Source organism: Podarcis vaucheri (assembly GCF_965113315.1).
Source record: "Podarcis vaucheri genome assembly, chromosome: 3".
Classification (NCBI taxonomy): domain Eukaryota; kingdom Metazoa; phylum Chordata; class Lepidosauria; order Squamata; family Lacertidae; genus Podarcis; species Podarcis vaucheri.
The window spans coordinates 33,620,065-33,732,327 of record NC_138761.1 but is presented as its reverse complement, the minus strand read 5'-3'; the positions used below and the strand labels follow the sequence as shown (position 1 = coordinate 33,732,327).

The 112,263-nt window shown below is 44.0% G+C and overlaps 1 protein-coding gene across 1 annotated transcript; it reads left to right on the top strand.

Annotated features, from left to right (window-relative positions):
• The first annotated feature begins 18,195 nt into the window (after positions 1–18,195).
• ITPKB (inositol-trisphosphate 3-kinase B) lies at positions 18,196–93,700 on the top strand. Its single transcript, XM_082214814.1, has 7 exons — positions 18,196–20,078; positions 81,514–81,613; positions 82,506–82,719; positions 86,352–86,556; positions 88,394–88,495; positions 92,064–92,135; positions 93,337–93,700. Exons 1-7 carry the CDS (start codon positions 18,393–18,395, stop codon positions 93,550–93,552), a joined length of 2,595 nt encoding a protein of 864 aa, XP_082070940.1. The 5' UTR covers positions 18,196–18,392; the 3' UTR covers positions 93,553–93,700.
• Positions 93,701–112,263: the final 18,563 nt, after the last annotated feature.

Sequence of the window (112,263 nt, the reverse complement as noted above, 5' to 3'; positions counted from 1 at the left end):
TTTTAATAAAAAAACCTGTAAGTCAACTGATTTTATTTTTTAAACAGTCAAAAAACACCCCTCCCTGAATCAAACTACAGCAGCAGCACTGAATGGCAGGGGGAGTGTCAGTATGTTTTGCTCAGCCTGGCAAACAGCAGCTTCGGGAGGGGATTTTTATAAGGAAAAAAGACGGGGGACGGGGACTCTAAAGCCTTTCTCACCTTGCACAGTGACACCAGTCCAAACTGGGGCCCTTGTAGCCGCTGCAATGAAAACCTATGGGAAATCCAGTGACAGACCTCCAATTGTCTTGTCCCATTTGGGCCTCTAAACATTGATGGGAGCATATTAGTTGTAAACTAGTCACATAGGAAGCTGCCGTATATTGAGTCAGATCATGGGCCTCAGGTATCTCAGTATCGTGGGACTCATCTAACTTACAGCTTCTCTGCAGAGTTTCAGGCAGGAATCCTTCCCACCTCTACCTGGAGATGCTGGGAATTGAGCCTGGGAACCTTTTCCGTAGGGCTGCCATACATCTGGAATTTCATGGACATAGCCAGGATTCATCCGTCAAGAATGGCCTCTGAGTGGAATTTTCGAAAAGTGGCTAAAATGTCCAGGAAAACCTGGTCGTATGGCAGCCCATATCGGAGGTGTTGATTTTTGGGCAATAGGCAATATGGCAACCCTACTTTTGTGTGTGCAAAGCAGATTCTCTGTTGCCAATATATTTTTTTTCTAGTGCAGGAGGTGAGGGACCTGTGGCCCTGTAGATATTGTTGGACTACAACCCCTAGCACCCTTGAACATTGGGCACGCTGGCTGGGGTTGGTGGGAGTTGGTGTGTAACTTCCATTTGGTTTCCCCTCCTTTAGTGCTTCATAGAGAGGCCCTGAGCTTTCTCTAAAGACATAATCACTCAGAACCATCGCTTGACATTTAAGGGCTGGTGCCTTGCCATGAAAACTGCAATGCACACAGTAATAATTTCAGAAGAGAGGCCCACTGGCTTTTGTAATATGTTGCATGGCAATAAGAAGCACCGTACTGTATACAGATCATAAATAAACTGTTGTCCAGCAACCTCATTTAAGGCTCTTTTCATAACTCTGTTGCTTTAGTTTTCAAGATTAATGATAACTCCAGCCTATCAATTTATTAACATCTGCTGCACATTTTCAAAGCTGTCCTTTCAACAAATTACAAGCTTGAGATAAAGTTATTCCATGTTCTAAGCATTCTATTAAATCTTTAGTGCACATGCTCTGACGTTTGGGTTCTGAGGCGTATGACATTTCCACCTTCCCCTTTTCGGTTCTAAAATTATAAAGTGGTTCCTCCCAAAGCCCAGAATACCTCCCTATTTTTCTAAAGTTTAAGCCACGCAGCATGGAGTGGAAACTTTTACAGCATTTACTGTAACTTCCTGCTCATCTCATCCCTATAAAGGTGCTGTGGATTATCTCAACAATGTCACAAAATGTACATCTATTATGGGTTACGAAAACAGAAACCAAGAAAAAATAGTGCAGAGAATACAGGGAGAAAAAGAAAATTACCTTCTATGTCACATTTCAGAAAACAAAAGAACTTTTACTGCTATAATAAAAATGATTTAAAGCAAACACAAAGCTGTCCAATTATGGTTATGTAATTATAGTCTAATGGAATAAGTGCGCCAGGTTACAAGGGGAATCTTTCCAGCCATTCTTAATAGTGAATTTGAAGACCTGTTGCCTCTTCCTCTTCCTAAAATCAGTTGGGTAATAGTGTAGTATGTCCCAATGCTAAGCTTAAGCCCCCAACTGATTTCCCTTGTGCCTTTGAGAAACACACTGCACTCTCCCATTCAGAGAGTGCTTCCAGGTGCATGCAAGTTTGGGGCTGGGTACACAAAACATTCTTCTCATCAAATGCCAGCCTATACTTTTTCAACATTTAATCTGAATTTCTCCTTCCTGCGGAAAATCTGATTAGTTAAAACAACCTATCAACACCATCACTGGTGTGGAAGCTTGTTAATGCATTTTCCTGGTACAGTGGTACCTTGGTTGTTGAACTTAATCCGTTCTGGGAGTCTGTTGACTCCCGGAACCGTTTGAAAACCAAGGCGCGGCTTCTGATGGCTGCAGGAGCTTCCTGCACTCAAGCGGAAGCTGTGGAAGCCGCATCGGAAGTTTGGCTTCCAAAAAATGTTTGAAAACCACAGCACTTACTTCTGGGTTTTCAAAGTTTGGAAGCCAAAATGTACGAGTACCAAGGCATTCAAGAACCAAGGTAACACTATACACCATTTGTCATGTGGAACTCTCCTCACAGAGTCCGGCACCTTCATTATACAGCTTCTGGTGAATGCTGAAGGTGCACCTCTTTACAGTGGTACCTCAGGTTACATATGCTTCAGGTTACATACACTTCAGGTTACAGACTCCGCTAACCCAGAAATAGTACCTCGGGTTAAGAACTTTGCTTCAGGATGAGAACAGAAATCGTGCTCCAGCGTGCGGCAGCAGCAGGAGGCCCCATTAGCTAAAGTGGTGCTTCAGGTTAAGAACAGTTTCAGGTTAAGAACGGACCTCCGGAACAAATTAAGTACTTAACCTGAGGTACCACAGTACTTGGCTTTTGAGATGAGCTGCATATTTTAGGAGCCATTTTATTTCTGTGATTTAAACTGTTTTAAATACTGTGTTTTAATGTTGTAACCCACCCTGGGATGGCATCCATCTGACTCGTGAGACAATGAAGGAGTGTGCCTTTGGGGGTGAGGTCAAGCTGTTGGACAGTTGCAGCACCTGCTGTGGCTGTAGAAACTGATGCAGGAGAGACATGTTTTGCTGCAGCTGGGGCAGATGAAGGCGTCCAGTTGTGCTGCTACAGATGCACCCTGGCATTTCTTCTCTCTGCTCTCCTTGCAGCAATCATTCCTCCTCTGGTCACTGCTGTGGATACACAACTTGACTGCGTGCTTCAGGCATTGTGATCATCTGCAAGGGATTTCCACACAGCAGGGTTGACGTTGCCAGGCTTCATGTCATGGTTGCAGACATCTTTGTGACACAGACTTGATCTGCCAATTGGCCTGGCGCCAGTAGGCAACCCGCTGTAGAGCACTTCCTTGGGGATCCTGCCAGCTTCCATTATGTGGGCATGCCCAAGCCAGCATAGATGTCACTGAGACAGGAGTGTGAACATGCTGAACCTTAGAATAAAGCATAGGTACTGTAAATATTGGGACGCGGGTGGCGCTGTGGGTTAAACCACAGAGCCTAGGACTTGCCGATCAGAAGGTCGGTGGTTCAAATCCCTGTGATGGGGTGAGCTCCCGTTGCTCGGTCCCTGCTCCTGCCAACCTAGCAGTTCGAAAGCACGTCAAAGTGCAAGTAGATAAATAGGTACGGCTCCGGCAGGAAAGTAAATGGCGTTTCTGTGCGCTGCTCTGGTTCTCCAGAAGCGGCTTAGTCATGCTGGCCACATGACCTGGAAGCTGTACGCCGGCTCCCTCGACCAATAAAGCGAGATGAGCGCTGCAACCCCCGAGTCAGTCACGACTGGACCTAATGGTCAGGGGTCCTTACTATAAATATTATGTTTAAGATTATGATTATTGCATGTGGAGATGTTTGGGTGGGTGATTTCCATTGCCTCACCCCTACTTCTGTTTGCTCCCCACCTGAGCAGAAACTTGCCCATTTGTTTCCAGTTGTTGTTGTTGTTGTTTAGTCGTTTAGTCGTGTCCGACTCTTCGTGACCCCATGGACCAGAGCACGCCAGGCACTCCTGTCTTCCACTGCCTCCCGCAGTTTGGTACCCCCACATTAAATTAAAGACTATTTGCACCAATTGTCACGTCCTGAAGACACATCAACATTTCAGTAACCAAGTACGAGGCAGCTATTCTCTCAAAATCTCCACACACTAAATGTGGGGGATAATCTCAGAGATTGTAATCACAATGTATACATCAAACTTTAAAAAAATTATAACACAGAGGTATTGCACAATACCTCTATCATAATTTTGGAATTTTGTTGCTGCTGCATTTGGGATGGAGGTTGTGGTCGTGTTGTTAATGGCTAGGGGGACCTATTGGACATTAGTAATTTGCTGGGATATTGCCACCCACTACCACCAAATAAAAGAGCCGATTGATATGGCTAAATATGATGCTTTTGCAAGAGTTTGTAATTCATTTCTTTAAAAACCCAATAGAAGCTGATATTGTTCCCTTCTACATCAAATGTGGGGACGCGGGTGGCGCTGTGGGTTAAAGCCTCAGCGCCTAGGGCTTGCCGATCGAAAGGTCGGCGGTTCGAATCCCCGCGGCGGGGTGCGCTCCCGCTGCTCGGTCCCAGCGCCTGCCAACCTAGCAGTTCGAAAGCACGTCAAAGTGCAAGTAGATAAATAGGTACCGCTTACCAGCGGGAAGGTAAACGGCGTTCCGTGTGCGGCTCTGGCTCGCCAGAGCAGCGTTGTCACGCTGGCCACGTGACCCGGAAGTGTCTCCGGACAGCGCTGGCCCCCGGCCAATAAATGTGAGATGGGCGCACAAACCCCAGAGTCTGGCAAGACTGGCCCGTTTGGGCAGGGGTACCTTTACCTTTACCTTTACATCAAATGTACATACCTTCATTTTGCCCATTGTGAAGCATAGTAACTAAGATTGGGTTACATTTGCTCTGGTGACATTTTTCTTAAACAATGCATGCACACACAGGTACAGAAATATCTGTACACGCTGCATGTTGGTGTGGACTGCAAATGATGGAATAGCAACAAATATTCGTGCCAGGGGACAGGCCAAGAATGTGTGAATGCTAACTTGCCAATCATGTGCATAGAATTACTCCTTTGTGATATGAAGATCCCATATGGAAGCTTCCTTACTGTTATTTCATTCTTTCTGTTCTTTGTAAGGAAGGGAAGCCAGGACATAGCTTTGCACTAGTCATATTCATAAATGCACAATCCAGTCAAAGTCAAGACTTTTTAAGACCTGCTGATTTCAGTGCAACGTAACAGTCCTGTTTACTGTAAATCACAACTTAAAAAGCAGGTACAGTGGTACCTCGGGTTACAGATGCTTCAGGTTACAGACGCTTCAGGTTACAGACTCCGCTAACCCAGAAATAGTACCTCGTGTTAAGAACTTTGCTTCAGGATGAGAACAGAAATCGTGCTCTGGCAGCGCGGCAGCAGCAGGAGGCCCCATTAGCTAAAGTGGTGCTTCAAGTCAAGAACAGTTTCAGGTTAAGAATGGACCTCCAGAACGAATTAAGTACTTAACCCGAGGTACCACTGTACTGTTGAGAGCAACTGGACATATTAATGAGTGTGTGATCACAGCCATTAGTAATGATGAATGAAAAATACTGATTCATTACTTGCAATCCACATGCTGAAATAGGCTTCCATACCTAGGTCTTCTGGATCAGGTGTGCAAAAGTCTCTTGCGTGAGGGTGGAAGGTTACATCCAGGAACTGACCTGTGCCTGTCTTCCTTCCATCATGGGGATTCTCACATGGCAGCCTCTGCACTTGTTTGCAAACCAGGCAAGTCTGAACTGTGGGCGTGGCAACATGTGCACAGTTTTTCACTTTGTTTGCTACTACTCCCTTCTTTTATCGATTGGCACAGATAGGCTTTCTCACCATCTGATTAAACTGTTGCCAAATGACAGAAAGTTCAAGCTAAGGGACAGATTAGATGCCCTGGCAGCAAACTTGCATGTTCAAACGTGGAACAATTCTAGTCATGTAGAAAGAAGCGCTGGAGTGTCAGTTTGAGGAGCAGAGGGATGTGCAAGCAGTGACAGGTTATTTTAGACACATGTAGAAAACCACAGATGAAATAGCAATGTGATAAATTAAGGTGTATTGTTATTCAGCCCTGGATTCTGTCATAACATCTTTTGCTGCAATCCTACGTATGCTTTCGTGGGAGCAGGCCCCACAGAAAACAGTGAGGCTTCTGAGTGATTGTGCTTAGAACCATGCTGTTAAACCAGTGAATGTGTGCTTTTATGTAATATTAGGACTACTTGAAGTTGAAAGTTAGTCCTGGGACACATAAGAATAACACCCTGCTGAAACTATGTATGTCTGGGTTTGAGCAGTCAGTGCTTGGATTGCATGTGAGCCAGATGTACTCTATCTTTGGTTCAATGATGAAAGAAAGGTGGGATTTAAATGCAGGAAAACAATTTGTTTTATTTACAATCGTTGGTAGCTCGCCCTCCCTATATAGTTCAGGCAGGGTAGGTGTTATGTACTGAGTTGAATAGGATCCAAAATGCAGCAGTCTGATTGGTCCTAGAACGATAGGATCCAGAATGCAGCAGTCTGATTGGTCCGCAGGAGCCACCCAATCCAACTCCAGGTGGAAGTTAATCCACAACCTTATTGGCCTACAGGAGAATCCTGGAATTAGCCAATCACGTGGGGCCCATTGTGTAAATAATGTATATGAAGCAGACATTTTGGGGGGACTTGCATTCCTCACTACGATGAGCTGAATAAAGAGCATGAAATCCACACTCGACTCCGAGTATATTTCAGTAGGTAACAGCTATAATACAAGAGTGTGATGGGTAGCTCAAAGCGCGCCAAAGAAAGTCTGCTTGGCAGTTGTCTGTGCTCCTGCTTGGTTGCTCTGACACCCTGCAATAGAGGTACACAACATCTTTACAAAAGAATGGCAGGTTGGGATGGAGGATGAATCTCTTTTTGTCTGCATTTTAACGAGAAACACCCTAATTTGCACTTCTGAACCAGAACACAAAGTGAAACACAACTACGGTATCTTTTGAAATTTACTCCTTTCTGAGTTTTGCAAAGCAGTTCTTCAGCTAGACAATATGCATAGTTAAGGCATTTATTCATGTGAAATTTGCACAAAACACAAACACACACATCTTAGTGAAAACAACACAAAAAAAGCTTCCTTGGAATTCTTTAAAAAAATGCCAATTGCTGCAGAAATTGGAGAACTGAATGTAAGTTTGGAAGAATGAGACTCTAAGAGAAACCGAAATTGACACATTCTTCCATCCCTAATGGCAGTGACCATTTCTTTTGCTGTGGCCTCATATCACTAGGAAAATGTCAGCCATGTCAAGGAGCAATACATTACTGTGAGTTTGAACTTGGCAATGCAGAGATCAGATGTGCTGCGTTAATGTGACTGGTCCCTTAAGTGCTGACATTTAGGTAAAACATACCACATTCCCTAAGACTTTAGTAATTTAGGCAAGCACCCTTGCTAGCCAGCCAATAACCCTTAAAATAGACAAAGCAGTAATTAAAGTAGAAAAATGCTATGTACTTGACCCCAGCCAAGCCTAAACAAGAAGCTCTCACAGTTATTCTTCAAAATGCTTGAGCGCAGACTTTGTTCCACGGGTGTGGGACGACAGCTTTGGATGTTACAAAAAAGCAGTGACAGAGCAAGTGTGAGTGATTTGCACTTCCTGTTTTCATGTTTCCAGTATAATGTGCTGTCTTTAGGTTATGTACTGTTAAGGGCTCCGCCGATCAAAGGGCACACGAAAAAGGAGAGGAACCAAAAATGGGAACAAAGCAACAGGATGCAATTAAGAAACCTATATGTTTATTTTTATATTTTTAACACAGCCTTCCTCCAATGAGTTTAAAGCACACAAGGTTCTCCCCTGACTCTGCTATCTCCACAGCTGTTTTGTGAGGTAAATTATAAATTAAGGGATGGGGACTGGAATGAGGACAACTCTATGGCTGAATTGAGGACCTGAACCATGTTCTATCGTGTCTTAACTGGACACTGTAACTACTCACACTAGTTCTTCTAGTATAAAAATAAAATGAGTAAGAAACCTCACCCCCACTTTATTCCTTCCTTGTCCTAATGCTTATTCTCCTTGTACCCTCCTTCTTACCCAGTCTCCTACATTACTTTCGCCCCTCTATGCAGTACCTACATCTGCCCAACGGAAGCAAAAGAAACCTAATTTGCTATAATTTCAGCCATCCATCTTGGAGTCTGCACTGAAGACAAGATTAAGACGAATTGGGAGGATGTTGATTCCTTTGAGCTTTGTGTTTCTGTACAACATATTTATTTTTTCATGCTGTCATTTATAAATTCTGGGTTTTTTTAAAAAAAGAGTGTTGTGATTGTGACTGCTGTGATTCTTGAGCGCTGTCTTTTACGGCTGCAAGCTGTTTTACAGCATTTTATGGCCTATTGTAAATGTAAATTACGTTGGAAACTTTGAGTTGAAGGGCATTATTTAAGTGTTTCCGTTAAATTATATTATAAACCAACCTGTGATCCTCAGATAAAGGGTGGTATAGAAATTCAATAAATAAAAATAAAACCACAATGTACTATGGGCTCAAAGCAATTCTGAAATTACTGGTCCCCAAACAGTGGCTTGGTATCAGTAGTGCATCATATTTCAGAAGAAAAGTCATGTTAGATAGACATAGCAACAACAATGAGTGATGTAGCAATTCATATTTTGGGGGATTAGCTTTCATAGGCTGCAGCCCTCTTTATCAAATGCATGACCCTGAGACCTCAGACTGCTTATAGTCTTTCAGATCGGTGACAACAAATGAGTTGATCCTGAATGAAGACAAAATTTCAGCAGAAATTTTACCAAGCAACAACAGAATCTTATGCATATCCTGTGGGACTTGCTTCCAGGTAAGGGTGTTTAGGATTGCAGACTAAGTAGAGTAATCTCAAGATATTTTGGTATCCAGTGCAGACAATAGAAAGGGAGTCCCCATAATAAATTGTATACATCTAGTTGTCAATCATGGGTGTAGCCAGGATTATTATTTTTTGGTGGGGGGAGGAATAGAATCATAGAATCATTGAATCATAGAATCATAGAATCAGAGTTGGAAGAGACCACAAGGGCCATCGAGTCAAACCCCCTGCCAAGCAGGAAACACCATCAGAGCACTCCTGACATATGGTTGTCAAGCCTCTGCTTAAAGACCTCCAAAGTAGGAGACTCCACCACACTCCTTGGCAGCAAATTCCACTGTCGAACAGCTCTTACTGTCAGGAAGTTCTTCCTAATGTTTAGGTGGAATCTTCTTTCTTGTAGTTTGGATCCATTGCTCCGTGTCCGCTTCTCCGGAGCAGCAGAAAACAACCTTTCTCCCTCCTCTATGTGACATCCTTTTATATATTTGAACATGGCTACCATATCACCCCTTAACCTCCTCTTCTCCAGGCTAAACATGCCCAGCTCCCTTAGCCGTTCCTCATAAGGCATCGTTTCCAGGCCTTTGACCATTTTGGTTGCCCTCCTCTGGACATGTTCCAGTTTGTCAGTGTCCTTCTTGAATTGTGGTGCCCAGAACTGGACACAGTACTCCAGGTGTGGTCTGACCAGAGCAGAAAACAGTGGCACTATTACTTCCCTTGATCTAGATGCTATACTCCTATTGGACTTTTTTGGGGGAGCAGACTTTTGTTGGGGGGGCAGAACCGATGTAATTGGTCGGTTAGTTAAGTATTTCTATTGTTTTACTGGACTGCGGGGGGGCAGCTGCCCCCATGCCCCCCTTGGCTATGCCCATGTTGTCAATAGCATAATTTGATATGCTTCCTATTTGCATCCTTTTAAAAAAGGATAACATTAAAATGAATTGACAGGAATAATGCAGAAGAGTCAAATGTCTGTAGGGTTGCGAGATACAACCGAATAAGTTTGTATTAATAACTAAAGCATGTTATTTGGCATCCTTCAGCTGTGCTCAAAAGCTGTTGCAAGACAACTTCCATACTCTATTGTACAAAAATTTAAAAATTACACTGACCTAAGACTTACAATCTAAAAGACACAATACAAAAGGGAAAAGGTATGAGGAGGGAAGAGGAAACAAGCAAACACAGGTACCAGAACTTAGAGGACACGGTTCCAGGAAAAGAGGAGCCAAAAGGTAGATGGTCTGACTCACATTTCTCCTGTAGCAGCAAAGTACTGTAGAAGCGTTACTCAAAGGCAGTTGTAGCACCAGAAAAAGCAATGTAGGGAGACCAGGACAACATATCTTACATGTTAGATTTCTGAATAAGAACATACATTGATGTTCCCATCCTAAAAATATTTCCTTAGAAGTACTGTACATCCTATTGGTTGTGACCAGTGCTATTAATTCTAGAAAAAGAGATGCTGGAACTCACCATGAACACCTCCCTCATTCTCTTAGAATGGCAATGGCGCCTACCTAAGAGGTGCCGAAACCCACCTGAGTGGTGCTGGAACTGAGTTCCGGCAAGTTCCGGCTGAAAAAAAGAGTCTTGGTTGTGACAGAGTTGATTTTTAGGTGTGCTTATGATTGCAGCCTTATTTCAATCTCCCGTTATTAATTCAATGGTCATGTGTTGGTGAAAACCTTGTTTTCTTCATGTCACTGTGGGGGTCCAGCAATGGGCGGCTGGGGTGGGGGTTTAAGAAGCAACTAGACTTGATGGGATATTTGCACCCCTGGCTCTCCCTTTGGCAACACCTGTGCACATGGCTGCTTCTCACAGTGCATAGTTAAACTAGAGAGTTTGCTGCCACAAGAAGTCAAGATGGCCACTAACTTGAATGACTCTAAAAGAGCGTTAGGCAAATTAATGGAGGATAAGGCTATCTGTGGCAACTACCGTATTTTTTGCACCATAACACTCACTTTTTTCCTCCTAAAAAGTAAGGGGAAATGTCTGTGCGTGCTATGGAGGGAATGCCTACGGGTTGCATGCCTACGGACTTTCCTCCTCTAAAAACTATGTGCGTGTTATGGTCAGGTGCGTGTTATAGAGCGAAAAATACGGTACTCAATATGGCTATGCTGTACCTACACTTTTGGAGGCAGTATGCTTTTGAATACCAGTGTCTCTGGGAATCGCAGGTGCGGAGAGTGCTGTTGTGCTCAGGTCCTGGTTTTGGGCTGACCATGGTGAGAATAATAATAATAATAATAATAATAATAATAATAATAATTTATTATTTATACCCTGCCATCTGCCTGGATTTCCCCAGCCATTCTGGGCGGCTTCCAACAGAATATTAAAAACACGATAAAACATCAAACATTAAAAAATTCCCTAAACAGGGCAGCTTTTAGGTGTCTTCTAAAAGTCAGAAAGTTGTTTATTTCCTTGACATCTGATGGGAGGGTGTTCCACAGGGTGGGTGCCACTACTGACAAGGCCCTCTGCTTGGTTCCCTGTAACCTCACTTTTTGAAGTGAGGGAACCGGTAGAAGGCCCTTGGAGCTGGACTTCAGTGTCCGGGCTGAACGATGGGGGTGGAGACGCTCCTTTAGGTATATAGGGCCAAGGCCATTTAGGGCTTTAAAGGTCAGCACCAACACTTTGAATTGTGCTTGGAAACCTACTGGGAGCCAATGTAGGTCTTTCAGGACTGGTTTCGTATGGTCTCGGCAGCCACTCCCAGTCAGGATGCTGGACTAGATAGGCCCTTAGCCAGATGCAGCAGGACTCTTCTTATGCTTGGTCTGGTCCTGTGTATAAAAATATGCTTCAGGCCTCAAGACTTGGGTTAATCTTGCCAGAGCACATTCCCAAAGGACCGTTTCCCCTTTTCAGCGAGCAAAGTCAAGGCCGCACCTCCCTGCACGAAATTAGGACTGAAAAAGGAAACGGGCTCCAAGGAGGGTTTGGTGGGGGGAAGCAACTGCTGTTCCTGCATGCATGCACGCTCCTACGTGGGCACATTGCATTATTATTGCCTGGCGGGTGGCTTTGAATGGAGACCCCGGCTGCAAAGCTGCAGCAGCCCCAGCTTGGGATCTCGTTCTGCCCAAAGGAGCTGAAAAGGTTTTTAAATAGCTGCAGCAAGTTATACATAGTAAGAGCGAGCGAGGGGTGGAAAAACGGATGCTGTATCTTTAACCCACAACGGCTGGAGCAGATTTTGTTCTGAGCTAGTTAACAATGGAAACTTTTTTTTTTTTAAGTGTTTCCCTCCATCGGTCCTGCCAAGCACCAGAGAGAGAGAAAAAAAAATGAAAAGAAACTTGTTCCGCTGAGTTCAACCCCAGACAGGCTCACAACTTCCTTCCTGCTTTCCGACCCCCTCCCCTCCCTACTCTCCCTCCCTCCCTCTCTCTCTCTCTCCCGCACATTCAACAAACGTTGAAGAAGCAGCCAATGACAAGGGCGGTGTTGCAAAAGTCGAGCGCTGAGCACGGCGGCAGATCGGCCAACAAAACAAAAGTTCTCGATTCTGCCGACCGAACCATTCACTCGCTCTTTTGCAGCTCGGCTGCGGGGAGAGAGAGGAGGGGCAGTGAACGGACGCCGAAAAAAGCTGCGATCTGACTGCTGGAAATAATTTCTGGGGTGTTTGGAAGTCTGCGCGCCTTGATGCTAGGAGATGTGAACTAAAGGTGCAACAGCCTCTCTCTCTGCGGAACAGGTAAGGCCAACCTCTCCTATTTCACTCTGTGCATGCCGACACCCCCCCCCCCAGCTCGGCCGAGAGGATCGCTCCTTTCCAGACCCTGCAGGAGCAGAAGAGATTTTTAGGCTGGGTGCGCGGGCGGAGAACGGCGCACACATTTCACAATGGCTATTTCTCAAGAGGTTGCCGAACTGCGCTCTGCTCAACTGGCAATGGGGCTCCGAGTCCTTGCAGGTTCCTTTGGCAGGGGGACAAGCTGCCTTTTTCGGGCAAGATCCGCTTGGAGTACAAAACCCCCAAAAGTCCTGCGGAGACTTCCAGAGAAGCGAATTGTATCCGTTACGATGAGAGGCGGTTCAGCCAACGGAGTTAAATCTGCGATGGGGGTGGAGGGCGTTCCGATGCTGATCTGCAGTTACTCACCTTTGTTTGTTTGTTTGTTTGTTTGGGCAGACATCGCCAACATTTGTTTGCCCTGTGTAGCGTGACGGTAAGGCATCCATCACGGGGTTTAGACTGCGCATAAACACACATGGCCACGTCCAGCATGTTTACCCAATATCTAATGCACATCGCCTCCTTTCCTCTCCTTCGGCATTTGGACGCACTCAGAGTTTCCATAAAAGGGAGCTGTAATTTTAATGAGCCGTTCAGGTAGCACAGAGAGCCAGCTAGTACGCCACGGTTGACTCCTGCCCGCTCCCCCCCCCCCCCAGATGCAACACTGGAGAAAAGTGTGCCTTGTACTTAACCGAGTCACCAGAGGTATTTGCAGTACTGCTTGTACAAAAACAGTGTATGCAAGAATTCTGCAAAGTAAGGTATATGTAAACACACAGATGCACAGGGAGTCCCCACAGGGGTGCATTCAGGTCCACAGCTGTGGGTTTTATTTTGCTATACAAGCGTCGTTTTACATGGAGCTGCTCAGAAATGTGGAATTGCAAGAAAAGTGCTTAAAAGCAGAATTGCAAATATGCATACATTATGTATAAAAGCAGAGCCACAAGGCATGTCATTTGCAGTGTTCTGAGAAGCCATAGGCAACAAGGGGAGGGGGAGAGGTAGCATATGTGCATAGCAATGTCAAGAACAAAACAGGGAACATAAGCATAGCCTTGGTCCAGAGGGTTACACAATCCTAAGAACAAACTCATGCTAAATATGTGTAGCTATGCACAGTGGGTTTAGTAAAGCAATTAATTGTGCTCACAAAAGCAGTGCTGCTAATACTAAACGTGGCGCTCGGCTTTAGGAGTCCATATCTAGTTTAGTTGTGATATTTGGGGGACTTGAACAACCCACTTTTAACCTTAGAAATCTTGTAGCAACAACATGGGCTTTGCCTTCCTTGCGAGGGTGGAGTTAGAATGCAAGGAATCATAAGTGGGGGGAGTGCTCTGGCAGAAAGGTCCAGCTTGTGAGATTTCCTTTGGCATCTGGCTGGCCAGGATGAGAACAGAATGCTGGACTAATTGGGCGTTTGACTGATCCTTCAGGGCCCTTCTTATGTCATTATGATTTGCAGTTACGGAGTGTTAAAAATTAGTGTGAATACTTAAAATTCAGCAGCCAGGTTGCTCACTGGGACAAGATGGTTTAAGCTAGCGGTGCTGTGGAATCCGGGAGTGCCTTGAATGATAATCAGGGATGCCGTGGACAACACTGGCCTCTGTCCCTCTTTCCTTCCTTCCCTCCTTGGATGCCTTCTTGCATCTCTGCCTCCCAAATACATGTACAACTGTTGGTTGCAGCAGCCCTGGCAAATTGGTGCCTCTGGGGCTCGTCAGGGAGTGCTGGTTGCCGGGAGCTGAGACGGCCTCAGAGTAAGCAAGCAAGCAGCCCATCCAGCCAGTCCGCCAGCCCTTGCTGTTGGGAATGGACAGACAAGTCCTAGGCCCCTGTGTGGCAGTATGAAGAGGCATCTCTCTTTGGGGTGGGGGAGGCAGCTAAGAGACCAGGGGCAGCAGCAGCGACTGCACAGAGGACTCCCAAGGAAAGGAGGCTAAGTGAACACTCCACAAGGGAGGGTATTCGATAAAGGGTGAGAGGCCGCCAGCTCTGCAAACAAGGGGTGACATAATCTGGCTCCTGAGCCCAACAAGGGTGCCGCAGAAAGAACGTAGTTGGTCAAGAGAGCCGCGGACTCAAAAAAGTTGAAAATCTCTAGTTTAAGCATGTAACACCAAAAGTGGTCCAGTTGAAGTGACTGACTTAGTTTCCAGGCCCAATTCAAAGTGCTGGCTTTGACCTACAACTCCTTAAATGGCTCAGGACTGCAATACGTTTAGAGCCACCTCTTGACATCTGAACTGATCCGGACCCTGCTCTCACCATATGAGGCCCTTCTTTGTGTGCTTCCTCTGTGACAGGTCTGGAGGGTGGCCACACAAAAATAGACCTTTTCTGTGGTGGCTTACCACTTGTGGTATGCTCTCCTCAATAGGCCTTCCTGGTGCCTGCGTTACATATATTTAAGTGCCAGGCAAAAACATTCCTCTTCTCCTAGGCCTTTGGTTAATTGAACAATCTATGGCCTTTTAAACTGCGGAGGGAGGTATTGTTTTTGTTTGTTATTATGGTGTGTATTTCTGTGTTTTATATTTTAATCCGCCCTGTGATCCTTGAATGAAAGGCAGTGTAGAAATTCGATTAATTAATTGATTAATTAATAACAATCATAATATTGTTGCAATTTCCAGAGTTTTGTGGAACTTGAAATGAACAAATTTATTGTGGGTTTTGGGGAAGACTCCACTTAATCAGTTACGTAAAGTGTTGCTCTTGGGACTAAACTAGACAAGGCAAAGGAGATCTATGAATAGGAACTCCTACATTTTTTTAAAATGCTATTAATAGCTGTGGGGTGGGGGAAAGGAATTCCGATCTGGACCTCAGTGATGAGGGAGAGGATGTGAGCCCTTTCGCCTGTGCAATTTTCCTGATTAAAATTGCTTCTCCAGCTGTTACTAGCACCATGTGGCAAAGCATACAGGTATTGGAGAGGAACTGGGAAAACAATGCAAAGGGATAGGATTAAATATTATTCTATCACCACAATTCAGCTTATATTTGCCCACGGCTGCTTTTTAAAACCATGGCCAATCTAGTTCATAGTTCTCTCTAGGTTGTGCCTTCAGAGGGTGGAAATATACAGTGCCCACCAAGGCTAACACTTTCATGCATTTGATGCAGGGCACTTGAACCACTAAAGGTTGTGCCACAATAAATGTGTTGATCTTTAAGGTGATACAAGGCTCACTGTTAATAACATTAACTCTTGACTATTTACAGGGTGGGACATATATGTTCAGGGACCAGAGGCCTATAGTGTAACACCACACAGGGATAAGATGTTCTTTTTACTGATAACCACTAGCATCATAATAATCTTCAAAGGTTTGCACTGAAAGATGAGAGAAATTCCACCATCTTAATGATTCTTTAGCCGCTTTGTTTTTAAATACAAAAGGAAGTGCATCAAGGAGTAACTATTCTGCTTTAGATTATCTTGAACAGGCATCACAAAAATTGGTGCACACAGCAACACTGCCCTAGAATACTTTAATTGCATGTGCTTATTGAAATATATAGGCATCAGTAATAATAGTCACATCTTTTCCTTTAATGTAGGGATAGAGGCATTTGGCCAAGTGGCACTGGTATGGGATTCTGGTAACTGCATTTGCAGCCAAACCCTATGCATATTTACTAAGGAGTGATTCCCATGAAATTCAGTGGGGTTTATTCTCAGAAAAGTGTGTAAGACTAGATTCCATCCATGAAGTAACTTCACTCAGGTTTCAGCATGCTGTCCAGCATCTCACAAATTCAGAATAGTAAACTACTGAGCAAAGCTATGTAGCAATTACAAATGTGCTTAGGTGCAGTGGTGCATAGTAGCATGGTTTGATAACTGCTCATCTGAAATTTGTGTCTTATGAGACCTTGTAAGTAGACAGATGCAAAAACCAAATGCTTATTAATGCAGCCAGGCACATAAAATTGCCTCTTAGAAGTTTTATTTACTGTTAAGCAGCATACAAATTTTGTAAAATAAATAAATGGGCAGCTGAATTCACAGAGGTAGTCACAATGTAAAAGACATTAAATGCACACAATAAAGGTCTGCATCACACAACTTAGCATTGCTGAATCGGGACTAGAGCAAACCACACAGATGCGTAGAAGACTTAAAAGCTGTAAGTGTTTCTATGCCCAAAGATTTAGTGGCATTATAAGTTACAAACACAACAGTACACCCATACATAATAATATATGCACCTGTACCAGCTCTGGTATAGGAGGAAGTAACTGCGTATTGTGTGACCCTATGCATATTTAGTCATAAATAAATCCCAGTAAATTCAGTTGGTGCTTATTCTCACAAAAGTTCCTAAGACTGCAACCTTGGGTAGGTCATTTATACATGAAGTAACTCTGCCTAGGTTTCAGCAAGTTGCCCACAAATTCAAAGCATATGCCAAGGTATATAGCAACTGACAGTGTGCACAGATACAGTGTAAGGTAGTACGGTATAAAATAAAGGAATGGTGTGAAGTAGGATAGCTCACATCCAAAGAGACATGTCAGTAGCTCTCCTTCCCTCAGTCTTGTCATGCTTTTTGTCTTTACAGTTCAATTTTCCACTTCAAGTAGGCCTTCACACGATTAGCCCCATGGCCATGAGCAGCTGCCCCCAATCAAGTAAATAATAAAAAATGCTTAACTAACTGACCAATTGTGTCACAGGTAGCTTGGTCCCCCCCCTTATAAATCCTGCCCTCCTAACATAAATCCTGACTACGTCCATGATTAGGCCCATTAGATTTGTGAGTCTCTTGGCATCCCCACCACAGTCTCTCAGTCCTACATCTAGGGCTGCCCATTACACATTCCCCCACAACTTTTGCCTCCAAGTCTAAGACTTTTATTTGCCCAAACTTTAATGTCAGAGTTAAGATCTGGGGGCTAATAAGGAGATTTGCCCATGGCTCCCCACTGTGCCCCAATCTTTTTGATCTCTTCCAATAGCACTGCCCTGGACTGCCCTGCTCTGTGGGGGGGATGTTGTTTTTAATTTTTTATTATGTATTTTGTGATTTTATATCTTGATTTTATTCTGTGTACTGCCTGGTCCAGAGGCACTCGTGTCCGCAGATCTCACTTCTCTATATGCCTGTGACTGCTTACTTTAGGGAAAGTTACTCATCCAGCCGATATAAGTGCTTCCTTTCCTTTACATTCTATTCCATTCCATTATACTGTATATCCCCGAGGCTGTGCCATGGCACTGAAACCAGAGGGGCTATGATTTGGGGCTAGTATGGTCTCCGTAGGTACGGTTTAATATTGGGTTTAATGGATGAAATGCTGGATTTGACCACAGTACGGTATGTTCATGGGTTTCCCCTCTCCGCCTTACATTAAATACAGTGTCATTAAACACTGAGGCGGTGGGTGGTTAATAATGGGTCTGTTCTTCGCCGCTGAGGGTTTTTGGTTTTTCCCCCAGCCGGATTTGAAATAAGGTTCCGTTTGATATCTCCGCTGTCTGTGGAAAGGCACATTAAATTGAGTTCTGGTTTGCCGTGCGGGCATTTAAACGCTCTCCATAGTTTTAAGAGGAGAGCCTGAGCCGCAGCTACTCCCTCACGGCCGCCAGCCCGGCCCATGATCCGCGAGCTTCGCCGCCATTGGCCGAGCCGCGGATGTCGCGGCCAATCAGGGCGCGCGGCTAAAGACGCCTCGGTTTTCCCGCGCTCACTGTCCCTCTTCTCTCTCCCTCTCTCCTCAGTTGTTTATGGAGCGGCGGGCCGGGGCCAGCGCACCGCCTCTGCGCTTCTTCGGCTGCTCCCTGGGCGATGCTGCAGCCGCCACTACTACTGCCGCCGCCGCCACCGCCGGCCCTGAGAGGACGTGGGCTGCTCGGCAGAGGCTGACCTGGGAGGAGGAGAAGGTGGCGGAGGAGGAGGAAGAAGCGGACCCTTTACTATGGCCGTGTCCTGCTATACGCTCAACAGCCTAGTGGTCATGAAGAGCGGCGAGGAAGACGAGGAGAAGGGCGGCTGCGGAGGCGGCAGGAGCAAGACACCGCCTGTGACGCGCAGGCAGGTGCTGCCTGCTCTGGTCCCGGGAACCGAGAGGCACAGCAGCTACTGCCCGCTGCCCGGGCGCTCCAGCGCTCCTGCTGCCGCCACCCCAGCTTTCCTGTTCCCGCCGGCGGAGCCGCTGCTGCTGCAGGCAGGGGGCGAGGAGGAGGCTGCGCCCCGCGGGCCCCGCCGCCGGCTTAGCAGCCCCAGCTGGGCGAGCCCCCCTGGCCGCTCGCCCTCGCCCGGCTTGGAAGAGGCGCGCAGGACGGCGCGGCTCCTGCAGCGGCAGAACGTGCAAGTGACTCAGAAAGTGGGGCTCTTCGAGGCGCACATCCAGGCGCAGAGCTCCGCCGGCGCCTTCCTCCTCAAGAGTCCCGGCGCGGGCAGGAGGAGGAGGTCGCCTTCGCCCAGCCCGGCTCGGGGCGCGCAAGTGCTTGGACGCGCACCGGAGGCGGGGTCGAAGCAGCGGCAGGAGGAGGAGGAGGAGGCGACCGTCGAGGGGCCGGAGAGCCCCCTGGCCCGACTAGAGAACAGGAGGAGGACGCCGGAGAAGGAGGCGGAGAAGAGAGAGACGGGCTCTCCGGTTGCGCAAGGCGCGATGGAGACGGAGAACGGGCCCCTTCTTAGAGCACAGCGCCCGGAGGAGAAGGAGGTGATGGGCGGCGGGAGAACTGGAGCGCAGGAGCCCAAAGAGTTGGAGAGCAAGTCGCCTCCGGCGCGCGTCTCCGAGGGGAGGGAGAAAGGGGACCCCTCGCCAAAGGCGCACCCTCGGGGCGCGATGGACAGGGCGAATGGGGCTTCCAGGACGCAGGAGGAGAGGAGGCCGGGGTCCGGTGGGGGGCAGGACTCGGAGAAGAGAAGCGACTCCTCTGAATGCCAGGACTCCAGAGACGTGGTGAGCGCGAGGAGATGTCAAGGGGCGACGGGGAACGGGAGGCAGCTCCTGGAAGACGATGCGCGGCGTGCCCGGGGGCCGCCCGAGGTGAGCGGGTCCTCCAAGGCTCCAGATTTCTTAGAAGGCGCGCAGGGGAGGAGCGGCTTTCGTGGAGGGCAGGGCTCCGACGCGACGGAGAAGCCCCTTGGAGAGCCGCTCCCGGCAGGAGACCCGCCTTGTGTTGCCAAGACTGACGGCGAGGAGGGTAGCAGCAGCAGCTGCTTGCTAGTTGTGGAGTGCTCGGCGAAGAAGCTGCCGCCGGCACCCGAGCCTTCCGCAGACATTATGGCTGAAGCTAACGGAGCTGGGCTGCAAGAGCAGCAGCATCCTGGGGGGCAGCAGCCTCTGCCTTGGACCTCGGCAGCCCTAGAGCAGCAGGAGCAGGGAAAGCCCCTGATGGAAGCTGAGAGTTGCTGCGGAGGAGGAAGCAGCATCCCTGCTGTCATAGTGACTGACCTGGGTGCTCAGGAGGAGGAAGAGGCAGGAGGAAGCCCCCGAAAGAACATGCCTGTCAGGAAGTTGTCTTCCTCCTCAGCCTCTTCCACAGGCTTTTCCTCATCCTGGGAAGAGTCTGAGGAAGACATCTCCAGCGATCCCGAGAGATCCTTGGACCAGAGCCCAGCCTTCCTGCAAACCCTGGATAAACCAAGAGTGGTAAGTTCTGAGCAAAGCAAGTGTCAGACAATAAGAGAGATTACCAGCAGGTTTCTCAATAGCTTGCCTCTGCAGGTGATGGGCGTCTCCTCTGCCCTTTTCTGAAGGGAATCCTCTTAAAGAGGAATAAGTTGTTCACTCACTTTTCGATCTGTTTCTGTTCTGGTGCTTATGATCGCTTTACTTTTTTTTTTGCCTTCCCTTAATATTTCGTGTGTTTGGCTTATTCCATCAAGTTTCATTCTGCTAAGAGTGCAATGAGATAACCCACATCTTCATGCTAAGAAGTCACACAACTGATGTTTCCCTTAGGTGTGTTCATCATTATGTTGTGCGGGAAATTTGGAAAATGGAAGCAGAGTTTGGTGGGGGAAAGGAACCAGAACAGGGTGGTAACACCTCATCTTGAGGGTACATCCAGAGGTGCCAGAGGGCAATGGGCACCAGGGCTTCTTGCTGTATGACAGAGACCACCATACACTGAGTGGTTTGATTTAAACAAAGGTGATTTAAATTGTTTGAATGGTTAAGGAAAAAGAACAAATTAAAATGATTGATTTAAATGCAGTTTCTTATTTTGAAATTCCTGTAAATTTGCACAGGCATGCTTACTAACTGGTTACTATAATAATTTAAATGTATTAGCTTTTAATTAAATAGAGCCTTTATGTATAGCTGAGTCAAGAGACACATTTATCTCTGGCATTCTCTTTACAAATTCAAGAATATTAAACAACATCTCTTACTTGATGGCTAAGTAAGAGTATATTTATTTGGAAGGAAGCCCCACTGAAGAAAGTGGAACTTCTGAAAAAATATTGCACAGAATTTCACTTTGAAGTATTGAGACCATAAGGGCTATTATCTATTGAGCAAAATAGTGTTTATTAATGTGATTGAGAGAAATGTCCATGGCATTTGGTTAGTAGGCTCATAAATATTCATAACATGAGAACTGAACATATTGCAGAACTCAGGAAGTTGAAGGGTTTAATTAGGAGTACATGATCACCCATATGGGCTCTGTGGATGATCCTGGCAGTATACAAGATGGCATCTTTTGGAACCTAGTACCAGTGACGGCTTGCTAGACTCTGGGTCCAGGAGGAAATCAGCAATAATAAATTCAAGGCATGCTTCCCTTGTGTCATTTATAATGCTTAGCATTATAACTGAAATAGTTTCACCCAGTGTTATTTTGTACACAAACCTTTCATTAACTCTGTTTGATAGATGGCCATAATTAGGTTTTAAGATATTTTAAGATACTTTAACATGTTTGTTTATATAGGAGAGACAACTATAATTAATTACTTCTGAAATAAAAAAACTCCCTATTGTTTGAATTTTCAAAAATAGTATTTTCATTTAAAAAAAACACACACACACACACCTTCCATTTAAATCTCCTCAGCACACACAGGACACTTACTTCAGTATGATCAAATTAGTTTCATATGAATCCCACAACAGTGACTGCAGTTGTTGACGGGAAACGGGGTGTTGGTGGGGATGCATTTTTTTGCACCCGTCCTGATGGTTTTCAGATTCTTGTGGGCCTCTGAGTCCAAGTGTCCAGCTGCCCATAATTGAATTCCATATGGATTTCCAACCTAAGATGAGGGCAGAAAGTCATCTCACAGTGGGGAAAATAGTTCAGGGCATTTGTTAGAGCTGAGAGAGCTTCAGCTGTTAACACTTGTCCCAGATGATTAGGAAAAAATCATTATTTGTCATCTTCTTAAAAAGCCAAACTTGCTAGCTTGCCAGACTCTTCTGTTTCATTGCTAAGACCCCTTCAGCTGTTATTAATCAGGAATGCTTCATGCTTTTATTCTCAAGTAAAAGACAAAGCAAGTACCATGCTCCCTCTGTCTGACTTAGCTGTTTGCACAGAAGTCATAGCCACTCATAACCTGAAAATTGTTTGACTATAAGAGAAGTTCCATACAGACTTCAAGAAGTATCTGAAAGGGAGAAAATAATGTTTTTGACACATTTACCTAACTGAACTAATGTCTTCATCTTCAAATGTGTTCAAGGGCAACATCCACAAGCTTAGCAAATATATGGTAGTCTGTTGATTATAAGGATTCTATTACAATATTTTAGCAAACCTATCATTTAACTATATTAAATCATGTTGTTGTTGTTTAGTCGTGTCCGACTCTTCGTGACCCCATGGACCAGAGCACGCCAGGCACTTCTGTCTTCATATTAAATCATACTTGTGTCCATCTTTATAGACATGCAAAAGATGAGCAGGTTGTTCATAAATCATTATTATTATTGTTGTTGTTGTTGTTATTTAAACTTAGTAGTTGCTTGTCACCCAAACAATCCCCAAGTGAATTACATTTTTAAAAAAACCATTGTTGTAGTTGTTTAGTCGTGTCCAACTCTTCGTGACCCCATGGACCAGAGCACGCCAAAAAACACATAAATACATTATATCATAGAAAAGGTGGGAGAATCATATAACACATTCATATTCCATACAACATTTTGGAAAAAGGAAAAAACTAAAACCACTCACTTCCCATAACAGTGATGGAAAACATTGGCAACACCTTAACAATAAACCAAAAAATACTCCCATCCACCAGCATAAAAAAATTAAAGCTCAACATGGACACCCCCCCTCCGTAGTCCAAAAATCATTCATGTCAACATTGTGATTTTTAAATCTACCCACTGTACCCAGAATTCTAGGGTCCAGGCCAGCTGCTATATGTCAGTGCAGGGTGGGTCCTCCAGGAATAGTCTTCATCAAGTTTCTTGATCATTGTCAATTGAGGCTCAGGTGGCCCCTGTGGCTAGGAGTGCCTTTTATCAGCACTTACAGGTACGTTACCTGTGGCCATTCCTGAACAGGGATAACCTGACTACTGTAGTTCATGCATTGGTAACCTCAAGACTGGACTATTGCAGTGTGCTCCATATGGTGCTGCCCTTGGTAGCCTCTGCTGGTCCAGAAGCTTCAAGTAGTGCAGAATGCTGCGGCTAGTCTAGTGACAGGCATACATGATAACCAATGTTAAAAGGCCCATACTACTTTCCCATCCACTACGGAGCCAGGTTCAAGATTCTACTACTAGTGTACAAAGCCCTGAATAACTTTTACGCAGGATACCTTAAGGATTACGTCACCCTTCACACCCCAAGTCAATCGCTGAGATCGTTGGAGAGAGCAGTGTTAATGGTTTCCTATGGGTCAGAAGCATGAATCGTATAAATGAGCAATTTGGCCTTCAGTGTTGTGGAACTCCCTCCTACAAGAAGTTAGACAGGGACTGTCTCTGCTGAGTTTCATATACCAAGCCAAGATTTTTATTTCAAGAGGCCATTGCACCCTGAATGCTTCTTAGATGTTTTTCTTTGTTTTAAAAAAGATTTTAGATTTTTAACTTCCGGTAGTTTAAGTTATGCTTTAAATTTTGTATGTTGTATATTTTATTGTTGTAAGCCACTTTGGGACCTAGATGGTGAAAAAGCGGGATATAGTTTCTTAAATAAAATAGATATAAGCTGTATCAGTGGAAAATAGCTTTGTGTTGGTGTGTTGCAAAGGAGCAAATGGCAATAATTGTTAGGCTTATGACCTCCTAGGTTAAAGACCAACAACTGTATTGTGGTGCAAGATTTCATGGGCTAAAGCCCACTTCGTTAGAGCAGACTTCAGTATGTGACAGCTCATAACAAAATATGTTTGTTAATTATTAAGGGGCCACAATACTTGTTTTTGTTGCAACTAATTTTACTGTAATTTACCTCTTAGCTTAGCTGCAGTTGTTGGGTAGTAAATTGCCTAATATGTGGTTATTGTAAAATATGAATACATGCTGTGTGAGATTTCTCCAAATATTGAGGAAAGATTCCCCTGAACCCCCTTGATCTTGTCAAGTGTTGGGATAATTTCAGAAATGCATTGTGGCACAATAACTTTTGTGTGTGGGAATTTGTGGTTATAGCAGCATTAAGGTGTTCATCTCTCTTCCTTTTTTCATGCTTTAATTATTGGCCCAGCCACATTGTGCAAGACTGGCTGATTATCTGATATTTTTCTGATAAACAACAAAAACTAACTGCCAGTACTTGAACAACAGCAAGAAGAAGGCTATCTTTTTACCAGTGTCAGAAGGTAGGATTTCTCACCCTTATATTCTGGGCAAGGCAAGGACATAAGGAAGATTAGTCTAGTAGAATGGTAAAGGTAGGACCCCTGACAGTTAAGTCCAGCTGCAGACACTCTGGGGTTGCAGTGCTCATCTCGCTTTACAGGCTGAGGGAGCTGGTGTTTGTCCGCAGACAGTTTTTCCAGGTCATGTGGCCAGCGTGACTAAGCCACTTCTGGCGCAACGGAACACCGAAACCAGAGCAGCACATGGAAACACCATTTGCCTTCCCGCCGGAGCGGTACCTGTTTATCTACTTGCACTTTTTGGCGTGCTTTCAAACTGCTAGGTTGGCAGGAGCTGGGACAGAGCAACGGGAGCTCACCCTGTCACAGGGATTCGAACCCCCAACCTTCTGATTGGCAAGTCCAAGAGGCTCAGTGGTTTAGACTACAGAGCCACCCATATCCTTATTAGTCTCGTACCTTGACTATTTTGTCCTTAGAGAGTGCCCCCCCTTTATGGTGCATGGGATGGCAGAGAGATTGTTGGTAAGGAGACACTGGGCAGGGGCAAGTTAACACTAGGAAGTAAGCTGGTTTGCAGGGTTCCTTTGTTCAAGAACAAGGTTTCACTAGATTAATCCAACTCATCTATCATCCTCTTCAGCTTCCTGATTAGTCAAAAGAGAAGCAGGACTCATTCATGAAATAAAGAATTCATGGGCATCTTGACCTTGCTCCTGCCCATTGAAAATGTATAAGGGAGTGAGTATCTGAATACAGGTAACTTGCAACTTAAGCACGTTTAACGTGTTATTTCAGTTGTACATGGTTCACGGCTAGCCAGTTGAAATCACAGAAATCGAATGTATGGAAGGTGAAGAGCTTAAAAGTTCTCTTTGTTCTTGGTTTTCCTGGCCTGGAAAGAGCTTTTAATAAGCTCTCTGCCTTACTTGGGCTGCTGCTGGTAAGACCCATTCAATGTGCCAGCTCCGAAAGGTAGGACTGTTCATGTGGAGACAGTTTTGTGTCCTCCAGGGGGTGGTTTGAGTATACACATTTTTGCGTATATGCAGCACCCTGAGAGCATAACCCCCGCATATGAGGCAAGTTACCTGTATGTGGAAATGCAATCCTGTGGGCCTCTCCCATGACAGTCGGAATGCAAGTGTGGGCATATATTTATTGGCATATGCATGTACACACACACACACACACACACACACTTTATGAGCTCTCTTAATGTTAGATTTTGTTGAAGTGAGTACAACAGGAGAGAAATCATAAAATCTGACTGCAAGCCAAACTGACAAAAATGACAAAATGGATATTGAGCATACAGCTCTGTATACAATTGACAGCAAACGATGTTTCAGTAGTTCAAACCTGACAGCCCAAATGCAGCCTATTAATTCCATGTAATCCTGCTACCTTGAATGACCAAACTGACCCCAACCGTACAATATATTCTGCCCCCTCCAGGGACCTTATGCATTCCCAATAGTTCTGAAGTTGCAAACAAACATGTCTTATTTGCGTTTGTGTTATTTCCAAAGGAAACATACTTATATTTAATACAGCACTTTTGTCCTGAAAGGGCCTTTATGTAACTTGAAACCTTAGCATCACGGTCTGCTTGTAATCTAGTTAAGTATCTGCTTCAACTAACTTCGTGCATCTTGATCCTGAAAGGTTGAAGACATGGCAGCATGAACAACATTCGCAAAGCAGCAACCTATTTTTTATCAGTTTCCGGCTTGTGGCTCGGAAGTTTGTTGCCAGCCTTTTAACAACTCTTTTGTCAAAATGTTTTTATATTATATTTTATTCTGTGAGATCTTTTAGTCTACTAAAACTTTGGAAATCACACTGCTCTCCATTCTAACCCTGGAGGAAAATTTGTTTGTTATTCTACTTTGGGCTAGGCTACTACCTACACAGGAGAGGTGGTGATATGCATTAGGAAAATACCTTTCTGGGATGTACACTTAAGTGCTCAGTCAACAGAAGGCTCGCTCTGACCTTTTTCTGAGGCCGTACACTGCCTGATTAAGGAACCTTTCAGGAACATCCGGTTGTCTATACTAACTCCTGGATGTTCTCTGTGGGGAAGACCTTGTGTTGACATTTCAACACAGTATCACCTAAAGCTATTTTGTTTTCCACAGCACCAAGTGTCTTAGCTAGGCAAGTATCTCGGATAAAAGGCGATGTATGGTTGATCTCCCTGCCCCCAACTTTAGCTTGATATCCTCAAGCCCAGAAGAAGATGCCATTTTTGCTGCTGTACTGTGAGAGACAATACATGATTAAATCAGTCTAGTATTTCGTAGCCACCTCTGAAATTGTTCAGCCCAACCCTACTCGTATACAAACTGGTATGCAGCTCCTATGTTACTGTCTGCATAACAGTCCTGTAGCGTCGACTGTAGTTATTCTCATTTTGTTGAAATGGAGAAGAAGGCACAGAAGGCTGTCTTATGCTGAATCAGTCCATTGGCCCTTCAAGTTTAGCATTGTCTACACTGGCTGGCAGTGACTTTCCACAGGGTTTCAGACAGGGGATATTCCTGACCCCCCCTTGGAGATGCAAAGGATTTAACCTGGGGCTATTTGCATGAAAGGGAAACCTGTTGAGCTCAAATGTTTGTGTTGCACACCGCTTTGTTTCAACAGGGAAGCAGTCTAGAGATCTAAAAGTGGGTGGAAGGATACACAAACGGCAATCCAGCATTGTGGAAAGTCACAGCGTCATCTTGTTGAGGAAACTTGTAATATGCTCCAAAGCACATAAGCATAGGAAAGGGCATGTTGTAACAGTTATTCCAAAGGAAGAGGAGGCGAATCAGAGTGATGAGCTTGACATCTTTGACAGGCTTGGCTGCTTATACCGTCTGGCCAGAGTGTGGGGCTTTACTAAATCTGTGTTTTGCAAGTTGGAGAGGAATATATTCAGCTTCAAAAGGATGGAGGACAGAGTGATCCATGAATGTTATACATCAGTGGTGTTGCTTAGTGCAATTGTCTGGAGGAAGCCCTTGAGGCTGACTACATGGTGTACCTGTCATGCATGAGTCATCATAAATGTGTTCTAATATTATAATGTTGTATGCCCAGGCATGGAGAACCCTTTTAGAGCCAAAGGCCCCATTACTCCTCTGGAACACTGTCAGGGTTACATTCCAGAACCACAAAGAATCAACAGAGAGAGACAGAATCTTACATGTTAACCCTTTACTTCACCCAGCCTTTCCACCCTGCTCAGCTGTCTCTGGAGCAGGCACTTCCAAATACCTTGAACTATCAATTGTACCACATTAGTTGCCAACACTGGAAGTTAATTCCTATTATGTGGTGCTTTATGAATATTTGTTCCATCTTTTCTAGGTATTGTAGGAAACCATAGATTCATAGAATCATAGAGTTGGAAGAGACCACAAGGGCCATCAAGTCCAACCCCCTGCCAAGCAGGAAAGCTCACTTCTATTTCATTGCTATAAGACCTGATCGGATTGTTATTGTTTCTTTAGCTTTTTGCATTTCTGCTGCTTTTTGCCTTGTAGCATTGAATCCAGTTCTCATCCCCTTACTGCTTAGATGTTTTAAGTTGTATAGAGGCTGCCACGTTATAGGCAGTGACACAACAAGCATTATATGGAGTAGGGCTCGGACAACAATGCAGATTTATGGTGATGAAGGTAATAGGTTTTTTATTTAGTTAGCATGTATTTTTTCTACCTTGCTCGTCAGCTGAAAAGCTTGCAGATCAATAAAAAGAAAACAAGATCATCCCTGGCCTTGGAGTTACGATTTAAAAGGCGTGACACAAAAAGAACAAGGGGTTCAGAGGGAGGAAAAAGCAAACTGAGTCACTAGTTCTGAAGTTCTAAGGATGACTAATTTAGATGGAAACAGTTCAGGTAGTCTGATGGAACGACTATTGCTAGGTGATAGATGAGGGAGAAAAAGAACCAAAGGCAGCTGGTGACTCAGCAGAGCCGATGAAAAATCTCTGCTTCTCACCCCTCCCTCTTCTGCAGCCTGATGGAATGGCTGTTAGGGAGCAGGCATTACATATACAAGGTACTAAGTTGTATTCGGTGTATTGTAAGCATTCCTGTGCACTAGAAGTTGGGGTTCACCCTATAAAGTCGATTGCCTGTAGGTTCAGGACAGAGAAGTACTTTTTCTGCATAGCACATGGTTAGACAAATGATGGAACTCCCTGGCACAAGATATGTTGATGAAGTCTAGCTTAGAGCAAGCAGTAGGCAAGGAGAATAGGCCTATCTATCTATCCATCTGTAAAGGTAAAGGTAAAGGTACCCCTGCCCGTATGGGCCAGTCGTGTCCGACTCCAGGGTTGTGCGCTCATCTCACTTAAGAGGCTGGGAGCCAGTGCTGTCCGGAGACACTTCCGGGTCACGTGGCCAGTGTGATGAAGCTGCTCTGGCGAGCCAGCACCAGTGCAGCACATGGAAACGCCGTTTACCTTCCCGCTATAAAGCGGTACCTATTTATCTACTTGCACTTAGGGGTGCTTTCGAACTGCTAGGTGGGCAGGAGCTGGGACTGAAAGATGGGAGCTCACCCCGCCGCGGGGATTTGAACCGCCGAACATACGATCGGCAAGTCCTAGGCACTGAGGTTTTACCCACAGCGCCACCTGCGTCCCAAGTTGGGGTTCACCCTATAAAGTTGATTTCCTGTAGGTTCAGGACAGAGAAGTACTTTCTACATAGCACATGGTTAGACAAATGATGGAACTCCCTGGCACAGGATATGTTGATGTAGTGTAGCTTAGAGCAAGCAGTAGGCAAGGAGAATAGGCCTATCTATCTATCCATCCATAGCTGTTGCCTATTACAGCTAAGGGCGAAGTCTCTCATGTTCAGAGGCCGTGCATATCTGAGCACAGGGTGTCCAGGACAAGCAGAGAATGACCATCCCTTTAATGCCCTGCTTACAACCCTGCAGAAGTATCTTCCTAGGCTATGTTGGAGACAGAATGCTGGACTATATGAGCCCTTGGTCTTACCCAGCAAGGCAGTTCTTGTGTTCCCATCCCACGCAAAATGGAATTTGCAGAATGTAGTGTCCCTCTGAGAATATCAGCTTTCATTTTTTTTGGGAGGGGGGGGAAGAGCAAAATTTTCACTTCACACAGCTGCAGCATTTGATAAGGTATGGACACTGTCTGCTGAAGGCTTATGGCATGTCTAAAGCTATTAATATAGCCGAAAACAGTGCACAAGGAATTCTTACAAAACAGTGAAAGAGGTAGTGTGGTTCAGGGAAAGTTTTCCGTTGAATGAGAACAATTATAGATATCATGGCCCTTCTATGAAAAACTTTCCCTGAGGCACACTACCTCTTTCACTGTTTTTGCAAGTATTCCTTGTGCACTGTTTTCGGCTACATTAGTAGCTTTAGACATGCCATAAGCCTTCAGCAGTGTCCATACCTTATCAAATGCTACAGCTGTGTGAAGTGAAAAATCTGCTCTCTTTTTTTTCCCTTCCAAAAATGAAAACTTATTTATTTTTGAAGACCAGGACTTTTTTTTCCCGGCCGGCACTGGCTGGAACTCAGTTCCAGAACCTCTTAGGTGGGCACAATTGCCATGCTTAAGAGAACAAGGGAGGCGTTCATGGTGAGTTCCTGCACGTCTTTTTTCCGGAAAAATAGCACTGATGATGATAATTTATATCCTACCTTTCCCTTCCCCCTAACAATATAACATTCTAATGGTAACTTTGTAAAATCAATTTGAAAAATGCAACGAAACAGCAATGACAAGATTATCAAAACAAAAATGGACAGTGCATCATATTATAAATTAAGACACTGGAGTTGGCATAATACCATGAAGCTAATTAAAGGGGCCATCTTAAGATTCAGTTATTTTTACAGATCAACTGTCGAATAATGAGGAACATTTCAGTTTGGATTAAAATGCCCGGGACTTTTATTGGATTAAAACACCTGGGACTTTTATTCCCAAGACTTCTGCTTATAGTTGTTCTCTGGAGTCTATCCATGTCAACCAGACATATCATCAAGTCATTAATAAGCTGCATTCTAAATAGCATATGATATGAAATGCCCTTTATTTTTTCCCTGTGGTGCTACTTGGTTTCATAGGTGTTGGCATGGCGATATTATCACTTAACCCATATACAGGTCCTATCCTTCTTAGAGGATTGGAACTCATTTGGCACATAGAAGTACCGGTAGCTTAAAGCAGACATTGGAATAAAAATCTATGCTCCAAGATTTGGTATCGTGAACTTCCTTCAGCTTTCATGCGAGAGCAATAAATACAAATTCTGTATTTGGCAAAGAGTTTTGAATGCTTGGGTAGCTTGCTTTTTTTTTTGAAGAGCAGAATACCGCTGGCCTTTGCTAATTTTTGTAATTTGTTTGCCTGACACTTTCCAGCCAGAGGAAAGTGCCACCAAAATCATTTGGAGTTGCTCCTGCCCTGAAACAGGTCAGTCCTTGATGGTTGTGCAATACTTTATTGTGGCCCAAAATATAAGATAATTGCTACAGCACTTTAATCCTCCATTGTCACTCATTGCTAGCAGATTCTTTCTATGAAAGCTTTATTGGGGCTCCGTATCTGTGGCTTCCAGAGCATCCCAGCAGCTGGGGAATGTGGAACTATTTGCTAGGCATTCAAAACATTTCATGAAAGTGAAGGCCTTCTTGCTGGAAGTCTAATGTGATATGCAAGCTGCTGTTAAGATTTACTGTTCCAGCATCTCCTTTGCTAAGTGCAGATAACTGTGAAAGGCTTTTAGCACTCATGTGCAACAATCAATAATGGCAACCTGAACAGGGACCGCAAGTCTGCACGCACCACCTGCAGTGTCTCTGGGAGAGCTGGCTATTCCCCACTTCACTCCTGATCTACCTGGGCTGAGTAGCAAAGGCTTAAGGGGGATTCAAAGTGTATTCAGCTAAACACATTTAGAAGGCTCCTCATGATCAGGACCCCTGATAACTCAGTGAGGGATCCTGCATGGAGCACACAGGAATATTGGGGTGGGGCTTGGATGCTCAGCCCCCAAACGCTTCTTCAAGTTGCCATTTGGTTTCAGACATCTTCTTCTCCACTTACAATGCAAGGGATCCTAAGATCGCTGCCTGCTTTTAAGTGCAAGCCTCTATTAACATTAGCAAAACAGCATGACTGTTTGGGAAGCCAGTGTATAAGAGTGTGTAATGTTTGCTAGCTATTGAAAGCGAAAGCTTATTCATTCCTTTGACTGGCAGTGACTGTGAAATAAAGTTGAAGTGAGCTTTGTTTATATATGACACGTTGTAGCCAAGTGCAAGTCAGACCCTTTGCTTCTGTTTTTCCTGTTCTACGCAGCCAAAAAGCCAACACACACACCCGCCATTAATTTGCCAAATTTTTTAAAAAATCATTTTTTCTCTGGGTGCAATTGTATTTGGGTAATGAGAAGTGAGAGAAACTCTGTTTTGGGAGATATGTCTTGTGAAAGAGTAATGCTAGAACTGAGATTATCCCAGACACTCTTGGGTGACTGGGACTGTGTGTTCTTGGTCCAGTTCAGCAGGGGCTTTCAGGATCAGGAAACGGAGATAGTGATTGTGGCACAGATGGGGTAAAGGTACAGGGACCCCTGACCATTAGGTCCAGTCGTGGCCGACTGTGGGGTTGCGGTGCTCATCTCACTTTATTGGCCAAGGGAGCCGGTGTACAGCTTCTGGGTCATGTGGCCAGCATGACTAAGCCGCTTCTGGCAAACCAGAGCAGCGCACGGAAACGCCGTTTACCTTCCTACCACAGCAGTACCTATTTATCTACTTGCACTGGCGTGCTTTCGAACTGCTAGGTTGGCAGGAGCAGGGAACGAGCAAAGGAAGCTCACCCCTTTGCAGGGATTCGAACCACTGACTTTCTAATCAGCAAGTCCTAGGCTCTGTGGTTTAACCCACAGCGCCACCCATGTCCCTTCACAGATGGGGTAGTTTCATATTATTTACCATAGGTTGGGTGCAGACCAGGTTTCTTGAAATTAATGAATCCTAAATGTTTTATTTAGGGTATCCTAAACAATATGGAGCTTAGTATATGTTGCCTTCTGGGCCTAGGGAAGCTGAGCTTGGGGTCAGGGACCTGGCTTCCAGATAAGGATTTGAAAGCCTTTTTCATGCAAGTTTGGGAGAATGGTGGAGTAGGCGGTCATAGCAGTCTAGATCATATGGGGGGAGATACCGGAATAAAAATAGGAGAAAAAATGGATTTGCCCACCAGAATTGGGTTAGAGGACATATCCAGAATGTCTCCTTGAAGACTTTGGAGGGAAGGTTCAGAAAAGGGATCGGCAGGAGGCTGGGTAGAAGCAAGAGTGAAACATGGATTGTAGCTGCATGTCTGTATATGCTTGTGCGTTTACTGATGCAGTTTTCTAGCCTGAGCATTCAAATCAATGCACACAGAAATATTTTAAAATAACATAAAATTCCATTATAACAGCAGACTGCTAGAACCACTTAACAGCAAATTAAAACGACGGTTGTCAGCAAAAAAAAAAAAAAAAAAAAAAAGGTTCAGAAATTCCCAAAGAGTAAATCAACAGTTACCATTAAAAGTTTTAGAGAATAAAAGTGCACTGAGCTGCTGATGAAAGCTGTGCGAAAGGAATTCTAGTTGCAAAAGGTTCCAGAGGGAGGGAACCACAGCCAAAAAAGCTGTTCATGAGTCAGGTGCTGCCCATTTAACTCTGAAATCACAAGAAAATGCTGAGGATAAGCAACCAACAGCATCTTTTTCTCTTGGCTGTTCGGTTTGAAGACAGCCAATGCTAGACAGGAGGTTGCCAACCTTTTTAAGCCTGTGTAGGGCATTTGGATTGTTGTGTGAGCATCTCCTTTAGCCACTTATTTTTAACATATCTTTATATAGTACCATCAGTGTACATTGCTCTGTACACAATTCAGATAAGGAATTCTACCCCGAAGAGCGTACAGTCTAAAACAATGGAAATAGCTTAACTTCCCTGGATCAAACGCCCTAACCCTGAATGACACACACACAGAGAGAGTGGATGCAAACAGTTTGCTTTTCCAAGAGATCTGCTTCCAGTAGAAAGAGTTATTCGGTACACACACACCCTTCCCAACAAAATAAGGGCTGCAACTGTCCGTCCTCAAAAGCTCTGCTGTGTCAAGGCAAGACTTCTGTGGTCTGCAAAAAAGTGACAGCAGATTGATTGGGGCAGGCAGACTGCTGTCCAGCTCAGTAAAAGTAGCTGGAGAAACAGAGTCCACATTTTCCTCCCATCGAAAAGTCTTGAACCCGCTCACCTTAATGGCCTCGCAGAATTTTAGGACCTGATAGATGACAGCCGAGGCAGCTAACGAAAAAAGGACAGAAAGGAGATTGAAAACCCAATAGTGAGCTACAAATGTACCTACAGTCACAGAGGCATATGAGAGAAGATGTCATAAGGATGTTAGCCAATGGGGGCCATTTTTCAATTTCCACTGTTGCCAGGCTAACTTTAAAGTATATGCAGCGTTCCTTATCTGGTACTCCAGATGTTTTGTATTCCCAGCTCCCATCAGCTCCAGCCAGCAGGGCCAGTGAGCAAGGATAGTGAAAGGTGCAGCTCAAAACCTCTGGAGGGCACCAAATTGGGGAAGTTTTGGCTACTGCCTGCCTCTGCTTCCTGCCTCTCTACTCCAGATAAAAATAGCAATGTTTTGAAATAAGGTTGTGGTGATATATCCCAGAAGGAGCCCAGTGCAACTTTAAGGATGGGGGCCTTTCTCTGATTTGTAACCTCTGTATTTTTTTAAATGGTCATCAATGTGTATCTTGGGGAAAATGGAGTTGGAGGAAGCTCTGACTGACTGAGAGAAGACTTCCTAAGTTTGCATTTTGAAAACACATCTAGGGTGGTGGCTCAGTATAAAGGGTGGAACTCATTTGGGTCAGGATGTTGATCTTTGGCAGCCAGTGTTTCCATTCATAATGTGCATTGTTGTTATGCCCCTGAAAAAGAGTTATCTCTTTCTAATGTACCTTTTTAATCCCCCCCAACATTGTAAAGTAAGTAACCCAAGATGCTAGGAATTCATTAAAGGAATCACCATAAAAAAACATTTCTTTAAAATAGAGACCAACTTTTATTAGTTGGCAACCTAGAAACTTCAGATAATTAAAATACACAGTAGCTGAAATTACAATCTCAATCTTTTTTTGTACACTAGAACAAGTGAAGACATAAAACACCACTGAGCACTGGTGCTATAATTTCCATGCCTGCCAGTTTGCTATCTTGTTTTAGAACAGGTTTATGTTCTAAATGTTTAGTGAAAACATTAGCTCAGTACTAATGTTTAGTCATTGTGTGGCAGTGAAGTCACACTCTTGATTATCTTGGCACCTGGATGTGCTATAAAATGCCACAGTGGCCTAACTCATTCTTGCATAATTCTCAAAGTTCATGTTTATGTTCTGGTGGCTGAATACATCTAGTTATTCTCACTAGTTTTAGATGGATGGAGCCCAAACAAGATTCCACACACACGTGTTAGAATTCGGCAGTCACTGTGGGGAAATTAGCTGTTTTCTGGAAATTACTTTGTAAGCCTTTGCCAACGTGTTGAGGGTGAGATGTTAAAAGGAAGGCCCAAACATTACCAAAACCACACCATGAAAAATATAGTTAACTATGACATCACAACAGGCCCAAGACATTTTTGCTGCCTGAGGTAAATGTTAAGATGCCCCCCTCCCATTCAACGTAGAACAGAGACTGGCAACTGAGTCTTACTTCAACACTAGTGAGGGAATGGTGGCTTCTGCTCCACCTGAGGGCAGTAGTGGACAGACCACATGGCTGGAAATCTGTTGACCAGCCTCTTACTTTTGCTCCCTGCCACCTCAGCATCTGCCGCCTGAGTCGGCCATCTCACTCTGCCTAACAGTAGGGCCATCTCTGCTTGATTGCCATGAACACAAGTGCGGTAGCACCCTGCCTGTCAGCCGCCATCTAATTAAAGCCAATTACAGCAGCATATATCAGGTGCAGTAATGAATGTGTAGGTCACTGGCTGTGGTTGCTTCATGTAGGCAGAAATGCCCATAAACGTCGGCTACAAAGCTGAGTCTTCAGAGTGGATGCAAGCTAACAGGGCCTTGTGGGAGCAGTGCATAAAACGGTTCACGGCTAATGTGAAAATCTGGCCGTGTAGAGGTTTCTGCATTTCTTCAAAGAGTACCAGGAAAAATCCAAAACAATTACAGATGTGTGCATTTTAGTGGGATTGGCACAGGGTCCTTTGGGACAGTGCCCATAACAAGTGGTGTGTTTATGCCAGTGTTTCCCAACCTTTTTTGGGCAAAGGCACACTTGTTTCATGAAAAGAATCTCGAGGCACACCACCATTACAGCCCCGTGACGTCAGCGTGCAGCGTCACGCCGGGAGGGACGCATGAAAGTGTAAGTTTCAATTTTTCCCCCTCCCCCTTGCCTTCCTTCTGTGCCAACCGCCAAAAAGCCAAGAATCGCGGGACCGCCGGCGGAGGGGGGGAGGGCGAGCGGAGGCAGCGGCGAGCCCCGTTCCTCCCCATCCGCCCCATTCCGTGCAAGGAGCGCGAACAGGTGTGAGAAGGGGGTCAAACCTGCGGGTCGGCGCCGGGGAACCTCCAAGCTTTGGGGGTGGGGGGGAGGAGGCAGCAAAGCGAGGCAGGAAGGAGAGCGCGGCTTGGCGAAGTCCTCGGCGGCGAAGGCCAGCAGGTCCGGCGGCCGGTGCCGCAGCACCTCCACCGTGTAGCCCTGCAGCAGCTCAGTCAGATCCGGCGGGATCTCGATGCTCATCTTGTAGCCGAGGCACGCGGGAGACTCAACGGACGGGCCCGGGAGAGAGAGAGAGAGAGACACGACGGAGAGAGAGCGGGAGTCCCTGCTCGCAGTCGCCGCCGCTACAACTACTGTGGCGGTTGGTCGTGGTCGCCGCCGCCACCGCCGCCGCCCACCTCTATCTATCTCTCCCCCTCAGCTTTCTACGCGGGCCTGGAGCCGGAGGTGGGGGGTGGCCGCCGCCGCTTTCTCCGCCTCCACGTCCTGCCTCCTCCTCCTCGAGCCCTCCGTCAGCCCTGAGGGAACCGCCGCGCTCGCGCCGCCGCTCTCTGACATGCGAGAAAGAGAAAGGAACGGAGCGGCGGGGTAGTCGGGGGAAGGAGGGGCCGGAACGGAAGCACGAGGCGAGCTGCGCATGCCCAGCAGGAAGCGGCGGAGAGCGCCACAGAGAGAGAGAGAGAAGCAAGGGAGGGCGGGGAGTGGGCGGGAACACGCTTCATGCGTCTCAATAACGGACAAGGGGCACTCGAGGGATAGATTAGGACCTAATTTGACTTTTACAAAAAAAAAAAATCTTTTTAATTTTTCCCACGGCACACCAGGCAACATCTCGCGGCACACTAGTGTGCCACGGAACAGTGGTTGGGAAACACTGGTTTATGCTTCCTTGCCACAGCGATAGTTTTTGTAACTTTAAAAAGTCACATAAAATGTAGATGAATACATATGTCCGCATATGTAGCCAGCCATGTTAAGAACAACCCACCCTCCCAGCATGTGCGATGAGACTTCTCCATCTCAGCGAGATCCTACCCAGGAAGAAATTTCTATCAGTGCAGCAGACATGCCTTGAATACCCTTCCTTTTTTAAAGCTCTTTGAATTTGTTGCACTCTAGAAACAGGAATCAGCCTTATACCAATCATGAGATTGGTCTACCTTGCTCAGTGTTGTGGCTCTCCCTCCAGCGTTTCATACAGGCGTCTTCCCTGATTCTACCTGGAGATGCAGAGAATTTAATAGGAACCGCATGCTCCACCACTCAGAATGTGCACAAGTCCTCTAACTTAAAAAAGAGGCTACCTCCATCATGCCTGCAGAGAAGCTGCTTTCCCATTTATTATGGCCTATAATGCTTCTGATGATAACCAGGAGAATAAAACACTGTTTCTTAAATAGTTTTGGAAAGGCAACAACAAATAGCTCTCTGATCAACATTTGCAAAATAGGAACTAAAGTAAAGTTTGGTCATGTTGCGGTGTTTACTAAATGTGCTTGGAGTCAAAGGTTTACATTTTAAATGGGTTAATTTCAGTGGCAGCTGGTTCCTATAAAAGCTAATGGGGTAAAGAAAGAGACCCTGTTCTCTGCTCAGTAACTCCTTGCCTAGACAAAGGATGTGTGCAAATGAGTTCACAACTGCTCATTATGGAATCAGTGCAGTTCACTCAGGCAGGGTTTGTTTGTTGTTGGGTTTCTTTGCAGTGGCTATCAATATGCCGCCATCCCCATTTGGCTTGGATTTACCTTTTCCATTTAACATTTGGTAAGTTAAAAAGACCCCCATCCAGAACCACCAAGCCTGTTCTTTGCAAAGCTATGCACAATTGCCATGCCACCACGCTAAACAAAATGGTTGGTTGTGGTTGCCAAAAACATCTTGAAAATCTTGTGTGCCCCAATATAACTATTGCTTGAACATGGCCAATGTAGCAGCCATCCCCACAATCACAAGGGGAGACTCCTCCTATAGCAACACATTGCTCTGCTGACACAGTGCTGAGTCTTCCAGTCAGTTTGATCAGTGCCAGCAGCCTTGAGGAAAGGGACACATTCCTTCAGTAGTTCTGTTTACCCTCTTGCAAGTGCTCTGTGATGCTGTCGGGCAGTTTCTTTCTCCTTCAGTTCTCCTTGTCCCCCCATTCACAGTTGGTGGCTTTTGCCATATTAAGAAATTGCCCTGTGAATTGGGTGTCTTGTTTTCTGGAAATGGAACACCACTGAAATAGCGTAAGAAGCAATTTTATTGCATGGTTGTATTGCTCCAAAATGGTTATGTACATCATAAGAAAATGTCTTCCTGTTTTAGCAAGTGCAGCTTATTTGACAAGTTGCAAATGGAAATCCATGATCTATCATTGTGATTCAGACACGCTCCTACCTCCTATGCAAATATATAACTACCACTTACTAATAGTAACAGCTGGTTAAGTTTCAGTTGTACTTTCTATAGTTTATCATTGCCAGAAGCCTTTTTTTTTTGTAAGGGGGGCAATGAATAAACTTATTATGCTGCTTCCTTCTTCCATGAAGCCGTAATAGCACAATTTATACAATAGTTTCTATAGGGCACATTGGCAGAAGTGCTTGACCCTATGGAACTGGGAAGGCAAATCTCAGAGGAGGAAAGAAAGAAGGGAAGCTATGCTTTCCTGGAGATCCAGAAACTGAAAAGCTAAGTCTGCAATCCTTTTGGTATGCTTTGTGCTGCGGGATTTTCTTAAGTTACAGTGTGGTGTTATTGTACCCGTAGGCTACTCATATTAAATGTTTTTCCAATTTTAGCAGCATTCTTTCCAGGCTCAACTACATTTGTTTTTATCTTCTCTATGGCAATTGATGACCTCAGTCTGAAAATGCCTAATTCCGTAGGATTTCTTGTTATGTATTTCTTCCACATCTGGAGCTGAATCAGGGCTGCTTAATCCAATGACATGTTGTAGCATTTTATGCTTTCTGTAATAAATCTCAGATTCAACGAGTCAGCAGCGTTTACAGATTGCAAGTAATAATTTTAAACAGTCTTTAATGATAATACAGAAAAGAGCTTGAATAACGATTCTCCTTCCCGTCCCATCAGAGCCTACCAGTAGGAAACCAAACAGGGAGAGATAAATGATAAGATAAACAATCTGATCCTTTAATAATTTCACATGGAAAATCAAACAGCAATTTGGCATGGAAATGGAACAAGAAACAATAACCATGACTTTAGAAGGGATTACAAGAGAAGTCTGCAAATAATAAGTAAGATATATAAATGAAGAGGAGTCTTGTGCTGCTTCAACACCAGCACCTTTTACTGCTGAAGCATTGCTTTTCTTCAGTTGGAAGCAGAATATCTATATATATCTATAGGAGAGAAAATTAGTAAAACTAATTTTAGTAATTAATTAGCAAAGCTAACATCAAGGCTGTAATTTTAAACCTACTTTCTTGGGAGTGAGCCAGATTTAATTTAGTAGGACTTACCTCTGAGAGGACACACTTAGGGTTGCTTTATAAGAGGAACTGTGCAAGGGGCAATTAGCAGGCTATTCAACAGTAATCCTACTCCTGACCTTAACAGGAATAAAAGGACAGAAATTGCAAGAAGGAAGCTTTAACTTAAAGATACAGGAGCCCTTTGCCTTGTTACGCTGTGTAGGTTTGTGCTCCCATTTTTAAAATGTCAAAAGAAGGTCTGGAAAATACATGAGGAAAACTCACAAAACCCTGGCTTGCAATAGGCAATAATAAAGTCATATTGAATAACCTGACGCCAATCCTGTTGGATTCTATGAGTTTTATTCCCAGCTAAGTGGTGTTATGATTGCCGCCCAAGCAACTTTTTTTTTTACAGAAATGTATGCAGAACCGTATAAAATGTTGCCTCAGTGTGTAACTGTATGTACAGGTGTCTATGAGAAAGCCCCAGTTTGGACTGTGGGACTTACTCTGGAGTGAATATCCATGGGTTTGGGCTTCTTTTGATTTATTTCAGCCCAGGTGGTCCTTTTTTGCTATTCCAAAGGCCTGTGCACTCAACATCAACTGTGGATAATGATTTCAAAGCAGGTTTAAAAGATTCTAAAATGAAACAACTTTTTAAAAAGCCAAATGAAAAAGTACAGTAGTTTAAACAACTCCAGTGCTTTCACGCTTTGTCCAGAATGTTGCAGCTAGTATTAGATTTGGCGATCTGTTGCCACACCATTACGTGTCAGATTTTGTAAGCATGTCACACGTTTGCCCGTGTGCATGCTGAAATCTTATCATGTGTGTGCCAGTGCAAAAGGGGGAAAGTTTGGCATTCTTCTTAAGCTTTCATGTCAACACCCCAATATAGGAACCAAAGTGAATCCTTTCGTCAACATCTGAAAAGGATATTCGTGGTTAAAAACAACAACAGACCTGTCAGTGCTTGCTCTAAATATTTGACATAGCAGCCTTTCTGTGCAGTATGCTGGAACCTTGCATAGTACAGCTTCCCCTTTGCATATATATGATCCTGTTGTGTAATTGGAGAAATAGGCACAGAGACAAGTTGTACTTCACCAGATGATTGACATATTGTATATACGTTGATTTTAGAAGCAGAAACGGCCCCCTTTTCTTACAAATTACTGGACAGAAACAGTGGAACGGACACCCTCGGGAGGTTGTGGACTCTCCTTCCTTGGAGGTTTTGAAGCAGAGGTTGGGTGGCCATCTGCAATAGATGCTTCGATTGAGATTCCAGCATTGCAGGGGGTTGGACTAGATGACCCTCAGAATCCTTTCCGACTCTATGATTCTATAATTCTATGATTCTATTGGAGGCAGACAGTGGTAGGTTGGCAGTTCAGGTTCAGTACTTTTGGGTCAGAATGGATTTACCATGTGCCTGTTATAGCCCTGAGCTTATTTTTATAATCTAAAAACTCCTGCTGTTTGAGATGCTATATGTGCACACATAAGGTCCTTTTAGCATCTCTCTCTCTCTCTGTATGTAGATAGATAGATAGATAGATAGATAGGCATAAGAAAGTGTTAAGTTGTGGGTGAACATATCAGACGACACAGCGATTCTTCAAACAGCTTTTGTTTATTCACAGGCCAGAACAGAACAGAACTGAAGGGTTCAGCCAGCCTGCTTATATAGAGCTCCACTACAATGCAACAGTAACCATTTTCTGTAACTATCCAATCACTGAACGTCACTTTCAATCCCTTATTTGCATATGTGGACCTGAGTAAAAACTATCTACAGTATCCCCCTGCTGGCCCAGGGTGAGAACTTCAGTACATAACAGAAAGGCCACTGGAAAAGGCAGTAAATTTCTGGCCTACTGACAGGGTTTGTTTGGTACCTGTTCTCTCTTCCCTCCCTGCTGAAATTGGTCTTGAAAGAAAATGTTGTGTGTGTTGTGTCCCAAGCAGTTTTTCCAATTTGCAAAAGTGCCCACAGGACCAATAAGGTTGTCAACCTTTAAGATGCAACATAAAAGGCTGTTCAGTGCATACCTCTGATCTAATTCCATCCTGTTATTATTTAGAAGACATCTGAAAGCAGCCCTGTTTAGGGAAGTTTTTAATGTTTGATGTTTTATTGTGTTTTTAATATTCTGTTGGAAGCTGCCCAGAGTGGCTGGGGAGGCCCGGCCAGATGGGTGTGGTATAAGTAATAAATTATTATTAAATTATTATTACTGAAGGGCTACAGCTTAAACTGAGGACAACAAAGTTTGACTACCATTGAAACTGAATCACGTTGTGGCATTAAGTAATAAATAGTTGTGGATGTGGGGTGTTGGATGACTTGAACAGCTCCTTAAGAAGTGGAACTACACATGTACATTTAGAGAAAATAATTGCCCTAACTCACAGCAGCCAGACATCAGTTTTAGAAATCTGCAGGAAGGTCTGAATTTTGCATGTGGCCAGGAGGCAAGCCATTCATTCCTTCAGACACTAACAGTAGGGCTATTCAACTGATTTGCTAGATGGACATTCAATACCAGGCAGTGAGCTAGTGCTTTGTCATAACTTGAGCAAACAACATACTTTCCAGTTACAGAGAGGGAGGAAGAGAGGGAGAGGAAATTGAAAGTATTTGCTGTTCTGTTCAGCTTCGCTGAGGACCTGTTCCAACATACAGATTTGTATCCATGGGTGGCTTTTTGGATTGACTCCTATGGAAAGACTTGTGGAAAATGTTACAGAATGTAGTCTGTCCAAAAAGCGTTCCCCTGAGATGCATCTAACTAAACTTAAGAATCAGACTCAACGGGCTTATCCTTGAACTAATTAGAATTGGCCGGAAAGTGTTTCTTGACACCTATTTGTCCTCCTTGTGCTTTGGAACAGTATGGAATAGAATTAAAATATAATTAAAATTATATGCTAAGTGGCCTTTTATGGAAATTATGAATTTTGTTGATTGAGAAGGAGAGACAGGACATACACATATTAAGCAGATTTTGCTTTGCTTTTTCAGGGCCCAGGGAGGAAACAGGTGACAAAAAAAGTAGAGCCCAACGATGAACAAAACAAAATTTGCCTTCCTGTTTGCTCACTTGAAGGGGAGGGTTGGTCATATCATCTAGGCTCTGGTGATAACTATATGGAAAATAAAATTTTACAGAGCATTTTCTGAATGAAACATGGTGAGAGGTTCATCTCTAAGGAAAATATAGGAGGGCTGGGACAGACTGGCTATGCTTTATGTGTTCGTTTCCCCTCACCAAAAGAATCCTGCTGTGAGGGGAAAAAAATTCCAAAATTACTACAGTGGTACCTCGGGTTACAGACGCTTCAGGTTACAGACGCTTTAGGTTACAGACTCCGCTAACCCAGAAATAGTACCTCAGGTTAAGATCTTTGCTTCAGGATGAGAACAGAAATTGTGTGACGGCGGCAGCGGGAGGCACCATTAGCTAAAGTGGTGTCTCAGGTTAAGAACAGTTTCAGGTTAAGAATGGACCTCTAGAACGAATTAAGTTCTTAACCCGAGATACCACTGTATTTTAAAATAAAGAGTGAGTGGGAGACCAGCTTTGTTTATATTACCTCTGATTAAGGTTATAGAACAGGAAAACACTGTCCTTGGGGCTACTACCCAGTACCTGTTTCTGGGTGTAGGTGATAAGATATTTGCAGAAGTCCTGATCTTGAGACTAAACAGCTAGCATGATGACCTATGAAGACCAAGTGGCAATTAATTTTTAAAGGCAATGTTAGACTTGGAAAGCTCTAGAAAAGCACTATAGGGTAGGATTATGAATAGTTGGTAGAGCATGAGACTCTTAATCTCTGGGTCATGGGTTTGAGCCCCACATTGGTCAAAAGATTCCTGCATTGCAGGCGGTAGGACTAGATGACTCTTGTGGTCCCTTCCAAATGTGCCATTCTATGGATTTCAGGCAGGGGTCTTCCCCAGGCCTTCCCGAGACCTCCCGCATAAAAACCATGCACTCTGCCTACGAAGCTACAGCCCTTCTAGTCATCTGACTCTTTCATCCCAAGGTAACTGCTGTTCTGCACCCTTCACTTCTGATTTCAGTAGCACTGCCACAGGCTAAACTTGCCATGTGAACTTAATGAACTCGGCACCAATTGACCTTTGGAAATTGCTTGGTCTGTGCTGAGTTCAGCACACTTTGCCTGCAGTTGCCCAACAAAACAAAACACCGGCCACACCAAGACATTAAGAGGTCCTAGAGTTCATTAGTTTTGATGATACTGGGCATAGAGCAAGGTATATAGGTCTTCTTTTCAACCAGCCTACGACAAAGAGTGGAAGCCCTGTGCAAGTGTCTCTGTTACAGCCTACTGTGTCACTCTGCAGCCTGGTAGCGTTCAGTGCAGGCAGTAGGATCCTATAATACTCCTTCCAATGTGATCCTGAATATGTTTTCCCAGAAATAAATCCTGTTTTGCCCAATGACGTTACTCCCAAGTTGGCATGTGTAGAACGGAATTTAAGGTTGCCACCCATTGGATACTTTCCTAGGAGTCACTTTTACTGAAATGCAAAACGCTGTGCTAGCAGCTTCATAAAATGTGAAACACTTAATTAAATAGCTCAGATATGATTCTGAATTATAACGACCGATGATGCTGATCCGGAATAGATAGTGTTTTCCTAGGAGCCAGAGAGAGATGTGCACACATATAGCACTGCCTACAACAAATTGTAGTTCGAAAGCACACCAAAAAAAGTAGATAAATAGGTACCGCTCCAGCAGGAAGGTAAATGGCGTTTCTGTGTGCTGCTCTGGTTTGCCAGAAGCGGCTTAGTCACGCTGGCCACATGACCCAGAAGCTGTACGCCGGCTCCCTCGGCCAATAAAGCAAGATGAGCGCTGCAACCCCAGAGTCGTCCGTGAGTGGACTTAACTGTCAGGGGTCCTTTACCTTTACAACAAATCTAATTAGCACATTTAGAACATTTGCTTGCTATAATTAGCTGGATAAATAATATTACACAATAATATCAATTTTCCAGTGCTAGATTTTCCACGCTAGATTTCCATGCTAGTAGTAGTCACATATTTTAATCTGGAAAGTGTCTGGATTGGGGCCAGGGTCCCCCACCGCTAACTTCCTGCTGTGGTCTCAAACCAAAGGGGAAAGGCCACCAGCCATCCTTTTGCTCCTCGTGAATTGCCTTCCAATAGTCCTTGGAGCTACAGGGGAAACCTCTTTGGCCTCTTGCCCTTGCACTCATGCAGTTGTCTGTCATGAGCATGCCACACATGCTCATGACAGACAACTGCATGGAGAGAAAGGGCAGGCTGTGCAAATGTGTAATGATGGGATATACATGTTTGCACAGTGGAGATGAACCACAACAATGCACGTATTGAGTACTTTAGTGTTTTTGGGAGTCTGGATCTGGCAATCCCTTTGCCTCGCTGCAATTCAGGTTGTGGGTATGGTCTGGTATGCCTCCCAAATTCATGTGCAGGCATAATTTTAAGGACATAAATAAAAACAGTCTCTCTAAGATATTTCTGTCTTTCTAAAAAAAGCTTTGAATTCATTTGTAATTGCTCCTCTTGTTTCTGGAACAGGAAGTAGTTTAAGAAACCATCTATCATGACACTTAGTGGAAAAAATGGTTTCAGGGCATTTCAAAACAACATAGCCGTAGTATGATATTTCAAAATTACTGCACTTTCAAGTATAGGGCCCAAAGATTGAATTTTTGGGGGGAGAGAGGGTTGTCTTATGCTGTCTAGTGTAGAGGAACTTTTGTAGTGATGAACTCAGCAACTGCAGAAGACAGCCGCTGCTTTTACACTTCTGGTGCTCAGAAATAGTAGAGCTACAGGATGGAGAAAAGACTTATTGTTAATGGGAGACAAGGGATCCCAGTGGGGTGATTGGAGTGGGGAGAGGTGAGGATGAGTGAGCAGCAGCCCTTCTGCATGTCAAATTGAGGGCAGAGTGTAACTTAAAATATTGAAGAGGCTGAGACTGGGACTTGAGCATCCTAATTCTTTCTGGGACTGAGAGTTCTGGTGAAGAGTTCTGAATAAAGGAAAGCACTTGGAACTTGGCTAGCTATAGTATCCCAGAAGCAGAGGTCCATGATCCCATGGTGGCAGGACCACCATGAGAAAGGAACAAAATTTCTGCTGCTGGGATCCTCCTTAAGCGTACAGGAAAATGCTTTGAGGCACTTACCTCTCTCCACGATTTACAGGCTTGTTTTTAGTTCCATTCCAGAGAGGTTACTTTGCTCCAGAGGAAAGGACCACACCTTATTGTCAAAACAGCACACAATACAAACAGAAAGTAGCCAGGTGAAAATTCAGATAATAATCACCACCAGCCTCCAGACTTTTAACAAGCCGCAGTGAATAAAGCTGCTTTTCCAAGGCTCTGAAGCGTTGGCCATGACAGTTACTTCCACAAGCTCAGGACCTTACATACCCAGTAGCTCACTGTGTTGTGTGCCAGAGTTTTTCTTTGAAGTTAGCTAAAACAATCAGAAGCACACTCCACGCCAACGCAGAGCAGGGCTTTCAGTGTGACTGCCCCTGTTCTGTGGCACAGCATCCCTGCTGTGGACAGGCACCTAATATTTGTACTTTGCAGAAACAATTGAAGACATTTTCAGTCCGGTGAGCTTTTTCAGCGGGATGAAAAGGTCTCTCTGTAGGAGATGTTTATTTTGCACCGTTAAAAAACCTACCTTTAGTTGTTTTGCTGTTTTGTACAGGTGCTGCTATTGTATGTTCGTAAATTGCCTGGAGACTCGTATGAAAGGTGATTCGTAAATGAATAAAATAAATAAGAAGGGTGCTAAGAGAAGAAACGGGCGGGGAAGAATCTGCTTTTGGGGGCTGCACAACACAGCTCAAAAGACAACAGGCTCCTAGCAGGGCTTCCTCTGTTAATAACTGTGGAAGTTATAGAGGACAAGGCATTCCTTACGAAAAAACTGCAGCCCTTTCTTGCAGCCCTGTCAGTTCCTCGGGTATGCTTTCCTCCAATTTTGAGAACTGGGATGCTATGGAATAGAGTCACAAAGTTCTCTTGTGGATCAAGAGTCTTATTGTGTTCAGAAAGTTTATTTGCAGGAGGGGAGTCTGAAAGGTGTACTTTGCAGTCCCTCCGAACAAGTATAGGATGGCTTGATGTGAGTATAGCTGGCCTGATATGACTTGACCATTTCCGTGTCTCTGCCAAATACAGTCTGGTTCTGGTCTGAACAGAAGCAGCCCGCCCTGCTTGTGCTCCAATTGAGCAACGGCATTTTTCTTACAATCACTTCTTTTTCCTGCTTAGTCATTTGTCCTTACAAGCTCCCTTGCTGCGTTGCAATGTGAGAAAGCATCACACCCAGTCCCGTGCTTCAACTGGGATGTCTCTGTCTACATTTATAATGGTTTAAAACCAGGACTGTGTACTGAAGTCTTGTGTGACAAAACCCTCAGCTTTTGTTTTTGTTTTTTAAAGCTACCTTAAGGAATGAGTGGTATTGTGAAATGAAGGAGTGCCAACACATTATCGGTGTTTGATCGAAGAGGGATTTCTGGCATTTTCTGATTCCGCATTAGCACTTCTTGTGGTTGGGAATAGTCTAAAAGAACACCATGTTAGCAAACTACCAGCCTTAAAATTTCCATTCATCACATGGTACATGTGCATACCGGGTGGGGGCGGGGGGGGCAAGAGAGGAAGATTGAGCGTGTGGCATGTGGGTAGGTGCACAAAATTATAGCTGGAGGAAGGGAAGTGTGTGGGTGCGTTTGGTTTGGAGCAAGTGTGCATGCTTGGTTGGCCCCTTTGAATGTGTGGGTGTACATTTAAGTCAGTGTGCTAGTAAAAGCTTTGGATAGCAAAGAATGAGAAGAAAACAGAGAGGGAGGTGAAGACTGTCCAGGAATTTAGCATTTATTACAATGATTTGTATTGTGTTCATCTGCAAAGTCACTTTAATTAGAAAGTCAAAAGTTTAGAACTTCTGATTAAACCTCTTTGGCAAATGAACAGCTGCTGTAAACAAAAGCAGTTCTTGCACTGGTGGGGTAGTGCAGGTGGATTATGGTTGAAGGAAAAGTGAGATTGTGATTGCGCCAGAGAGAGAGAGAGAGAGAGAGAGAGAGAGAGAGAGAGAGCACTCACTGAAAAGACAAAGGAAGAAAGTAAGACAAATTCAAGGAATGACAAGTACAGTGGTACCTCGGGTTACATATGCTTCAGGTTACAGACTCCGCTAACCCAGAAATAGTGCTTCAGGTTAAGAACCTTCCTTCAGGATGAGAACAGAAATTGTGCTCCGGCGGCACGGCAGCAGCAGGATGCCCCATTAGTTAAAGTGGTGCTTCAGGTTAAGAACAGTTTCAGGTTAAGTACGGACCTCCGGAACGAATTAAGTACTTAACCTGAGGTACCACTGTACAAATAAGGGGTAAGAAAGAGAGAATATAGGATGAAAAACTGAAATACAGTGCTCCATGGAACGAGGATAGAAGAAACATCAGTAGACAAAAGGTGAAGCAAGAAACTTTTAAAAAGCTTCGTAAAACTAGTGTTCTAGTACATCTCTTTGCTGGGCATTCATTGGCTCTTATTTTTAGAAAGTTGACATCCACAAATATTTTCATAATATTTCCCTGATTTCCATATGAAAATATCTGAGAAGGGAAGACCAATCTGGTGGGTGTTTGCATATGGCACCTGCCTTGACCCACCTTGACCTCATTGTGTGATTTGGATTTATAAGAGGTTAAGTCACTTGCAATTTTGTAAAGTTATCCCTTAGGTCCAGTGGTATTTATTGCATGGCAGCTTGGGCATCCAGAGAGTACCAAGGTTCTTTTCTGGACAGTTGCACAGGGTCTGCAGAAGAAGTGTTTTCAAGTGGCTGAAAAAGCTGTTGAGGAAGCTCTTGAGCTGGGATAGCATGTGTGCATTGAGCCACCCTCCCAGGTGAGGGTCGCCACATCAGTTTATATCTCAGGATTTGCCTGCACACCCTCACAGCTTTTCAAAATAGATGTTAAGTGTTCAGGGCATAACATAATCAGTTGCCTTCTGTTAATGAAAACACCCCAGAAAGAGAAGTTGCAGCTCCTCGTTGAGATCTCTTATTGGCCATGGACCTTTCCTTAAGCATTTGCAATGGAACCTAAGCATGCTTGGAACTGTGGGAAATGTAGTTCTCGTGGTTCCCAACATTCCTGAATGTGCACATTTGGGGACACTGAGAGCTATGGGAGCTATGATTCCGATTCTACATGGATCTGAGAACCCCATGTTTGAACCCCGCATTGTCAGACTGCACCGGTCATTAATGACCATCACGCTGTACCAAGTAATTTCCCCCAGTCTGCTTTCCCTGGCCTCACTCCTAGCACTGACCCCTTCTGTTCCATTCATCTTGCATTTACAGTCCAGCTTCAGTAAATGCAACACTACTAATATATACACTATTAAAATCTCTGTTGATTTTCTCTGGCAACAGCCTGCTTTTCATTTAAAGTTCATGGTACGGTAAAGCGGTACCATGGTTCTTTTATAAGGAATTTTAATTAAATGCCAACCATTAAATGGAGAAAATGCATTTGCAAACACTTTCAGTCTAGCATTACTGTGGGCATAGATCATGAAGCTTTTCACTCTTCAGTGCCTCACTTATTATATAAGTGGAAAATGATTCGTTGCAGATGTAGGAGCTATGATCTTGCCAATTCCATATAATGTGCTGGTTCAGCTATGTGCAATATATTATTCTCAAGTTAATTCTTTTTTTTTCCAACTTACCTCATTCTCTCACTCTTCATTTCCTCTACTTTTAAGAGCTTTCACACTGGGAAGTCAATAGCATTAAATAATTTCTTTTGTGCATTGACTACATTTAGTGACTCCATTTGAGGGAGGATCAAGGATAGAGTTCTTCTGTCTTACAGTGTTTGCAAATTCCTCCTCACTAATAAAGATGTTCCAAGCAAATTTTACTGTAACGCATTGGCTTACTTACTGTGTGCATCTGGCTGAGGCACCGATCACACTATCCTATGCATATTTACTTGGGAGTAATCCGCTGGATGTACAATGGGGCTAACTTCCAAGTAAGTGTGCATTGAGTTTATCTGGTTATTATTGCGCCCTGCCCAAAACCTCTGCCAAACGGGGAGGGTCCACCATGAATACTTGTGCAGGAGGAATGTAGAGATGATACAGAGGTCTGTCCAGATTGGTGGATGGGAACAATGCATTGAGGGCAGGATGGTGGTGTGTACACCAGGATCTTTTCCCCTAGGCTGACACCACATTAGATGTATAGTGTGAAACTGCCCCACCTTAGTTAAACCACAGAAAACCTGCCTTGTTTGAAGAGGGGAAATGGAATGCCAGTGCACTCTCAACTAATACGCATGATCCTTAGTGCTATTTTTGTGTCTTTTCAGGAGCTGTGATTTTCATGTGTGAAACTGGCCACTTTTTTGGTGGACACCATTCTATCAGCCTCTTTAATTTTAAAAAATTAGAACTAAATATTAGCACTCCGGCAATGTCTTCTTTAAAAATATTAAAATAATAGGGCTTAAACTGAAGAGTGTTATCCTGCTAATTAAATAAATGATTAGAAAATGCCCCCCATTTAAAAAATAGCTATCTTTTTCCAATCTAAAAACTTGTTGATTGATTTCAGTGAGTCTACCCTCAGTATGATTTATTTGGGTCCAAACCAACACTTTAATAATAATAATAATTAAAAAAAACTCGTCATGTCAGTTATTAAACAACTGTGGCTACAACAAGTAAGCACTATACCAAAAATGAAAAGAAAAAAAACCCCAATAGGAACATGGGAAGCTGCCTTATACCAAGTCAAACCATTGGTCCATCTACCTCAGTATTGTCTACACGGACTGGCAGCATTTTTCCAGGATTTCACGTAGGAGCATCTCCCAACCTGACCAGGATATGCCTTGGGACTGAACTTGCAACCTTCTGCTTACAAGGCACACACTCTGCCACTGAGGTAGCCCCCCCCCCAAAAAAAATGATTCCCTGACTGGGCAGTGAGCACAACAAATCCTAACCATTAGGGCACCAAAGAGAAGAATTAAAATAGATTGTTTAAAGAATGGCTGCTCAGGTTACTTATACCTTCTCTGTCTATACAGCTATGTCAACCCCACTAGAGTAGACAGAACGCTGAAAATATAACGCCCTCAATAGTGCAAGAAGTTAATTTCATTTCTTCTTGCAGTTTACAGGCAGAAGGGAGTAGCTATAATCTGGAAGCACCTCTAGTGAGTTTGTGCTGAGGTGACATTTGAACTTTCCTTGGGACTTTCCTTCCTTTACACCTCACATTCTTGGCTGCTTCACACTTGACTCATTAGCATGGAAGGGATTGAGGTTGTGATTACTTTTCTTCCTTTTTAAAAAATTAAAAAAATAATAATAATCCCAAACTGTCACAATGACTCAAACTTGAAATCTCTAGTCAACTGTTTTAATTGCAGTTTCTATCTCAGGAGCAGCTCAACAGGAAATGTTGACCAGGGACTGGTCACACTCACATGGGCCATTGCTACTACTGAGTGTTAGTTGTTTTTGCCTGCTGATTTTGACTAATCATCAGCCTGACATTCTAACAAAGCTGAACTGAGTGGCAGCAGTAAGAAACGATGGGGCTTTTAAAAAACAGTAGGTTGGTTTCACGTATATGACTAACTTGATGCTAAAAACAAAGAAAGAAAGAGCTTGGCTTCTGGGAATGGCTGCATAGGATTACTTTTAAAGATCAGAGAGAAGGAAAGTTGTAGTCAAAGGTCATGTGAGTAAAAGCACGGGTCAATGGCAACAATTTGTAATTTCAATTCTGTATATAGCTTTTTCATGCCAAGATAACCCGTTTCAAAAGCTTCGCTGCATTATTCCTCCTGAACAGCTTGTTCCTATTGAAGGTCAAATGTTGTTATCTCTTAAATGCAAAGGAACGTTGAGAGCTGCCTTATACCATGCCCAAGTAACTGTCCACCTAGCCTAGCATTGTCTACTCTGACTCGCAGCAGCACCCTAGGGTGGGAACTGGGAGCCTTTGGCCCTCCAAATGTTGCTGGACTCCAGCTCCAGCCAGCAGGGCCAGTGGTCAGGGATGATGAGAGTTGTAGCTCCAACATCTGGAGAACCACTGGTTCTTGAAAAATGCTGCAGGGTCTCAGGTAGAGATGTTTCACATTATCTGCTACCCTGTTTTAAAACAAACAGACAAACACCTGGAGAAGTCAGGGATTGAACCTCAGAGTTCCTGCATGCAAAGCACTGCACTAAGCTGTGGATCCTGTAATCAAATGTGAACTTTCCATCCTTTTTTTTTTTTTTTGCATTTGTCCTGCCACTTCCTCGAGTGTCATACATGAATCTCCTACTCTCTCCTCACAGTAACTCCATGAAATAGGTTAGGTTGAGAGATAGTGAGCGGCCTACGATCACCCAGAAGCCCTGTGGCTGAGCAAGGATTTGAACTGGGGTCTCCCCAGTCTGTGACCCATGCAATAGCTAGCGCATCACAGGAGCTCTGATAGAAGCCAAGCTCCTTAATTGTTGTTATATAATTCACAGTAGAATGTGGATTCTTATCCTGCGTAACAAAAGCAAATGTGTGAGGGGGGATAGTAAACCAAGTGTTCATGAGGCCTTAATTTTATATCAGAACCATCCGGCATCGCAGCTGGCAGATAGGAGAGCGTCAGGACAGAAGCAATAGATGGGTTAGACTTGACTTAGAGACTTTAGAAGGCATGATAAGAAGTGTGTTTATCTGGAGGAAGATAGTTTGCTTTTCTGTAATAAATTTTCCATTGGAGCAGGCCCAGGATTTCCATTTCTCAATTAGGGGCTGTTCAGCTGCCATTGTGCTGTTCCTTCTTGGCATCCACATTTCTGGTTTCCCTTTTCATGGAATGTACCACTGCCATTCATCACTGTGGAGTTTGGGGGCCGTCTTCCATCCTAATATCCTTAATACGTAGCCCAGACTTGTCAGGTTTTATAAAATGTGTCCTGATAGCTGTAGAAATGAAACCGAGTTGGATGTTTACTACGGAAGGTGCAGGATCTTCATCCTGTTTAATATGGAAGAAAACTGTTCATCCCAGCCAGAAATCTGAAGGCATGAAAGCAGTGCTGAACTGGCTTATCCTCTGCACATGAACATGGTCTCTGTATTCCAGCAGGCGTAATTACAGCCATCTCTCAAAATCCAGAGGTAGAAAGGAAAAGGAGAGTGAGAAAAGGTTAATTTGCCATATCCATGATCATCAAAACAGCTGTGTGGTGCCACGAATTACTTGAAATTGCAGATCCTGGCCTTACATCACCCATGTGGTGTCTAGTTTGGCCCCTAAGGGAAGCAAGTGTTGTGCTACCATATAATGCCTGCGAGGGAGCATTTCTACCGCTTTGCATACATGGGAGGTGATTTCCTCTTACGAAAGAAAAACCAGGGATGCACCGTGTGTTTCCTTTTTCTGGTGGCAGCAAGCCAAGCCAAACACGTCAACACAGATAAAGCCATTTTTATGCAATCCCCCTAGCAATGGCATACGTTACGGGTTTCCTTTTCAAATTTGCATTAGTCTCGAAGCCCTTTGAACTGACCCAAATTGCAGGCAAGGAAGCCTCCTACCCACACGGTTAACTGTAAGCGGCTTGAAGAGGAGGGGAAGGGCATTAGAAAACCAAAAGTGGATGTTGTTTTTCTGTGGCTGCACATGCTTTTGCTGGGTAGTTTCTCTTTGAATAGAGAACAACATAAGGATCTGTACAAATAGTAGCAGGAGAATTAGAAATCTGTGTGTGTACAAATGACACACAGTCTTGCATGCATTGAATGCCTATGGACAGTATATTAAGATGCAACCTCTGTTTTTGTCAGGGAGCATATGTGCATTATCCATTATGTGAAAATGGCATTTATGTGGCCAGTTTTCATTTGACCTTTGCAGAAATGCGTCAGGTCAGGCTTTGTTGGATTGAAAAAATTATACTCCCATTCACTCGTATATAAGTGTAGCAATTGAATGGTGGGATATTCAGGACAGATAGAGGGAAGTGCTTCTTTAAAAAGCACATAATTGAACTATGACACTACGACAAGATGTGGTGATGTCCTTCCTCTTAGATGGCTTTAAAAGGTAGTTAACAGAGTAATTGAGGATAAAATGATAATTGGTCAAGTCATGATTGTTATATGTTCCTGCCATGATCAGAAGCAGAGGGAGTGCAACAGGGAGAGGGGTCTGTTGTCCCCCACCTCACCCTGGGCCTGCTTCTGGGCTTCCCATAAGCATATGGTTGGTTACAGTGGGAAATAGGAGTCTGGACCTGATAAGGCTAATTCAGCAGGGCTCTTCTTATCTACTTAACTGAATGCATGGAGTGTGGACCTGGGCCACACCTGCTAGCCTTTACTTTGACTTGCCTGTGTTCAAGATTCCTGCTTGCACAGAGTCTCTGTGTGTTCACTCATTCATGGTGGTATAGGCACATAGTTTCTGTTCACACAGATTCCTTGTATTTGTAGGAGCATGACCCCAATTGCCTTTCCATGTGCTCATTTAGACAGTCATTTTGTTCCATAGAACAATGCAAACCCAGGATTCATATCACTCTGCTTGGGGGGGGGGGACTGATTTCATAATCACTCACAACATCTGACTCAGGGATGCCTTGTGGAATGTACCAAAGTCTTGAATGTGAATTTTGCAACTGGGTTACTGTATTTATTCTAAGAATGTACCCCCAGGTGAAACTACATGGAAGTGAGTTGCAAAATCAAGGGGTGCACATATTTATTTAGGATTGTGGAGCTACTGTGGATCCAAGCTTATAAATTACCGTATTTTTTCGTCTATAAGACGCCCCCATGTATAAGACGCCCCCTATTTTGGGGGACTCAGATTTAAGAAAATGGGGGGAGTTGTATCCGTGTATAAGACACCCCCTAATTTTTTACATTATTTTTAAAGGGGAAAAACCTAGTCTTATACAGTACACGGAAAAGTATGGTATTTTATTTTCTGCAACGGCATAATGGATGGAAACATGAAGGGAATGGTTTGTGCTTTACTGAAAAACACTGTTTCATTGTGTTCTTCTCACAATGGCGAAATTCAAAGAAGACAGTACTGAAAAAACATGGAATTGTGCTGTGATAGTTTATCTGTACCAAGGTAGACCAATGCCAAACATCTGTTAGCTATTTTTAGTCTTTAAAATTTTTTCTTACCATTAAAAGCCTATTGTAGTTTTCACAGATTTAAATTGTTTTCCTTTGTTCTTTGAAGTTCCATTATAAGAAGACAAAGCATTAACCATCAGAGAAGTGCGCCTCCGTGCCTTTTATCTTTTTCATGTGTGGTAGCCCATATATTTATAATGGACAACCCACATCCCTTCGTGCAACTCCACCAATTTGCTGCTGCCTTATTAGGAACGTATGAAGGTGCCTTACACTAAACTGCTGATGACTGAAGATGAACCCATTGCTCCTTTTTCATGGTTTTATGTTGAACAACTCAGTTGTAATCACTCGTGCCAGTGTGCCTCTGACTGGTATGTAGTTGCTAAAGTTCCAGTATAATGTCATGCTTTGTGAGGTGGCGGTGGCACAGCTACTGATACGCCCTCCAAAGCTGGTTGTAAGGTCAGGCTAAAAGGAGGAAGAGTGGGCGTGTTCTTCTTGAACCAGCCACTGCTTTTGGCTTCTCGGGAAATTTTCTCTTGTATCAAAAGGCATCCAGTAATCTGAAGACGTCACATAATCAAAACAAAAGCAGTTTTCTAACAAAATGTCACTTTGCACTGTGATAACACGCTCTTTTGAGTTCTTTTGCTGTCCAGAGAATGTTCAGAAAGATAATTACACTAGCGCCTGTTGGATAAATGTCTCTATTTAGTTTGGGACTTTTTCCAGATGTTTGCAAGGTTTCATCATCCCCTTGCTGCTGTCAGCAGTCTCCATATCTTGGGCATTTCACCATATCATTTGTACAACTTTAAGCTTGTTGCTTTCGTCCAGACAGAGAGGGAAGGATTCGATTTGAAATGGAGCAACTAGTTTACAGGAACCAACTGCTAACTGGTACAGCATGTGCTGTGGAGTGAAGTAATAGTTCCAACTTGGCACAGGTTGGAGTGACAGAGGTGACTAAGCAGCAGAACTGATGAGTCGCAGTAACCAATCGCCTTCCAGCAGATGTGGGAAACCTTTATGAAAGCCTGGATAGATTGCTACTCAAGAAGCACAAATCTTGCTTCTTGAAGTGTTAATAGAAGAGAGGGGGCAACGTGGAGCTGGCAGTGTTTCCCCCAGGGTGTGCATTATATTCTGGGCAGAGAAAAAGACTGTCCACGAAGGCTGCATGGCAGTGCCAGAGGCGCCAAGGTGGGACAGCGGCAATGGACAGAAGCAATCCCCAAGAGGCATTTTATCCAAGGTAAGGGAGTTATCCTCAGTTACTGGGCATTGTAAGTCCTGACCAGCACCTGAGATGGATATATGAATGGGGTACATGGCAACATGTGACAAAAAGGGCTTTGAATAGAAAAGGACAACACTTAAAAAAGAGGATGCTGTCTGGGTTTGAAAAGTGTCTGAGCACCTGACTGCACCTACTTTCATTAAGAAGTTTTTCCACTATGTGGTGTCCATTCCTCAGTGCAAGCTTGTTTTCTCAGGTAAACCATGTGTGCGATAAAATCTGTAATATGAAAGACTTGCCAACTGGTTATAAGTTTTAGTATAGCGTGCAAAGTTGTTTGTAATAAGGACATATTGCGTTGTGCGAATGAACCATGTGCTTTCAAGCTGATGGTGAAAGTAAAGTTTTTTTCAGTGGTAAGAGACGATTCAAGTTCGCTTAGACTCTATTCTGTGCTATAATTAGTGAAGATATTTCTGAAGCTATGACTCTCACAATCACCTTAAAAATATAATTTAACTGTGAGCCTCTGCGGTACTGTGTGAAGAACAGCCCTGCAGCTACTTTTTCTGTGACTGCTAATTTTTTAGCATTTTCACTATTGTCAGATTTAGGTATTGGGCAGACATCATCAGCTGCTGAAAGGTTTGACTTTAAGCTTCTGGCATCAAAGCATAATATATATTTTTGATTTTTTTTTATTGATTATGTTTGAGATTAGCAACCCAGTCCTATGAACTGCCTTGTCAGTGAATACATGCTATAGATGGAGCATAAATTATTTCATTATTTATTCTTTAAATTTGTGTACCACCCTTCGCCCGAAGATCTTGGGGCAGTTCACAGCATCAAAATACAAAATAAAAATGCAAAACACACAATAAGGTCACAAACAGCACTGTTGTGCTTGTGTTGCGAACATAACTATTGCAGCAAGGTGGGCTGTAGCTGCTACAGAGCCACACTGCCAGAACTGGGCAGCTAGGTATGATCACATTGGGCTTGGGTTCTGGAGACATCACACATAACCCTCTGCTCTTCCATTTGACTTCAGTATAGCAAGCTATATTGGCACAACCACATGCATTTGAGGACCTTTCTGCAGATTGGGTCATCCTAAAAATGACAGCCTTGGAGTCACTTGATCAAAAGTTGAAGAGATGTTGATTCTGTGACCTCTTTAACACCCTCTCTTTAACTCTGGGAGAAATAACCATGTAGACAATTACAGGCTGAGGTGAGTTAGGCCAAGAGACTTGGTTGGCCCAGTGACCTGTGGTGGTGGAGTTCACAGTTCCGTAGAGAAACACATCAGGTGAGAAAAAATGGGTGCAGGTGTATCTTCTTCTATTCCTCTGTTGGTTTACCTGCTCCTCCTCCTCCTCCAGCATGTGGTGTAAAAAGCAGAACTCCAGTCCTGCCCCACACCAGATAGGGGAAGAAATCAAGAATATAGGAAGCTGGCCCAATTGGCAATCATTCTGCAGCCCTAAAGGAGATCAGTTACACCAGGGTAATGGCTAAAAGTTAACTGGCAAAGCTGCAGTTTATGTTATTTGTTGTGGTTCTTTAGTTGTTTAGTCATGTCCGACTCTTCATGACCCCATGGACCAGAGCACGCCAGGCACTCCTGTCTTCCACTGCCTCCCACAGTTTGGTCAAACTCATGCTGGTAGCTTCGAGAACACTATCCAACCATATTGTCCTCTGTCATCCCCTTCTCCTTGTGCCCTCAATCTTTCCCAACATCAGGGTCTTTTCCAGGGAGTCTTCTCTTCTCATGATGTGGCCAAAGTATTAGAGCCTCAGCTTCAGGATCTGTCCTTCCAGTGAGCACTCAGGGGTGGTCTTCTTGCAGATATGTTTGATCTTCTTGCAGTACAGGGGACTCTCACAATACACATACTGGTGGTAAATAATAAATTCTTTTAAAAATCTGTATACTGTGTGTGTGTGTGTGTGTGTGTAGTATGTTTGATTATTACTTTTTGTATTGGAGAAAGAGAGTCCTAACACCGGCTGGTAGCAATTGTGTGAGAATGATGATAACTCTTTTCTTACTTCATTCACAGTAGCATCAACCTGAAACTCACGTTAATATAAGACAGATTGTAGTGTGATGATTGGGGGGTGGGGGGAATGTATCCACATTATGTGTACCTCTAACATACATTGTACTGTTGGCTTGTATGGCTACAATCAGATCTGAATTGTTCTTAATGTGAATACACAGCATTTTTCACAGTCTTGGTTCCCATTCTTTTCATGCTATCCCAGAACCACATGAGCAAAGAAGGCACAATACATCTCAGTACAGAGCAGAACATGGTGTACAGTTTATTTCCTATCCAGTTTTGCCTTTCACCCGTGTGAACTGTTCTACCTCACCTTCTGCAATGGTCCTTTGCTACAGACTGATTTTTGCAGTGCAAGCATTTAGGCTATAAGTGCTTGCTGAGCACTGGACACTGTGTGTGGTTTGCAGAGACCAAATACTTTAAAAGAACGTAACAAATTATAGAAAAATATTCTGTGCATGCATATTCTAAAGCAGCTTGAGGGCAGGGGTAAGATTGCAGCTATAGACAATTGTTTTACTTGGCACCATGAAACTCATCTTGACATTTTTATTCAAATGGCGCTCTGTTAACCACTGTTTATAGATGCGGGAGTTGTTCTGCACACCGCAGTCGTGCATCTACTGCTTCACTAGTTGTGCTTCTGGAACTTTTCAGTGCAGAAGGATAGGTGTAGAGGGTCCCACCCAATACAGCAGCAGAGCAAACAAGAGTTAAGATTAGGGCTGGGCGATAACTGTTTTCCAACAAAGTCCTATACTGCCAGCTAGGCACCACGATATTGCGGTATATCACAATGTCGGAAAGGAGCCCATGTCAAAGCAGTGGCGGACAAAGCAGGCCCATCCACTGCCTTGGCACGAGCGGGGTGGGGAAGTGGCCTGCTTCTCCCGCTCGCACCTCCCACCACCCATCCCAAGGCGATGGCAACTGAGGCAGTATCTGCTGTTGCCTTGAGATGGGCAAGGGGGAATGGCGAATCTAAGCTGGCAGATGGGCAGGTGGGCTTCTTTGAGCCTTCTCGCCCCCCAGCTGAGCAAGGCCCGCATCCCACTGGTGCGTGTGTCTGCCAGAGGACAGGGGGCTTGTTGAAGCAGAGGGAGGAATAAGCTGTATCACACCTCACCGAAGCATCTTGTTTCTCCCTCTGCAGCAATATGAAGGCAGATCGTAGTTTGTTTCTCTCTCAGCCCGCTGGGCGCTGGAGGTAGAGGGACTCAGGAGGAGGTGGTTTCACCAGCGATATACCACTGTTTGAAGCTGTCATCGCAATCGGCGCCTAATACTGGTCCTGGGCAATATATGGATATATTGCCCAGGCTTAGTTACGATGTCTATCAAAGTGGAATTGGCAAAATGCAAAGCATAGGCACAGGACAGTTTCCTGCTGGTGATGGAAAGATGCTGCATTGGTTTGCATTGAGAGATTTTTGGGCAATGATCAGACATGGTAGATAAAACTCCGCCCCCCTCCATACCCCGTTTATGGATACCCAGGAGTTTCTTCCATAGAAAAGACAGTGAATAATAAACAGGCTTCTAAAAACTTGCTGACATGTCCAGAAGGAGGCCATAACACTTCTACTAATGAAGTCCCCAGGAATCACTGCTCTATGAAACTGCCTTCTTAAGCTCCTTTTTACCTAGGAGTCTGGAAAATCTGTTTCCAGTACTGCAGTCTCCTGCTGACCTGGTTACAATGTGGAATTCAATTCTCCCTATAAAAGAGTAAACAACTGGAACACTGGCAAGGGTCGTGATAATGTTGAAAGCAAGCCATGCTGTAACAATTGGCTCCCATGCTTCTGGCAGAGCCAACGAGGGAAGGCTTCTTAGAATACGAGTAAAGGCACTTTGCTTGGATCCAAGGGCAGGAGACCTATGACGATCACTAGGCATGGTTGACAAACATGGCGCAAATTAATCTTGGCTAGGAAGGCAGCAGCAGATGGTTCGCTGCTTAAGTGAATTGAACTTGCTTTCGTTTAGGATTCTTGACAGCAACTTCGCAATGTAACATCACCACTGTTGGAAGTACTTTGTGACATTTGTGTATAGTCAGATGTTCTAGAAATACGGAGTACATGCCTCGTTTACTCGTTGAAGGCCTGAAGGATAGAAGATGCCTTTTGTGTCTGGAAGATGCAACCTGCAAGAGCTGAGCTGATGCAACATTTGCCTTTCAGTGGGTTAACTTTAACTATTGCTTAACACGCCCCCCCCCATCAGTACATTTTCAACATAAACATTCCCGGTGCAAATTAGTATGAAATATGATAATGATCTTTTAGCTTTATTGTGCTTTGTCTGGAAGGACACTGGCTACTGATGGCAATGAGCTGAAACCTAACACTTTGGGCTTTTTCCTCCATTTGTGGGATGTGGCCACCTCTCTTTGAAAGTCAGTGTAAGATGTTCTGAACTACTTTTCTGGTGTTTCTAACAGTTTGGGAAATGTGATAGTTTGTGCCTTGTGGCTCTTGTCTTCCTAATCACAAATTAACACATTGGATGTACTGTTCTAAAATGAAGATTTTCAGTTAGTACCTTCAGCAAAATGTCTCAGCTTTATTTCCCTGCTCTCCCGATGAGGAATGAATTAACTGGGGTATGCAAGGTGAAAACGGACCGCTTTTGCCTTGCATGCTTCAGACATTGCTGGGTGATAGAGCTGCACCTAATAATGGTTCACTTTTGTTCACGATACTGCAGACTGGTAAAAGACCAAAGATCAAGTTCAGGAAGGTCAGGGCCGCTCCAGACCTTGCAAATTTCTACCCTCTGAGTACTTCTGCAACCTTATCCTCATTTCCTCCTCTGTGCACAGTCTTGAATCATAGTCATGCTGAGCAGCACTTTCTTCATACGGTGTTCCAGGGCTTATATTGCCTGAAAGGCTGAAATTATTATTTAGAAAGTTTATTCCCAGATGCTTGTGGGCTGGTATGGTTACTCAACAGAGAGGAGAAGGCATTCTGCACATAATCAGAGGCATTTTTCATTATGTTGCATTTCTTGGAGCTGAGCTATGTGTTTCCAAAACAGATGAGGCAAAGCGCTGAGCCTGAACTAAAATTAAACATTGCTTTCAGCATGAACTTAATTGTGCTTGCAATCTTTCATCTACCAATAACTGTAGCTAATTGCATGCAACAGAAGTGGCCCTGAGCTGCTATTGTGAAATAAGCCCCACATAAATTGTGCATGCCCATAACGATGTACAGAACTGCTCATCAAGTGTTCTTCTTGATACTATTTTTTAAAACATAAAATTCTTACATTTTCTTTCTAATACTGTAGTTACATCTTGGTGTTGCTGTAAAAATATATCTATGTTTAATGTCCCCAATGTATCGGGTGCTAGGGGAGGGGTAGAAACTCTCTTGGGACTTGCTCCTTCTGAGGTAGTTTGTCCACCTTTGGTCCCCACTCTGCACTCAGCTCTCACCTGTGCCTCCTAGTAGCTGCCAGCATACAACAGCAGCCACACCCTGAGAAACAGGCTTTGATTGACCAGCTAAACCAGGTGAGGCTAGCCAATGGGTCTCAAACCCTTGGTGAGTTAGGGACTTCTTCTGCATGTGAAGATAGGCTCTGATGAGGGAAATATGGGACAGGTATACACCTGGGAAGGTAGCCCATCTAAGAGAAGGAAAACTCTGGTCCTAAATCTCTGCTGCCTATACTCATTCGTGAGAAAGGCTTTGGGAGTAAACCTGAAAAATCCACACCTGCTGCCTTGCGGGACATCTTAGCCCTTGAAAGGGCTAAGGAGTAAACCCCAAACAAATCTGGAGTTGAGTCCCTAAGATGGTTGGATGGCTCCTTCCGGCAACTCATGCAACCAAGCTGGTGCCTAATTGCTCTGCTTTCCTCTGGACTAGATCAGTGAGGCTGAGAGGAGGGTCTTGTCATCTGGGCAACCTAGGACCTCCATACACACAGCCCAGACTTGTGCCCCGAGGAGGTCACTACGGCACTGCCAACGCAGCAAAAACAGCTCAGGAGGCAGCAGTTGCACGTTACCAGTCTCTGCAGACACTGTGATTCTCCAGTGGTTTGACTTCATCCCCAGAGGCACACTCCATTGACTCTTGAGACAGACAAATGCCAGCAAACACCACAGCTGATTAATATAACAACCCAGGAAACTCTTGAGCCTCCTCACTACTTCTCACTCGGGTCCATGTTACCTAAGGGATCACCTTGCCCCATATATCCCTGTTTGGCAACTGTGCTCCTCAGATGAGGAACTGCTGAGAGTACCACATGTCCCAGAGGGTACTTAAGCTGTACAGTGGTACCTCTAGTTACGAACTTAATTTGTTCCGGAGGTCTGTTCTTAACCTGAAACTATTCTTAACTAGAGGTGTGCTTTCGCTAATGGGGCCTCTTGCTGCCGCTGTGCCGCTGGCACACAATTTCCGTTCTTATCCTGGGGCAAGTTTTCAACTTGAGGTAACTCTTTGAGGTTAGCAGAATTTGTAACCTGAAGCGTTTGTAACTCGAGGTACCACTGTACTAGAAACAAGGCTTTTCGAATTGCAGATCCATCCAGCCTTCTGAGGTTTTCTCTGAGGTGTGGCCCAGTCATTTATGGAATATCAACTGTGCACCTGTAGAAATTGTTTTATTGTTTTAACAGTTTGTAGGAATGGTTTTAATTGTCATTTTAACTTGTACAATACTTTGATGACTTAAGGTTGTGAAGCCATTTATAAATTTGTAAAATAAAAAATAAAATAAAAATCAAGTACAGTGGTACCTCGGATTACATATGCGTCAGGTTACACACTCCCCTAACCCAGAAATATTACCTGCGTCAGGATGAGAACAGAAATTGTGCCGTGGCGGCGCGGCGGCAGCAGGAGGCCCCATTAGCTAAAGTGGTGCTTCAGGTTAAGAACAGTTTCAGGTGAAGAACAGACCTCTGGAACAAATTAAGTACTTAATGCGAGGTACCACTGTATTTAATGACTATTGTATTTCTGAAAGTCATACTGAAGTGTAGCCTTCCATTGTAGTCTCTGAAGTGACAAAATGGGTGATTTGCTTCCAGGTGTCTGATTGTTGGAGTTAACTTGCAAATAAACTTACACCAGTTTCAGTTGCAAATGTATGCCGTCAGTTCATTTGTGTATATTGATTTATTCATCTGTAGAAGGCAAATGCTTTAGTGGATTAGCAGTGGTCCCTGTGGGCCTTTACTAAGGCTGCTTCAACTGCCTTAAAATGATATATACTGTTCCATGACAAGCTGACTCTTTTTCTACTGGAAATACATTGGTGGATGTGTTGATATTGTAGCATGAAAAATCTAGGAAGTCTAAAGCAAATGAAAAGTACATTTTGTTGAAACAGGTGGCTGTGAAAATACAGGTAACTCACAACTTAAAAGGACTCCTGATCATTAGGTCCAGTCATGGCCGACTCTGGGGTTGCGACGTTCATCTCGCTTTATTGGCCGAGGGAGCCGGTGTACAGCTTCCGGGTCATGTGGCCAGCATGACTAAGCCGCTTCTGGTGAACCAGAACAGAGCACGGAAACGCCGTTTACCTTCCCACTGGAGTGGTACCTATTTATCTACTTGCACTTTGACGTGCTTTCGAACTGCTAGGTTGGCAGGAGCAGGGACCGAGCAACGGGAGCTCACCCCGTCGTGGGGATTCGAACCACCGACCTTTTGATCAGCAAGTCCTAGGCTCTGTGGTTCAACCCACAGTGCCACCCGCATCCCTAACTCACAACTTACATGCGTTTAACTTGTGCACATTCAGTTTTACGTACTTGGCAATTAAAAAATAATAAATGAAAAGGGAGTGTGAGGTTCCAGGAAAACTGACTTTGGTAATCCCACCTGCTATTGAATCCAATGTGTTTTGACTGTATGAACCTTTATCACAAGGACAAATTACAAAGTGAGGAATATGCAGCAAGCAAGAGAGAATGTCATGTTTGAAGTACTGACTTCCAAAGCAGTGACCTGGCTGAATAAATACAGTATTCAATTCAACCATTTCTATTCCATCCCTTTACTTAAACAGCCACCAGTCCCCGGCCCCCTTTCTGATACTAGCATGTACTTCTGATTACTGGGGGCAGGGCATATCTACAGTGCGCCATGCTTGGGAGCTTCCCACTGATAGTGGGGTGGAGGCCAGTGAGGGAAGAACAGACCCTTTGTCTGAGTCAGCAAGACAATCCTCATAACATTGTGGTTGTAGCTAAAGGGTTTTATTTGGAGAGAGAGGCACTGTTGCCTGCTTTACAATTCCTAAGCAATATTGCCTACTCTTTAATAGGAATATTTGTAATTCATATTGCTGCAGTAGTATTTATAATTCAAATACCTCTTGCTATAATCTCTCTCCATTCAGAAGGTATACATCCTATCTTACAGGTATATTAGCAGCCGGACAGGGGAAGGCTTTCTGGCCTTGGTGTTTACACAGCTGGACAAACAGCATATTTAAATCTGTGTTTTGGGGGAAAGCTATGCAAATGTAGCTTTTAATTTCCAGCTTTTAAAAATGTACTGCTTTACATATGAGAGGCAGAACAACTTTTCCTCTGCAGATCTTCACTCAAATTTCCAAGTATGTCTGGGCATTCAGAACCACATATTAATTTTAATACATGAGTTGGGTGGATGCCGTGCATTTTGATGTAGACACCATTTGCCCTCATCCCAGATGTGAACAGCTGTTGAAGGAAGTGTATTGTGCATGACTTCAAAGGGACTTGCTACTTTACTTCCTCCTCTCCCACCTGTCAGAAGGGCACTTCTTAAGTTTTACTGAGCTCTGGCGAGCTATACTGGACCAGTCCGTATAAAATGGAAGAACTTGAGTTCTTTCGTCCAAACCCAGATTGTAACATCCCTTTGTTTTGTCTATACACAATGCATGCCAAAGATGCTTTAGAATCTAAGTACATCCTCAAAACGTCCCCCCTCCCCCCCAAAAAAAAACACTGATCACATTTTTCTAGGGACGGGTGCCAACCCTCATCCCTTGTTGTGAGCTCCACACTAGGAGAACTTGCACTTCTGAAATCCCAACAATATGTTTTCTGCTTCTGTTAACACTGGAGCTACAGTATGACCCCCATCGTTCCACTTACTACACATTTGGAAACAGAAGTTGGGTACAACGCAACAAGTGCATTGTCTGTCACGCTGTGCCCACAAGTCATACTCCTAAGCTTAAATTCATGTGATCAGGCAGCTAATGCCCTGCAGGGCTTTTGTAATCTCTTGCTGATCTCTATAGAGAGCTAACTTGTTTGAGGGACCTCCTCCTGTTCAGGCTAGCTAGCTTGACTGAGGACAATGTAATGGAAAAATGTAGAAACGGGGCCTGCCTGGACGTCATGCGGTAGCTTAGCAACCGGTCACTGCACAGAACTTCTTAATAGGCAAGTTTGCCTGTCAGTTTTTGCACAGGCCTGATGGTGCGATTTCGTGTCCCCCTCGAAAGATGCCGGAGAACAGGGAAATACCAGGGCTTCCTGATGTCGCTGTGGCTAGCTCTGTGCCAGCAGAGGATCACTTTACAAGCTATGCCAAGAATTTAACTGGCTTTTCAAGCAAAGCAGAAAATGTTCAACAGCCGATTGTTGGTGCAGGGGTTAAGCCTCCTTAAAAAAACAACAACCGGCAGTAGCATTTCCTGTTGCTAGCTTAACAATGCAGATGAAGAGTTGTTTAAATTGTTTTGTAGTAAATCTCCAGTAACAGGAAGCTGGAAACAATTGGGGAGTTCAGTAGTTTGTGACTTTCTATTTTTGTAAAAACAGACATCTCCACATACAATGCTTTGACCGTAACTGCAGAGTTGCTTGCATTTGACATCCATCTCTAGCTCCCTTTTGAAAGAAAGAGTGTAGAATTCAGATTCCTTTCATTCTGATTTTCTAGTGGATAAAGTGCTTTGGTTACCCTTAGCCTCACAAAAATGAGAGATTACGATGAGACAGTGACTGGTGAGCAGAACATCTTTTTTTCACATCCAAACTTGATGCTGTGTCCATTACACCATGCAACCCATCCCATTCTAATCCTGCTACCATAATCCATACACAATATAGTGTCCAGATCAAGGGACATAATAGTCCTGTTCTATTCTGCCTTGGTCAGACCACACCTGGAGTACTGTGGCCAGTTGTGGACACCACAATTTAAGAAGGATGTTGAGAAGCTAGAACATGTGCAAAGAAGGGTGACCAAGATGACCAAAGGTCTGGAAACCAAGCCTTATGAGCAACAGTTGAGGGGGTTATATTAAGCCTGGATAAGAGGAGACTGAGAGGAGATATGATAGCCATCTTCAAATATCGAAAGGTCTGCCACATGGAAGGTGGAGCAAGCTTGTTTTTTCCTGCTCCAGTGAGTAGGACTCGAGTCAATGGATTCATGTTACAAGAAAAGAGATTCCTTCTCAACATCAGGAAGAACTTTCTGTTGGTAAGAGCTGTTTGATGGTGGAACAGTCCCCCTCAGATAGTGGTGGACTCTCCTTCCTTGGAGGTTTTTAAGCTGAGGTTGGATGGCCACCTGTTTTAGTTGAGATTGCAGAAGTTGGGTAAGATGGCCCTTGGGGTCCCTTCCAACTCTACAGTTTTATGATTCAACAATAACTGAGCAGTCATATGCTGGAGTTTCCAAAATATGAGGGCATAATGCAGACAGGAGGTTTTCTGTAAGAAGCTAAGCCCTAAGGCTGTATCCTTTTGATAATCATCTTCCTCCATATGTCTTCACAGATGTACAGCCTTAGTATGATAGAAAGGAATTGCTCCACTACTTGGAAAGTGCCATGTCACTATAAGCAGACACATTGATCTCTTTCCATTTGCCCAAGTTACGCTGCATCAGGTTGGCAGATTACATATGGAAGCATTACAAAGTTTTAAGAACTCCCCACAAATAGAAAATAACATAGCAGGAAAGAGGCTCAGATGGGCCTTTCCTCCTCGTGAGCTGTCTTTCAGCTTTTAATTAGGTGAATTTATTATCATTATTAATAGTGATTAGATGGGGGAACATTAAGAAATTTATCCGGCTACCTGCTGCATGTTTAAATTGAGCAAAAAAATGGAAGTGAGGCTCAGATGTTCTGTTGTGCTTTTGATGTATCAGTCTATTGGGAGAAGTGTGTTCACATTTTGTTCAGCCATAAAGCTCTCTTGGTAGGTTTGGGCAAGTCACTGTTTCTCAGCAATAACCTACCTCTCAGGGTTGCTGAGATGATAAAATGGGAAAATTCCATGTTACTTTCCTTAAACTCTGTAGCGGAAGGCCCAGATACTAATGGGTAAATAAATAACAATGGGCACACCCTACGCAGAATAATAGATTGTGCAAGAATGGTTCCTGGACTGTTATCTCAGCATTGTTTTGCGACTCTGCAGGCATCTGCACGTCTTGTGAATGCTTTTCTATTATTAATGCTAAAACATTCCACTTTCCTGTTTCCAGTGACTGTTTCCTTTTTAGGTTGGAGAATAATTTCTTTACCACATCTAATGGGTCGGCATAAGATCTACTTAAGCTGAAAAATGTACTCTTATCCCCCTTGTAAATGCCTTGGGGGAGATCCTGAATATACAAAAGTGTAAACGATTTCCTTGTTTCAAGTTTACAACGTGAACAGCTTCATATTTTTAAAGCTACAATTTCCTGTTGTATGCAAAAACATTTAGTCGCCCCCCCCCCAATATTTTGGGTAGATATTTGACATATGATGACTCCCCAGAAGTCTTGCTTAAGACTCCAGAAATCAAATCAAATTGCTTTGTGCTGAGAATTTCTGAACATAATTTGTTTACTTTCAAGAGATGGATGACTCAAAGGGGCAAAGTAAAGGCAGCTTTCCTTGTTATGGATTTACCATACAACCATACCGCGTGCCTGCACCTAGGTGTTTCATAATTAGCTGTGGTTTCTCAGCTTACCATCCATGTCGATATACATGGGAGCTACTGCTGATTTGACTTGAGTATAATTTGTTGGTGGTTGTGATGTGCTCCTAGACCTAGCATTACATCTGGATGCTCAAATGGCATCTGTTGCCAGGACTGTCTTTAGCTAGCTTTGGTTTGCCAGCTCTGTCTTCTCCTACAGGTGGAAAATATAGGGCCTTTCATGTTGTTGTACTGCGACTCCCATCGTCCCTGACCACTGGCCATGTTGGCTGAGGCTGATGGGGGTTGTAGTCTGACAACATCTGGAGAGCACCATGTTGACTACCCTTGTCCTAAGATGGTCTGACCACAATTATACATCAACTGGACCACTGGCTATAAATGTGGCGTCCTGGCTGTTGGCCAGGACTAACTTCCACATTCACTTCATTCCAGTCCCAAAGGAATTTTATTGGGTGTCACTTAGCTTTTCAGCCACAATATAAGGTACTGGTTCTGATACATTAAGCCCTAAAAATATAGGATGAAGTTAACCCAAGGAGTGCGCAGAAATGAGAGAACCATACCTGAGTCCCACCTGTAAAGAAGCTTGTGGTTTTGAACCAGGCCAAAAGATGGGATATAAACTGATGAATAATAGCTTCTTTTGTTTTTACTAGAGTTCTGCTATATGTAAGGTTAACTAGAAATATTCCATGCAAGTCATAGTTCTGTCAATTCTCCCATGACAACTTGCACCACTTCTGAAACAGAAATGTTTTAACTTCTCCTGTGCTATTGTGATCAACTGAGCAGGAGCTTTCTATTACAATACTGGTTCTACTTGTACCACGTTATGGGTAGGGTTGCAAGATTTTTGTTCCTCTTTTCTGTACACTAGTGTAAAGCTTGCTAGATCAACTTAGTTTCATACTTGATGGACTGTTCCTAAAGCAGGGAGTCGGGGAAAGCTTGATAGTGCACAGCCAGTGACAGTTCAGTGCCAAAAGGGACTGATGTAATAGGGTGGAATTCAGCATTGCGTTTTTCCAGTAGTTCTGTGTGCAAGCATTGCAGCTTGCCAGATGGAATGAGCCCTTCTCCTCTCCCCTGATGTTCTGGGGTTTCTCCTGGCACCCTTTTGAGCCAATTTGGGGGCACACAGGGAGAGGAGAGAGAGGAAAGCTTTTTAAAAAAACGTTCATTAGAGTTTGACACTTTGCAACATGACATAGAATCATAGAATTGTAGAGTTGGAATGGACCCTGAGTGTCATCTAATTCAACTCCTTGCAATGCAGGAATCTCAGCTAGATTATACATGGGGGGGGGGGGAGATTGCGCTATCTTCCATGCGACAGCCCTTTAGATATTTGAAGATGCCTATTATGTCTAGATGCAGCCTAGATATGAAGCAGCCTAGAATAGCATTAGTTATTTTTGCTGCTGCATCACAGAACCCTGCAGCACCCCTCTTGTCACTTTTTTCCAGGATGACACAGAACCATTAATGAGCACTCTGGGGTTGGTCAGTCAACCAGCTACAAATCCACCTAACAGTTATCTTGTCCAGTCCACATTTTACCAGCTTCACAAGAATATCATAGAGGACTTTGTCAAAAGCCTTACTGAAATCAAGATACACTATGTCCACAGCATTCCCCTGATCCATCAAGCTTTTAAATCTATCAAAAAAGGAAATATTGTAGCATGTGGATCATATGATAGGATCAGGGTTGAAAGTTTGGCACTGGACTGATTTTGTGTTGCTTTTTTTTTTTTTTTTAAGCAAGCACGTAAGGTGATCAGCAGAGAGACTTGCTCTGTCTCATGGCCGATGTAGCAGGTGGGACAGAATCAAATTTTGTCACCTGTGCTTTAATGTCTATAAGAAGCTGCAATAAGAGATTGTCTGTACATTTGAGATTTGATGTAATTAATATAATAAAATCCACCTTTCTGTTTCTTTTAGCAAAGCAGCTGGCATCAGCTGTATCTTTTGTGAATTAGTAACTGGAGCTTGTGGTTGGATAGATGTGCCTTAACAAGTTTAACTTTAATCCAGGCAAGATGGAAATGATTATAGTTGTGGCTAGAGATTCTGGAACCATGCAATCTGCTTGCAATAGAAGGTGTGTGTTTGCATTACTTTTATCGTCCAGGTATGCAGCTTAAGTGCCCTCTTGAATCCACTGCAGTATTTGGAGAAGTGTGTGACAGCAAGGGCCAGGAATTAGTTTTCATTATATGTATCAGCTGTGTCACTTTGTGGAGAACCCAGACCTCCACAGCACCTTTGCGACCTCATGGACTATATGAGGACTTCCTTTGAATGTTGGTTTGTAGCTGTGGCCAGTAAAGAAGGCTGGCTGGTTTGTTCTGAGAGTATTTGAAAGCAAGAATATACAGTAGTACCTCGGGTTACATACGCTTCAGGTTACAGACTTCACTAACCCAGAAATAGTACCTCGGGTTAAGAACTTTGCTTCAAGATGAAAACAGACATCGTGTGGCGGTGGCGCAGCGGCAGTGGGAGGCCCCATTAGCTAAAGTGGTGCTTCAGGTTAAGAACAGTTTCAGGTTAAGAACGGACCGAATTAAGTACTTAACCTGAGGTACCACTGTATTGGTTTTGTGCTGATACTAGGGTCCTCTTGAGGTCCTTCTTACCTTTTCAAAGGCTGTTAGATCAGTACTAGTTCACCATCTTTAAAGACCATTTCTTCCCCTTATGAGTCTAGTTGTCTGTAAGACCTTGAGAGCCTTCTTCAGAGTATTCTTCTTTAGGAGGATGAACTGCCAATGATAAGGAGAAGTAGTGCAACCGCTGGTTTTCTGTGCATCCTCCAGCCAGCCCCAGAGCTTCATCTTTAGTTGTAGGTATTTTTGGATACAGTATTTTTTATATATATGGATTGTAGAAAGAGTGGCAGAGAGTTTGCTTAATGGTGGTTTAGAGGGTGCTCTCCACTTAATGTGGTATTTGCTTATGCATGTAGGGGCCCAGAACACAACTGCTGCATAAATGGGGAGTCGCTTGTATTTACACATGGTACCTGCAGCGGGTGGTGCTGTGGGTAAAACCTCAGCGCCTAGGACCTGCCGATCGTCAGGTCGGCGGTTCGAATCCCTGCGGCGGAGTGTGCTCCCGTTGCTCGTTCCCAGCGCCTGCCAACCTAGCAGTTCGAAAGCACCTCCGGGTGCAAGTAGATAAATAGGGACCACTTACTAGCGGGAAGGTAAACGGCGTTTCCGTGTGCTGCGCTGGCTCACCAGATGCAGCTTGTCACACTGGCCACGTGACCTGGAAGTGTCTGCGGACAGCGCTGGCCCCCGGTCTCTTAAGTGAGATGGGCGCACAACCCTAGAGTCGGACACGACTGGCCTGTACGGGCAGGGGTACCTTTACCTTTACCTTTTACCTGCAGCCAAACTCTGAGATGTATATTAAGAGAGAGATGTTTCTGCACCCCTCCGCTGTGTTTATATTTTAAAATGTTGTATAAGTCTTTCAACTGATTACAGATGGGTAGCCGTGTTGGTCTGCCATAGTCAAAATAAAAAAATTTCTTCCTGTAGCACCTTAAAGACCAACTAAGTTAGTTCTTGGTATAAGCTTTCGTGTGCATGCACACTTCTTCAGATACACTGAAACAGAAGTTGCCAGATCCTTCTATATAGTGAGAAGGTGGGGAGGGGTATTACTCAGAAGGGTGGTGGGAATCGGAGATTGGCAGATAGCTGAGATGAGCCTGATCAGGCTCATCAGGCTCATCTCAGCTATCTGCCAATCTCCGATTCCCACCACCCTTCTGAGTAATACCCCTCCCCACCTTCTCACTATATAGAAGGATCTGGCAACTTCTGTTTCAGTGTATCTGAAGAAGTGTGCATGCACACGAAAGCTTATACCAAGAACTAACTTAGTTGGTCTTTAAGGTGCTACAGGAAGAAATTTTTTTATCTTTCAACTGATGATCTGGATGGAAATGAACAAAATTAATGGGGTTCTCTTGCCTTGTCCATATACAGCAGGGATGGGCACCCTGTGGTCCTCTAGAGGCTGATGGGAAGTTCAAGAGGGATGGCAGGAGCTGTAGACCAGCAATATCTGGAGCTAGATCCCTGTTAGAGGCTCAGTAGACAATCTGTTTGACTTAACAGAAGCTCCAGTGGCCATGACGAGCTCTTTAGCACACTTACCAGCATTTGCAGTTTCCATTCCTGAAGTTTGCAAAACAATAAAACTTCAAATAGCACTTTAAATCATTAAAGTGCTGTCCAAACACTAACGTAGCTAATGTCAAATATAAACCACAGAGAATTAAAAGGCCTTGAAAGGAATTAAAAGGTCAAGGTTGCTCAGCAGTACTTGGTTTTAAGAGTCTCTTTTGTTTGTAAAAAAATTAATACAGACATATTTCTAAAACCGGTTGTTATAATCTGTATGGGTACGTACTGAGAAGTGTTTTGGAACTGTTCTTTTTGGGGGAATGTGAGAGAGCAAACACTGATACTCCTTGAATTATTTAAAATATAAACTCTTAAAATACTAATTGACTTTTACAGCGGAGATAGTATCAGTTTCACAAGTCTGTAGCTTAGTTCAAGATATAAAGTCAGTAAAGTGGAATGCCTCAGTTTTAAGACTGGAAAGGCTATTAGCTGCACAAAAGTTATTGCTCGCACTAAAATGTAGAATCTCCCTTGTTACTAATGTAGTACCTAGTTCAAATCTGAAAACTTAACCATTTGAAATAAAGACCCACATAATTAGAAAGGTAATACTTTTGAATTATGGTGTTAGAGGAGACTCTTGAGAGTCCCATGGACTGCAAGAAGACCAAACCTCTCCATTCTGAAGGAAATCAGCCCTGAGCGCTCACTGGAAGGACAGATCGTGAAGCTGAGGCTCCAATACTTTGGCCACCTCATGAGAAGAGAAGACTCCCTGGAAAAGACCCTGATGTTGGGAAAGATTGAGGGCAGAAGGAGAAGGGGACGACAGAGGACTAGATGGTTGGACAGTGTTCTCGAAGCTACTAACATGAGTTTGACCAGACTGCGGGAGGCAGTGGAAGACAGGAGTGCCTGGCATGCTCTGGTCAATGGGGTGACGAAAAGTCAGACACGACTAAACAGCAACAATGTCCCAATTGCCACGAATCATCTCAAATTAACCCAAGAATGTGACTCAGTACTTTGGAGGTGGTAGAATGTGCAAACTTCTGACTTTTCAAATAGGCTAGAATTAGGTGTTGCTAGATTACAAATCCCATTATCCTAACTATGGGCAGGCTGGCTGGGGCTGATGGGGTTTGGGAGTCCCAACAACACCTGAAAGGCACTGGACAAATTCAAGATCCTTGTTAGATCATGACGTTAGCCCCTTTTCACTGGGTAAGGGGGGTGGCGCATACATGAGAGAAGTAGTACAACCCCACACACTTCTTCTGTACTTGTAGATCAGCTTTTATTTTATGGAAGCCTGCTAGGAAGAACTGAGTGGATCCCATATATTAAATAAGATGCACAAGAGCTCCCTGTTTACACACACACACACACACACACAGATATGCATGCTGTCTGTGTTTAAATACTTGGCAGAAAGTGTAGTGGTACACTTGCACTCTTTCCTTGCATTCCATGTAAACATAAATCTTGTGTGAACCTGAAGGGTAGCTCAGTTGGTAGAGCATGAGGCTCTCAATCTCAGGGTTGTGGGTTTGAGCCCCGTGTTGGGTGAAAGTTTCCTGCACTGCAGAGGGTTGTAGCAGATGATCCTCGTGGTCCCTTCCAATTCTATGAAATTTTTGGGTGCATCATTTGTCACTTTCTGCTTCTCCCCTTTACACACCCACTACTTCCTCGGTGCTTTCGTTTATTTTCTGTCGGTTCTTTTAACTATTTCTGGTGCCTTCCTGAATGGGGGAGCATGGTTATAAATATCCCCCCCCACACGTATATAACTTTCTTTTGATCATCCCAGAAAACTCCACAAGCAAACCACATTAAAAATTTCTACAGCACTTGTTGCAGCAATCCAAATAAGTGTCTGCTGAGAATTTACAATTGCTTTCTTTTCTCTTCCGGCCAGGCTCCTAACCAGAAAACTGCACCCGCAAATTTATAATTGCCTATGTGTTTTTGAGCATTTCCTGGGTTGTATTTTTATTTTAAAAAATTATACAAAGCGTGCATACAACTGCCTCCGCACATGCTCTGTCGGTACTTAATTGGCATAGCAGAATCAGCAGGTGGAGATTTTTGCACATGGAGACAGTCGTTATCACCTACTAATGCCTGCAGATCAAGGAGCTCTTAGGTGGCTTTAAAAGAGAATTGGACAAATTCATGGAGGAGAAGATTGTCAGAGGTTGCAGCTGGAGGCAGTAATGGTTCCATATACCAGTTGCAGGTGGGGAGAATGTTCTTCTGTTCAGATCCTGCCTGCGGGTTTCCCACAAGGATCCTATGAGAACAGGATGCTGAACTAAATGGTCCAGTGGTCCAGCAGCTCTTCTTATGTTCTTCAATCATCTCTTGCAGCAGCAAGGCCAGGTAAAAGAACCAGCAAGTTAAATTGGACACATCACCTCTTATGAGCTTGTAAAGCATCCTTATCTGTGTGGATTTAACTTCAGTCCAGGCTTTATGGCTTGCTGCTGCATGTTTTCACCAGCTGGAAGTAGCTTTGGAGGGTGGCGGAGGAATGGCAACATAGGGCATAGTTATGCTTGCTTTTCCTGTCCCTCAAAGGCATATGTGAGATGCAAGTGAGGTGCTAAAATTCCGCCTCCCTTCCCTCTTGGGCCTTGTTTTTTCTTTTTTTTACAAGGAAATGTGTGCCAGGAGGTGAACCTTTGAAGCCTTGGCATCTTGTTCAGTCCTGGCAGTTCAGACAGCTGTGAGGCCTTCCTGCTGTGTTGAATGAAAGATTGTGGGTTGCTCCACAGCACGGTCAAATTCATCCTGATGCTTGAAGTGCATATGATGATGGTGGTTCTTCCTCTCTTTGGTATGGGGACTCCCAGATGTTGGGTAACTTTGTGTGCATACTGGCACACATGGACTGATTGTTAGGGCTGCCCCCAAGACATTTTGCTGCTTGGGGCAGGGCAGCAAATCCGTCTCATGTCCCGCAATCAGCCGCTTGAAGTGCTCACTCAGATGAAAAATAGGACTGGACTTGTTGGTTGTGTTATCATTTACCAAAATCTTCTAAGTTTCATTTTGGAAAGCTAGAGCAGGGCTTTCTTTCCTGATTATGGTGGAACGATGGCTAGTCTGGGGCCCAATATTGGGACAATGGAAAAGCAAAACTTTGCTGTAAGAGCAATTGTCAACTGGAGCTGACACCCTTGGGGTCATGTACCACTTGGTTGAAGCCTCTGTAAGGGCTATTCTGTATGTGCCAGAATGAGAGCATTCCTAAGACTGGAGCCAGGCTTGAAGCTGTGCTTCCAGCAATGAGCTGTTCAGCCAGATGTTTCTACTTGCCAAGGCTTGTTAATGGGCAGAGTAGTCTGCTGTTCCATGTCCTTAGCCAATAAACAAAACTTATTGCTTGGCGGGTAAGGGAAGATGTTTTGCTTTTTTAATTTTTTTTGGGGGGGGGGAGAGGATGCTATCATTGCAGAAACCTCAACTCATTCCTAAAAAGCCCCCACCTTCATTAATAAGCATGGAATGGTCTTGCTCCTCACCTCCCCAGTCGCCATGACTGCTGGCACCATGTCGTCTCACAAAAATAGGTCAACTCATTTCTAGGCAAGCATTCTGTCTCCTCCTTTAGGACTCTCTTGGATGCTCTTAGATCTCTTCACTTTACACAATAGGGCAAAGTGTTTGCACAGCAAATTGCTGCCTCTAACCTTAGAGGTTGGTTGATATATCATGGCCGACAGATAGAACTTTCTGATAGCTTACAAAGTGGCTCTCTGTAAATCTCTCTGGAAAGACAAGGAGAAACGAGGTGTTACCTCTATCAGGCAGGCACAATATTTCTTTCATAGGGCTTTTGAATGAAAGGTTATTCTTGTATAAATTGTGAAATGAAACAAACAAACAAAAAAAACATTCAAAATTTGGCTACATTTTGCCCTCTCAAAAGACACCAGTTGAGCAAGTGACGAATCCTTGTTTTAATCTAACAAATGAAGCTGTTGAGGACAATGGGCTAATGTAGGGCTTTTTTTCTCTGAGAACTAATGGCACCCTAAAGCTTCCATAGCCATGATTGACTGTAAATGTCCATGGTGAATTCCCAAGCACGCTGCTCCCTTATGTATGAACTTAACTTCTCTATAATAGAGAATTGCACACTGCTCCCTTATGCATGAACTTAAACTCTCTGTAATAGAGAATTGCTTCCTTGTGGCTTTCCAGCATAGCTGAAGATGACATGAGAAGCTCAGCCGCAACATAAGGAGATTATAGCATTACAAGAGAAGCAAGTCATAAACTCCTTGGAGCTGTTCCAGGAACAAAACTAGCTAATTTGGGATCCCCAGATCCAATCAAAAATTCAGAAGGGAGAAAGTTCATAAGCTTCCTTGTTTATGAATGAGGAACACACAGGGATAGCAAACGTGTGTTTTAGTTCACAATCTTGCTGCATTGATTTGGTTGAAATGCACAGTTCCCTTTTATAGCGATTCGATAGATGAATTCTGCATGAAGCCACAGTAGCCCAACAGCTTCGTGATGGAGGGCTGCATGAAAGAGTGACCTAGAGGCTCCCTCCAGGCGTCTATTTTAATGTGCATTCATGATCATTTGCACTCATGATGGTATCAGGGTAGCTGCACATGGCCCCGTATTCAACAGTGTTTTGCACCTGTGGTGGACATGCGGCCATTTCCAGTCAGAGTGTGTGCCCCATGCCGTCCTGTTGAAATCCTGCATGCTTTTTTATGCCACAGACGTTACATGGAGGGAGGAGTCATCTGCCCTGCTTTTGTTGAATTAAGATACCTGAGCACCCCTCCAGACAGCAATAACGCAGTAACATTGGCGAAGTGTTGCGGAACAAGTAATAAAGCAGAATGGTGTGTGGATAGTCCAGTATAAATACACTACTAATGCACTATTATTGCATCAGTGACATGTTGCAGAATGCACCTGCAAAGAAATGCCCAGGGCAGGATTCAACTAATGAGTCACATCAGTGCAAGCCTGTACAAAATGCTTTATCTCCTTCTTTTCCCCCCCCATGCCCCCAAAATTGGTTTGGGGTGTCAGGATAACCCCCAGAACCCCCAGAAGAGTGCACAGGTAGAGGAGAAGGGGGATTGTTCTGTCTGACAAGCCAAAATGCCTTACACTGATGCAACAATCAGAAAAGCATGGCACTGAATTCTTCCCCTGGAGGCAGCCCTTAAGAACTCAGACTTAAGAAAACCCAGCACAATTCGTTGGTTGGTGAATCAAAACACCCTCTTCTTGCTAGAGAACTGTGTCAACTTCCATGTAAGCCTGAGCCTTGAAGAAGCAAAAGTTTCGTCCTATCGTTTTTCATAATATCCCCCGATGGAAAGCCCCTAAGATCAAAATCCATTAAGTTCTGGTCTTTTCTTTTAAGGAAACTTGATAGCCACTCATTGAATCCGTCCCTGTTTGATAATATGGGTGTACCCTTTTGGCTCATCGCAACCATTACATAAAAGTCGACCTTTCTTGTGTGTAGGCCACTGCCTTAAAAATCCTTCAGTGTGGCAGCAGCATATGCTGAAATGTTAACATTTAAGGACTCCTTATCTGTGCATTGCCCAATTGTGTGCGCACAATGCCACTGTTCCCAGGGAATGAGCTCTGGTGTGCATATGTCACACACAATTGGGCAACGCACAGATAAGAAATCCTTAAATGTTACTCTTCCACACGTAGTTCTGCCGTGGGAAAGAGTTTTTCAGTGTCCTGCACACAAAGATCCCATTCATCCCCCACCCCCATCTTTTAACACATGGTTTTTAGAGTTTCCCAACATAGGTACCACTAGGACTCTTAACTCATCATTGGGGCATTACTAACTTTGAGTGGGAAGGGCTGGTTTTGCTAGGAGTCTGCTTACAATATTGTTTAGGAAACATACCGTGATGGTTTGTGTACTATCCTTGACGTAGCTTTGCTTCATTTCAGTCTGGCTTTGAAGTGCTTCAAGGTTTTCTCTTGCTATATGATTGCTAACCACTGAGGAAACAAAACCTTGGCTCCAGAACAGTTACTGCTCTGGCAGTCACTTTTATCCTGGGACTGAGTGACTTATGTTTGTGTTTTCGTAGGAGGATTCCTCTGCTGGGCAAGTTGAGTCTTATTGATGTGAAGCCCAAATTCCCTTGGAGACTCTCCTTTGAGATTATTTTTTTTTTACATCAGTCAGAGCAAAGGGCTGCTTAAATAACAAAACAAAAAAAAAGCAAAAGGGGAATCCAACTGTGCTCTCTGCCAGCATAGAACAAAAGAGCCAAAGTACAGTGCTCCTGGCAGTCCTCTTGGAAACACACATGTTGGTCTAGGCAGATGCCTTCAGAAACATTTGACAGCAATTTGGCAAGGCTGCAACTTTTGACTAAACCTGGACTTGGTAGAGGGAAAGGAGAGGTTGCTGACAAATTGCCAGTTTGGTTCTGTAAAAGAACCTCATTGCTAGGCTGATCTCCCCTGGTCCTGCCATTGCTACTCCTAAATGTTTACGTGCACATTTCAGATGGTCCCATGTACACAAGGACCGGGAGACTGCAAGGGCCTGTGGAAGGTTGTGACACATGCATAGATAATGCCCTTTGATTCAAGATTATTTGCTCCTTGAGTCTAAACAGCTTGGGTTCTGAAATAAGATCACTTAAGAAAGCTCACAAAAGGAAAAAATAGCCTGCCCTCTTCTGCCTCCTTTGCTCCAGACAGCCCCTCCTGAATAATGTGGGCTGATGGAGAAAGATAGAGTTGCCCAGAATTGGGCAAATTTGGGGTGATTTTCCTCTTCTTTGCCAAGAGCACTCCAAATTGTTGTATGGAGTCTTGTGACTCCAGGGAGACACTTTTCCAGGGGCACAGGTGGTTGTGGCAGGAGGAGAGGGGATGGAAAACTTTCCTTCTGTAAACTTTGCTAACTTGGTACCTAACCCTACGTAGAATCATAGAATCATAGAGTTGGAAGAGACCACAAGGGCCATCGAGTCCAACCCCCTGCCAAGCAGGAAACACCATCAGAGCACTCCTGACATATGGTTGTCAAGCCTCTGCTTAAAGACCTCCAAAGTAGGAGACTCCACCACACTCCTTGGCAGCAAATTCTACTGTCGAACAGCTCTTACTGTCAGGAAGTTCTTCCTAATGTTTAGGTGGAATCTTCTTTCTTGTAGTTTGGATCCATTGCTCCGTGTCCGCTTCTCTGGAGCAGCAGAAAACAACCTTTCTCCCTCCTCTATGTGACATCCTTTTATATATTTGAACATGGCTATCATATCACCCCTTAACCTCCTCTTCTCCAGGCTAAACATGCCCAACTCCCTTAGCCGTTCCTCATAAGGCATCGTTTCCAGGCCTTTGACCATTTTGGTTGCCCTCCGCTGGACACGTTCCAGTTTGTCAGTGTCCTTCTTGAATTGTGGTGCCCAGAACTGGACACAGTACTCCAGGTGTGGTCTGACCAGAGCAGAATACAGTGGCACTATTACTTCCCTTGATCTAGATGCTATACTCCTATTGATGCAGCCCAGAATTGCATTGGCTTTTTTAGCTGCCGCGTCACACTGTTGGCTCATGTCAAGTTTGTGGTCAACCAAGACTCCTAGATCCTTTTCACATGTACTGCTCTCAAGCCAGGTGTCCCCCATCTTGTATTTGTGCCTCTCATTTTTTTTGCCCAAGTGCAATACTTTACATTTCTCCCTGTTAAAATTCATCTTGTTTGTTTTGGCCCAGTTCTCGTAGTTGGTTGGTTTTTTAAAAAAACTTTGAATAACTGTGGGACTGACTTCCAAGTAAGTATTAATAGGATTGAACTATGCATGTTGCTCCAGAGATTAAATTAAAACCAGGGAAACCTGTGGAGAGTTCTTCTCTGTCCTCTGCAATGTGGCCAAAAAAAGGAGATAAAATTGAGTTTCTTCCCTTCTTCCCCTCTCTCTCTTTCTCACTCACACTGCAACAAGCTAGGGAGCAAATGCTATGCAGATGCTGAAAGAGCAACATCCATAGGAAGAATGCATGGTTTTGATTGGCTTAGGCTGGGCTGTCATAGGCCTGAAAATGTATAAATATGGTTGTGAGTGACAGGAGAAAGACTGAACTGTGGCTCTGGATGGTTTGTGGGGGACAGAATCATGGCAGGGCTCCGTTCCACTTTGCGCATAAGAGGAGACTCCCCTGAAGCGAGCTTTACACCCAGATAAGTCTGTACAGTATAGGATTGCAATCTTCCAGTTATTACCATCCCATGATTTCATACTTGTAACCTTTAACTCAACATCTCTGTTTAAAAGAGGTGGGGGGTGGGGGGGAAGAAATTTGCCCTTTTACTCTTCATCTTGCTAAAATTAGGACAGAAAAAGCTAATCAGTTAAAAATATCTTGGGTATGCACCTTTTATGGTTGCAAGGAACCGTTACACACCACCTAAAATTAATTGCAACTTTTGTTAATATTAAGACTGTCTAGTTTCTTTTTAAATATATGTTTTGTTGCAAATATAACAGAAAGAAAAAAGAAAGAAACGACGTCAGCTCACACTAACAGTAAGAATAATCCATCAATCCTAATTCAAACATGCAGAGTCCATATGTCCAAATAGATATCCAGAAGAGATTGATTGATGATTACAAGATATATGTTCAAATGTAGCAATAGCAGTAAGATGTTCAGCTTCTTGAGAAATGAATGGTGGGTATTTTTTATCCTTCCAAGTTTGAACTATATGTCTCTTTCATTGTGTAACTGATAGTCGTCACCATCACAGGAGTATAATTTAAAACTTTATTTTATTTTATTCCTGTTTTCTGTTACCAAGGAAATGCTTTTTCTCCCTGTCCATTAACACTCAAACTTGTGGACATCCAATGAAGGTGATATTGAAAGATTTGAGAGAGATAAAAGAAAGTACTTCTTCATGCAGCGCATAGCCCTATTCTGCCTCTCCCCTCCCCACCGCACCCCAAATTGGGCTCATGTGCACACATGAGAGACACACTTAATCAAAGGTGAAATTGTTATCATTGTGGGTAGTACTTCCTCTGGTCAAAGTGACATTCATGTACTCAGAACTAATGGCGAAAGCAGATGTCTTTCTCAGGAGAACAAAAATAGGTTCCTGGATTCAGGGACATGGCAAAAACAAATGTCAAATACAAAAGGGCAGAGAATTTCTCAAGGGCGTGTGCACAGTAATTCAGTTCTTGCCTGAAGAGGAAGAGGTGAACACTCTTCAGTGTCCCTCCCCCCTTCTTGTATTAATAGGACGGTGTCCTTTTCTTTTTGAAGCAAGCTGTTCGTTCTCTCTCTCTCTCTCATCTCTGTAAATTCACACAGGAACAGGAAGTTGAATGAGTGTGTACGTATATAATGAATTTGTGAACGACCGACCGTCTGTATATAGCTTCAAAGGTGGGGCACACAACAGATGATTGGTCAATCCTTGGATTATTTATCTGCTTATTGTAACATAGACTTAGTTTCCTGCCTCAGCTTGTTCTTCACCGGTGTTTCCCCTTTCATATTTAACCACTGTCTAGGTCAGATATTACTGGGATTACAGTTTGTGTCAACTATACTTAATTGTTTTTCACCTTTCTAGAGCAAGTCATGGCGGAAGATCAAGAACATGGTGCACTGGTCTCCTTTCGTCATGTCCTTCAAGAAGAAATACCCTTGGATCCAGCTAGCAGGGCACGCAGGTACAGAAGATTTAGGTTGTGCTGTGTAATCTCAAAGGGAAACTCCCGCCTAATAAAGAGAAAGTGTTTCGGAAGTCTCTTAGTGGATTTAAGATAATTAGCTACCTTAACGCAAATTGTTTCTGGAAATTGAAACATAAGTGCTTGCGCTAGGTCGTCTCTACGGGGGTGGCTTGAGCCAAATGCTAGGGTGTGTACAAACCTCGGGAAATCTGTGGCGCCTGTAATAGATGGCCCAAGGATGAATGCTAATGTCTGAGCCACAGAAAAAGGACACATAACTTCTGTCACCAAAATGCTCTGATGTCCTCGCCAGAGCAAGTCTTTGCTCCGAAACGAACAGTGTTTGAAATCTGTTGGGATCCAGTCCAGGCCAACACTCTTCTCTTATTTAGAACAGCCTGACTATATATCCCTGGCAGATGGTTGTCAACCTTGCCTTGAAAACCCTCAAGGAGGCTTATTCCACTGTTGAGTTGGCTTTAGAATGGAGAAATTCACCTAGAGTTTTAACCTAAGAACCAGACTTCCCTGCTGTTTCCCAGGCTTTCCAGTTGCCTAGCCTTTCAGCCTGATGTTTAAGGGTACACTAAAGATAACCTGAAAGTTTTCCATTATGTATTAGCACTCCCTTGCATATCTGAGCATCTTCTAGCACCACACCCTTTTGAACATGTGCACATGCATGTGCCCCTGAATGATCTGGAGTTGCTAACTAGGATCTTTTTTGAAGTAAACATGACTGCGTTGTGCCTGGAAATACTATTTGATGCCACTGCACTTAACCATTTTGTTAGAAGCAGGGAACAAGTGAAACCTTTTCTGTGTGAAACCTTTCCTGTACCCAGTGGAAAACTCAATGTTACCCTTTGCTTTTTGTTCTGTTTCTCAGGTAGCTTCAAAGCTGCAGCCAATGGGAGGATACTGAAGAAGCACTGCGAGTCTGAACAGCGCTGCTTGGACCGCTTGATGAATGATGTCCTTAAGCCGTATGTTCCTGCCTACCATGGGGACATAGTGAAGGATGGGGAGCGTTACAATCAGATGGAAGATCTCCTGGCTGACTTTGACTCTCCCTGTGTCATGGATTGCAAGATGGGAGTCAGGTCAGTTTTCCTTGGTAGCTAAGGGCACAACCTGCCTCTTCCCCAGCTTCATCCAGTAACAGCAGAAGCATGATTTCATCTTGCAGTGCCTAATGCCTTTCTGCTCCCCCACGGGAGGCAGGAAAATGCTGAGCATGAGGTCATCATGCCACACATTTCTGTTACTGCATTTACTTGGAAGATGGCGGCAGCCACACATCACCACAATACCTAGCTAGGCTCTAAGGGTGAAGCCTTTTCCTAGCCATTTGGGTGGATGGATTTCAGGTAGCAAGAAAGGCTGGTTTCAAATTGGTGTATCACTTTGAAACCAAACTCCCGTTCTTCATATGTTTCCTAAAAAATGGTGCAGATCTGACCACTAAGCCAAGCTTAGCACCAATATAGGCAGGACTGTTCCAATGCATTTTGCCGCCTGAGGGCAGATCAGCTTAGACACCCTGTCTCCACACCAAGTCAAAATGCACGATACCGTGATACTGTTTTGGCATTTGAGGCAGAAAATCCCACAAGTACCTCTCCCGCTAGTTGTCAGTAAAAATACAAAGGTAATAAATGAAATAACTTTCCCTAATGGCAGAGCTTGTTCTGTCTTATAGGCCTTTTGGCTCAGAAGTGAGTATAGTAATAAAGATGACCTTAGAAGACCGTACTTTTCAGTTGAATAGTGTTATTGGGTAAGCTGTAAATTGGGAGCAGAGGGTGAATACTGCGCAGTCCTCACCCGAGGTTATTTAAACCAGGTTGGCTGTGGGAATTCCTGATAAGCTGGGCTATATCATGTCAGGTTATTTTCATAAGTTAAAATGTATAATTCTGCCATACAGTCTCAAATTCCTCCTGAACATTACCATGACAAAATGCAAAAGGGGTCTCCTGATTATTATTATTATTATTATTATTATTATTAGTAGTAGTAGTAGTAGTAGTAGCAGTAGTAAAAAATTAATTTAAGTGTGGGAGATTAAAATGAAAGTCTTGATGTTTACCTGTGAAGAAAATGTCTTCAGTGAGCCGCATATCTGGAGAAACTTTAGCTGAAGTGGCAATTTAGATACTGAGCCACCCTCTTCCCAGCCCCCTTTCCAGGATAAAGAAATCCACTGTCCGGTGTCATCGTGAGTTTACTCGTTGTGAGGAAAAATGCCATTTGCTCTGTTTGGCTTGGAATCTGTTTGCGCTGAGGGAAAGCAAAGTTCAAATTAACTGCATGAACAAATGGAAAAACATTCTAAGCTGGGTTAACGAGTACTTCCCCCCCAAAAAAGTACATCCTTGTTCAAGGAGATAGCGGAAGATTTTTGCCTCGCAGTTTGTTTGACCTAGAAGCAACTTGTAGGTCTGCTATACAAGAGTACTTCAAAACTGGTGGCAACTGTACAGAAACTTGAATACTTTCTGAGAACCCTTGGCCAACTAATTCAAACTGGAGCCAAAATGCTTCATTTAATGGTACAAAGGATACCTTTTTAATATACAAAGATATTATACAATATACAAGAGTCGGACAAGATTATTATGGCAGGAAATGGGTGATGCCAGAGGCAATAATAATAATAATAATACGCCACCCATCTGTCTGGGTTGCCCCAGCCACTTTGGATGGCTTCTAACAAATATAAAAACATAGTAAAACATCAAACATTAAAAACTTCCCTATACAGGCCTACCTTCACATGCACACAATTCTCCATTCAGACAAATATGAGGCAGTATTACTGGTCAAGGACAGAGTCTAGCAGCTGAGAGCATGGAGTCAATGAGGGGTGTGACCTGGGGATGGGGAGGGCCTAGGAGAGTCCCCAGGATTAGATTGAGAGGCTCCCTATCCACTCCATGACATAAGATTTCACGGATTAAGGTCTACTTCAGTTTATGCCAAATTTCAGTGACTTGGTATATTGTGGAGGGAAGAGGGGGTGATCTGGAACTGGAGATTACACCTGTTGGTGATAACTCTGTCTAGTATTCGGAGGAATATAGCCTCTCGTTATATATACTGGATAAGCCCTGTTGTGTGGCATATGGAATGCTGAGAAGAACTGAGTCAGCTTTGGAATTTTATTTCAAATATCGGTTGCCGGGTTTTTAACATTAATGGTCACAAATTGCTCGGCTGAGTGTTCATTTTCTCAGTTTTCTCAGATATTAAAAAACGCAACAGAACAACTATGCAACAAGGCAGGTTTATCTCTACTAAGAAGCAGATGTGTTACGTAAGATTAGTTTTGAGGAACTGATCAAAGACTTTGCAATTAGAAAAAGCAGGAAAGTTTTTTTCAAATATAAGGTGAATACAAAGTGAAGGATAATGTGAAGTATACAAAAAACCCACCACATTATTTTCTATCTTATTGCAGGTTTTGTTTCATTTCAAAAAATGCCATTTTATTTTATGGCTTATTGTTGTTTATAATTTAAATTAGATATATACATGGAGGCACCAAAAAACTTGAGTGCTTAGGGTCTTAATCCAGCCCTGCCCACCACACTCGCCTCTCTGGCTTGTACGAAACATTTGGAATATGGTTTTATATCTGACACTCCTCTTGTTCGGAAGGCCTACAGGCAACGGTTCGGCCTTCCCCTTCTTCCGAGACACAAAACCTGCTGCAAAGTGCTTAGTAACTTTCATGGCTGGGAGCAGATTTGCATTAAAGTCTGGATATGCATTTGGCTCCCAAATTTACTGACTACAAATCTGTAGTCAGCCTTATCTCTACTAAGTCAGCAGACGTTATTGGAGCCAGGAACTTAACATTTAGGCTTGTTTGGGGCAGCAAAAAAGTAACTTGAGGAAGCACTGCAGGGTGACTGGCATAAATTTTGCTGACCCAAGAGTGCCCCATTTCAAGCAGCTGTTACGAATAGAAAGCAGAGACCTCTAGTGGGCAGATGGGGAAGACATGCTTAGGAAAAGTGTCTTTTCTGAATCCTTGTCCCCCATCACAAATGGAATTAAAAATCAGTAGGATCCCTGCATTTGATGAAGGCAATGGATGCACAGAGTGGCTCACTCATTACTTTCATCATCCTAATGGGTGATGGTGATCAATAATAATACTGCCAAATTAATGCCCTCTGAGTGGTTCACAATTCCAGGTGTCCCTTATATCTGGAAAGGATGCTGAATTTCAAACTGCTCATGAGAACTACCCACCTGTATAATTTATGGCTTCTCGTGCAATTATTTTATCCTTTCATGGTTGCCTTACCACATGTTGTTTGAAAGAGAGGGCTGTGATCTTTATTCATGGGCACCTTCCATAAATGTTGTTAAATGTTGGTTTCCAGAATATAAAGTGTTTGAGCAGTGCACTAGATCAGCCTTTGGCCTGATCCAGGGCAGAGACTGCTCTTAAGTTCTGAGCTCAAACCGGCACATGTATTTCCATTGCAGATATTGCTCTTTTGAGGATGTTTTGCCCTAGTTAGTTGCAAGTTTCTACCACGGAGTCTTGGTAGGAGATTAACTAGCAGTACGTGGAAGGTTTCTGACATCGCTTTGAGGTTTCTGGAAATCCTAGAGGATCAAAATATGAGGGAGGCCGAAAACTTGCCCCCCATAGTTGGCTGTGATAGATAAGTTTCCGAAGATGGTGAGAGTCACGCTTAGTGTCCCCTCTCTGCAGAACCTACTTGGAGGAAGAACTAACAAAGGCCAGGAAGAAGCCAAGCCTACGGAAGGACATGTATCAAAAGATGATTGAAGTGGATCCGGAGGCTCCGACTGAGGAGGAGAACGCCCAGCGTGCCGTAACCAAGCCCCGATACATGCAGTGGAGGGAAACAATAAGTTCTACAGCGACTCTTGGATTCAGGATTGAAGGAATCAAGGTGAGGGTTTCAAATCTATCCGGTGCATGACAGAGATAATGGGTGGAATATTTCCTGAGAAAGGTGCTTGTCGGGAGTTCTGCCTTTGTCAATAGAATTCCCAATATACTGCAACTGAATCCGCAGCTAAACTAGATGTTTAAGCAGTTTTGCAGAGTGCATTGTAATGGAGTTCTAGTTCCACCAAGGTCAAACGAGATCTTTCACTGTCAAGCTGAAATGGCAGTCTTTGAATGTGCGTTGTAGAGAGTGCATGGGAGAAGAAAGAACTGTGAGTCAGGTTTTTGTACACTGACTAGAGATATACTTTAAATATATCAAGTGGTGTATAAATTAAAATTTTTAAAAATGAAAATCCTGTAATCCCTTTATTGAGGCATAACCCTTTGTCCTCCCTCTGTAGAAACAACATAAGTAGATACAGATAGGTGAACAAAGATAGAAGGCACCTGCCATAGTTCCTGCTGCCTGCCATCCCTGGGATTTTAATTGCTATCAGCCAATATATAAACATTATGCATGCATGGAGCTTTGCCATGTTGGTTTATGTAAGGTTGCAAAGTTATTCTTTAGGCAGGTTGCTTTGCCGATGGAAGTGAGCAAACTTGTGAACAGAAGAAGCAGAAGGTTGTGTGCCAGCCTTAAAAACAAAAACAAAACCTTTAAAAGTTCTGTTTGGATGCAAGTGGCCAGTTCTGTTTTGAGGCTCGGTTTTCCTGTAGCCTCTAGCTCTACAGCATTCCCCGGATATCCGAGCAGTTATGGGAGCTTGGTGATGCATGGCTCACCCCATGGCTGGAGGCCGCAGGCATTACCACACTCTCACAGCTGCTTGGATATCTGGGGAAGCAGGAGAAATGAATTGGAATGGAAACATAGCACCCTTTTGCGACTTTCAGCTGAGTCCGTGGCTGGAGGCTTCAGATACCAGCTCTCAACACAGCTAGGCTGCCAGACAGGAAGTCTTAAAGCAGCCACAAAGCAGTAAATAGCTGTCTGATTCCACACTGCACAAGTTGTTTTTTTTAAAAAAGATATTGTTAAATTGTCCCCTGGCACTTCAGTGTGCATTCATGGAAGTCAGGTTCTGAACATGTGCTGAAATGAGAACCATGGGTGCAAAAAAGGTGCTGTGTCTTCATTCCATCTGAATCTAAACAAACCACATGGACTTGCTCAAATTAGTACTTTTGGCTTATAGAATTTGTGCTGGCTTATAGAATCGTAGGGTTGGGAAAGGTCCCCAAGGGACATTAGTCCAAACCTCTGCAATGCAGGAATCACAGCTAAAGATTCCAACCTCTGCTTAGAAACCTTCCAAGGTAGTCCATTCTGCTTTGAATTACCGTAGTATTGCAGAATACTAAAAGATGTGGGCTAATTTATATGTTTAGAGGTGTTTGCAAACCCTGTGGATTTCAAGGAGTTTGGTTAGTAGTACTGGAAAGGTTCATGCCTGAGATGAATTTATCATCAGCCTCTGTATAGCACAGAGGTTTATACTTGCAAACCATTTCACACGTTGGCATGTGGGACAAAGGGCTGGACTTGGCAATGCAGATCCCTTCCTGTAATTTCCATGGCTGAAGAAAGAATATTGTATGGTGTTCAAAAGCTGTAAATACCCCCAACCCCCCGAAATAAAACCATTCTCAAGTCTTCTCTGGACAGTCTGCAAGTCATTCAACCCATGGCTGTTATTTAAACAATGGCCATCTTGTACCTTTGCCCTGTTGTAGGTTATTCCGCATCCTGTTTAATGAACGGCAAAGCCGTCTGTTGACACAAATGCATTCTTCTGAGTAATAGCCTTGGATTTCATCATTGCTTTTTGCAGAAGGAAGATGGCACCGTGAACAGGGATTTCAAGAAGACCAGGACAAAGGAACAAGTCATGGTGGCCTTCAGAGAATTTACGAAAGGAAATCGTAACGTTCTGGTGAGTCGCTGCAGCTGGTTTCCTTATTAGTTTAGTACCCTAGGTTTCTTTAATATCCACAGTTACACGCTAATGTGAAACCTGCTCTCTTTCCTCGGCAGTTTATGTTATGCATCCAGAAGATGCTCAATATCTTAATTAGTTCAGATTCTTGGTTAAGCTGGTCCAAATCCTGTCTGTAATGGAACACTGAAAATGGGATTTCTTGAATGCTAGGGAAGTAGAAAGGTTTTTTTTTTTATGAGGCCCACCTATCAGGCCTACACCCTTGACAGCGTCATCTTCTTTGCTAAGCACTTTGATGAAGGAAAGAGTCCTGGACTGGCTCTGGGTCATGTCAGGGGAAGCAGGCAAGAACTGTTGTCCTTCTCTGTCTGTCTGTCTGTCTGTCTGTCTGTCTGTCTGACTCACACTCTCACATACACATAAAGTTTAAACAGAAAGTTGGAAGTTTATGGTTCCTGGTTGGCAGCACAAGTGGCTCTATGAGTGTGGTAGTGACCATTGCCAGATTTATGTATCAGCTAAACAAGCTAGGGACCCACTCTCTTGGGGGCCCCCAAAAAATTAAAGGGGAAAAAACCTGGATGTATATTTCCAAAATATAAGATAAAAAACAAATCAAATAAAATCTACATACAGCAACAGTGTTTTGTGTTGTGCAATTATTTCACTATTAATATACTTCTTCTTAATTGTATTTCACTATTAATATACTTTTTCTTAATTGTATTTGAGTTAACAATTATTTTGATAAAATACATATTTTGTTATGTGCAAATGGCTTTGGATACCTATTAGGTCCATAAATTACCATATAGCATATATTCAACACAAAAAACAGCAAGAATTTGTTGTTGACAAAGGACAGCTGGACATATAAAGGGCCCTTCAGTAGCTTAGGGCCTCATCAAACCTAAATCCGGCCCTGGTAGTGACCCATTCTTAGTGGCTTTCCTGACAGCTGAAGGCATCTTTCCTTCAAGGCATAATGGAGAGAGCTCCAATGTTCAAACATGGTTACAAAACCTCTTCTATTTCACTACGAGAGACAAGGAAACTACAATCCCGCTGCTCTCCCTCGATCTGCCTACTGCTTTTTGGTCCAGAGGTGTGCACCTGCTGTAACATTTGACAAATCTTCCTCCTTGGTGGTGGCTGGAGCTTGAAGGGGCAAGCGAACTGTTTAGAGAAGCCTGTCAGGGGACGAGGAAAGATTGATAGGTGTATCCATCTCACATAATTTTAGGCCACATGGGATTGCTCATAAATTTCTAGTTACAAATGAAATGCAAGTACCCTCTGCAAACTGAAAAGATCACAAATACGTGCAGGAAGAGGCCTTTTAGCTTGCAGTGAGCAACCCCTGCATCATTACTGAATCTTGGAACAATGCCGTTGCTGAGGGACGAGGAAAGGTGGGTGCATCTTGTGATTTGAGGAAAATGGCAACCCTTCCAAGTAAACTGTAGGGTTTTGTATACCTGGAAACTGCGCTGAAGCTCCCCACCTTTTTATTTCCTGGAAGCCAAGGGCTGGGAATCCCATCAGCTCTCCTAAAGAGTTGATCCCACACACACATCCAGCCCTGTTGCTTGGTGAAATAGCTCTAAATATTTTGCACCAAATCACCCTGGTGGGTGACCTGACGCCAGGAAGTGGTGGGAGGTACTGCAACCCTCTTGGCTTCCCTTGACCTCGTCAGTAGATTTCAGTATTGCTGAGTATCGTGTCCGTCTGAGTTGTCGTGCCAGGAACAGACCTGGAAAGTCCAGGATAATGGTGGTGCCAGTCCTTTCTGAAGTGCAAGACTGAGAAAGTGGAGCTAGAGGACTTTTGATTAGCCTTTGGAGTGTCTCATCTTGTCCTGATTTTAACAGCTACATGAAACCAGTGGGAAAAGTTGTATGAAAACTAAGTGCCTTCAATATGCAGGTGACTAACATCTCCACCTCTCTCCCCCAACCTCCTGTTAGATGGGAATGAATGCATTTTTGCATTTCCTCTGCAAACCACCCAATTGGGCAAGTGAGCTCAATTTTAGATCCCACCACGTACAGTCTCAGACGAGCATCTCTGAACCTGGCTCTTTACCCATAGCAGGTTTGCAGAGAGAGTTTACAATGGATGGTAGTTAATGGGGGCTTCTTCTGGAGCCAGTGAACAAAGCTGGTACGTTGCTCACTGCCAAGCCGTTCTGCTATGTGAATCATTTTGCTTGCAGTCCGGAAAGGTCTGAAAAAAAATTAAAAGTGAAATTGTTGGGGGGACCTGTGACACACCAGCTAGTTACTCCCATGGGCCCCAGCCGGCGTGGCCAGTGGTCAGAGAAAAGGAACATTTGGAGAGCCCCCTGGTCTTCAGTCTTGGGTGACCAACCTGTAACGCAGGCAGGAGGGATTGCCACATTTGTGGGAAGGTGCAGGGTAGTGTCTGGGTCTGCCTGCCCTCCTGCTTGCCTCTTTAATCCTGCCCTGTAGCCTCAGCCACTTCCAAAAGAGGGTGCACTTGTATATGCTGAAGCACGGTAGTATTCCACTGTCTGCAGACCCAGGACCCACATTCAATGCAAAACAAGCGTTTGGAGACTCTCTTAATATTTAAGCATATGTTGGTAAGGTGGCAGTGCTGCTGTTGTGGCCCATCTCAGATCAGGCCAGGACCCAGTAGCTGAACACCAGTTCTGTAGTGCATGATAGCATGGAATTTTGTGGGCTCTGCACCCTGCTTTTGTTTTACTTTACTTTTTACTTTTTACTTTTTTACTGCTGCTGCCTTGAATACTTTTCACCTCCCCACCCAGCTGCTCTCATATATATATATAAAATTTTAACATCATTTTCAACAATCATTTAACACAATTTCATATCTTATACAATTTGACTTCCATCAATCACATCTGAAAATTTTCCAATGTTTTCCACTTAATTTACATTTCTTAATTTCACTATTACTTTTAATTATCTTAACTAATAACTCTCTTCATAACCTTTCTTGCAGTATATTCCTCCTTACAAAACTTCTTGTAATCCTACTAGCGTAATCTGTTGATTACAATTGCTTTTCAAATAATTCACATATTTATTCCAGTCCTCTGAGAATCTCTTGTCCCGCAGGTTTCAAATCCTTCCTGTCATCTTATCTAATTCTGCATAGTCCATTAATTTCATCTGTCATTCTTCTTTTGTCAATAATTCTTGTTTCCATTTCTGGGCCCCAGCTGCTCTTATTCAGCCAGTTACTGAGAGGGGCAAAGGAACAGGGTTCTCTTGATAGCTGGCAGCGGTGTCAAGCGCTGGGAAGTCTGTGCTGGCCGCTTGGAAGTGCAGCTCACCCAGCTTGCAGTCCTGATACAGGAGCGGTTATTTGGCTTACAGGCAGAGGGTGTGTGTGTGTGTGTGTGTGTGTGTGTGTGTGTGTGTGTGTCCCCAAAACAAATTGCAACTCCTTCCGTTCAAACTATGTGAGGAATGTGCAGCCTCTTGCTAGGCAAGGTCAACACTCAGAGACTGGGTGCTTCAGAAGTATTTTCAAAGCTCTTAAAAATGTTCTGTTCTTGCCACTACAGAACGGCTACCTTAATCGGTTGAAGGGAATCCGCGATACCTTGGAATTGTCACCATTCTTCAGGGGCCACGAGGTAAAAACTAAACCGCCTTTCTATGATCTCTTTTTAAAAAAAGGTTAGAACTCTGGTCAAAGCCAAGTTCGGTTTACCTAAACAAGTTAGCGGACTAGAATCTTTCCACAAGCTTTGGAATTGCATCACTATTTAATGTTCAATAAATAGCTGGCATGGGGGGGGCAAACTACATGGGGGGACCATAGTGCAGCCCTGGGGGGACCATACTGCAGCTCTGATCAGAACCACTCCTACCCAACCCCCTGGTATTCACACTAAGTAGAATGCTCCCAGTGTGAATAGCAAGTGCAGGGCCCCCAATTTTGATCAGGGCTGGGGTTGAAGGGAGGAAACCCCCTCTCACCCCCCATTATATTCCCAATCAGGCTTGTTTCCCCCCTCCCCCACTGCCATTTATGTGATGAAAAGTCCTGTGTCTCATTTGGTCCTGAAAGTCTGAATAAATGTGTGAAGTGACCAGGTTGCCTCCGTGACTAAGGACAGAGAGAGAGGGGATTTCATCCCCAGTGCATTTGGGGAGCTTCTTATCCCTGCAAATTCAGGCCTTTCAGTCTGGCACTGGGTGGCATAACTTATTTTAACTCTCCTAAAACTGCTGCTTGGAATTGAATTTTTTACTGGGTTTGCACCTTGGGAGAGCGGATATTCAACAACTGCTTTTTTTTCAAATTGGCAAAGAAAGTTTCTACTCCTCTTATGCTGCATGTTTTAACTTCCCCGTGACCTCGAGAGCTAGCAGCCTTGTTTTCATATAACCCAAGAGTGCTATGGACACAGCAGGCCCAACACCATAGAATGCCAGTTCTGCCTTTAGACCAAAGCCCGCCCAGCCATGAAGCAAGGGGAGGCAGCTGCCTCAGGTGGCAGAAACAGAAGAGGTGGCGCTGCCTCAAGCGCCCCACTGCCACCTTGGAAGCAAACCACACAAAAACTAGGTGCGTCTTATGGTCAGGTGCATCTTATGGAGCGAAAACTACAGTTTTCTGATCCACCCCACCAGCCTGGCAAGCTGGTGAGGCTAGGTGAGGGCTCCTTTCACCAAGCCTGGGTGGGAAGGGAGCTTTGGAAACTGCTTCTCCATCGTGGTGGTGGTGGCAGGCGGCGTTTTGCCTCAGGTGCCAACATGTATTGGGCGAATGCTGACCGCGTTCCTTCGAATCCTGTGTGATAATCCCCTTTTTATTTTTTCCTGTCGCAGGTAATCGGGAGTTCCCTCCTCTTCATCCACGACAAGAAAGAACAGGCCAAAGTCTGGATGATTGACTTTGGGAAAACCACCCCACTGCCAGAGGGAGAGGTCCTCCAGCACAACGTGCCCTGGATAGAAGGGAATCGGGAGGACGGCTACCTTTGGGGGCTGGAGAACCTCATCGAGATCCTGACGGAGTTGTCTCAGAGTGAAGACCTGCATTAAAGTCCAGCTCTGCCACTACTCAGAAGCCAGCCCCTCAAACTGACTTTCTGAACTGCACTACAAGACACTTTCTGCCCACCCTCTCCTTCCCAGTTCTAAAAGTTAGAAGCTCCTTTTATTTAAGGTGTAAATATGCAGTTATATATATGCCAGAACAAATGCTGGACGTGAAGCCAAGCTTGGGACGATGGAAGTGCATACCAATATTGACTTTTTAGTCTTTAGCAGTTAAGGATAGCATAAATTCCTCCTTCAGTAGTTCTTACGCAATCTGTGTTTAACCAGTAAGGGTTTGTACAGTTCTCATACACCTCTGTTGAATTAAGACAGTGCCCTAGTCTTGCTTAAATTCTATTTACTGGTAGCTAAAAGCTGCAGAGCGAAGGAGAGACTGAGTTGTAATTATCTGCTGCCCTCTTGTGCCCAAAGTTAGTACATTACTTGGGCCGCTGATTTTAAAGACAGTTTGCTGGGATTATAGGTGCTCTTTCCTCCTGAGAAGCTTCGGAGTCTTTGGAATCAAGAACTTAACATCCTTGGAGAAATATAACTGGTATTCTTGAACAGCGGCCTTTTAACATGTACTAACCTCGGAGTAGTTAGTACTTAATATCAAGTCTACTTTTCAATATATTTGAGCAATTTCTTGCCAGCATACAGCAGCTGCGCAATCACCGAGTAGTTAGTTGAATGAATAGCAAAGCTCTGTCTGCTCCTGAGGGTTACATTTGATAGTGCATCCACTTGTCTACTGGGGTTGGGTTTGGACTGCTGGCGAGAAAAGTTCCGATCCCTTGCTCTAAGCCAGGGGCTCTAACCCCTGCCATGGGTTCCTGAACTGCGACCCCCATCATCCCCGAACATTGGCTGTGCTGGCTGGGGGCTGATGGGAGTCCACAGTTGTCCTGCGTTTGCCAAGGCTTTAGTTGTCTTGGAGCGACCTAGTAGCCCGTCAGATGAAGGGCTGGCTTGCAATGGGAAGGGCTATACCTGCCGTTCAGGTTTCTCTTTGTTAACACTGCAGACCCTTTTAAAGTCGCAAGCAACGTCTCAGGTGTGCTCTTGCAAAACATTCCAGTACTCACATCTCAAAGAGTGGCATTTACTGATGGCAGGAGGTGAGGACAGTAGATTTGCTTTCCCCCTCTAGGAATTCACGACTGCTGCAGAAACCTTGAGAAGGGGGACTGTTCAGTTGAGGTCACAGACTTTCCAGATTTGTTTTTTTCCTGGATGGTGTCAATACCGACAAATCTTTAAACCTTTCCATGTTCACGATGCATCCCAGATGCTTCCAGAACCTGTTGCTTCCACTCTTCCCAGTAGTCATGTGGCAACCCTGTTTGCCCTTGCAATGCGCTGGCTGCAGTTTCTTATCTTGAGTTGGTTCTAGCCCTGCAACAAGTGTGTGTGTTTTGCAGGATGGGATGATGCCCCTTGGCTCCTTTTTCAAGGATGCAAACATCTCGGGGGATTCCTTCATTTGTATCTCACTAGGCCCCTATCTGTCAACCTTCAGTGCTGTTGTAAATAGTTGCTTTGTTTGGCTGCTTTTCCCCGTCAGGTTTCCTTTGCTGTTTAATAATAGCCTGTGTGGAAGTGCCTTATGGACTACTTTCTGTTCCATTAGTGTCATGGAAAAGTGGCTTGTTTTTTTAAAAAAGTTCTATTTATTGCCATTCCTTTTTTTAGTTGCCTAGAACACTAAGTCTTAATGCATGGAATCTTTAAAATAATAATGTTAAGTTTTCAAAACATATTTTTTTCCATGTCTGTGGAGGGCAGGGAGTGAGTCCTTGAAGCAGTGTAAGTTTATACCATTTTTAAACTTGTATTTAGCTTTTAAATTGCTTCTATTATATATACATTTTTATTTTTTTAAGCCTGTTTGTAAAACAAGATTCCTTGCTTTGTGGCTTTCAAAGAAGTGAATTGTTTCTCCAGAAGTCTCTTAAGGCCCCCCTGGAGACTGGAACTCTTGCTGTGAGGTAGTTCTCCCAACACATATTTCTCCCGGATTAGCGATGACACGAAGAACTTGCCGAGTTATAAAACTCCACCTATGCACAGTGCCTGTAAGTCAAATAACTCAAAATAAAGGCATACAAAATGGCTGCTTTTGTGATTCTCTGTCATTGTCCTGAGGTTACCCAAGAGCCGGAGAGACTGATTTAAATGGAACCAGTTGACATGAGGAGATCTGATCCTGAAAAATGTGGCAGGCGGAAGCTTCACGAAGAAACCAGGACTAGTGTTTTGGCTGTGCAAGATGAGTTAAAGCCATAACCTCTCGAGACAGGGGGGAGAACCTTTGTTTTACCCCAAGGACCACATTCTCTTGTGGACAACCTTCCACAATGTAGGGGACACATTCCAGGTTCAAAAGGGGGCATAGCAATGGATGTAGCGCTTAGCAAGGCACATTATTGTCGCTTGAGGACACATTCCAGACAGGCAAGGAGGCAGAGGAGCAGCTCCAGTGAATGGCATGACCTGGGGAGGTCCTTGGCCTGTGGGGAGTGCCAAGGGCCAATGACAGAGCCTCGGAGGGCCACACTGGACCCCCAGGCCTGAGGTTCCCCACCGCTGTTCTAAGATACTGTCAGTCTAGTTGCTGACAGCTAAGATCTTGAGAAAACAAGTTGTCTTGTTAACCTGCCTTTCAACCGAAGGAATTAACCGGTGCAATACCTAACATTTTCAGGGATGTTTAAATAATGCATTTTCTTTATTTGGAGCAGTTTCAGATGCAGCGCTACGTTGGGGAGGGGGAATCTGTTAAAGAGCAATTGATCTCCCCTTTGTATTCCCTGTATTTTCCTGTTGCAGCTCACCAAGTAGAGAAACATGTGGACTGTTCCTTCCTCAGAAGCTAATGCATTCCCCTAAGAGGGAACATGTTGTTGACATGACATGTTGTTTCTGTTGAAAGTAATTGAGTCAATTTCATGCTCTTTCTCTGCCTTACCCTGTCTAGGATATATCTGAAATTACTTTTAACAGTGCACTCCTTTCTTCAGAAGTAATTCAAACTGTGTTGCATGTTGCACACAACATTTCATCAAGGTTTTTCCACCTCAGCTGAAATACAGCTGTACTTCGGTTTTTGAACAGCTTAGTTCTCGAACGTTTCGGCTCCTGAACGCCGCAAACCTGGAATTGAGTGTTCCGGTTTGCGAACTATTTTTGGAAGTTGAATGTCCAATGAGGCTTCCGATTGGCTCCAGGAGCTTCCTGCAGGCAACCAGAAGCTGTGCTTTGGTTTCCGAACATTTTGGAAGTCGAACAGACGGATTCCGTTCAACTTCGAAGGTACAACTCTATGTGCCTTGCTTATTCTTATTTATTAAATTTGTATACTGTCCTTTGTCTGCAGGTTCTCAGGCTGGTTCACAAACTAAAAATACAATATAAAAACACTAAATACATGATAAAAACAAGAATAAACAAATCATTAATCCCCCCCAAAAAAAGTTTAAAGGGGGTATGAGATGCTAATCAGCCAAAGGCTGAAAAGGAACGTTTTTTCCTGGTGCCAAAAGGTGTATAATTCAGGCACCAGGCAAACCTCCCTGGGGAGAGCATTGCACAAATGGGGAGCCACTGCAGAAAAACCCCGTTCTTGTGTTGCCACCCTCCGGAAGCTCATGCTGAGGAAGCACACAAAGAAGGACCTCAGGATGATCTCAGGGTCTGGGTTCTTCCATCTCTCTAAGCTGATAGCCCAGAAATTGCTAAGACTGCCTAAGAAACTGTTAACAAGACAGGTGAGCAACCTTGTCTACACATGCAGCAGGAGGAGGAGGTGGTAGTAATAATAGTGTTGCCACTGCTCAGAAGATTGGAAAGGGAAGTTTAACAGAGCAACAATGAGGAGAAAGAGGATAAGGACCAGCGGGACCTGGGGTCAACAGTAGGCCCCTTGCTGGGTGGTGGGCCTGAGGGTACCAACTCCTGACTCTGGTCCCGGCTGCACCTGTTAGACACCCCCAACCCCCTTAGTTAAGATTTGAGAGCTATCTCAACGTTTTAATTATGATAGGGAGGGGCTAGGCAGTAACTATCACACATTTTAAAGTCTCTCTCTAGCTCTGTGGTGCTAGCTGACGCCCTGTGGTACTCACAGCAGCCAAGAGGTGGCAGCACTTGGCTAGTCGCTTGCTTTCTGCTGTTCTTAATTCTCTTATGTGAAATTTGCTTGGGATGGCAGATGCAACTCCTATACCGAATCAATTGCACTCTTCTGACGGGACTGAGGCAGTGCCGCAAACAGGAGCCCAAAGATTTGGAACACAGTAGCCATTTTTTCCATTCTTGAGAAACGATTTCTATTTCTTTTCATACGGACCGTTTCCCCTTTCATTGCCAAATGCAGATTTCTTTTGTATTCCGTCCTTGCAGGCTGAGAGGGGGGTCCTTTGTGCAGAATTTGGTTCAAAAATTATCTCGGGAAGGGAAGGCTAAGAAGGCAGGACCTCCAAAATAGCCCAGTAAGGATGCTCTTGGGTCACAGAATGCTGGCTGATGAGTGAGCCTAGAATGCATGTCAGTGGGCCTGTGGCTGTATCCCACTTTTCCCCCTGAGGCGGAAGCCCAGATTTCCCCAGCCCTACTCCAGCACAACCGCCAAGCCACTGATGCATTACACTGTTTCGTTTTTGGAAAGGTTCTTCCAAGCCTCCTTTGAGCCAGCCCGCTTCTGCAATCAAACATCTGTCTCCTTGCAGGACTTGGTGTGGGAACCCACAAGGCTTTGGGCTGTTTGTTGCTATAATGTTTCTATTTTAAGAGTTTCCTTGGTGTGACGTACACAGGGGTTAAGTCAACTTGACTTGAAATGCTAGAAGCACAGCAGCACGAAAAGCAGACCCTAGAAAGCTGAAGTGGAGAAAATAGAACAAAGTTAAGCTTTATGTTGGGTGACAGCCTGGAGAAGTTTTTTGACCTAGGCTATTGCAGCTCTCTGGATTACAGGTGGAAGCACCTTTGGCTCTGTCCTCTTGCAGACCTGGGCCACACCATGCATTGAAAAGACACTTGCACCACTTTTAACAGTCATGGCTTCCCCCCTAAGAATTCTGGGAACTGTAGTTTGGTGAGTTTGCTGAACGTTTTACTGGAAACCTGACCCATATTTTGATTGTATTGTGTACTAATTAATCTCCCTGGGTCAGAGAGCTTTTTGTTGTTGTTCCACAGCTGTGCCTTGCAAGAGTTCAATTTTACCCTCTGAATTGGATCTTATCAGTTGCACAGAAAAATCTGGAGAGAGGTTTTGCTTAACCAAGCTTCAATTCGGCGAGTAAGATCAGATTTTCTCGAGGCACAACAGCGGTATAGTGAGAAACAGAACAACAACCTCACTCATCTGTCAAACTTGACCGGCCAGTGCTGAATGTCTCTGGATTCTGTTCACCATCCCTTAGTTAGAGATCCTAACATCATGAGCAAGGGAGATGGTTATGGTAGCCAGGCCACCTTGTGAATACCTCTTATTTGCTTTAATTTATATTCAGTATATATAAACACAAAGGAAGGTAGCAGATCCAAAGTCTAATGTCTGACAATGTTTCAAGCCCAGCAACATGTTTGTTTGTTTTCTCCGTTGAAGCTCTGGTGCCCTTTGGTCTATTTTTAAACTTCAGTTCTGACGAGACCTTTTGGGGGAGAAACAAAGGAGCTTTGCAGAAGAGAGAGGAGAGAACAAAAGTGGTGGCTCAAATGTAGTCATTAGGTTATGAAACTGTTTTCTCTACATCTAAGCACCAAGGAAGATGGTAGCACAATACATGCCAAGATGGCTCTGTCAGGTTGGTAAAACACAAAATTGTGGTAAATAAGGCTTTTCTCTTAGTGATTTAAGGTTGTAAGGAGTGATACTTAGACTCAGTGAATTGCCACCCTTTCCCTTTAATCTGACTGTGGCCCACGTTCAATTTAGGCAACATACTTTTGGATCTTGAAGCCTGCATCATGCCCTCCCTCTGCTCCATTCTATGCTTTGCTGAGTTTATGGGCTGGATAAATGGTTTAAACCCAGAAATTTCATATTCACACATCTTTTGAGGAATTCCCTGCCAATTACACCTCTGCTCAACATCATTTAACAGCCCAATTGTTTAAATTTGTTCCTTGGTCTCTACAGCCACAGCAGCAGGTGCTATAACTCTCCTTCACCCCCAAAGGCACACTCCTCCATTGTCTGCAGAGACAGACGGATGCCAATCAGTGTGTCCTGAACCCCCGGCCTACCTGGCATCAAGTCAGTATGTCAAGCCCCCAGTCCAGGGTAAATCCACTCATCCTAAATCCAGTCCAAAGCCCAGTCCCACAGAGATGCTACAGCATTCAAGCTGAGGTCCCCCAACATGGGCAGTTGAGCAGACACAGCCCCTCACTTCTGCTGCCCTTTTATACTCTGCCTGCTGATTGCAGCAACTGGGCTTGATGAGGCAGGTGACCCTCACCTGTTCAAAGCCTACTTGGGCTGAGGAATCACCTGCCTCCTCCCAGAGCTGGTGAGCCCCACCTGGCCAGCTAGAGAGCTGGGCTGAGAACCCTTGCCTCTCTAGCTACTCTCTATGCCTCAGAGCCCACTGTGTTCATGGAGACAGGTGCCCCTCTGGCTCAGGTGATGGGTCCAGATCTCCTGTTCCTGTGCACTGACTCTCATCCCCTCGCCGTCCTCTGTCACCCTGTGAGTGACTTTCTACGCCTCAACCTCTCCTCCATCCCCAGCTTGCCCCAGTGTGTACCAGCTACGGCTACACTCCTTGCTGGGATCCTCTTCTTCCGCTCTATTGTCCTGCTAGTTCATGCCATTGGACATGCAGCTTTTAAGTGTAGACCATGCCTAGAAAAAGTGGAGGAAAGGTAAATGTGGATAAGCCTTTGTGGTGGTAAATATCTACTCTGCCGAAGCAGTAAATGGAAATGAGATAGAATCTCATTTGCTTGTCAAGTTCTCTCTATGGTAAAATGTGAGCTTGAGGAAGAGAGAGAAGCATAGATTGCTGCTAAGTGTCAAGCGATGCTTGTAGCCTCCTGCATGCTCCACTTCAGGGAATTCTGGTGTTAAGAGTTTCAGAGAGGTTGGGGAACTGGCCAGGCAAGTCGTTTTGAAGAAAGAGACCAGATGGCCACGCTAGTGCCCCTGGTGAGCATTTCAAAGGGATGAACTGGGTTGCAATAGCTGCATCTGAGTGAGAAACAACAAAAAGGGCATGAAGTAGGCCAGAGAATTGCTTTTGATGAGTGCTCTAGAAGCTGGGTGGTGCTGCTGCTGCTGCTGCTGCAAGAACTGAGGACAGAGCCATGATTTGCTCTGTGCTAGATCCAAACCTGTGACAAATGAAGAAGCACAACCCTTTAGGGTGTTAGTGCCGTGAGCCTCTCCAGCCTATGCCCAGGTTGCATATAAAGGTAAAGGGACCCCTCACCATTAGGTCCAGTCATGACCAACTCTGAGGTTGCGGCGCTCATCTCGCTTTATTGGCCGAGGGAGCTGGCGTACAGCTTCTGGGTCATGTGGCCAGCATGACTAAGCCGCTTCTGGCAAACCAGAGCAGTGCATGTTAATGCCATTTACCTTCCTGCCAGAGTGGTACCTATTTATCTACGGTACTTGCACTTTGACGTGCTTTCAAACTACTAGGTTGTCAGGAGCAGGGACCAAGCAACAGGAGCTCACCCCGTCGCAGGGATTCGAACCACTGAGCTTCTGATCAGCAAGTCCTAGGCTCTGTGGTTTAACCCACAGTGCCACCCGCGTCCCAGGTTGCATATACGTACATGTAAATAAACCCAGTGTATCCTAAAGACACCACAGTCTCTGCTGACCATCCTTCCAAGCCTTAGGGAAGCATGTCAAACCCCAGGAGACTTTCATTGCTCGTAGATTGGAGTAGCATGTAACAAAAGACTTTGTTGCTTGCATTGTTTTTTTTTTTTATTTGCCTAATTCCAACTCTTTGTGAATATGGCACAAGGACAGATGAGAAAGCGCAGTGATTGGGCAGCGTTATGAAGCCTGTGACTGAGGAAGCCGAAGAGGCTTTTATTTCTCTCTCTCTCTCTCTCTGTTGCTTAAAGGGTGCAGTTACTAAGTGGCTAATTGTGCTTCCACCCAGTAAGCCCCTGCCATGCAATATGCTCTCACTCCCCAGAGATGAATCACGGCTGTACAATGTGCCACAGACAAAGAACACTTCCTGAATAGGGAACGGCGTTGTGCGCTGCTAATAAATTGAATTAGGCCCAAAATGTGACACAAGGAGAGCAGTAATCCCTCCCTCTCTGCCCCCCCCCCCAGCCTCCTGCCTTTCCACAGGCAGCCCTCATCTCGCTCACAGAGGGAATGTGGCTGCGATTTCATTCAGGCTCAGCACGTCTTCACCAGCTTGTCTTAGCTCTGTCAGGTCAGATTACACCAGAAGCGAACGATGCCTCCATTTGCTTCTTGGTGTGGACGCTTCACATGCGTGGCAGTGATTGATGGGAGAGGGTGCCTGTCGGAAGAAAGGGGTCCACAAAGGGCACACAAGAGGGCGGGAGCGTTCGGTGCGCCGAAATGCGGAGTGGCAGCTTCGAGGCTGCTTTGCGTCACTTTTCCCTACATGGTGATCAATCTCCATTCAGAAACAAAACCTGAGATCGGGGCTTAATGAGAGTCTCTTTCCTGACAAGCCTCCTGTCACAGCTTCGTGGCAGGAAGAAAGGCAACAGGCATTGCTTTGTGGCAGTTCTGAAACCACAGGGGCTTTCGCCAAAATAATGGGCCCCTCCAGATTGGTGTGGGTTATTTTTGCAGGTATATTCTGGAGCATGTCATTGACACAACAACAGTGCCCTGGTGGTGGACTTCTTCTGCTTTATTAGTCGTTCTGCCAAGGCTCCCTGATGTTGCTATATTATAGCTATCAGGATGGGAGGAAGCACTCTCGCACTAGAGCAAAACAAATGTAGGCAAAAAATAAACAATAAACTGGAAGATTTGTGGTACAAAATGTTACATTTGTGAATGCTGCCAAGGAGTAGCCAATGTGGTGCTTGTTTATAATTTTCTGTTGAAAAGGGCCCGAGAAATTGTTAAAAAGCCATTTTTAAATTTGATGGCTGGCAGGTCAAGAGTCTCTCGGCTTCAGTTCGCCAACAAATGGAAACGTTAGATGGGCTACTTTTCACACAAAAGTTTTAAAAGGAGGGTTGGTAACAAACTGTGCACCAGGCTAAGAAAACAAGGAATGCTGTTGTTGGCAACCCTGTCAGCAACTCGGCATGCATCATTAGTAAATGCAAAAGAAAAGAAAAGAGAAAGAGAAAGAAGGAAGAAAGCCTCCGGTACACTTTAGGAGAAACAAAATAAACTGAGTTAAATTCCAGCTTATTAATTTTAGAGCTGATAAAAAGCACGCTCCTTTGTAAAATGGCAGTCAGATCTAATTTGCTAAGCTTCCAATGTTCTTTTGCAAAAACATTCCCCCATGACGTTCTTTTTAATAAACCCTCCGTGTTTGGTTTCAAAGAGGGGAAGAGGCAGAAAGCCAATATCTTTGTAGATGTTACAGGGCACAACAGTGGGAGACTTTACAAGGAAGCTGGAAGCCGGAGAATTGTACTTGCTTACTAAAATTAGTGTCTGCTGAGGTTCATAGCTCAATTTTTTTTAAAAAAAATTTAGGGTAGAAAAGGAGGCATAAAAGCACCTAGAGAGTATCAGCCACGAATACAAAACTTTTAATTTCACTTCCTTGTATTAAGTTTAAGCAATCAAAGTCCTCTCCGTTCTGCCTTTTTCTAGGGTCAGGCCCTCCTGCCAATGTCTTTCTGTTCCTGTTGATCCTTTTCTGTTTGAGCGCCACAAATTTCTTAATAAATACTTGAGCTTTTCTAAATGATGCCAATAACTGCTAAAGACACACACACACAAAACCACACACCAGGGTGGTGGTGGGGAATGGAATCAACATTATTATTCTACTTCTTGATTCAGTACAGTCCTAACATATGGGTTAATTGCATTCTGATTTAACCTGATTACCAAAAAGGTCTGTAAATAGAGCATACTCCAAAATGGGGTGATGCAAAAGCCCTGCACTGACCTTTGTGTACCATGAATGCTAGCACTGGAGAAGCAACACTGTATCTGCTGGACATACCCCTCTACACATGCTCAGCAGAACATCGCCAGAAAGTCTATACAGTGGTACCTTGGTTTATGAACTTAATCCGTTCTGGAAGTCCGTTCTTAAACCAAAACCGTACTCAAACCAAGATGCATTTTCCCTAATGAGGCCTCCCACCGCCGGTGCCCTTCCACTGTTCAGATTTCGTTTTTAGACCTATGTAAAGTTCTCAAACCAGGACACTATTTCCGCTTTTGCGGAGTTTGTAAACCAAATCGTTCTTAAACCAGACTGTTCTTAAACCAAGGTACCACTGTACTATATATGCACATTAAAAGATATTGCTTTGAACCTAAAAGAACCTAAAAGATAGGCTCTGTGCTGAAATTTTGTTGAATGCATATGGGCAGCCCCAGTAGGTGTGATCCCACCCTTCCAATATGTGTGTGTGTGTGTGTTTAATGTTCACATCCAAGACCAAGACCCACAAGTGATGAAGGTATTTCTACCCCAACCAGAACATTGAATCTGGGGCACAAAATGCCAGACACAATTATTAGTAGCATAGTCCGAGCATGGAACACTTGCCAGTGGTGGACTTGGATATTATGGTGCCTTGTGTGAGCCCAAAATTTGGCGTCCTCACGCTGCCTTCTCAAAAGTGGGTAAGGAGGGCCGGCCGGCTATGGGAAGGAGGCAGGAGGGCTCTGGCACACGCACACAAACATACACATGCACACTCTTTTTATCCTTTTTGCAAATTAGTGCATTCATTAACCTTTGCCCATGCAGCAAAAGATGTCTCATGTCACATCTGATTTCACAAATCAAAACAGTTCTACACAGTCATAAAAATGGTACATTAGCTGCCAAGCACATAAAAAAGAAGACGATATAATGCCATATGGCAGTTAAAAAAGGCAGGCTGTGGCATTTGTGTGTGAGTGCAGGACTGCAGCAGGGAGACATTAACAACATAATATAACTAGGCAGAGCTCAATAAATGTCACTCCTGCTGCTAATAACTGTTCCATTTTAACAAACATGGCACATAGCTGGAGATAGAACCCCTCCATTGCGATGCCTGGCATAGTTCAATTGCCACCAGCACCGGGTCTATATATTCAGCTCAGCACAGCCTGAAATGCAGAGTTCCATTCTAATGCTGATCCATACTCTGTTCACCAATCTCAGTGAATTTTCCATGAGAGGTGAGTTTTCAGCAGAAGCATCTATATTTCTAGTCAGCTTTGCACAAATTAATGCTATAAACACCCAAATGGCTTTGCTGTACTAGATATTCAAGCAAAAGGAACAAATTCCTTTGCTTAAAGAAGGAAAGAGTGATGTGACAGTTTGACTTGCACCGGGGAAATTAAGTATAAACAGGTAAAATAATGATCTTAAAACATACAGCTCTGTTCCAGCTAGGAGGCATGTTTGCATGCAAAAGGATTCAGCATGTGCATCTCTGGCAGCAGCTGTGTTCACACTCCAGTTTACTCTGCATTCAATTTCCCCCCACTGGTTTGGGAATTGGTGTACGTAGGTCAGCCCCAATCCACGTCTATCTGTATCTATCCTGCTCTTTCTTATGAAATACTGTGCATTTATACCTTTCCCTTCAAACCAGTTTGGATCTGAACTGAGGAAAAGAATGACCTAGCTGCATTTTAAGCCACTAAGGGGTGCACAACCTAAATGAAGGTGGGTAGTGCCAATGGCCTGTGAGAAGGCACACTAACGCAGTAGTAGAGCACAAGCCTTGCATGATGAAGGCGCCAGGTTCAATCCCTGACATCTGCAGTTAGAAATGACTCTTGGGTACCATGTGCTGAGAAAGAGACCCTGCAGACCCACTGCAAGTCAGAGAGGGAATATTGAGCCGGGTTAATCATCGGAGCTGGTCTAAGGTATGTTCTAAATCCAGGATGGGGGGATGCGGCTCTCCAGCTGCTGTTTAACAGCCATCCTTCCTGATCATTGGCTACAATGGCTGGGTCTAATGGAAACTGGAGTACAACAGCATCTGGTGGTTGCCAATCCTTGTTCTAGACAGATGCTGCATGTGCAGGCCTCCCCCGTCTCTAGCTGCTGTGGTCTAAACCACTGAGCCTCTTGGGCTTGCCGATCAGAAGGTCGGAGGTTCAAATCCCCATTAAGGGGTGAGCTCCTGTTGCTCTGTCCCAGCTCCTGCCAACCTAGCAGTTCAAAAGCATGCCAGTGCAAGCAGATAAAAAGCTACCACTGCGACGGGAAGGTAAACGGCGTTTCCGTGCGTTCTGGCTTCCGTCAAGGTGTTCCGTTGTGCAGTTTAGTCCTGCTGGCCACATGACCTGGAAAGCTGTCTGTGGACAAACGCCGGCTCCCTCAGCCTGAAAGAGAGATGAGCGCTGCAACCCTATAGTTGCCTTTCACTGGACTTAACTATCCAGGGGTCCTTTAACTTTAACTTTGTGTATGCATTGCTGTCAGAAAATTTGTTATAGGGGCTTATCAGCAGTGGCGGAATTTGGGCTCTATGCAATGCTAAAATTTGGTGTCCCCCCGCCTCTTGCACTCTGTTCTGCAGAATTGTTTTGGCACCCCCTGCAAGGCAGTGCTCAGTACAACTGAACGGTTGGCACCACTCTAAAGCCACCTCTGCTGACCAGTTATTTGGTAGGGATTGGATTTGGTTCCTGCCCCTTCTGCCACTCCTTCCTGATCAGTATTACTGCTGCTTTTTCTAACAGATAATTCCATGGGTTCCCTAGTCCCATTATGCTGTATTTGCCACTTGGAAAGAGACAACTTCATTTCATACCGAGCTGAGGAATCCGCTTGATGACAAGTTCAGGACCAAATACTTCTAGACATTTTTTTTAATTGGCATGATCCCACCTACTGAAACGAACACACACACACACACACACACACACACACACACACACACAAAGTGCAACAGCTATAACATTAAAAAATAAGAGGCTGAAACCATTTGAAAGAAACCCACATCACAACCCCCCTGAGAAAACATCAAACCACCAAAGACCAAAGACCATCAGAAAGGTCACAGCTAAATTTATTATTCATAAAGGGAACAAATGTAAAAATAAAATAAGAATCAGCGTGAATTTCCAATTCCCATTTAAGCATATGGCATATTTCTGGAATTGTAATAAAATCCAAGATGGATTTGGGTGGTTCCTGCTTAGGCAAAATAATTCAAATAATTTAAAGGAAATAAAGCTAATTTGTAATAAGATTGGAGGGATTTCTTGGGCAGGTTGAGGGTGGGATAGGATTGCAGACCCCAAATGGACATAAATAATTAGTGCATTATGGTTATTGTACAGATGCATTTTTCTTGCTTTCTGTAAATCACTTCGGCCACATATGTAGTTGTGGAAAATGTGGTATACTCTATAAATAAACTGGACTCAGCATTATTCCTTCTGCTCTTCTGGTTTTCAATGAAGACTTTTCCATTGATGAAGGTACAGAACCAGTTGGCATCCGTCTGTCTTAGGAGACAATGGAGGAGTGTGCCTTTGGGGGTGAAGTCAATCTGTTGGGAGGTTGGAGCGCCTGCTGTGTCCGCAGACATGTTTTGTTGCAGCTGGGGCAGATGAAGGCGTCTGGCTGTGCTGCTGCAGATGCACCACGGCCTTTCTTCTCTCTGCGGTCCTCCCCAAACTCCACTTACATGTCTTAATTGTGGGAGCTCTAAGGGGAAAAAATCTAATTCTGTTATTTTCCTTTGGCAACTCTGGAGCCTTATTCAAATGGCTAACAGTGTGAGGAAAGATTCAGGCATCATTAATTTAACTTGATTGGACACTCAAATTCAGGTTGATAATTCCCCCCACCCCCACCCAAGAACTACAGGCAAAATCCAATATGCATTAGGCTAAACTATTCTGTAGAATTTTGGTTCGTTCCGTGTTTCAGTCAAGCTGCCGAGACACTGAATTAATACAGTTGGGCTTTGTTCTTAAAATACAAAACCCACAACAACCCCAAAACAATAGCGTTTACATACAAATTATACATCCCCGTACCAGTTTGTACTATGCATCACACTCTTTGCCAACATTGTTAAAAGCAATAAAAGCAGCCAACACATAAGCATAATTAAAAGGATGCATTCTTGGAAGATGCAAGGCAGCCCTTAAGAGTTCGCAATTTCCATAGCAACTGTCCCCTGATTAATCCTGCTTGCTAGAACATACAAAATCACATGACGAAAAAAAAGCACCCAATTCTTCTGAAGGCAGGCAAACTCTGTACTCCTGTGCTGTCCTGGGTCATTCAGGAGGTAGCTCTCTCAAGCGCCACACTGCCAGGAAATTCCACAGGTGTGTGTGGGGGGGGTGAAGGCTATGTTCCAACTCCACTATCAAGAGGCAGCATGCCTCTCTCTCCATAGTAGTTCCTGGGAATCACATGTGGGAGAGAGAGAGCTCTGTTGCACTCAAGTCCCAGTTGCAAGTTTCCCCAAGGCATCTAATCCAGGATTCTAGCCTAGTTGGGCCTTTGGCCTGATGCGGCAGTGCTCTTCCTATGTAGATCCATCTCATGCCTTTTAGGAAACCAATTGAAAGTAAGTAAGGGCTCAGTTGGGACGCAGGTGGCACTGTGGGTTAAACCACAGAGGCTAGGACTTGCCAATCAGAAGGTCAGTGGTTCGAATCTCTGCAACGGGGTGAGCTCCCGTTGCTCGGTCCCTGGTCCTGCCAACCTAGGAGTTCGAAAGCATGTCAAAGTGCAAGTAGATAAATAGGTACCGCTCCAGTGGGAAGGTAAACGGTGTTTCCGTGTGCTGCTCTGGTTCGCCAGAAGCGGCTTAGTCATGCTGGTCACATGACCCAGAAAAACTGTCTGCAAACGTCAGCTCCCTTGGCCAGTAAAGCGAGATGAGCACCGCAACCCCAGAGTCATTCGTGACTGGACCTAATGGTCAGGGATCCCTTTACCTTTACCTTTAAAGGCTCAGTAATTGTGAGAGTAAAGGCTCAGTCACACTTCCGTTTGCCCCACCACTTTCCATTGGGAAAACCAGGAATGAATTGGAACAAATGGCAATTGGGTTTCCTGCAGAATGCTGGGCTCCCCCCGCCCCAATTTAGCACTACAGAGGGGGTTTTCCATGGGAAAGCGGAAGAGCAAAGGCAAAACGGCTCGGTCCCATGCCTCAAAAGCACAGGACGAGTGGAAATTGGCACAGTGGAAGGTGCGGGTGAGCCCTAAAGCTCCTTTATCAGATATAGCCTTTGGGAATGACACAATGTGTTTAATGGTTCTTTTTTAAAAAGCCAGTTTTTAATATTTGAAGATCATGATGCAAAAAGCACCATAGATATTCTGAATGTTGAAACCTTGACATTCAAATATTAGAAATAATACTGTACAAGGGAATTGTACCACTGGCTGTGGGAGAGGGGTCGAAAGGAGTAGAGGTAGGGACCAATGGATTGAGGCCAGCTCATAGGCAGAAGACAAGACTACCGAGTTCCTAAAGCAGTGGCAGCACTTATATTGTGGAATTCCCTCTCCGGAGAAAGTCACGAAGCCTGCATGACTGCAACTCTGTATTTTAAAAAATTACATGAAACATCTGAGAACTGGTGCTGCTTCCTGTTCTAATACAATATAAACTAATGGTCATTTATGAGTTTGTGTTGTGTTTTTAATGACTTTTTAATGATGTTTTTTGTAAGCCTTTTTGAGCTCAAAAAGCAGCCTATAAAATTGAAATGTAGATAAAACCCTTTTGAAAGTCTCCAGGTCGGATATCGCCAGACTCATTTTTTCTTCTTCTACTGTAGAGCTGTTCTAACAATTAAAAAACCTGAACCTAAATATTCCACTCTTTACAGCACTGTTAGCCAATGTAATTAAGAGATCACTATATTGCCCTATGTTTACCAGTGCCTGACATTGTCCTTCACGAGAAATTGTGCAGTTAAGTGTGGTGGCACTGAGGTTATGGAACTCTCTACCTAACGAAATCAAGACAGTATAATAAATAATGAGCTCCAGGTACCAATCTAAGAATTAAGTATTTGAGAGAGGCAGCCTTCTTATTAAAATGATTTGTTGTTTTCATAAGCTTCTTGTCAGATGACCCATTTTTGAATTCTCTTTCTTTAATGTATTCTGCTTTGATTTTATTTTTTATATTGTTTTGGTTTTAATTGAGATTCTGCACATAGATATATTTCAATATGATTTTTTGCTATAGAAATGAATAAATAATAATAATAATAAAAGTGGGGACTAAACATATGAGAAAACTATCAAATGCAAGAAGGTAGCTTTACAGAAAAAAAATTGAGTACAATATAAAAATAAACCAAACCAGCTAGAACTTCTACATTTTAGTGTTCATCTTTGCACGGTTGCTGAATACAGAGGAGCACCACTGACCACCCTTGTCTTCTGGTGATTGCACTCCAGCCAGGCCCCAAACATCCATTCAGAGAATCTAGGTATATGTTCATATTCATTGACAAATGGTTATCCTCAAAACACATTGGAAAGACTTAGATATCAGCCTTCCCAGCTTTTCCACGAGCAATTGTCATGTCAGACAGACAGAGAAGGTTGTTGTTTTCAAGGGAAAACTACACCCACATATTCTGCCTCTGTTTCATGTATCTTCTCTCCAAAGTTATCTTTACATCAGAAAACCTGGAATGCCCAACACTATGCATTGTGGCCTTGTTAAGCAGCGTGGACCTGCCCAGTTATTTTGTGAGCCTCCTGCTTACTGTGCTGACAGCACTTTTAGCCTTTAACCTACTCCCTCTCATGCTCTAATGCAACCTGTCTTTGGGCTGTGGCCACATGAATTGGCAAATGCATCCAAGGCAGGGGTTGCCAACAGGCAGCCTCAAAGCAGCACCCAGCACGCCAAGAGAATTTGGCCAGCTTCTGCAAGTTCTGCCTTTGCAGTAGATGCCTGGGTTTGATGTCACCAGCAGACAAATACAGCAGTAGCCAAGGTGGTGGTGGTAGAGGAGATGGATTGAAGAGGAAGTCAAGGCATCTCAATCCTTACTGAAGCTGATTATATCAGCAATGACTCCCTACATCCCCTCTTTTCTAAGGCATCCCCCTTTCTCCTTCCTTCTCTCCCCCCCTCTGTCTAATTTTGTGCTGTTGCCCAACCTATTGTTAATTGCATTAAAACTGTATGGAAATCAACATCCATTTTTTTCTTTTAATGAAGCAGTGCTTCATATATCTCACATATACCAAACAATAACTGGTTATGATACATTAATTCATTGTAGGGGATCATGTTGAAAAAGAGAACAATAACAGTGACAATAACCCACTGCACTTCAGAACACAAGGTAAAGGCTGGATTCTGCTGCTAACTTGGAATTCAGATTCCTGCTTCAGTAGTGCAGGACTGCCCTCTAGGAATATAAAATATTTTCCCATCCATAGTAAACATGCTGGTTGATGGCTTTTGATAGCCCATTCTGTCTACAGTAGTCCCAAACCAGCCATTGTTTGCAAGTTGTCCTATATCCTTTCTTAGGGATCAAATCTAAGTAGAGCGGTACCTCGGAAGTCGAACAGAATCCGTTCCGGAAGTCTCTTCGACTTTCCAAATGTTCAGAAACCAAGGCGCGGCTTCCAATTGGCTGCAGGAAGCTCCTGCAGCCAATCGGAAGCCCTGGAAGCCCCATCAGATATTCAACTTCAAAGAACGTTCACAAACCAGAACACTCACTTCCAGGTTTGCGGCGTTCAGGAGCCAAAGGCATTTGACAACCAAGGTATGACTGTATGGGAAACCAGCCTAAATTACCCAGGCTTAACTTAAGGTGGAGTAAAGCACTTCAGATCCAAACTCCATTCAGGAGTGGGGCTGCTGCCAGATGAGCTGCCCTAAACTTGGCAGAGGGAAACCAAGCCTTGGGGGGGAAAGAGTATTGCCCAGTGTCTAATGAATCCCACTTGACAAACTCTACCCTGTGAAATAGATACTTGGCAAAGTTTACATATACTCTGCAAGGTTTACATTTCAATTCTAGATGTTGCTTTAAAAGCTGGCTAAAAATATTTTAAATAAATATAAATGATATATTCTACGCCTTTTGAAACAGATTACCTTCAGTAATTATTTGTAATGGCACTGGTGCTGATGATCTTACCTACTGGACCTGAAAGGGAGCAGCAGAGGTTGCCTTGAAAATGTGACCTGGGTGCACACTCTAATGACATGTGTTGTGCATGCCTATGAATGCAACCCTAACATAGGATGCGTATGACATCCTTTAAAATGCTTTCACTATCCTTTGGTTCATAATTGGGGACCAAGTAATAACTGCATTTCGGGGCAGGGAGCAGTTTCCCCTTTGACTGGCTACTGACATCACACACACACTCCTCCCATCATTCTGTGGCTTAGATTTACTTGCTTGAATCAGTCAGAGAAACTGGTCTGTTTTGTACCTGTTCCCGTCTGAAGGCAGCCCTCTTTAGGGAAGCTTTTAACGTCTGATGTTTTATTGTATTTTTAATATTTTGTTGGAAGCTGCCCAGAGTGGCTGGGGAAAGCCAGCCAGATGGGTGGGGTATAGATAAT

Excerpts from the sequence above, each read along its gene's own strand:
- ITPKB (XM_082214814.1), top strand. The coding sequence starts at position 18,393 with ATGGCCGTGTCCTGCTATACGCTCAACAGCCTAGTGGTCATGAAGAGC. Across the intron at positions 82,720-86,351 it reads GATTGCAAGATGGGAGTCAG|AACCTACTTGGAGGAAGAAC; the intron begins GTCAGTTTTCCT and ends CCCTCTCTGCAG. Across the intron at positions 86,557-88,393 it reads TCAGGATTGAAGGAATCAAG|AAGGAAGATGGCACCGTGAA; the intron begins GTGAGGGTTTCA and ends TGCTTTTTGCAG.